The 144179-nt window shown below is 42.1% G+C and overlaps 6 protein-coding genes across 9 annotated transcripts; 3 read left to right on the plus strand and 3 right to left on the minus strand.

The window, feature by feature from the left end:
• Positions 1 to 11853: 11853 nt before the first annotated feature.
• Positions 11854 to 31361, minus strand: sh3tc2 (SH3 domain and tetratricopeptide repeats 2). Its single transcript, XM_062393663.1, has 22 exons — positions 31074 to 31361; positions 25575 to 25673; positions 24548 to 24679; positions 23788 to 23915; positions 23497 to 23602; positions 23034 to 23177; positions 21745 to 21946; positions 21517 to 21590; positions 20558 to 20753; positions 20165 to 20301; positions 19903 to 19953; positions 19500 to 19804; positions 18112 to 18306; positions 16733 to 17593; positions 16411 to 16631; positions 16157 to 16323; positions 15698 to 15875; positions 15470 to 15620; positions 14772 to 14894; positions 14526 to 14676; positions 14215 to 14411; positions 11854 to 13282 (listed from the first exon to the last, which is right to left on the minus strand). The coding sequence occupies exons 2-22, from the start codon at positions 25582 to 25584 to the stop codon at positions 12440 to 12442; spliced, it is 4572 nt and encodes a 1523-aa protein (XP_062249647.1). The 5' UTR covers positions 25585 to 25673; positions 31074 to 31361; the 3' UTR covers positions 11854 to 12439.
• Positions 31362 to 35869: 4508 nt separating this feature from the next.
• Positions 35870 to 80492, plus strand: ablim3 (actin binding LIM protein family, member 3). 2 transcript variants are annotated; one of them, XM_062393569.1, is made up of 23 exons: positions 35870 to 36232; positions 44168 to 44290; positions 55436 to 55619; positions 59631 to 59746; positions 64023 to 64149; positions 64266 to 64359; positions 67293 to 67380; positions 67504 to 67562; positions 67648 to 67719; positions 69265 to 69426; positions 70213 to 70242; positions 70390 to 70516; positions 71226 to 71321; positions 71673 to 71723; positions 74963 to 75097; positions 75325 to 75395; positions 75641 to 75809; positions 76966 to 76995; positions 77219 to 77274; positions 77421 to 77487; positions 77600 to 77607; positions 77742 to 77822; positions 79030 to 80492. In XM_062393569.1, exons 1-23 carry the CDS (start codon positions 36220 to 36222, stop codon positions 79141 to 79143), a joined length of 2073 nt encoding a protein of 690 aa, XP_062249553.1. In that variant the 5' UTR covers positions 35870 to 36219; the 3' UTR covers positions 79144 to 80492. The 2 variants fall into 2 exon arrangements, with proteins under 2 accessions (XP_062249553.1, XP_062249552.1); XM_062393568.1 differs by lacking the exons at positions 71673 to 71723; positions 77742 to 77822; positions 79030 to 80492 and having other exon boundaries at positions 77421 to 77601.
• A 3065-nt stretch (positions 80493 to 83557) lies between these two features.
• Positions 83558 to 110829, plus strand: afap1l1a (actin filament associated protein 1-like 1a). 3 transcript variants are annotated; one of them, XM_062393572.1, is made up of 20 exons: positions 83559 to 83779; positions 88434 to 88474; positions 100069 to 100194; positions 100636 to 100719; positions 100823 to 100902; positions 101313 to 101448; positions 102016 to 102111; positions 102205 to 102419; positions 102508 to 102687; positions 102851 to 102934; positions 103434 to 103509; positions 104597 to 104716; positions 104798 to 105009; positions 105600 to 105745; positions 105880 to 105952; positions 106454 to 106568; positions 107834 to 108001; positions 109011 to 109186; positions 109278 to 109403; positions 109923 to 110829. In XM_062393572.1, the coding sequence occupies exons 2-20, from the start codon at positions 88465 to 88467 to the stop codon at positions 109947 to 109949; spliced, it is 2250 nt and encodes a 749-aa protein (XP_062249556.1). In that variant the 5' UTR covers positions 83559 to 83779; positions 88434 to 88464; the 3' UTR covers positions 109950 to 110829. The 3 variants fall into 3 exon arrangements, with proteins under 3 accessions (XP_062249554.1, XP_062249556.1, XP_062249555.1); XM_062393570.1 differs by lacking the exon at positions 88434 to 88474 and having other exon boundaries at positions 83558 to 83779; XM_062393571.1 differs by lacking the exons at positions 83559 to 83779; positions 88434 to 88474 and adding an exon at positions 96674 to 96845.
• Positions 110830 to 110940: 111 nt separating this feature from the next.
• On the minus strand, positions 110941 to 116342 carry gabrp (gamma-aminobutyric acid type A receptor subunit pi). Its single transcript, XM_062393573.1, has 10 exons — positions 116129 to 116342; positions 114577 to 114659; positions 114304 to 114413; positions 114127 to 114194; positions 113817 to 114034; positions 113088 to 113170; positions 112732 to 112869; positions 112474 to 112626; positions 111745 to 111938; positions 110941 to 111645 (listed from the first exon to the last, which is right to left on the minus strand). The coding sequence occupies exons 2-10, from the start codon at positions 114627 to 114629 to the stop codon at positions 111313 to 111315; spliced, it is 1350 nt and encodes a 449-aa protein (XP_062249557.1). The 5' UTR covers positions 114630 to 114659; positions 116129 to 116342; the 3' UTR covers positions 110941 to 111312.
• A 20626-nt stretch (positions 116343 to 136968) lies between these two features.
• Positions 136969 to 139272, minus strand: foxi3b (forkhead box I3b). The gene is made up of 2 exons (XM_062393231.1): positions 138457 to 139272; positions 136969 to 138251 (listed from the first exon to the last, which is right to left on the minus strand). The coding sequence occupies exons 1-2, from the start codon at positions 139055 to 139057 to the stop codon at positions 137674 to 137676; spliced, it is 1179 nt and encodes a 392-aa protein (XP_062249215.1). The 5' UTR covers positions 139058 to 139272; the 3' UTR covers positions 136969 to 137673.
• Positions 139273 to 140068: 796 nt separating this feature from the next.
• Positions 140069 to 141123, plus strand: syce3 (synaptonemal complex central element protein 3). The gene is made up of 3 exons (XM_062393944.1): positions 140069 to 140221; positions 140504 to 140606; positions 140686 to 141123. Exons 2-3 carry the CDS (start codon positions 140504 to 140506, stop codon positions 140853 to 140855), a joined length of 273 nt encoding a protein of 90 aa, XP_062249928.1. The 5' UTR covers positions 140069 to 140221; the 3' UTR covers positions 140856 to 141123.
• The last annotated feature ends 3056 nt before the right edge of the window (positions 141124 to 144179 follow it).

Genomic DNA, 144179 nt, shown 5'->3' on the forward strand with positions numbered 1-144179 from the left:
AACTAACACTCCAGTAACCTCAGCTACAATTACATTTTCCTAACTAACTGGTGAAGCAAATCGTCATCATAGACTGTTAATAAAGAAGTGAAGCCAAAGAGTTAAGATCGCTCCCTGGTGGCTGGCTGCAGTATAGGTCATCAACCTCACCTACTCCGTGTAAGCTAATGGAACATTGACCGAACTAAAAAGTCTAAGTACACATCAAGCAAATTTTCTCAAAGATGGTTTACCTCCTTTAAGGTTGTTCTTATCACACTGATGTTTGTTCACGTTAAAATTTTTCCTGTAAGTTTTGTTTCATTTGAAACGCCATGATTGACGAATGAGAGTGACTCGCGAGTGGCCGACCGTTTGTATCTTCAGAACCTCGATACTGCAGCTCCATCCCCCTGATCAACACTGTGCTGATTCTGGTTCCAAAATGCTGGCTTCAGCACAAAATGCAGCATTCAGATACCTGATATTTTGGCTTCATTTCTGGATTGGGGGACGAGTCTTCCATCTTTATATACCGTCTGTAGTCCTTATCCTAAACGCTTGTCCAGTTATAATGTTAAAGGGAAAGCATGTTGTTCTAAAATATAAACAATAAAGCACAGTACTGACCTTTTGAATGCTACAGGAGTCCTGATTTGATCCCTCAAGTGCTAGTTAGCGTGCTACGAGAGGAGGTGCTCTGAGGTTTTAGAAGTTCAAGAGACACCGCAGATCTGACAGCATTTGGCAGCTCATTCCACCACCGGGAAACCAAAACAAAAAGTCCGAACTGGGACGGCCTTTATCCGCAGGGATGGCATTCCCTGACAAGAGTTGCGATTTCAGCCAATGAAACTGGCAGCTATTGGCTGAAAAGACTGCTTATGTCTGCCTCTGTCTGAAATCGAAGATGTATTATTAAAAAAATGTCTATGAATTTTGACAGATTTTCAAGCCAGTGGTGCTTTACGAGAGTTGAAAGCTTGACGGACATAGCAGCCGCAACTGTGAACAATGAATTAGAGAAAGCAGCCTATGAAAACTTTAAATTGAGGCTTCAGCTTTAAGCCCTTTTTGGATTCTTTACACAGTAAAACAGAAGCTCATTATTCATGCCTCCCTGCTGCAGTTGAACTTCACATCTGAACACAGCCTTGTTACAGACATATCTGCAGTGTGAATACATCCACTTTTGCAAACAAGAGCTCTTCACTGTCCTTAACACTTTCATCATCTAAAGTTCAAGGTTTCGCAAAATGCTGCTGATCCAAAGAGCCGTGTGGAGACATAAGTGTGTGAGATCTGTCACATGCTCTCTGCAATAATACTGACAGAAAATGTTGTACGTTGTATTGAAGAATGAGATTTAAAACCATCAGGGGAGAAAAGAGTAGTGGGAAATTGTATCAACGTAAAATTACATCTTCTGCTGCTAGAAAGATATTCTACCAAAGAATAAGCAACAGTACTTGTGTAGAAATGTACTGAGATATAGTAAGTATAAGTAAATCAGTCAAAATGTGGTCAATATCATATACTACACTTTTAAAAACATTAAAAAAAGCAAAGTTTAAGGCCACCAGGTGCATATGCATTGGTTTCTGCTGATCCAATAATGATACCAAAAGAGACCAGTCAGGCACTTTGATTCTTTGTATACAACCAGGGTCATGCCCTCCCCAGAGAGGAGCGGCCCCTCCAGCAGCTACACATCATGATGCTGCAGAACCACTGGCAGCTTCTTCTCTGCTGCTGCAGCTTATGGTTTGTTGTGTTAGGACAAGGTTAAACAATACTTTCATTTGTCATACAAGTATTATGGCCTTTAATATTGTGTATACATTATAGATATTTCTCCATGCTCTATCTTGTATTATTAGAACTAAATCATTTGCCATTGTGTGTGTGTGTGTGTGTCTGTGTGTGTGTGTGTGTGTGTGTGCACTTACATAGTAGAAGGGGTTTCATGGGACACATTTTTCCCCCAATTAAATGTAGCTAGTGTGCAAATCATTTGAATATTCAGTGTTGTAACCTTTTTCCTGTAATCTTCTGCATCAAGCCCATGAGGGGTTATAGGCAATTCTCCTTAACCCTCCGTCAGAAACTTTAATTTGCATCTTTTTAGTTTATTTTACATATGGATATATATCAAACTTGAAGAGTTTAGATCTAAATCGAATACTTAACTACCTAAATCTAAATAAACCCTTTAATGTTTTTACTCTAAAGACTTTGACTTAAATGTATCAAAGTGAAATACGTAATCCACAAGTTAAAAACCCCTTACATTAAAGAGAGGGAAATAATTTGTAAATGTACTCCTGATATATGTTATTACACCAACAACAGGGAGTGTCATCCCCGCACATAAGCCCATGCATGGTAACATCTATCATGAAACTTTACGGAGTACCATTTATGGGAGTATGATTAATAGGCAATAACTCCTTCGCAGTGTACTGAAATCCCTGTAAACTACAACCCCTCGGGGCTCAGGGCTTTATATTCTCATACACCTAACATGTTGACTCAAACATAGTAAAAATAATTTAAAAGCACCAAATAGGGGGACACTATCTGGAATGAAGGGGCCTGTTTTGGTAGTATGTTCTCAGATATGCGAAGCATGACAGTGACATGCTGCACACAGGGTGTGAGCATGTGAAAATGTCGTCTCTGGTGAGTCGGTAAGTCCCTTTAGTGACTTCACTGACCAAGGCACCATAATGTCTGCTGTCCCCTCACTCCCTCGGGCCTAAAATCATGTGTATGCGTCTGTGGATTTAAGCGCACGCATATGCGCATCTCAAATCGTAGCTTGGCCCGTCCTGAAAAACTGGCTCCACCCGACCTGAGGTTATAAAAGCAACTATTTAATCCAGAGATGTGCTCTAGTCAGTTTTTAAGGCCAAAGAAAATGTCTTCACCTCTTCAAAAATATTTTACTTCTCACACATGCAACGCTGATGCTACTGGTCGCTACCACAAGCCCTTCGCAATTATCCCAAAGTTCTCATTCATCATTGTGTCAAGCTAATTTTTGTTTCCTGCCTGCAGTCGACCGTATGTTAGCTCAGAATGTATGAGGACACTGCCTTTGTCAGTTGATTTATTCTCTGTTTTGTAGGACTTGAAGATTGCTGAGTGAATGTTGCAGCGTCAGTTCTTTGCCCTGACGGCCTTCTCAAAATAATAGCAATGAAATACATTATTGACAAAGAAAACATCTATGGTCATATGACATGCGGTGAGAATCAATTCACCGAATATCAATAAGATAAATGTGACTTTAGTGATTTGAACCCAATATGGGTACAATCAACTTCTAAAACAGATGAGGGAGAATCAGTAACCCTACCTGGTTCAGAGGAGCCCATCACATCACTAACCCTAACATATTATTTGGTTATTCAATATGGCCTTGTTTTGAAAATAAATATTTATTAATATTATTTTTAATTTCATAAAGAATTTGGCGATGGGTGCCCTTTTTTGGGGTTTGAGTACCTGCCCCCAAAAATGTGCCTGTGTGTATGTATTCAGGGGCTGCATCCTTCAGAGGTCGTTGGCCGCAAAGGCTGAACCGAAATTTGACAGCCTTGTCGACAGAGGCTTTCCGTGATCAGCGTCACCAGCTCGTCTCACCCTTATTGCTGTTGCCTAGCAAAAGAGCTGACATTGGACACAATGAGAACGTTTTAATGCCGCTTAACATGTGTACCGCTGTTGAAGTTGAAACGTGATAGTGAAGCATCGGACGTCTCCTCACTTGCCGTTGCCATTCCCTCTGTGACATCGATTTGTCACAGAAGCCTATTGACTCATGGGATAGGTTGAGCCGGGAAGGATCCAACCATTCGGATTGTATATCATTTTATTCACTAACCTTTCTGTCCATGGTTACAATAATACACACATGGTTAACGATCGTGGTCATGGTAAAGGTTTATCATTGACTGTTGGAAATGGGAATTGAACAGCGGTCTCCCAAAAAAACACAACAATCCCAATCCATCCATCCAACCCGACCCTTTGTGGACTTTGTTGCTGTATAACAATGATGGAGAACATCTGCCCTACAACACACGAGGCGATTCATAAATACAGAAAAATAAGCTTTGCTGTGAAATTCTTATAACAGTAGTTCTTTTGGGTGATAAAATGAAATAACAACAAACAGTAGACTGACATGTCCTTCAGGGTGGTCCCCCCAGGCTACATGCCTGTCAGAGAGAGTCAGGGTGAATGAAACACTGACTAGTAGATGTGGAATGACGTGGTTTCCAAGAGAAATGGAAAAATTATAATTTTTGTTGTAGAAAAGTCGATGTTTGCAGGTTGAGGGAGGCACTAACAGTGATGAAAAAGCTAAAATATACTGGTTGAGTTACAAGGAAAAATGTGTCATAACATGTCCACCAAGCAGCTTTCACAAGTCTTCATTCTGACAGAGATAATGTTACACCGGCACGGTTGGTTTCGAGTGAGATGATAACTCGTAACCTCAGTCACGGAATATGTGATGCCTGATTTGTTGATGTTTCAGAGCAGCTAAACCGCACAAAGGAAAATTGCTCCAAAGCTTCAGTTTATCCCAAAGAACTGTTGAGAAGGAACCACATGACACAGATAAGAACACCACAAGGAATTTCCAGTTTTCTCTCTGGCCTGCAATGAAACAACAGACCGCCCAACTAATCTATTAGTGTTTATGGCCCTGATAGGTAGACGCTACTCCTGTTATATAACAATCTCACCTGACCTCCTCCTTTTGCTCCTTTCATAATTGCCATGGCTACAAATGGGCTTCATAACTTATTTTCCAACATTGTTTCGGGGTATTTACTGAAAAGACAGATGATGACAAATGTAACGGTAGCCCTGATTCATCCAGAAGTTGGTAGAACTTTCTGACCCAGGCACTTTTTTCAAGAAACTAAAGAGCTAATTTTTGCTCAGTGAACATTATATCCCAAAAACAACTTGAGTTCTTCAAACTTGGTAAAAATGTTCAGTTAGACTAAAAGATAACCTGATTTATTATGGTTGTTGAATGTTGAAGGTCAAGGTCATAGTTACCTTATTTTCTTGTGAATGTGAAATATCAGGCATCTCCAATAGGGAATTTGATCTGGCACAAACATTCACTTGGACTCAATGATGACCTGATTAGGATTTGGAGGTCAAAGGCTAAGGTAAGCTGTGACCTCACCAACTCTCTTGCGTTATCTTAAGCACGCCTCTTGAGAATCCTTTCAATTTTGGGAGGTCAAAGATCATGGTGTCATCATAAACATGTATAAACCTCTTGATCCTGATATCTCAGGTCTGCTTTTAGGGAAATCCTACACATTTTGACCAGTTGTCACTTGGACTCGAAGATGAAGGGATTTTGGTTGTTGAAGGTCAAAGGTCACGGTGACCTCATATGGGTCCGGCAAAGAAATGTAGTCGGACAGAGCCTGCACTGGTTGGCAGAGGCATGTAGCCACAGGGCAGTAATTCTAGTTCGGTTTATTTCTTACATTTCTACTTATCTCATACCCACTTGTTCCTGCTGCATTTTCAGAAGTTAATGAGGTTTAAGTGGCTCCTGATGTTTGAGACCAAAGGAGGATAACACATTGGCTGTCCAGTGTATTTGTGTAGAGTGTGTACGGCTACTCAGAACAGACTCTCACTCATAACTGCATACATCTGTTGCTGGTTTTCTCCGATGAAAAATGCATTCTGGCTTCGGTTTACATGAGGTCAAGAGGATTTTGTAAGGGTGGTCACAGAACACGTTAAGTACGGACAGTCAGCAGGGACTGTGAGCTACCGCTTAATTTCCAGTGTCAACTGCATGTTTCTAAAAGTATCCATCTATTTTCTCCATGTTGCTGGTGTCAGAGTGGAGGACTTATGTTTTAAGTGTCAATAAGTGGGCACGTCACCACAGATGATACGGACAGTTTGCTGTGTAATAACGCTGTTTAAAATGTGCCCATAAGCTCTGTCCTCTTCTTTCTTTCCTATAATGGCTCAATTACCTGACAACATAACTGATGTAATTTGCCTTAGCCAGCTCCAGTGTATTGTATTCTTAATGGTGAGCAATTTAATTTGTTGATGGCTTTGTCGTTTTTGCAACTTTCTTTAGCCAACCTTGTGTCCTATGTAATACTGCAGCATAGGGCTGTTTGGTTTAAGGCGTGATTACTACTTGATGCATATTATGCACAAAGATTCAGGAATTGACTTTTGACGAATTTATCAACCAACACCCTCGCTCCTTTAAAGTACTGCAACAAACGGGAGTCTGGATGGAAAGCTTACATTAACCTTGCCCTTCTTTGATATCGCAACTCCATACACTGCTGGACTACGACGGGAACAGTTTGGGTCCTCACTTCCTCATAATAAACATACATGGGCTGTTCAATCAGAAGAACTTACCCTTTTTATGTGACTGGAAATTGTACAGTTTTTAATTGAAAAGAAACACAAGTGCAAAGATGAACGATAGTCTAATTTTTTTGGAGTGTCCCATCAAGGGCGGAAATTCCTCATCCTGACCCGTCACTGACAGACTTGTCATGCTGCTCGCGACCACCATGTAAATGCTCTTTTATCTCTTTGACACCACAGTCCTTTCCCCCAGAATTCCTTGTTATGCTCTCGCTGTTTGCCAAATAGGAGACAGAGATGCTTGTCGGTTGAGTAAATGAAAACCTAATATGGCGCCTCTGATATGGACGTAGCGAGGCTGGAGGGCAGAGGAAACCAACAACAAATGTGTCTGAGTAGGTGTGTGTGGTCTCTCTGTGGGCTTATGGTTAATGTCCGATGAGAAAAGAAGTATACAACAGTCAAGTCCTGACTCAACAGAGGAGCGCAGCATGTGGAATGGAAGCTATGAGTTGTGTTTAAAACATACTCCATAGCGGCCAGTGCTTTCCATCAGACTCATGTCAGCAGCTGCCGCCGTATCAGACAAATGGACACAAATTACTCCATTTACAATGAGGTGTTTCCTCATACTTGTCATGGCACCATTAGTCATGATTATTTTTCCAATAGAAAGCCAGGCTGCAGCATTTTTGCAATGCCTGTGGTTTGAACAGGATAGAATCTGTTCAAAGAAAATCTGTTTAGATTTAATTAACATTAATAAACACTTTTTAGTTAAGATAAAAAGGTTAACTACTTTAAAGAGCCGCTATCAAACCCATTAAACAGCTCAGACTTTTACAGCTTCATATTTAGGTCAAGGCTGTTTAGTGGAGACACATGCTGTCAACGGGAACCTCTCCTGGAGAAAATCTGTACAGTTAATACTGCAATCCAAACATTAATCACAAGCACCCTGTAGTTGTTCACCTCCATCTCGTGGAGGTTATCAAAGGGCTTGGCCAGCGTATATACTGTTTAGACAGTAACCTTTCCTTAATATTACAGAGCACACACTCTCCAATCACCCATGACAGGATGAACTCAAAACGAAGCAGTGTGTGTTGGCCGGGGTGGATGTGATAAATCATTTATGTACTAACACAGTGAAGGATGAAGAAGCCAGTTATTATTGTCAGGGAATGAGAGCAGTGATGGAGAAGGGCAGGGCAGAGTGTGGCAGAGCGTGTCTCCTAAACAGATGGGATATAAAGATGGACGACATGACGGCCCCAATAAAGTGAAGCCAAATCATCTCCATCTCCCCTTGGTGGCTGCCTGCAGTATAGGTTGTAAACCCTGCCTCCTTCATATTAGTGGATTGGACCTGGACCAAACTAAGAAGTCAAAGTATTCATTTATTAAATTTGTTCAAAGACGGATTATGTCATTTTAGGTCGTTCTTGTTCAAATGTTTTCTGATGTTTTTTAGTTTTATTCAGTTATTTGATCCTATAAGAATACAAATGTGTCTGTTGACAGGTGAGACTGACTGACTTTGTATTGGCACCACCTTGATACTGCTGCTACACACAACGATGACTACAACGCAGTCTCTGGTTCCAAATAACATCAAAAGTGCAAGATGGCAGCACAGGTATCAGAGAGATCTGGGCTTCATTTTTGTAGATATGTATATATGTACAGATGCTTTGTTCACATTTGTATACCCTCTATGGTCCTAAACTGTGCAGCTAGGCATTTGTCTTGCATCCCAAACATCAGTCACAGGACACTTTAACACAGTAACCGAAGCATTGTAAAAGTCTGTGTTAGTATCTTGCACATTCCTTTTTCGAGTCCATCCAGACAGCCAGCTGTGGCTTTGATTCTTTCCATCATGTTAGTTGCTGGATCAAAGGTAATTGTTGTCTTCCTCTGTCATTTGTCACTTTCCTTTTTGACCCTCTTCACCCCGTGCTGATATGACTCAATACTTCTGTCACGCTCCAGACAGCAGTGGCTACAAAATGTGTTGTAATCACTGTCTTTTTGTAATTTTTTTTTTTATTGTTGGCAAACTATGCAGTGAAGCACTGTTGTAACTCACTAATGTCCCCAGGTCTTAGCTTTCGTGTTGGAACCTTCGTATGCAGCTCGTTGCTTGGGGGGGGGGGGGACAAGGGGCATTTAAACTTTCTCATCGTGTCCAACTGCAGGTCTGTTGCCAAGCGACAGCAACAAGCTGATGACATGATCGCGGAAAACCTCTGTAGACGAGAATGTCTCATTTCAGCTCTGCCTGTGGTTCCCCTGAATGAAGCAGCCACTGAATTGGGACATAGCTCGGGAAAATGTACATGATTAGGTCCCAGTCTGGAGACTTTTTTTGTGAACTTGCGAGTCTTTGTTTGGAATTGTGTTTCTGTTCTTGAACTTTTAGAAAGACTTTCGACCTTATGGGCTTTTCATTTTTTGGCTTCTTTTTTAACTTTCCTTGTGTTTAGCTTTTGCATTATTATCTTTGTTGGCTCTTTGAGTTATTTACCTGAGTACCTGTTTTACTCTAAAGCTTTATTTCCCTGTGTGTCCTTCTCACTTTCCTACTGTCCTTATCGGGTTTCATTCCCTTGTTGATCACCTTCCTCAATCATATTAGTTTCACCTGAGTCTTGTCAAGTAGTGAATTTAATCCATTTGTTTCCTCTTCCTGTTCACCAGTCGGCCTCATCAAGGCTTGATGAGGCCAACTTATCAACACTGAGTGTTCCAGTGTGTGTTATTCCCCCTTATTCATCTTGTGTTTTTCACCTTGCTTTTTTATGTTTTAGGAACCTTGCCACTTTTGACTGCCTTCCTCTTACGCCGACTTATCTGCATTTGGGTTCTCACTTGTTCTTGGATGTGACAGAAAATGGTCTCACTCAGCTGGTACAGTTATGCTGATGGCTCCATATTTTCAATTAAGGTCAAAACTTCCCTGTATCCTTAGTTGCTTAGGATGCAATAGTCAATGAACTTTACAAGTGAATTCACTATAAAACACATGGTAACCCAGGCTGAAATAGTCTCTTTCCTCTGTAGAGCTCAGTGTGTTTTTGCACCAAAGAGGAATAAAGAGAAAGTGAATTTCCTCATGTACTTTCAGGAAATGTAATTTAAGCCTTACATGCTCCGTCCTCGCTTGTAGTGCTCTCGCTTGTAGTGCTGTTTTCCAAATTTGTTTGTCTGACAATGTTATCTCAGAGAAAAGTGCACAAACCATCCCTTTGTTTTAGGAGGAAGTCATAAGAAAGACTCTTGTGAAACAGACCATTCATGAAGTTACTTAACTATTAGGTTTCTTGGCTGTTAACAGTTGCTCTCTCCTATACTTAAACACACGAGACAGGTAAAGTGTAGCCGTATGCATGGGCTTCACACATAGTGTTTATTGGAGTCGTTTTTGGGATCAAGAGAGAGAATTTCCTGTTCTTAGCTGCTGATGTAAATGAGCTTCTGTGGCTCCATGCAAGTATTCAACAGAGAGCAGAGCATGGACCTGTCTCCACACAACGTTTAACAGTAACCATGGGAAGACCTACAAAGGAAGAATATTTCCGTGCTTGTTTTGGCACAGCCTGACTCTTCAGCCCGTGTTAAACTAACGCCTGTGGGCTGAGAGCAGGAGCACTTCAACATTAACATGCAGATCATGCATGCAAACATTCCTGTCTTTGGCTCATTGGGTTACAACAATCTAATCCACAGCAGTCTCTCTCTTTTCCCCCTGCCTGAACTCTCACTTTTACTTCCTTGCTTTTCCCTGCCATTTCTATTCGTGACATCCCAGCATACATGTTGACGTTGAGGGACCGTTGTTTGGACATCCTATGAAGACGTCACATAGACCTGTGGTTCAAAAAGAGTTCCAATGTGAAAGTTTCCTTCCCGGACGTTCTGGTGATGTCAAAATATGACATTACTGTGAGTTATATATTCTGCTAGTTTATGTTCACAGTGTGCTTTCAGCAGATTAATACGTTTTTTATTTTCAGATTAATGATTTAATATGTAAAATGTTCTGGAATGGTGTAGCAATTGTTTTTTTATAACAATTGTGAATAAAAAGTAATAATTTCCCCAAATGAATCACACATTTGTTATTTTCTTTTCTTTCTTTTTAAATGATAAATGTTTGAAAGAGAGGGTCTGACTGGATCATTATTGGACGTGACAACAAGGTCACAGCCGTGACCATTGTCTGCTGTGTATTGTCTATACATCTGGAAATTTGTGAAATATTTTAATAAAAACTGCATCTAACAGTCACAGGCAAAGAGGTTTCAGCACAATGGAAAGCTCTGCGTCATTGTTGATGTTGATGTGAACCCAGGAACAAAATGTGATCGTCCACATTGTTTCCTCTTTGCTCCTCTTTCTCTCTCTCTCTCTCTCTCTCTCTCTCTGTCTCTCTCTCTTTCTCACTCACCTGTTGTGAGAGGCTGCTGCAGCCTGTGTAATGCAGGCTACAGCCAGACGTTGTCTTTCACTGCCTACCTCTGGCTCAAATGAGGAACAACACCATATTAGGGCTTTTACAGCAAAGCACAAAATCAATGTAATGGCTCTCTCATGTGGTGCTTTGAAGACATGACCCAACTAAACTGGCTCTGCCTGAAAGTTCATGTCAGACAAATCTAAACAAATGACTCCTTATGTCTCTGCTTCACAGTCTGGGAGATCAGATCTGACAATGTCCTCCACATCAAAATCTCCCCTGTACAAACAGCACCGAATCATGATCTCTACTGCTCTGCTCATTTCATCAGAGGCAGGTTGATGTGACACAAGCAGACTTCAGGGTGTGGTGCTGGAGTGTTGGTGTCTCAGTAACTCAGTGTTCTCTCACTGTTCTTCTGCTCTTCTCCAAAATGAGGTTGATAAAGTCTTCATCAGTCGCCTGAGAGGGTGCTTTTTTTACTGCTGAAGCTTATCTGGCACTTTGCAGTGATGTGGGCTGTAGTCATGCATGAGCCTTGTATATGGTCATATGAGGATGTATCAAACATCACGTTTGAACTAAATAAGATCATGTTGCTCACTTGCTTTTGTCTTAAAAAAGAATAAAAAATACTTAGTAACTGCAGGAAAACAACTTTAAAAGTACCACTCCTATCATATTCTGGTTTGTCACCAAGCAAACAGCCTGTTATATGTGTGTCAAGTAAATTACTTTTAATTGACTACTAGTGGTCAACACATCTCAATCGCGAAATATACAGCTATTAATTACATTTAAAAACATTGTTACGGTAGATTGTATGTAAATTATTTAACATAATTCTCTTTATATACAGTCTATGGTTATATATTATCATTCAATATAATATATAATTTAAATTGAACATTGAATTGATCTCAAGAGCATATATTTCCTCTGAAGTCCGAGTCTGTTATAGCTCATGCCTCTGTGTCATAGATTGCCATTTTTGTCCAGTATGATTCAAAACACAGTAATTAACAGGTGACATCTTCCTTTATTACGCTGAATGTGGGATGTGACTTTACTTTTTTAAGTTGATCCCACATACACCATCCTGCTGCCGTAAACACTGGCTCACACACCGAGTGGGTATGGATCCTCAGAAGAACACAGTCCCCAACGAATGAACCAGTTTTAGTAAAATCAATTTAAAACTACACAAAGTTCAAACACTATTAATTATATTAGCTGCCAGTAAGATTGTTTTTGATTGATTGTTTTGTCTTATTTGATTTAATGAGTGTCGTCAAAGGCCACTATATGTGTGTCACATTCAAGTGAACAAAAAATTATTCAGTTTGAGTCATATTTTCCAGAGATACAAATAAAATAGAGAAATCATATATTAACAGCACAGTGCACTGTACATCTCATCCAAAAAGGCACATGCTTTGAATCGACTAAATCTCTGACAGGTTTACAGTATAGACATCATCTTTAATCCTACATTAAGGGCCATGTGGCTGGAACGTTGCAGTGAGGTCGCCGGTCAGGGGACGTTTGACCAGATGAAGGAATTGTCAGCGAAGAAGAGAAAGTGCAGTTAAATGTAGACGACATCTAAGCACGTGTGTTTGTGTCTCCAATCTCAGGATGATCTTTCTCTGTGCAGTCGTCCACACTTACAGTCAGATCTGCTTTCATGCTGACAGTCTCCGTGTGGTCAGCATCAGGCTGCATGTCCGTCACGCTGACATCTGCACAAGCGTGTGTGTTTTGTTCATCCTGAATGTCAGGATCGGTGTCTCTTGCATCCGTGTGTCCTGTGATGTCATCGGTGGAATGAGCAGGCATTCGACTGGTCGTGCTGTGGTCAGTATCGAGGTTCTGAGTTTGTAGTGTGTCGGTGGAGCTGCTGGAGTCAGAGATCTGCTCCTTCGCCGTGTCATACGACCCAGTGAAGGTGCTGTCGCTGTACGACTGACTGGCGATGGTGTCCGTCTCACACCCGTCCAGGTTAGGGCCGTCTGTGTCAGGGAGATGTTGATTGGGATCGTCTTTCCCGTGACCATCTCCGATATTAGTGTCTTTACAACTGATCTCTCTGTCCACGTGCCTCATGCAAGTTCTTGGGGCCGTGCTTAGTTCATACATTTCATCTTCAGGTATAGAATCGAAGATGTAGTTTCTCTTATTCAAACTGTCTGTATGTCCCAAGTCCTGCTCCCTCTGTTGGCCGGCCTCGGTGCCTGCACTGTCCCCCCCTCCCCCCTCTCCGGCCAGCACGCTCTTCAGACGCTGGGCTCGGTCTCTGTAAACTTGGCACAGCTCAGCGTCTGGCATGTGGTTGCCGTGGATCTCCGCCAGCTTCATGTACACCACATACAGGGTCTCGGGGTGAGCGCCGTCCTCCAGGGCTGCTGCCAGAGCCAAATGGAAGTATCCCACTGCGTCGAAAGCATCCTGAACAGAGAGCACAGTGCAGTGGTCAGAACAGGTCCCATGGAAATCAATGCTCATCTTCACATTTGAAAATATTAGGGTTTGATCCATTATGTTTTCTGTTAAAGAACCAGATGAAGGTAAAGACAATGACACTGTTTCTCTGCCAAGACCGGAAGCATTTTAATAGGACATGTGATAATAGGGTTTTCTTTCTTTTTGGCAGACAAAGAGAAGTTCATGAGTGCATCAATAAGGAAAAGAACCCTTAAAAGAAGAAACATCTCCCAGTTTATTACCAAGGAAGTCGTATTTTTGTGTGTGTTTGTTATTTTGTTGGCAGAATAACGAATAAACTTCTCGACCAATTTCCATGAAATTCTGTGGAGGGGTGAAGCATAACCCAAAGAAGAATCCATCAAATGTTTTTCCTGATCGGGGGGCGGATCACAGATTTTTTCACCATTTTCTTTAACATTGCAGGATTGGGCAATTTCACAGAGAATAATTCATCATTAGAATTTTTTATTTAATTAAAATCATGTGCACTTTGGTGCAGATCCCCCAAAACTTTAAATGTGATTCATAACATGACTGTTGGACCTTGTCGTAGGTACATGTAAATGCTATTTTAGTGCCATTGTAGTTCATTCATAGTTTTGTGTTGTGATAATAAAAAAGGAAATATTTATAAGGGTGTAACGTATATTTTTCTTTTAATCATATGAATTAAATGTATTAACTTTTAGTCACTTACACTGTTTTACTGAGCTACGGTATCAGAAAGCATTTTCTGAAGATTGGTTCATTGACATTGAATTAAAGGGATCTAATAGCTGAGATAAATTACATTTACTTGATTTCTCAAATAAACATCCTCAAGTGGAATGTATGTCGCATGTATTATCTTTGCTCACACAATTCCAGCTCAGACATATATTGGTCCCCTGTACCTTCAGTTTGTGCAGAGTGATGTTTCCCAGTCTGCAGTAGACCTTGGTGTAATAGCGAGCCTGTGTGGGGTGCTGCAGGACCGGGGGGCAGAGGGACAGGGACTTGAGGTAGTAGTTTTCTGCCATCTCATACTGTTGCAGTCTGTAGTAGATTGTGGCCAGTCGATGGTAGGCTGTCCTCTCATTCACAAGCACACCTAAGGACAAACAACCATAGGCCTATATCAGCTACACCAGGTAGCTTCACATCTTATTTTAACTAAGAGACAGAAGGTGCTGACTCTTCTTGAGGCCATGCTTCCGTTCTGTACCTGTGTTGCTGGCGACCTGAACGGCCAAGGTGGCGTACTGCAGAGCCTCCTCCTGCTCCCCCTGGTTCATCAGCAGCTCAGTCAGTTTACTCAGCAGACGGAACTCTGAGTTTATGTCCTTGATGCTGCGTGCGAATGGCAGACTGCCGTCCTGAGTGATATATGAATAATTTGTTGAATCAGATCAGCCGTGTCAAGAGGCATTTGACAATGTAGGTTTCAGATAAATATGTCGCGTCCTCTTACCCTGAAGAAAGGCAGGGAAGCCATCTGATTTCTGTGGCCTTTAAAGTAAACGTCTCCCGCCTCCTCGTAGATGCTCATGGCGAAGTGAGGGTCATTCATCCTCAGGGCTGTTTTCACTGCTGCCTGTCAATCACATTGCACTGTCAATCAATACAGATTGGATGTCTATTGTTGGAATTTGACACAAAAAACCATTGCTGCTCAGAAACAAGGATTGTTTGTATGAACAATGCTCCCATCCTTCATGTAACTTCATTCAAAGAGTGTGTATATATATATAAATGGACGACATGACAAAAGTAGACTACATGAAAAGTGTAGCCAAATCTTCACAATCGCCCTCTAGTGGTCGGCTACAGTATAGGTCATGATCCCTGACTCCTCTATGTTAGCATATGGGACATGGGACTGCCAAATCTAAATTTTACTGATAAATTTGGTCTGAATTTGATGCCAATAAATTGGGTGAACCTTCAAGTTTCACAGCTAAGACTAAGTAAACATTCATATCTGTAGGAATTCAATGCCGCGGCTCTACACTACGATCACTATTTTACAGACTCTGGCTCCAAGTGAATTCAAAATGTCAAGATGGCAGCACCTGAGATATTTTAGCTTAATTCTTATACAATAAGAGGAATCTGAGACCTGTCATCCCCCTTTGAATACAGACTATTCATCTATTCCCTACTCCTCACCTGCAGGTACATGTCTGCCAGCTCGTCCTCATGGATGAGATAATATATCCGTCCCACTTGTAACCAGGTCTCTGACTCCTCCTCTCTCTTGCCCAAATCAATAGAAATCCTCAGGCTCTGCTTGGTGTAGTCCAGCGACTTACGTGATGATCTGCAACACACAAAACAAAAAAAAAAATTGATAACAATCACAGATAAGGGGGTTAGTGAGGAGAGGCAGACTCTCACCTCTCTGTGTTGAGTGACAGGTAGAGGCTGCTGAGGATTTCCAGGTACTCCCCCTCCAGTCTCTTGTCCTTCAGCTGTCTGGACACGGACACACAGTGCTCGTAGTAGACGATTCTCTGACCGTACAGCAGCATGTCGGCATACAGCCGACTCAGCACCTTGGCCACCACCATCTGACCTATGAGACAGACAGAAAATGTGTCCCCAATGGTGTCTGTGAATTTGATCATAATCAGCGTACAAAGCATGTGAGTCCATAGTTAACAAGTAGTAGGAGTATGCGGTCGTTACTTCACGAGTCAACTCAATGCTGAAAATGGAATAGCAGTAAAGAAAATTTAGTTTGAGGAGATTTCTTTCAAAGGGTTTAAGGGGAGGTCACTGTTTACGTCAGATTTAAAAGGGGTAATAATGTTCAGTAAGATAACTTTAATATAACTTTACATGTACAGAACTTACTGTGCAGGTTTCTGGCTTGTAGTGCAATTAGCAGTCCCATTTCATAGCACGCCCTGATGTCCTGTCTCCTCCCCCTGTCTTTGTAGCTCCGCCCCAGCCAGAGGTAGGTCTGAACGTGCTCCTCGTCTGTGGGGCTCTCCCACAGCCCATGAAAAAGGTGCAGTGATCTGGTGATACAAATACCATCACAGTTACTAAGTGTTTGCGCAGTCTGTCTACATTTACTCACACACACAGTAAGACAGATATCTGACCTGACGAGGAAACGCTCTGCTACCCATGATGCCCCTACATCCAGCGCCAAGCAGCCCAGGTTGGCCAAAGCCAGGGCCTGGTTCCTCTGATTCCCACTCTCCCTGGAGATCATCAGGGCTGAGTGGAGATGCCATCCTGCCTCCGGGACACGACCCTGTCGCCTCAGACACAAAGCCAGGAGGTTGTGGATCACTCCGCGCTGCGTGGGGCTGTCTGTACCCTGAAGAGGGACGCACACACAGAGACACTCGTCACACATGATGTACTTTGAGAAACAGATAGAAACGACTTTTCTACAATGTTTGTGTGCGTCAGTTATACCTGAAGTGATGAGAGCAGTGGCTGCAGGACACTCTTGGCGCCCTCAGCCTCACCCGTCAACACCAGCAGCGACCCGAGCAGCACAGAGGCCTCAAAGCCCTCCTCCTCATTAATGTGGCCGCCCATCTCCACAGCTTGTTGAGCACAGCGTACCGCCTTGTCCAGAGCGTTATACTGCTGATAGACTGAGGCCAAGCCCAAACACAGGTCCCTCTGGGTCTTCATGTCCTCTCCTTGCTCTGCTAGAGCCAAGGCTTGCTGAAGGTAAACCACAATCTGGGCGGGGAGCAATGAGGTTCCTTCCTTCCAGCACGGGTTCAGGCGAACAGAGTTCCTGATAAACAACTCAATCTTCTGGAAGGCATCATGGAGGGAGTGGTCTTTTCTGGAGTCCAGGCTCAGAGAGGCCAGCACTAAGTAAGGCATGTATTTACGATGATAGAGCCAGCTCAAGAGCCAGTTGAGGTCGAGGGGAACTATAGCTTGCCCCTCAGCAGCAGAAAGAGTCACCGAGAGAAACTGGAGCCTCTCAATGAAGGGAAGGGCGTCGTCTGTCTTCTTGAGGAGCAGGAAGAGGCTCGAGATGAGGTAGCAGACACGAGCCTCCAGGCTCTTGTCCCCCATCACCACGGATCTCCTCAGGAGCAGCATGAGCAGCTCCACCTCGTCCAGGGAGGTGAAGGTGTGGCCGGGGAGGCAGAGGAGCAGAGCACTGGCCTTCTCCAGAGTCTGGGGCAGTTTGTCTGTCATGCGCTGCTTCAGGTAGATGGAGGTGAGGTTTGTGAAGAGGGCGACGAGGAGTGGCATGTCAGAGAAACTGTCCACGCTAACGCTCAGAGCCTCCTCATAGTACACCCGTGCCTGAGGGAAACACATGAAGGGTCTGTGATGACAATTCAATCGATTTGAGACTTTTTATTTTATTTTATTTAGCATAGATTAGAGAAGAAAAATTGAAAAGTTACAAATAATGATATAAAGTGCAGAAGAAGGCAATTTTTATAAACAAAACTAGAAAATACAAAGTTGACATGCAGACCATATTATGACTATCTGTAGGAAATTATAGCCTAATAAAAACAACAAAAAGCATCACAACTCTCAATACAAAAGGATAATATGTGTTTATGTGATGTGGACCAGTGTGTAGACGAAGATGAATATACAGGATTGAGTGCATTCATGTTCATTTCACATTATTGTCACTTAAAGGGAAAATAACCTGCAGTAGTCATTAGAATACACTACACATCCACTTTAATACTATGACCTCAGTGATATGAATCACAATCTATTGCATATTGATCACTTACATAACATCAAGCCAGAAGGAAGCATGAAAATATAACACCTATTAATATAAGAGATGAAGTTCAAACCTGTGAGAGCTTTAGTTTCCTGGCACAGAGCCTTCCCAGGAGGAAGCATGCCCGGCGATGAGCCCAGTGCATGCCCATCCTCTTGGCGCACTCCCTGACACTCTCGAGGTGACCCGAGAGCTCGTCCTCCGTTTTACCACTGAAGGTCACCCACAGGAAGGAATACTGCAGGTCATACAGAGGCAGGAAGTCCTCCTGGAAAAAGAACAAAAAGGCAGTGACTTACTTTCGTGCGATTATACCTATACTTAAAATAATCCCAAAGGTGCGTATCTGGAAATGTGAATTTGACCAAAGTGGAAATAATGGTTGATTTCAGTGATAAAGCTGAGATTGTAAAAATGTGATCTGGTTGACAAAACAGGAAAAGTAACTAGATCATTGTTTAATTACTTTGTTAGATTAATAGAAGTGAGCTACTGTTGGGATGGGATTTATTTTGTTTTTCCACTGCACAATTAAATTACACATTAAAGGGAAATGCTTTTATCTGAACCCTTTAAGGATCTTAATAACTACGAGGGGAAACATTTTAGAAATGAAAAGGCTCAGGAGTTACAGGCCATAAAATTATGAATTAGCTGAAGAGTGTAGGTGGTGCTGGAGAGGCTGTTGCAAATGTGCACACAGGTTTACGTCTTGATATTTCATTTTGATAATGTAGTCATAACAAAGCAAGCCAGAGAAGTTGTTCATGTCCTAATTTTCATAAACCACCATATTTATCTGCCATAGAATCTAGGTTATGTGAGCTCCTTTTGCTTTTCAGACATGAACTCCAAAAAACTGGGTCTGGACCTTTTCTGGAGTTTGTCTTTCACTAATGAAAAATGCAGCAGGAGGCGTGTTCACAACAACAGGAATGTCCAGAAGATCCAGGCGAGGGGTGAAGTCTGAACAAAACATGCAGGAGGCATGACGTAAAAATTCTACTTCAGAAATCACATGTTTGTGTGTACATTACATTGACATCGGCGGTCGCCCTTATCACCAAAGCTCTATAATGTTGTTGTCCTGCAAATTTGACATCTTTGTCTGCATCTTCTAAGTAACTCCTCTTTTTCATCCTGAAATATTTGTAATCTTTTAGTTTTTTTCACGTTTAAATCTGTGGAAATGTTGAAACATCAAAACACCCAAACACTCTTGATGAATTTCCTGGACATTTCACTTTAGTTCTGGAAAATGTTCGGTGCAACTGCCTCAGACATTTGCATTCTCACAAACAGCTCTTACAGAAAACATCTGAAAAATGTCTGGAGTTCAGTGCATGTCTCAGAGCATCTTTAATGTTACCTTATCTACCACAGACATACAATTAGAAAGCAAGAAAGGAAAGTCTTTGGGCCTCAATGATTAATGAAGTGATGAACTGAGAGTCTGCTGACCTGGAAGTGTTCATAATTGAGCAGGGTCAGCGTGGGGTCACTGATCTCAGACTCCTCCACCTCCCAGCTGTTCTCCTCTGAGAAGAGAGCTGGATCCTCCTGGAACTCATCCAGCTCCCTGAACGTGGCGAAGGTCAGGTGCTCGCCCTCATTGGGCAGAGGGTTCTGGGAACGGTAGAGGGACAAGCGGGGGGAGGAGAGAGAGAGAGAGGCACGTGGGGAGGATTGCTCCGGGGGCGTCCCTCCACTTCTCTCGCTCCGCTCTGAAAGGACACTCTGACGCGTGCTCGAGGAAACCTTATGTTCTGTGAGAAGAGGACAGAAACAGTAGATATGATTATCAGAGCAGAGCAAAGACGTCCACTGAGGTTTTTACTAACCGCTGTGATTTTAAAAGCTTTACCATGTTTTGGCTGATTCCTGATGTACAGGAAGTCCGTCTCGTCCAGTCTGTCTGGAGGCACACAAGGTAAATCAATTTAAGCATCACTCTTCCAGTTGGCAGTAAGGCTGGAAACACTGTCCTGTTTCAGTTACTCACAGAATAAATGCAGCAACTATGTAAGAAACAAACATCAGCTGCACATCCAATGCAAAACATGGCCTTGAAGGTTCTGGCACCACTCCCTTGAGTATCTCTTGATCAGGGCAGTTGTTGTTTTTACCTAGCCTGTACACAGAGCTGATGTCAGAGGAGAAGAGTCGTTCAAGCAGGCCGCAGTCACTTGGCTCAGAGCTGCACGGGTTAACCTGAGCCAAGCTGGCCCTCTCCTCCGCCGTCAGAAAGACCAATTGTCCGTCTCTGTGCAGGAAAGACAAAGACAGCATTATCACCTCAGCTGTCTACCCTCACTTCCTCGCCTGTTCCACCATGTACAGACTGCAGCGACAGTGAATGGGATTTCATCAAAGATTTGTGGGAGACAATAACCAAGTGGTAGTCAATGTGGTGTCGATTTAGATAAAGTGCTTCAGAGTTTAAAAATGACGCGCAACATCATCAGATCAGTTCGTTCAAGCCGCATCAAGTATTGTAGAACAAAAAAGGAACTTCTTACAGGGCCATGGTGTCCAGAGGCTTGACATGGACCTTCTGTACAAAACCAATGTGTCCTGTGGATGTGTTCGTTCCTATGAACACACCCAGACCTCGGACCAGCAGACCCTGGACCTCCACAATGTCACCTTGGTTCAGCTGGAGTTCATCCGGCGCCAGTGGACAGTAGTCAACCACTGCCACACAGGAACCTGTGACTGAGATATATGATGAGGACAAACACACGGTATGAGACTTTCGAGATAAACATGTAAAAGGATGTCTGGTCATGAAATATGTGGACACGATTCAACGCTTTTATATTGTGCCACATTTATATAATTTATTTTCCAAACAAAAAATTGATAGTTAATTCTTGTAAATTCAGAACAGCTAACTGATGAGATAGGAGCAAACATTTATAAGAGAATAAGTGAGCCAAAAGCAAAGAAAGACCTTAAAAAGTGGGACTTTCTCACCATCTGTGAGTTTGTCACATAGACTGAATATAAAGATGGACTTCGTGTCTCCTCTTCCTCCCTCTATCCAGAAATGAAACCATAACATCCCAGATACAAGCACTGCCATCTTTGCAGATTTAGAGCCAGAGGCTGTTTCCGAAATCATTCACTAATCTGAGAAAATCTGTCGGATGAGTGGATGATTTGGGACAATACCAGATTCTCCACAGCAGTGATCACAGGATGGAGCTGCGGTCGCGAGGTCCTACTCTAACACATGTTTGACCCTTAATGAGTCAGTCTCAGCTGTCAATCATGAAGTTTCAACCCATTTTTAGGGAGTCAAAAACAACGTATTAAAACCAAATTTACTGGAAATGAAAATGACCAAAACCCTCTTGGAAAAAAAGTGATTTGCTCTTTAGTTTGATCCATGTCCCAGCTTACATTGCAGTGCCTGTCCAGTACAGTGTGTCTTCTATGTAAACATATAGTTCTGTATGTGTGTGTGTGACCTTACCGATTGGATGTTCAAATTGTTCCTTCTCTGTTGGCGAGCATCCAGCAGAGCCTGGGTACTTCCTCAGGAACCACCTGACCAAACAGGAAGTGCATGTTAACACATCTGTGCCCATCGAAGTGTATACATCTCTCTTGAGCTCAGTTCAATCCGCCTACAGTTTTGACAGGAGAATGTTTTAGTCTTACTCTTTCTAAATCAAGGAATGCAAGGAACACAGTGACTCACTGGTAGAAGGGATAGGGCAGTGGCTGCATGGCATCGACTGGCACCAGGCCGTGGCTTCCTGTAGAGAGCATGGTGCCCTCCCTCATGTTGTCCTGCCCTGTGTCCCTCACCATGAGCAAGTCATTCTTTTTGAACGACAGCTGTTCTTCCTCTTCTTCATACTCCTCGCTTCTTGTAAATAGAGCCTTTGCAAAGAAGGATCCTGCGAAGCGAGTCACGTGAACACGCATCAGCAGAGACACAGCCACATGCAAGCAAACAAGTGCTTACCCAGACACCTGAAGTATTTTCAGAAAGTGTGTTTGTGTTGATAAGAGTCGCCGGACTTAAGTTAAAGATCAGCAAAACGGCAACAGCCAAACTGCTGCGCCCTCATTCAGTCACTTCCAAATGATGGATGTTATATAACCTCCCTTAATGTAATTCCCATCACTATTTGCCAGCACTGCAGTCCTCTCTACCATTCCATGAAGCGTTTTGCCTAGGGGAAATGCTCAGGTGAAATGAGTCATGTCTGTGTAGACCAAGCAGGAGGGAATCAATACACATTCCAGGAGGCAAAGTGGTATAATAGTTTTGCTTTAGCTGCTAAATGTTTAGAACAGAAAACAAAACAAATTACTCAAATTCAGTTCCACTTCTAACTTAATTTAATCACACAACCATAGACATAAAATTAATATTGAATCGCATACCTTACTTGTATAAGAAGTTTATAGTAGAGTAAAATAAAGCACATTTCGTTAAAGCATGAACTATACTTTAAAACTCTGACAAAGAACTTTTTTCATCGATTTTTGCACCTCTGTGGACAAAAGCGGTAGTGTTTCCAATGTCACCTGTCGTAAAAACATACATGTAAGGAGCCTTGCCTTTAGCCTAGCGTTTAGCCCGGTTGGCTTCCTCCACTTCTGTTTCCTCCCCCTCCACCTAACCCTAACCCTAACCCTTTTCAAGCTTGACTGCTGTAAAACTTTCTCTGGGCTCACGGATAATCCGACCCGACTAAAGACATTTGGAATAGCTTATAGAAAAAGCTGTGTTAATTGGGGTCAGTGAAAAACTATTTAATAGTAATGGGATCACAGCAGCCGCTGGTTTCTGTTAAATGCTCGATGTTCACTGTCGTCAATTGTCTGCATTTAAAGGCAAAAGGAGACACTGTTCAGATTTGAGTCAGATAGATTATAACTTGTTTGGATGATAGATTCAGTGTCAATAATTCATTCAAACTGTCCATATAAAACTCATCGATCTTCAATTTAATTATCTGAACCAGTTTTACTGACCTTCCTGCAGTAAAAGTCCCAGGTACAGAGTAGCCAGATGTTCCTCATCCACGCTCACATTGATCTCCAGGTCGCTGAGCAGCTCTGGGTCCAGCCAGAAGGACTGATCGCTCAAGAAGTTCTCCAAGCAGCGAGCCACATAACCTGAGAAAGAGCACACACAACTCCACAGTAAATACAACAACCAATGTGATGATTAATATGTCAGAAATAAGACAATGAATGCAAATGGGAATTTTAACCAGGTCCTTAAAGGCCCTGAAAACTTTCCAACGTTGTGTTTTCCTTTACAACACTTAATAGTGATCAAATAAGCATCGATCAAAGTTAAAGCTGAAAGCTTATCACAAGACACACAGATTTGAGTAACAGTGGCTTTCTGAATGCTTATTGGCCAAAAGTATATCACCTTTTCATAAAGTACTTCCAATCTCAGAGAACAGCAAAGACAAAGCTCTCTTACCCAATGCTAGGTACGTTGAAAACTTCCAGATTTCCTCCACAGTCTTGAATGTGAGCACAAAGCTGTCTTTCTCAGCGTGGACAGACACCAGACGTGCAGACAAGTCCTGCAGAGACAAAGCCTCATTTCTCATGTACTGAAGAATAATCCATCTCCATAAAAAAAATACATTCACACTATATACTGTATATCACACGGTGTTATATAGGCTCTTATCAAATCATAGTTCATCTACCTCTTTATTATGACATCAGAAACTAGTGCAGCTTGGTTAAGTTATTCAGCACTCACTTTAAAGAGCTGGATCACGTCCTGGCTGTTGCTCTCCACCACTCGCAGTCTTGTGCGCAGCGCCTCCTGTAGGGTTTGGTCAGGATCCACGCTGGAGCGCCTGCGCCCAGTGAACAACAGCACAATTTCTAAGAAAAGGACAAGAACACCTCTGTTAATCACATTTTAAAAAAAAATTACAAATCTAATGTGAATAATCTTTTGATGAAATCAGAAATATCATAAGGAACAAGAGAGAGGGCTGCATCATCCACCATATGAAGAATACGAGAATAAATACAAAAATACTCACGATTCTAATCATTTTTTTAATTAATTCAATATAATTGTACAAATGAGATATTGTATTTTCTCTGTCTGTAATCACAGAGAAATAATGAAATGTTTTATTTTTTTAAAACAAGAGACAAAACTTTTAAGAGTTCATAAAGGGTTCCTACGAGCACTCATGTTTCCTCGAGATGCTTTGTGAGCACAATGTTCATCCCTGGAGGAATAACTTTGCTATTAGGCTCTAACTGGACTCTGTATGGCCAATTAAATCCATTTGAGAGGAAGAACCTTGGGGGACGTGATGGATGGAGCTAAACTGCTGAGTGAGTAAAACATTAGTAGACAGAGCAATGTGCTTCATCATTATGCAAAGATATAATGCATGGGGAATAGTTCTGGGTATTAAAGTGTAAGTAGTTTAGACTGACTGATGTATGTACACTAAAGATGAGGCTATGGACTGTGGTGAGAGCGTCATTAGATGTACCTGAGGAGAACTTATCTCCCAGTGACACAGTACTTCCTCTAAAGAAGGCTTCTTTCTTCTTCCAGTAGCTCTCAGGCTCCACCTCTCCTTCACCTGACTCCACCACGACACCATCCTCCTCCTCACCTCCACCTGAAGGACGACAGATTCAGGAGGCAATCCAACAGATCAAGTTAAGATTGTCATCTTTTCTGACTCAAGGGCAAGAGGAGAACATACAGTACATGCTGAGGTAGAAAACTCACACTCTTAGTCGGTTAAGCCAGTGTTTCCTAAACAGCAAACTGCATTTAGATTTTTTTGATACACAGGTGTGCATAGCGTTGAAACAATTTCATCAAAATGGTTCATCTCAAGGGCTGTTCAAAGCAGGCTTCAATCACAGTGAAAGTTCCAGACTGTTGAGGGGATTTAACTTGAAATGTTACCAGATGACACAAAGTGGAAATCGTTGCTCTTGCATTTATGAAAACATACAAATCAGTGGTCTGTATTAAGTCGGATGGAACAGGTTGAACCTATGAATTAAATCAGTGGTTCCTAACTTTCCTCCTTCGATGTGCCTCCACAGCCCTGGGAAATAGTCTCAAGTATTCTTTCACTGAAACCCCTGATGCTATATTCAAAAGGTTCTTATTTAATTATATTTTAACCTGGAGGTTTTATAACACTATTGATTGTATAAAAGAAGCAGACCGGCTATCAGGAGAGGACATATGTCCACGAAGTCCCAACAATATATATTAATTTTGACCTCAGCACTTGATCTTAATAGTTAGAAATCTATAAATATCAGTCAGGTGGATGCCAATAATATGGTTACAGCTGTAAAGAGGCGATGAACTTCCTCAATTGTTCCATTGTGCAGGGAGGATGTCCCAAACACTTCCTCAGTTTGTGACCACAACACATCTCAGTCTTTAAATCAGCCTCACAATATGTTGGTGATCCAAACTAACAGATGAGTTGCTGTGATAATACGAGTGACAGATGTTCCAGAATAACCCTACTGTGCAACACACGTTACCTTGAGTCATGATGTCATTCCCTGAGAAGGGATCATTTGTTCCCCCGAGAGTGTACGGTGGTTCCCTCCAGAGAGCGTCCAGCTCAGCAGGAGAGATGTCTGTCAGAAGGAAAGCAAATCCGTTTTAGACCTGGACAAAGAGATCGCATTTACTCCCTTTTAATCATCATATCATGACATACGTAAATTTCATAAGGTTCTAATAATGTGTAAATATTGTGAAGAATAGTTCAATATTTTGGGAAATATTCACTGTTTTGCAGATATTTAAATGAGGAGATTGACACCTTTGCAAAGTTTTCTTTAACAGGTTGGCTTGGCGTTCTTTTAGTCAGAAGGAACCTAACTGGGTCCAAAGGTCACAGAAATTCCAAAGCTCATTATGCGATGTAGTTTAAAAATACAGTGTCACCCTCGGTGGGGGTTAGCCTATAAGCTGGACTATTTATTTTCTGAATGACGAAACGTTTAACTACTAAGGATACATGAATGTAAGATGTATAAATCTACTCATCATAACTTAGATGCTAGAGAACTTTCAATCAAAGCTATAACAACAGACCTAGTTTGATGATGTCACGAAGCAGCGCAGGGTAATGAGAGTAGTCTTCACAACCATCGCCAATGAGAAACTTTGAAAACCGGTCAAGACTTGGCTCAAATCATGTTCAGAGATTTGGTCATTCGTTTAAGTTTTAATAATTTAATGCAGCTAATGAATAAAATTGAATAATCATGATCCATTACGAGTGACTGTTAGCTAGGACTAACCAACTAGCTAGTGTCATGAAAACATTTTGAAACATTTTGGATAATGTATATACACTTGTCAACAAAATAGATAATGTAGGTATACTATTTTGTTGAAATTTTTTTGAAAGAATTGTTACATATTTTATCTTTAATATTGTGGTATTTATCGGATATTGTATCAGGTGTAGCTGACTGTTTCCAGTCTTTAGCTAAACTATGCTAGCAGAGCTAGTGGCATTATCTCCTCACGTTATTTTAATACGCTTAAATGTTGAACTATTCTTTTAAAGAAAAAAAAACATCCAGGTAGAGGAGAGGAAGTTAATGTCACTGGGGTAGATGGGTGAAGCAGTTTATACTGGAAGTCTGAGCAACTGGTTAGTGTGAGTGTTATTTGGGTAAAGGGGGGTAAAACAGTGACGTTGAACGCAAACACACACAGATACACACACACCCACAACTGCAATGACATCAGAAAACCGTCCAGGCTCAAAGAGTTGTCCTGCCCCTGACTCTTGAGAGCATAGTCGCATGTTTTCACAAATACTGCTTCATATGAAAAGGCAACATTGTCCAATCATGTCCAAATGATGCCAATCATAATATTAATTTTCATTTAAATGGCACATTTCTCTATTGTCAACATGCTTTGTCAGTGCAAAACCACAACAGAACAGTGTTATCTTAAGACAAAGCATTCACAACAAGACAATGGGGCGCACAACTTGGCAACACAGCGCAACATGACATTAGGGCTGGGGAAGACAACAGCCTATTCTTGTCCATCCTACTACACAGAGCACAGTTAGCACCAATAGGACTGCTTGGGTCAACACGAGCACAGTTATGCTGCTATGGTACAGTTACACACCATGCCCTGTTTACCTTCTTGGCTAAATGTGTTACCCATGTTGCATATGCACACAGACCCACGCTCCTGTCTATCTGAGCGCAGGGGTCCGTGGCATGACAGTACTGTGGTAGCACAGAGAGCAGGCTGGGACCGACCTGTGAAGGAGGAGAGGCAGACTTTGATGAGCGGTCCACAGCAGGAAGAATGGAGCAGCGGTCTGCAGCAACAAGACGCCATCTGGCCCAAGAGCCGGCAGCTCCCAGAGATCAATGCCATCCCATCAGTCCCCCCCCCAGCCTCTTTAACAACAATTCACTCTCTTCCTCTCTGCTGGACAAGCCCTGTTTCCCTTCCTATTTCTGTATTCCCTTTCCTGCCCTGCTCACTCCACCAGTTAGTGTTCACTGAACGAGGCTCCTTCTGTCCCTCTGCAAGCCTTATCTTTTCTTCTTCTATATCGGCCTGAGTCTGCTTCTATCTGTAATCCCTCTGTCTCTCACTGTCTGCATCTCCCTCCTCCCACCAGTATCTCTCTCCTCAGTAGCTGCCCAGTTAGTCAGTCAATGCATAAAGCACTCTCTGCGACTGGTATGAGTGTGTGTGTGTGTGGGGGGGGGGGGGGGCAGGCCTCGGTGAGAGTTGTGTTGTGTGTGTGTGTATGAGGGTCAGGGAAAATATGCACAGAATGTGTGTCACAAAGACAATGACTGAGTCTTTTGCTGGTAGAATGTATTGCTGATCCACTGTAAGGCAATGCCACGCAGGGACAGGCTGCAAGGTCACGGGGGGGGGGGGGGGGGGGGGGGAGTTGTGGCACAGATCAAGGATCAGTTTATCCTCACCACACACTTCAACACAACTCTGCCCTCTGCCAGGAGAGGGGGAACATACAGAGAGATAATAATAAGACCTCAGCACACCAGGAGACCATCCCATGACTAAAATGAGTTAATTCCTTTATGCTTTAGATGACGAAGGTCGGCACCTTCACATGACTGCAAAAAGTGCCGTCGCTTCTCTTATGTGACCCGTCGCTCTGAAAGGAAACAGCCTTATCAACAATGGCTCCTTTCAGAGAGTAAATGTCTAAGTATTATTTAAGAGAGATAAAAACAGCCGATATTATCATGTTCTCTTCAATACACACAGTGTAGGCCTGTGGTTAGATGGCAGTTCATTGTAATTGGCCGGTACTCATCCAGCACAATGTGTTCACTCAGGCAGTAACAAATCATTTGGTTAGTGATAGAACATGATGCCACATTGCGAGCAGTGTGTTATGTTCTGGCTGTGTCATTATAACAAATTACAGACAGTATCCATGTTTAGCTAATGTATTACAACCCATACCTGTGACGTATTACAATCCAGGCAATTCAAATTGAATTTTTTTAACACAACGATCACACAGCATCACCTTTAAAATAGTCATTGTGAACTAGGAAACAGTTGCTTGTTTACACAGACACAGAGAAGTATTGTTCCTGACCATTCACCACATGTAAATCTAATATTCATTCTCTTTTTGCTCAGTTTTTGGTCCCTACCCTTTCATGAAGGAAATCCCTGGCCCTTTAGCTGCTCATTGCTCACAAACTAGTCGCAAAATTTGTCAAAGCTTAGTGTTAACCTGAACTCAATGTGTCCAGTAAATGTTTACTGCTGCTGCACCATGAGTGCGTTAAGAAAAAGACAGAGCTGCAAATGATTATTCTATGTTATTTTATCAAACAATACAAATAGTTACAAGGTAAAACAGTTCAAATTACAATCCTTGGTGATTCAGCTTATACTATATACTTAGTGGCTTTATTCAATGATTATTTTTAACCTTTATGAGATGTTGTTTTCTTTCAGCCTTGTCTACTATGTCACTGCATTTTACCACTTTGTAGGAATATTTTGACTTAAAGTCATAAACTAGCTGATTGTGCTATAGAGGAAACTTGTTTATTAAATATTTCAATACATCATCCAGCAAAGTTGTTTCCCTCAATCATAATTCTGGCAACTAACACACAAATTGAACCCGTAGACTATCAGGTGAAGCTATATGCTTTGTATGTAATGTGGATCGACAAAAGCAAGCTGCATCTTTGCTGCTGTATCAGAGAAAACATCTCCCACTGATTTGCACACAGAATTAATATTGAACTTAAAACTTTATTATCAGAAATTGAAATAGAAATGAAAAAGTCTCTTTGATTTCTCTTTATACTGCTGATGAGCTAGGTTTAAGGTTAAACAGACCTTGTTTAATCAGATTAAGTATTTTAGGGTTTTCTTACATTTTTTTGTTAAGGAGATGTATAATTAGCTGTTTCATGTGTTACATTTAATCATTCTCAGTGGTGGACTGATTTGAAAAACTCTTAATGAGGTTTGTGTTTGAGTCAAGAAACACGGTATCATACAGGTCTTACAATGCAGCCTTCCACTTCTTTCAAATGTTTAACTCTAGGTTTGCAGCACTGTGGCTTTAAAATCTAATCTTCCAACTAAAGGTCCTAACATTTTGGAGAGTTCCAGCACTTTTAAGGAATTTTACATGCTCATCCAAACTCAGTTGAACTCATGAATCCATACAATAAAACATTTCAATACAAAACAACTGATTTGACGCCGTGTTAGAAACAACATTCTTGAACCCTGAGACAGAGAAGCTCTACACGTGAGGCTTTTTGTGACTTGCATCCCCAGCCACTACATGATAATCACTGAGCATGCTGGGAAACAAGATGCATTAAGTTTCTCACTCATCCGTCTCCTGGCCGTTCTGCTTCGGCGCGGACAAAGTGGCTCAAATCATGTCTGAGACCAGTCTCTTCATCTTGTTTATTTGTCGGCTGGAAGGCCATGACTGAATCTGAGCTGTAAACAGGTCGGAGGCCTGTCGGAGCATTTCCCTACACTCTGCCAGACTCCCCTGCTTGTTTTCTCATAGTGAAAAACAGATTCTTTCTAATCTAATAAACTCAGACCACTCATGGCTGATATGTGTGGTCACATGCTCGTCCTTTGTTAACACTGAGAGCTGCACAAGGGCCAGCGGCTTTCTCCAGTGATGACCACTTTCAAACATGCAGAGTTTGTTGAGCTATCAGTGCAGTCTGATTTTGTGGTGATGCTGTGTAAGTGTCAGTATCTTCTTGGCTGAACACCTGTGGCTCTACCTGTTGTTTCCTTCCTGCTGGAGCATCGAAACCTTTCCTCTCTAGGACTGAAGCTTTACTAAAGTCTCACAGAAACACTAGATGGGATTACAGACATGTGAAGCCACAGTGCGGGTTGACGGGTTCCTGCCACCACATACCATCACTGACCTCCACACAGTCTGAAACCACAGCAAAAAGCTTGCACTGGAGTTGTGACACTCGGCCGTCCATGACAATAACATTCAACCCTAATAAGAAACACATGGTGTCAGCAGTATCCGCCTGTGTCCACACGCATGGATTGTTTGAGGTGTTTGTGACTCTGTAAGTGTGTATGTGTGGGTCTGTGTGTGTATTTGTGCAGTCCGTTCTTTTTGGATTTGGAATATGCTGTGCAGGACTTAGTGGAGAGTAATATGAGACTGGGGGGGCTCTAAGTTTAGACGAACCTCATGTTAGCTCACTCACATGCCTGTGTGTCTAGGGCTGAGCCCCCTGCAGGGTGATTCCCACACTGTTGCTTACCGGCATTTGTGCAAAACTGAGAGAAACATTTTAGAACCATAACTAACCTTTGAGACATTTACACAACTTAACAAGTCCCTGATGATGAAACTGCATGATATCTTCCATCCTTTAACCTGTTGCCTGACAGCAGCTTTATGGTTATGTGACTAAGTACAAAGTACAGCAGTGTTAAACCATATAGAAGAAAGTAAAAAAAACAACAACACTTACCTCTGTGTTGCCTTCGGCTCTCCCTTCTTAAGTCATTCCTCAAGTGTGCGCCAGAATGTGTGTCATCGGTGTATTACTGTGTATGTATATATGTGTGTGTTTGTCACCATTTAACTGGTGAATTGTATCTCCTGACAGCTGCTGAAACTGTCACCATTCTCCACTGTCAGCCAAAAGGGCAGAGAAGTGAAAAAGCAGAACCAGTGAGAGTTTGTGAGTATGTGTGTGAGTGTGGTTGTATGTGTGTGTGTGTGTGTGCCCCTCTGAGCGCTTCAGAGTCTATCCCAGACAGCATGTCACTGACTGAGGAAGTTTTGCAGTTAACTCCTCCCTTCATTTCTTTGGGACTAGGGTACAGCCTCCTCCTCCTCCCCCCCCCCCTCTCTCTCTCTCTCTCTCTCTCTCTCTCTCCTTTTCTCACTCTACACACACGCACATACACACACACACACTCACACACACAGACACGCACACTGTCAAAATGTGGAAACGTATGAGTCTATTGGACTGAAGTGGTGCAAACAGGTCAAGTTATTGTTGCCTTTTTGTTCTGCCTCGTAAAAGCTATTAAACCCAGGTAAGCATGTGACACCTCTTCCCATTTAGAATCAAAAGCACCGTAAGTGTATTTCCTCATTCCACAACACCAGTCACACCAGTTTCTTCAGACACACTGCAGGGGAGGGCAGCAGATCACTGCGAGGCCACAAACAATCAGCTGGTTCCAATTGTTCAGTCCATACCTGAGGAATCACACTTCTTCATTCCTAAGGTGCAGAGCCTGTTCAGCCTCCGTCCTGCCCATAGAGTCACACTCACAGCGCTAGCATTCCACTTAATGTACGACAAGAGTTTAACCCATATGTGCTTAATGACAGCACAAAAATAACAGGATATGGCAGTGACCCCCTTTTTTTCAATCTCTTTTATTTTCTGGGAAATGTCCATCCCTAGATAAAAAAAGATAAAAAAAGATAAAAAAAGATAAAAAAATCCCATGGCCAGCGGTGTTTTGGTTTCTGGTAGGGGTTTTTCCCCCCTCTTCTTAGTTAAATATAAACTCTGGAACTGATTGTGTATCCCCAGCCTCCAGTGCACCGTGACAAAGTCACCCTGAACGCAGAATATAAGCCGCGCGCTGCACATGTGATCATGCAATTGGCCATGCAAGGCTGCCCGACACAGACCAGTTACTCTGCTCTCTTTGCAAAAGTGTGCGTTGGTGTGTGTCTGTATGTGGGACGTAGAGAAAGCCAGGGGAATGTGGTTATATTGAATGGCTACGAATTACATATAGACAGGAATGGGTGGAGATAGCAGTCTAGCATTACAGGGTGGACAGTGCCTGAGCGTGTGTGTGTGTGTCCGTACCTCCCCAGGCCATGTGGTAGGACAAAGGGCAAGGATTGAGAGGGTTAGTTAAGAATGCAGCCTATTGCTGATCGCTGCAGCAGATAGTGGAAACACGGCCTGAGTGCAAATCAAAAAGACACTTAAACAATTTACAGAGCAGAAAAACACAGAGCGGAAGATTGAGCGGCACAGTGCCACAGTAACGTTGTGGTATCATGTGCTCAGCGGGTCAAATAAAAAGGCTGTTATTTGTCCCCAGTGTTGCTGTTTTATAATGTTTGTTGGCAAACAGTTGCCATTGGGAGGAGATGGGGTCATGTCAACACTGGGCCATGCAGCGTATTCCAGTAATAACACACACCAGGAGATGTTTGCCTCCCTTGTCGATCAGGGGGCACTGGCGCCCTCGCAGACGGCGACAGCACGGCGTTGACCCGGCGGCCTCCTGCCTCCAGTGCACAGGAAAGCCAGCTTCCTGTTTTTCTGCCCCATCAGTTTCAGAGGACAAAAGCACAACGCAGGGCTGACACAGGAGCACAGTCAGTACCCGGCGCACGTCAGCCCCACAGGGCACCCACCTACATGCACACTGTCTCTCTCACGCACACCTGCCCACACCCAGGTGAAGAAAGTTGAAGAAAGCTGTCAATCATTATTCATATTGATCGTAATCATCTTCGACCAGGGCAGAGCTCAGTGGACAAACACTCACTCTGTTATACCATTTAGTATTTCATGAAGGTGACTGTGCCATTTGTTCATAGAACAGAACACAAATCCTCCCATACTTAATGTTTACTTGGCAGCATGATTAATAGATGAGAGAATGATGACCTGAGCTTGAGACTGTCAAGGACGATGATGGGTGCTGTGATGAAGGAATTCATAAATTAGCTTTTATATTTAACACCCACACCTTATCCTCACAGGTCTCCATGCTGAAGCTGAGGATGAAACTGTGTGAGGGGGGGAATCAGATTAACGAACAAACAGAGGTCATCTTGATCCACAAAGCTGCAGAAGTCAGGAGGTAAGACTGAGCAGGGCAGCAGAGAGAGGGAGTGAGAGAGAGGGAGTGAGGGAGAGGGATAGAGAGGGAGAGAGAGAGGCGGCCGTCACATCCCGCCATTGTCCAGCTTCCTTCAAGCTTCAAAACCAGGGCTTCCTCAGGACATGGGATAAGGTATTCGGTTAGCTTAATAAAATAGTACATGTGCACACACACACACTCAAACACACACACACAAACACACACACACACAGACTATATACATATTACTTACAATCCCGACCCAATTTTTTTATTTCCTTTATTCCAATATTATTATTATCATTAAATTTGATTGAACTGAGAGAGAGACAATTAATTAAAAAGCCCCGTAACAGTGCAAATAAAGGCTACTAAACTGCATTTCCTAATCCGTATTATAACATAAAATATAAATATACACATGAATATAATATATTAATCTTTTCTTTCTTTTTTTAAATGTTCTTATCAATATTTGTTCTTCTATTTTCTGCTCCTCTCATCTGTCAGGTTCTTGTCCTCCTGAACAAACGTGGTGCGACCGGAACTGACAGCAGCTGCGTGTTTGACCATTAGATGGAGATCTTTCCACACTGACGCCCCTGAGCTCCTCCACTGTACACTACTGCAGCCCAGTCTTGTGTTCATCACAGGGTCAGGGTGACGGTGTGATTCCCTGTTGAAGAACAGTGGAGCGTGTCCGTTAACACTTTCTGACTTCACCTCCTCTGCTCTCCAAGTGTGTCCCAGTCTGCTTCTCCAATAATCCAATTAATTAATTTGCTTTCGCCGATTTTCCAGAAGGGGGCGGTGTCATGATAGTTTTAGCCACAAGCCGAGTCAAGCACAACAACAGACACACGTTGTCCAGTCAGAATGACTGCCCACATTCACACAATCTATATCTTTAAAGGTTCCCAGTGTAGTCAGTATTTTTATGCTGACATATTAAAAGACGGTGTCATTGCTCGTTTTAAATGTAGTTAGACTGCTGCGGATATTGTGAAACAGTTTCTCGGCTTTCACCTCATGTCAAATATGAATTAACACTGAGACTAATGACTTTGGAGCACTTCCCACTTCTTGAAGTGTGATGTAGGCCATAGTGTCCTCAGAGCCTTCAGCAGCCCAGAGTGACGTCGCCTTTACTCAGGATTAAGAGAGAATAGTAAAGGTAACCACAAATATACATCGCCATACCGGAAGTCAAGCAGCCTTACTTTCACAGTAAAATCACCTTATCTTTTACTTTCACTCTGCAGCCTCTTGACATCAAGTAGATTACTTTTTGTCACTTTTATGGAAGGACATATTTCATGATGAGTACAAGCGTTTACTTGATTTGTCTGCTGTTGCAATGCAGATTCGATTTGTTGACAGAAATTGTATAAAGATAAGTAAGTAAAATAATATAAGATCAGATCAGATCAGATCAAATAAGATAAGATAAGATAAGATAAGATAAGATAAGATAAGATAAGATAAGATAAGATATGATAAGGTAAGATAATTTAAGATACGTTTCACTGATCCAATGCCAGGGATATTAACTTGTTACTGCAGCAGTCAAATCAAGTTGACAAGACAACAAGTTAAAGTAAAAACAATTAATAAAGCAGGCAATGAATTTAATAAGAAATACAGATAATATGTACATGATCTAAACCTTTACTATAAATTAAAAGAATATTTGCTGAGAAACAGTTTTTAGTGGGCTACTTAACATAGCATCCTTTGACACAATTTGTAAATAGACAAATGTCATGCAACCTAAATCTCTATATAAAATGAGTATGAACTGCTATTTAGGTATTTTGTTACCTAATAATCAATTGTTGATGTCTAGATATTTCAAATTAAAATGTAAAGTAAAATGCATGGGCTTTATGTAGTCTCTGTCTTGTGAGTACATTAGGCTTAACCTATATAATGACAACTGATAATACATATTAAGCAATGTATCAACTATTTAAAAGCTAATCTGTAAGTTATGAAACATTAACGTACCAATAAAATTGAATTAAATCATATAAATGGGGGGTATTCAAACTATGTGTTTGGTATGAATAAACATATCTTAATCTAATAAATTTCGGTTTGGCCTTTTCAAAATAATGCACAATTCTGGGATATCTATTGAACATAGCTATCTTGACTGAGGTAAAGGTGTTTATTTCCGGGTACTATAATCTGTTTTATGCAGCCATATTACACGTATTCATGTTGTATATTTTCAGGGTTAAAGTCCACTATGAGCTCAACTTGATTGTGTTTTATTTTGAAAGGGGAAGCCGCGGTGCGTTTCCTGTCAGTGTGTTGACGGCGCGTGCGGGGCGCGCGGTGACAGCGCACACGAACAGGGAGAGCGCGCGCGCGGCGGAGCTGGCATGAGCCCGGAGCGGAGAAGGTGGAAGTGAGCAGCGCTGTGACTGATGTGTTGTGTTGTGATGTGTGTATCCGCACCTCGGGACCAAAACACTACAACTGGAGCTTTGTCTGGATTTTTACCACCTCTGGAAATATCCCTTCATTCTTTTCTTTTATATATATATATATTAGTAAACCGTGTGCGTGGCTGCATGCGTGCACCTCCTCACCAATAGACTGGGAGCAGAGTGAGGAGCATCCTCTGCGTTTTGCTGGATGTCCCCTTTATAATTAGCCTCCTTGTTATTTGCGAGGAGCAAAGTGCTCCGCGAGGATCTGCTCCTGCTCTATGGGATTATTTCCACCTGATCCGCTTTGTTTGAGATAAGAATCATCATGAGTTCCAGAGGTAAGTCCATCCGTGCGCGCTTTCCTCTCTCCACTTGACGCGCAGGGACAATACAGTGTAGGTGAGGGCAGAGGGGAGAACTACCACAGAACAATAGACGCCTATTATCCAGTGGGCAAAGACAGACTAGAGATGATGAACCTTTTTAAAAGAAAAATGTAATTATTAGGTTTAACAATCTTATAGAATTGACCAGTTTATCCCAAAACTAATCCACGAGGCTGATGTGAGTATCCGTGTGTGCCGAGTGAAGCAGGGTTAGAGAGCATGGGGTGGGGGGGGTGGGCTAAGAATATCTGGAGGTCAAAGTAGCATTTGAGTTCAGGTGAACTCTTTTTGGGATTCCTCATCCACACATGACAGCTGTTGCTCAGGCCCATTAAATGTGTCTTTCTTCTTCTCCATCACACCTCTTTCATCTTCCTCCCTCCTTCCTCACCCTCTCTCTCTTGGTGAAACCATCCAGACTTTCAGCTGCTGCCATGCGTAAAAGTCCACCTGTCTGCTCCGTCCTCTCATGGAGTTTTGGCACATGGCAGCCCAGAGGGCCCCTGTCATACTCTACCCCATACCGGCCGGGGGTTGGGTGGATGGTGGGTGGGGGCTGTAGCGATGCTAAGCTGACCTTGTATCAGCTGACTGTGACCCTGATCCCCTGTCAGCTGAATCAGGGCTTTCCCCCTGTAGGCCTGTCTGGCTCAGCTGTGTGTGTGTGTGCGCTCACATGCACGCCTCCACTCTCACTTGTGTGCTCACAACTTATCACCGGTTGGTTCACGTCAGAGTGCTTGGATCTCGCCAGGTTGAATTTTTAAGAACCATGCTACTCTCTGCCCCCCCCCCCCCCCCCCCCCCCCAACTCTGTCCCTCAGCTGTCATGAGGGGCCAGTTATGAGTGGACCTCTTCCAGGTGCTCAAGGAACTGATGGTGTCAGGGCGCTTCCCATCCTCCCACCGCCTTGTCCTTCGTGTCTCTGTCAACAGGAAATATTCTGGTGTCACTGCATCATTCATAATCTCGCCTGTCATTGTTTGGCACTACATTATTCATCCGCTGCTCTTAACCCTCTGGGATAGAGGCCCTGCCTGACTGCCGGGTCCTCGTGCCACCATGTGCGTGTCACCGGGGAGCGATGGTGTGGCGTCACAGCTCCAGGATTGTTAGGGGAAATGTGTAGAATTCTTTTGTTAAGCCTCAGAACGCTTTTCTCAGCTGACACCCGACGGAGGAGGAGGACATGGACGCTCACGATTCAAAAGCATGTGCTCAAACAGGATTCCACACAAACACACACACCCCGCACATCAATAACGTAGCGTCAACCTGTGGTTTACAGTGTATGTGAGTCACAGCAGGAAGATAGTGGTGTGACATGTGTCCATACTCTGGCTAGAGGCAACACAGCTGAGGAAAGAACATCCTCCTCTCCTCTTCCTCTCCTCTTCCTCTCCTCTCAGGCAAACATATGTTCCCCTCAGTTGCTCTCAAGGTTTGGTCATGAGTTGGCCTGTTAGGCTGTAGTGTGTGCCGCGTTTTCCGCTGCATTGGGTGTGATAGCCCACAGGCCACCGACATGCACAGAGTAATTACAGACAGCACTGACTGTCTGTCTTCATCTTCTGGGCCTTCTATCTCTCATGGCCACTGGGTTTTCGCTGTGTGTTTCTTTGTGTGTGTCTGGTCACTCTCTGTTTTTCCGCCCGGCTGGCAAACAAGACAGAACAGATTGAAAGGACCTTGGCTTAACATTCTCATATATTCCCACACTAAGAAATACTGAAGGACACCGTTTCACACAATTTGGCCAAACTGACAAGTCAGAGTGTTTCCGTGATACAGTGAAAGTACAGAAAGTGTCTTTCAGGGGACTGATAAAACACATGTTGATCAATAAACTGATAATTGATCTCAGGGACCTGGGGAGAAACACAGAGTCTTAGATCACAGGCAGCACCGACCCCTCTCTCCTCCTGTCTCCTTTGCACTGTAGAGCACAGAGTTCCGTATCATAGAGATTCAAAGCAGAAAGTTAAGACTTTAAAAGTTCTTACACGAAAACTCTTATCGCCAACTTTAGAATTATCTGAATTACGATCATTCTCAAATTTGAAATGTACCCTTGAGATCCAGACTCAGACCAGCCTGGACTTTTCTATATCCACCATTTAAAGCACAACGTAGTAAAAATACATCATGTAAAAATTCTTCATTAAATGTCTCAGACCAACTAGACCTATGTTACACATTTTGTTTACTTGTGGACCTACATTATTTAAAATCATGCAACTAATGTTCAAACGCAATTGTATCCAAGGTAACAGAACGTTTCATTTTAGTCAACTTTTATTTGCGTCACATCCTCGTCCATAAACATGATTTGACACACATTGAGTCCTGTTTTGGCACCAGCTCCTTATCCACCATGCTGCTATTCACTGTGTTTCAGATGCGTCCTGCATGAAAGAGACTCTTTGATAGAGACATGTGATATGAAAGAGAGTTTTGTTTCTCCACTGTTGCCAATTGGCTTGCTCCTTGAGGGAACTGTTGGGTTTATCCATAAGGTTATAAAGTCTTGGTCTTATGATGCAAAGCGCCTTGAGATGTTTTAATGTTGGAATTTGACGCTTTCAATTAAATTGTATCGATATAATGTAAAATAATTTGACCTGTCTGCACAGCCATCCAGTACAATATTATTTTATTATTATGCTACTGGTTATATTTAGCATTGATCCATGTGTTAGGGTAGACCAAGTTTAAATGTCATAAAATGTCATGGACTCGGTTGTGGATCTTTTCAAGATTGATCATCAGCACTTCTCCTTAAATGCCACCTTGAGGTTGATATCTAATTTCCCCAGAGATGTTCATGACTTAATACCTGCAGAACCAGTCCCATCAGCCTGAGCTGTGCTTAATGTTAGAGCTGTTTAGCAAATCTTAGCACACCACAGAAAATTGTGCAAGTCAGACGCGTTTCGCAACCACAGGAAAATGTCGGGAACATTCATGTGGTTGGGTCGAGGTTCTACATTCGTTCCGAGTTGGAAATGTCATCAACATGCCCAGTCGATCAATGTGAAATGTTGTGCACATTTTCCTTCTGTATTGTCACATGAGCTCCCTCGGCCATTCTCTGAGTGGCTGTATGTGAGTATGGAGATGACGCTGCGACCTTGATCTTTGGCTTCCAAGATGAAATCCAAGCCCAGGGCGTTTCAGAGATATCACATTTATAAGGCAAAAAAAATGTCTTTGTGAGGTCACAGTGACCTTTGACCTTCGACCACAACATTTTTGTAAGATCATCTTAATTCCATATGAATACTTAGGGGATTCTTGAGATATCTCGTTCACAAGAATGGGGCAGACGAAAACGTAATGTCTCCAGCCACTGGCTCTTGCCATCTCAGAGGCATTAAAAAGTATAAAATATTTAAATTGAATTTCTCATGTTTTAAGATGTGTCAATAACTTAAAATAGAGTAGAACCAAATAAATCGATCGGCTTGTCTCAAGAACTGGAAGATGGATAAAAAATGTCAACTGAACAGTGTGACCTTTGGCATCAGTGAGTGACTGAAAGCAATATGATAATTATTTTAAAAGGTTTCTCTAAAATGTTGGTGGAAAACACACCAAAACCAGATGGATACTATAAGTATACAAATTGAAAGTTGGTGGAAATCCGGCTTTCGGTTTTCATTTTGAATTTCATGGAAATCTAGTAGGAGTAGTTGGGGTTGTGAGTGAATAGACAGATGACCCACTAACCAACTGCTCTAGAAGAGGAGGGGGGGGGGGGTGCTGCATGTATGATTCCTGCTCTTCTCCCTCACAGATGCAAACACAGATATTGGGATGAATATTCATGCAGACTCGTACCAGTGGTTTGTATTTACACACCATCATAAAATCTGTTTTTTTGTTATTCAGTTGCAGCTACAGTCTTGTGTTAACTAAACGGGTGTTCAGTTGGATTTTTGTCCAAAGTTATGGAACATTTTATTTTGGAGAGCGCCTCGAAATAACATTGGCAGTTTCAGCTTTAAGGATTTGGTTTTATTCTAGCGAATTTGACAAAACTATAGCCGTCATTCATCATATCATGTATGTCGTGTCCTCGGGGGTTGCTGTCTCCATGACCTTGGCTTCTGGTAGGATTGAGTGATCATTCTGACTGTCAGCAGCAGTTTGACCCATCTCTCTCGCCGTAGAGTGACAGTATGTATGTGATGCCGCTGGACACTGCCAGCTCTCTGATGAATGTTCCTGCCCAAGGTCCTGACAGAGATGAAGGGAGGAGAAGGGACAGGGGGAAGTGCAGGGGGAGAGCTGCTCTTTGGCTTTGTTGGACTGCACACAGGGAGGACATGTTGTTGTGCAGCCGATCTCGTGCTCCTGCTCTGGTTCAGGCTGTCAGTGTTTGAGTAGTTTTTGATCAGCCACAATTTAGGGGATGCTTGCCTAAAATACAATAAACCTCAAGGTTTGTTGTCAGAGGCGGTTGTGTCGAGTCATCCATCGTCATCCGACTAGTCAAATATACTCAATCCTGCAGTCTACACAGTCTACTTGTATCTTATGTTTACTTTTCACACGCAGTAATGTTAAAGTCTGCTTTAGTCCATTTTATACTTCAAGTGATTACAGTGATTGTGTACTAAGCTCTGAATGCTGCCTACACAACTTATCCTGTGTGCAGATACAGATGGAGGAATGATGATGCTGTTGATGATGTGTTATTGTTGTGCTCTCACTTTGTGGGTTGTGGAGACAAAGTGTGAACTTTGACATCAAGGTTGACCCTGGCTTGGTGAGGTTATTATGTGATCCTTCATGTTTTTGACTTGGTACCAAGACACATTTTTACAAGATGCATATTTCAGAGACAATTTTAAAATGTGCACTTACAGTAATGAATCTGCATGGATCCCGCATGCCAGAGGATCCATTTACCATTTACCATTTACAAGAGTACTGCACGGGTCCATTTTATCAAACCTGCAAAGTTCCATATGTTTTGGGGCTTTACCTGTTTGGGTAACAGTGGTACCGGACCTGTTGCCAAAACTACAGCCCTACTGCCGAACATGTGTTGTCACAAAATATTCTTTAAATAAGTCACTTTGTAATAGTCTTATGAATAAGCGGCTTTTATGGCAGAACTGCTCCACTTTGGATTGTCGACATTAGATTAGGAAAATGTAAGTTGTTAATTCCTATTGAAAAAGAAGATTAATAACCATGACCATGGGTGTAAAGGACATTATTTACACCTAGTGAAACTTTGAGATCCCTGTGTCTAGAATTCATACAATTAATTATTACAACTGATGACGTGTGGACAAGTCAGTAGAAACAACACAAAACTTTAGAAAGCAAACCTGTGTTAGAAAGCAACACATTTTTTCCTCCAAAAATCCATGCCTTTGCCTTGCTTCCCCCTTTGAGTCTTTGCCCTTCTCATCTCACTCGTCACCACCAGTCTCCCAGCATCCCTTGTGACTGCAGCTCCCGCCGTGCTCTTCCCCAGGGCTGTCAGATCAGGGGCAGAAATAGCAGCAAACCCTCTCAGTCCCCCAAGGGACGCTGGCTGCCTCTCTGACCCCGACCCTGCTCTTATCACCTGTCTGCTGGAGGCCGTATTCTCCCGGGACAATCGCCACTGATTTGGAGTCAGTGGATAACACCTGTAGTCTGGTGGCCAACATTTGAGGAATGACTAAATATTTCAGCATGGGGCCGGGGACGGAGGGTTCATTCGAGAGCTCCCTAATAGGATGGGGAGAGCTCGGCTGCGTTCAATGAGAACAACCGCACTGACACAATTAGACAGAGTTACGTAACGCTTCAGCTCCTGAGCTGTTTGTGTACCTGGATTCTCTGCTTACTCATGGCCTCTTGTCATGTGGCTTCAACGAGTTACATAAACAGCTCTCTAATTAGAAGTTACTTGTTGGAAAATAGAAAAATATCTTTGCTTTGAAGACTGCATTCCTGTATAATTGAACCATGTGTTCAGAATCTACATTCAATACTTCGGCTAGTTCTGATGAATGCTTTTTCCCAATACAAGTTTGACTGGGCGTGAAAATGGAGGATGTTGAAATATGCCAGAGTTTTATTTTCAACCACTTTCAGAAGGTCAGAATTGTAAATACATGTCATGTGTGCATATTGCTCCTTGGTTTTAAAAGACTGCTCTCCTTTAACACACAGAGAAAAACACAGTTTAAAGGGATTGTCATTATTGGGACCAGTGGTCGGGCACTTATCAGGCGGGACAGTGTGTCCCAGCGGTGCTGCTAGCATTGTGGGCGAAACAATGAACCAACAGAGACTTGAGTGTAGGAGATTGGAAGTGGGAATTAAACATGCCTGCATATTTCCATTGCCCACAGTTCTGTCTTGTCGAGGAAAGTCAACAAGTACACTCATGCATACATTTTCTCCTGCCCTCATGGATGTATGCCCACAGTCAGCCTACACCGTGCGTATAATGTGGTCGAGCTCGGAGCATGCAAAGGCGACTCACACTGTTTTTAAGTGCAGAGAGTCCTGTGACATTAGTCCATTGAAAGGGAATCAGAAGGATGAAGCAGGATGTGTCATTTCACCCCTTCCTCCATGTTTAGGACCACTCAGATGCTCCTTCAAGAAGAAGGGGCTGAATAAGAGACGTTTGGAGCCTGGTTGTCTCTGCTTGTTTATTCAGGAGAGTCGGTTTATTGCCATGAGGACAAGATGAACTATTAAAGAGCCCGTAACAGCCCAAGAAGTCTAAGATACATTTGTCTCACTCATTCCAAATCAAATGAATCACTTTGACCTTCAAACCTCGTGATCGCATTTATTCGATTAGCCCTCTGATAAAGCTGCAGGTGAGAACTTCCCTTCCTGACAATGTGAGATCAATGAAATGCAGGAGTCTGACGTGTAGTCTAATGCATGACGAGGTAAGTGGATCCATCCACTCTCTGACATGATGCAGCAGTGTGTGTGTGTGTGTGTGTGTGCGTGTGTTAGTGTAATTGTGTTAGCCCAAATGAGTGTGCGATAAATAGAGAAAGTGCGAGCGAAAGCCTGGAGCTTACCCAGTTTACATACTGTAGGTGTTAGACCTCCGCTTCAGAAGTGTCCACAGAGCTATTCACTGATCTCAGTGTGTGAACTGCACACAGTCTGTTTTGTGTTCATTGGAGAAATGTTGTGAAATTAAATCAGTTTTGTTAAGCTTAAATTAATCCATGCTGTCTTTTGAGAATAGATGATGTGTTTATTATTTTTGGAAACACGCTGTTGTCTTATCAGGTTCACATCTGTTTAATTAACAATACCAATATCACTTCATTACAATGCAATGCACTATATCTGTTTTAGACTTTATTATTAGACATTACGATAAGCCAATTATAAATTTATATATATATATGTATCCCAGTAACTGGATGGAACTGGATCTTTGCCTGATCCATGTTAGTTGAAACGAAATGGACCGAAACTAAAAAGTCACTGAATATATTTTTCTCAGAGATGGTTTCTGTCACTTTACATGATGCACAAGACTCTGACTCCTAATGCACAAGACGTCTGTTCATATGTTGGATGTTTGGCCTCACTTCTGAGTGGTGGGAGGAAGTGGAGATGTGTCATCCATGTACAGTCTATGTTACAGACTAATGTTCATAGATCTGTCCATGTCTATTCATTTAGGAGAACTTCACTTTTCATCAACACAACTTGTTGCCAGACACACTAATGAGTCCTCATAGTAAAAGTTAACCCTTGTGTTCAAAAATACAAACAAATGAAGGATAACGCTAGCCTCTGTCTTTGTAAGATCTCTTAGTGAGCTGAACAACAAGCAGCTTATAATGTGTGTATTTCTTTCATTGTAGAAAATTACATTCTTTTCTCTCGTCACCAAGGGTCGACGGGCAGTGAGCGGAGCTCTGGGCCGATCCGGTGCCAACGATGTCGGGAAGTCTGTAAAGGAGAAGTGGTGCGAGTACAAGAGACCCACTTTCACGTCAGGTGTTTCACCTGCACCGGTAAGAAACAGCAACTCGATCCCTGACACCACAACACAGCCAAGGCTGGAGTTGACAAACAGCTGTAGTGATCAGACAAAACTGGTGTTGTCTCGCCAAGTCCTCAGGCCTGGGCGGCTCTGGTCAGACATGTTAAACATGGTACTCAGGTTTCTGTAGTAGAATGCATACTAACTATCTTGTCTTTACAAATACTACACACTGACTGATATACTCGGCATGCCCTCATTCAACCGTCTCCTACTGTACATGCTGAGTGCTACTATTAGCCCACAGTGGGGATTGGAGAGGATCAGAGGTGCGTTGCAGGGGACTTAGGCTCCTGCTAAGTTAGCTTGTTATTGCCCTGCCAGCTCAGGGCGGATTTTCCCTCGTATCCTTGTATGGTCTAATGAGACTGTCTTTGCAGCGATACAGGTAAGCAGGTGAACAGGTGACCTACAATGGAGGTACATCCTCTGATGACAGGAAATGTGCAGGGTGTATTTCTAATATTACTGGATTTCTGTATTCGTTTAACACATATCCAAGAAATAAAACTTTTAGAAATAAAATTAGATTAGAAATAACGATAAAGGTTAAAATATATTTAAACTTTAAATCAAGCATTGCGCACATTTGGGATATTTTAGGCCAGATGTATTTCATGCTGCCATTATGGTAAGTTAGTATGACTGTTGAAGTAAATTATAGGAAGTTTGTGAGCTGGTGGATGAGATGCTCTTTTGTTTTGGTTCAGTGAGGAAAAACGTTTGAAATAATAACTTGGGGTCCTTTGTGAGCACAGAGCCGGTCTGAAAGGGGCTCAGGACAGTCATGTATCTGTGCATTTGCAAATTGCAATTCAAAGAATCGAGAAATCTTATTTGTCATGCTGCTGGGTGGCCTAAAGCAAGTGTTCTCGTGCTATTTCTAAAGGAAGGAGAGTCATGGGGTACTTTTCAGATGAGTTTGAAAAACACATGAGGACACAGGACTCAACAGGCATCTTTGAAGAATGGTTGGTTTGTTCTCAGTGAATCATATTTTTGCTTGGAATGTTTCATCCCTAACGCACGTGTGTCAAAATAACCCTTGTGCATACAAATAAACAGGTTTACAGCTTTATATCAAACCGATACTACAGACTTAAATGTGCTTTTGAGCTGTAAACTGAATAGCATGTCTGTTCTTTGATAAAATGCATCAATTACTCGTTTTAATATCGCATTTATTTCCAAAGGTATTAAAAGCAACATTTATGGGTTAAACATAAACAAAGCAGTAATATAACGCTACAAAGTGTTTTAAACTGTTTTAAACATTTCAGGGCCAATTCTTATTCATATGCAAGCATTTTGGATGTCGCTATATTATCGTAAAATGTTTCTGTATTTAAAGAAGTGAACACTAAAGAAAGAGGCACCTTTGACCCGCCACCAGCGACCACTCATGTGTGCGAATCCTCATTTTCCCATCGTGTAGCATTCACGGACGTCCACCATCCTATCCTGCTGTCTCGGCTGTCTCTCACACACAAACACACATGGTTTGAACCGCTGGCCGAGACAGGTGCCTCTGCCAGCGTGTCGTATGGTTCGAGACCACCGCTCCACCTAAACACTTAAGCCCCAACGCTCTCGGCACTTGCTGCCTGAGTAGTGTTTCAATTTGCTCAGGATGGCCGTGGAATGACATTTCTGTCCGGACGTGTGTGTGCTGCGACTGGAGTCCTCGCTCGACACCTCAGACAACTTAGCTCTAGCAAGCTGTTTACAATGTTTGTGTGTGTGTGTGTGTGTGTGTGTGTCTGCGCTGCCTCCCAGCACATAAAGGCATTCATTGAATATCCGGGGAGAGGCACTGAACAATTTTTTGTTAAAAAAAAACTTTTTGTACATAAAACTTAAAATGACTCAGTTATTGTGGGCTATTATTATTTTTTTTTCTTCATATAAGTCTTCAGAGGAGAATAAGCTGAGTGAGTTGTGTTTGAGCATCATTCCACTAAGCTGTTCTACAGTCAAACTCACTGACGTCTATTCATTGGAGGGCTGTTGTTGTTACATGCTCCCTACGTGTCCCGTTACACATGAAAACACAAGCTCGTAGTGCGCACATACACACATGCGCCCATGCTTACGAGCGTGCGCATCCATACGTACATGCACGCTCACTGTGAGTTGTGAAGGGTTGCTGTGGTAACGGTGTGAAGGGGGCCACCGGGCCCTGGTTGGTGGATATTCCCAGCATCTCTATGGTGCTATTACCCAATCAGAAGGCTGTATTCTGTGCCCTGGAGAAAAAGGGTGTGTGCGTGGGGGGGGGGGGGGGGGGGGGAACACAGGAAGCGAGCAGACATGAGGAGAAGACGAGGGGGGATGGGGGTGCTGTTTGTCGCCTAAACATTACATCATCACTCGAACATAACTGACTCTCCTCTTCCTCTCAGCCTCTTCGCTCGCGGCCTCGTTAAAGTAATGGAAGACTGTCATCGACAAGCATCACGTTTAACACACCTATCAGACCGCCCTCCCCCCTCTCATCTTCCAGAGAGCTCTCCTCGTCCCATGAGGCAACGGGGCGTTATTGTGCGGCCAGGCTCGGCCACGTCCCTGCCCATAATGTGCTCTCCTGCATGGGCCTCGGCACAGCCAGCAGTTTTCCAAAGCTTTTATTGTAAACACACAAACGTGTTGCATGTTGTTTAGAACTTCATAAACTCCATCAGCTCTGTATTGTCTGTGTCCCTATTGTCTGCTTATAAGCAGCTCCTCTTGTGCATTTTCTGAGGCTGAGTAACAGGATTACTCTCTACTCTATCTCTCCTTTTTGCTTTTCTTTCGGTTTTTCTCCCTCTCCCTCAGTCTTTTTTCTGTCGCTCCCTCCCCTCCTTCTTCTCCTGGTGACAGTCACCCAAGCATGAAATCAATTTCTCATCTCAGGACAGGATGACATTGGCAGGCAGGGCGTGCGATTTGGAGGCTAATGGCTAAACTGTATTATACAGTCGCACCGGAGTGACAATCTGCTGTCAGCCGTCAATTGCCTGGTCTGTCTGATGTGTTTATGAACTCTGCGATTGGGGTGTGTTTCAGCATCTGATTTCGTTCTTGGGTATCAGCATTTCTGCCCGGGTTATTGACCTTGACCAATGATATCGTGTCCGCCGCAGTTCATTCGTGCATGTTTTTTCCAGCATGGCGTAAAATCGTAGTTATTTCCCCCTTTTTCCCCCCTCTCCTCTTTTTCTTTCCTTATTTCTGTCTCCTTTTTTCTCAAAAGGGCTGACTCTGCCCCACAGGATACATCATGATCACTCTGCCTAAAACAGATTCTCTATCAGCGCCCACATTCACTCAGCGAGTTAAACACACCTAGATCCATCGCGTCTGCTCTTTATAAAAGCCACATTGGCTTCCGGATGCCACATTATCATAATTTCCCTCTCATGCATTAGTCAGAAGAAGAACAGATCACTAATCATGTGCGTTTAACCTCCCATTTGAACCCATTATACAGAAGCTGATCATAGCATGAAAATAAAAAAAGCAGCCACGCAATCGACAGAGGAGTCTGTGGAAAAAGCTGGAGACAGAAGCCGTCTCACAGCTTGATGCATCAACTCCAGACACAGAGAAGGCTGTGGGGGTGTATATTGTGGATTATGTAGCGGGCGCGTGGCGTACGGAGGATGTGGTGTTGTGTTACCGGCAGACGGGCTGACTCGTGCATACTGGCCCAATGACATAGTGACCACATTTACCCCGGCCTCCGAAGCATAATAGGAGCTTGAGGATTCCAGCAGACGCGGCGAGGTCTGTCAGTGGCTAATTCGCTTAAACCGAAGGCAATATAAACACGGGTCCCCTGTGCAAGTTGGCTCACATGCTCAAACAAAAAAAAAAAAAAACACAGAGGCAGAGATATGTAAACCTCCAAGCACCCTATAGACATAAAAGAACGTGTCTTATATAAAAGTTCTAAGGGGAATCACAAATTTGCACAGAGGTCAGATAAATATTTGACTGCTTCACGTTGAGCTGAGTCTTCCCACAAGGGCTGTTGAAAAATTGCAGCAGTTTTGTCTCTTCCTCCGTGGACCTGTTTCAGTCAGTCCAGCCTCCCTTTGGATGCCATTAGCCCCATCACTCATCCTCAGTGTTAATAACATGAGCCCACTGTGCTGTACAGCATCTCTTAAGGCAGGGGCTGGATAGAGATGAAGCCAGTGGGAAGAAGGGAGGGAGAAGACAAATAGTATTAAGAATGAAGAGAAAAAAGAAAGACAAAGAGGTTATGAGGAGAAACAGAAAGAAAGACACAGCACAGAGAGAAAAAGTGTGTGTGTGTGTCGGGGGGGGGGGGGGGGGGGTACAGGGAAAGGGGAGCTTCCTGTAGCTATAGCAACCGCTGGTACGCTGGTCCAATCACCACACCAGCGCCTGGTTGCTAGGGAGAGATTCCGACAGACAGAGAAGGGAGCGCGGAGGGCAGCGGTGCTTTACCCGACAACTCTCCGGGATCCAGGACAGATGACAGGGATTATTCCTCCGCTTGTCTCTCTGAAGCAGCACCGTCCTGAGGGAGTTTCACACGCCGATGCACTGCCTATTGTCTTTAAGTGTGTGTGTGTGTGTGTGTGTGTGTGTGTGTGTGTGTGTGTGTGTGTATGGGGGCCCCAGTGAGTTGCAGCCGCTTAAGTGTCTGGCTCAGCGAAGGAGTGATTTCTGAATGATAAAGAGGATCATTAAGTGACAAACTGTGCAGTGTTGAACAAACACACATGTGCTTGTGTACACAGCAGATCCAGAGCTGCACAAGGCCCCATCCCTCACCAGTTTGGTTATCTCTGTGTGTTTGTGATCTCATCCACGCCTGGTTCTCCCTCAGCTGAGTCTCTTATCAGCCCTCAGAGGGTTAAAAGCTGAAGGCCTCAGCAGCAGGGCTGGTCTGCTGGTATGAAGCGACTCCACTGGGCAACCATCTGTCTCCATCAGCCACCACAGCCAAATGCTGGGGTAACCCTGTCACTCATGCATTACTTCTCTCTGCCTTTGGCTGCCTCGCTCCCTCCCTCCCTCTCCTCTTGCTCTTTTTTACGATCACATCTCCTCATGCCTTGTGTCACTGTTCAGCTGTGCTGTGTTGGTGTCAGTCACTCCACCACTTGGGTCCAAACTTAGAAGATCAACAACTATTGGCCCCCAGAGGATGAACTCTATCACCTAGAAAACCATGATGTTGACCTTTTTAGTTTTGATTGAAATATTTGAAATGTTTATACTAAATATTCGAAAATATATTTGAAATAAAAAACAAAATTTACAGTATAATAAGCATTACGTAAGTTGCAATCAAAACTGGTACACACTTTATTAATTGTAATTACTTTGTCTAAACATTGATGTTTGCTGTAGTGCCAGCACCATGTAAACATTTCCAGTAATTCAGAAAAAAGAGGTTTACATAGATGTGAGGGATTGACACAATCATGACATTCATGGTCCCCAGACAATATATCAAACTGATTTTCATCAATCCTTTGACCCTTCCTCTGGCGACATTCATTCTCATTTCTTTGTTGACCGTCGGCTGTAGCACCATCACCAAGTCAATCTTTCCAATAATTCAGTAAATTAGCTTTACATATACACCATTAAATGACAATGGCACACAGCCATGTCATTCATGCTCCCCAGAAGATGTATACTACTGACTTAATTGATACTTTGACTTTTCCTCTGGCACCACCAGCAGGTTAATAGTTTGGATTCATAATAAAATATGTTTATATCTATTAAATGGATTATTTGCTTATTTACTAAACTCAACTACTGATGCAATTTAAATATTTCATTGTAGTGCTCATTGTCAAATGTTACTATGCTAACATGCTAAACTTAATTGATGACATGATAATATAATATCAACATGTTAGTATCAGGGTCCGCATTTAGCTTTCATTGGCATTTATCTCAAAGCACTGTGTCAGCTTGAACAGGTTCCCAGGGCTGCTGCAGTGTGGACTGTAGGACTTTTGTTTCTCTCCTCTTCCTGTCGGTCTGACCACTTCTTATCCCACCCTGTGATTTGGCACAACTTGAGAAAACACATTATTTACTCTCGGAGTGTTTCCTCCTGTCAGAGGGGCTCAGAACCAGGGGGGCCAGGGAGAGCTCAGAGGAGCCCGGGCCCCATGTTGGTAGTGCAGAAAGATGTGGGGGTGAACAGGTGAGTATCTCCCCTGCTGAAACCTGTCACTGCTCTGCTACATGTCCCCTCTGTTAAAGTGTATGTACCATCCTGATGTTGACAGCGGCACTCAAACCATGTGGATATGCAGCAGTGCTACGCTGACGAACTAGACAAAGCATGTCCATTTACCTAATAGCACATGATGAAGACCTAACAGCATCATAATGAGCTGAGGGACAGAGGGGAGCCTGTGGAAGAAAGGGGAGGTTGCATGGAGATGCGCGCTGTGATAGTGAGAACAGACCCTGCAAATTAAGATTAAGGGGACATCTTTTGCTTCAGAGCCACAAAGACTTGGAAGGCGTCTTGAAACGGAAGGACAGAGAAAGAGAGAAAGGGGAGGAGGGGACAGAGTATTTTGGGTATCCGGCCCAGGCCGACTTTGAGATGGGAATTTTAATTGCGTCTGTTGGCTGGAGATAAATACCAAATCATGCAGACCCCCTGTGGGTGTCTAATCAGTGTGGTTCTAATGGCCACAGCTGCAGTCACAAGCCTACATGCTAGCCTATAATCACCAGACTTATAATCTTTAGATGTTAACTTCCTGTGTTGCCAAAAAAAAAATCCCGATATGAAGGAGAATCAGCATCTTTTCGTTTCTCTCATTAGAGCGGCATTCAGGGAAAGATCATAAAATGAGCAAACAGAAGAAATGAAGTCTTTCAGTTTAGTCTATTAAAGCTGATTATGTTTAGTTTGGGATGATGTGTCTCTATCACATTCATTTCTCATGCAAACAAAGCTTTTCATTATTGAAATTCTTCATAGCTATGATTTGTGTGCTCTTCCCACGAGTTGCAACAGTATAAATCCCTGAAAGCCAATCATGGGACAGTGAAACCGACTCTTCTGACTCTACATCGGTTGCATTGGGCTGTTGTTTCTTTGGGTGGGGGTCCGCATCATGTGGTGCTGGTTGTCGTCAGGCTGCAACCAAAACCTTTCTTCTCAGAGCCAAGCCAAACCACATCTCTGGAGCAGCGGAGGAGACACAGAGCTTCAACCCGACTCCACCCTCTGCACTGGCAACTGCAACATGTGGAGGGATTAGTTTAAAGCTTCTGCTTGATGCTTGATGGACTGAAGGGAGAGACGCTGAAAACTAGAGCGCGTGTTTGAAAGCTGGATTCAAAAAGTGGAGGCTCTTTGAGGCAGGTTTGAAGAATGTAATGTTAAAGTTGAAGTTAAAGTAAATCTTCCCGTCAAAAGGTGCCTATATAGATTCCTTACTTCAGTTACTATTAATTAATTACTATGCACTATTATATTTTCTGGCACATTTATTACAAGTTACTTTACAATTGTTCAGTTAAATGTAATTCACCTTCATTATCATTCTTCTGCAGAGAGCACGTGTTTTTGTTTGTATCACATTTACACAGACGTCGGCTCTGTTGACATCTTCATCTGTGTCTTCTTTGGGTGTGGCTCCGCTTTTTCATCCGAAGATATGATACGGTTTGTTTTGTTCATTTCTGTGACTGCATTTTCGCCTCCACTTGCTTTCGGTGAATCCAGCGGGGGGTCCCCTGCTGTGCACTCACATTGGATTCTGCTGACTGTGAACTAGGGGGCCTGGCAGAGAAAGTCCACAGGAAGTCCGCGATTTGCGATCACACATACGCCTCTGGAGAAACTCCATTAGATCACCAGAGTTCAATGCATGTCTGGAACCAGCTTACAATACATATACTTCAGTATTTATGAATAAACTTCATAAGGTTATATTATGTCCTGCACATTTTCTAGGGTTTCACACAGATTATTTCCTATCAAATGATACATTTTTAGATATAGATGACATGTTCATTTTCAAGTAAAAACTTTGTCTGTAGTGGTTCTCACAAAAACATGAAACATTTGATGTTATCCCTGAAAACATTCATTTTTTACAGGCACCAGTTTAATCACACCACCACCCCATCGCTCATAGTGGGACCTGGCTGTCTCTAGGGCAACTGTGGAAGGTTTACGTCTCCTATAGCAACTGAGGAAGGGGGACGTCCTTTGCGATGCATCCATCCAATCATCCGGTCAAAAGGACACAATGCGATTAGCCCTAACAGGTGAACCATCCAGCCGGAGCAGGTCCAGTCGGTCGGCTGTGATGTGGACAGGCTAATGAAGTGCATTAGGCTAATTGAGCACTCATTTGAAAATCAGTCCGAGAGCAGATTGAAAAGTAATTCTGAGAGAGAGAGAGAGAGAGAGAGAGAGAGAGAGAGAGAGAGAGAGAGAGAGAGAGAGAGAGAGAGAGAAATGAAAAAAGCTCTGTATATGTGGAAATAATTAGTCCATTTCAATTCCCCTTTTCCATAAAAGCATCAGATAGCATGTGATTTGGGTTTCTGGTTAGAGCCTGACTTACTTTGGTTCAAACTGCCGCGGAGCCTCTTTATCAAGCTCTGTGCCATTGTTCAGCTGATCTGGAAATGTGGTCGGCACATGCACACACTCACGCATGTGCACAAACACACACACTTTTATAAACAAGCTATTTTAATCTATCGCCTTTCACATTCCTACCTACTCCTGCACTCCTGCAGCCGCCTCGCCTCGATGCCAATGACCCGTCACAATGATAAAGATCCATCATCATATCTCGCCGTACACACCCTGTCTCATTTCATCATCCAATCTGTGCGTACGCTCGGTGCCATCTCATCGGGGATGGATTTATGTGTGTCCGTCCTCCTGTGGGAGCTGAGATTGTTTTGTTTTTAAGTGAGGGCCCATTGATCTTTTATTACGCCATTAAGTCAATATGCTCCACTCATAAACAGCTTGAGATTAAATGAGCTCCTTTGAAGGGTTTATGTGCGTGTGTCTGTGTCTGTGTCTGTGTGTGTGTGCGTGTGTGTCTTTAAACTCGGCCTGCCAGCGAACACTGAAATCTGGTGGCCGTAGGGAGCCAAGTATCGCCTGTAGCAGCAGCAGCTCCAGTCCAACGGCACCAGTATGAAGCCATGTGTCAGCAGTATGTTGTTGATATTCGAGTTTATTCATTCCACGACAATCAGAATGGTGATTTGTGTTTATTTACTAAATTCATTAACTGGTGGTGTGTTGAGTGTGAATCTCATGAATAACATTTTTTTCCATGTCTGTTATATTTCTATTTTTAATAGCTTGGAATCAGTGAAGTAACGGTTTTGAGGATTGTTTGTTGCCGAATAGGATGTGAGGTTTCATTACAGTACAACTTTTTGGAAAAAATAAAGATATTGCTACTACATTTTATTTTGAAAACTGTTTCAAACTGAAGCGATCTCTTTCCATAAAAATTTTTTACTAAGGGTGACTGAAAACACATATCACATGACCACTCACACAATGGGCATGCCTGTGTTCAAGCATTTGGTTGTTAGTCGCAGATTGATCTAAACAATAGCTCATCTCCTAAGCATTGGAAGAAGTTTTATAAATGCTGAATTTAACCAAACAACATCTGCTACCGAAGACAACAGTGTCAGCAGGACTAATACTTCCATGTTGTGTTCTACACTGCCAGCCGGAGAGTAGGAGATTTACTTGTCTTCAAATAGAAGCAGGGTGAACCCACTCAAATCAAATAGCATCTTTAAAATCCCCTAGTTTGCACATATTTACTATCTAGATCCAACAAATCTAGATCCTTGGGCTATATTGTTGCCATTGGACAACCAGGCTAGTTGTATCCCCATGTTGACGTTCTGTATGCTAAGCAAAGCTAAACCAACCAACTTTTTGGCTCAATTAAAGCTGGCCCACTCTGCTATGATTGGTGAACCGCTTCCAGTGCGCAGAGGAAATGTCGGCCTCCGCTCTCTCTTTACTTTGCCTTGTAATTAAACAAACTAATTGGTCAACAGGCATTATGCAGATGATGTCCCATGACTTCACGTTAATGCCCAGACTATGGGCTTTTTAACTTTGCCGAACTACTAAATAAACAAAAACCTAAAACACACCAGAGGAAGGAGAACAACTGAAAAATGATCATGTCTCCTTTTGAGATTTGGATGGTTAATGCATGCAGACACGGAAATCTGGATTTGGTTAATACAGTATATGACCTTCATCAGAGCGGTGTGTGTGTCAGCTCACAGCATTTTCTCCAGCCGAAGGTCACAATAACTGGCAACCCTTCCTCTTGGTAGCCGCAGAGTGTAGGTAGAAACCAGAGACCAGAAACCACACTGGCCAGTGATCCGTGAAAATGCCTTTTAGCTATACTGTTACTCTCACTGGAATCCACTCTCAATTACACGGCAAAGTGCTGTAGCGCACATTGTCTGCTTAGGGTATACAATAAAGAGACGCACACACAAACTGCACAAACTACACGCTCAGCTTTCACGTACACAGCAAATTATTTCAGTGCCTCTCCCATTGCTGCGTAATGAGCCTGGTGTCGATGTTCTGATGGTGCTGGGAACTTGTGTTTTGTTGTTTTGTCTCTTTCTCCACATTGTTTAGCACAAAATGACTTTTCCACTGATTATATCATTAATATTCTCATCAGAGCAAATTGGCTCACCACTGTCTGGAGCTGAATAACTTCCCCAGCAGCTAGCATGTGACGTCAAACACATACACACACACAAACACACACACACGCACAAACACACACACTCACAAGAAATCACCAGTGCACACACAAACAGGTGAAGAGGAGGGTGTTCATACTGAAATAACACAAGACATATGGTCGGAGACAGAATATAAAAAACTGAAAAAACACTATGTAAGACTCTTATCTTACTGAGTGCTCTGTTATAAACTTTATTTTAATTGCACATGAGAGAAAATCTTTATGTGTTTTGACATTTTAATGCCAGCAATACCATTTCTGTTACCTACAGATTTGTCCATATGTTTCAACTTTCCTGCTCTCTCACTCTCTCTCCCCTGTTCTCTCCACAGTGTGTAACTGTGATCTTGCACAATCTGGCTTCTTCCAGAAGAAGGGCGAGTACATCTGCACAGCAGACTATCAGCGTCTGTACGGTACACGCTGCGACAGCTGTGACAGCTTCATCACAGGGGAGGTGGTCTCGGCACTGGGACGCACGTACCACCCCAAGTGCTTTGTTTGCAGTGTTTGCAGGTATACACGCACACACACATGTACCACACATATACAGTACACTCATGCACATGCTAACAAACACACAATACTCCAAGTGCAAGCTTACAGATGGTTGGGCAACATGAGGGCAACGCAAGCATTAATTTGAGATTGTATATTGCAAAGTATTAAACCAAAAGCTTTCTGCCTCCTGGTGATGTCGCCTCATTTGCAGCTTAATAATTATTTTCAGCTGCGAGAGACAGAACCAGAACATTAAGGTTTTCCCACAAAATCAAAACAACGAGCTGGAAGACGCTAGATTGCTTTGTGGAGAAACTGAAGTTGGATGTCAGATAGTGATTCATTTTGCATTAAATATAGTAATTTTATAAATTGTTAACATACAAATTTGGACGACAACCAATTTAGTCAGATGTATGAAACAAAAACTGATAATTCACGAGGATTATTTTATCCATAAACAGCCCTTGATTTTACAACGTTATACAGAGTATGTAATGATAATACTTGCAAAGGATTTATCCATATTAGCATCCCTGATACTCAAGAATAACAGAAGTAAAGCATAAAATAATATTAATCAATTGTTGCGATATAATTTTTATCAGTAGCAATATAGAAAAAAAAGTGAGGAAATATAGGACATAATTGATCGAGCTTACATTTGTAAAGTGTTTGCTGTTTACCAAGTGTTTGTCATTGTCTGCTCATAAACAGTTTAAAATCACTACCACACAGGAGCTAAAATCTTTAGTCTTTAAACTCAAAATAAATAATATTGTGACATTGATCTTGATTATAAATAGTATTGATTTATACGACAATGTTTTTCTTGATATAATTTTCCCAATGTTGCCCACTCCTATACCGTATGTTATACTGAATCACCTGTTTATCTGTACTGCCCTGTAGTCTGTGACAAATGTCTGCCTGGAAAGACAGAGTAGTCGTTTTGCTTAGTCCTGGCACAATCCAGAGAGACAGAGCTGGCCCGGTGACTTGGCTGTTGGAGAGAGCAGAAGTAGGCCATCCCTCCTCTGACCTCCGTCAGTGTTCACGTGAAGCCGCTCCTGAAAAAACTAAGAGTCAGCTCCCAGTGTGTCCTCTCCTCCCGTCTCATTGTTTCACTGTCCCTGTCACTCTTTTGAGTTTCATTCAGAAAAGAGAGTTGTGCCTGTTTATTCTGCATGAACATGAATGGTATGTGGGAACACCCGTCTTCCTCGTGCTCTACCTCCCTCTCTGCCTGTGGTTTTGTCTCATGAGGTTTACATAAGAGTGATCTTATCCTCCCTCCCTCGCTCCAGGAGACTAGTGTTCGTCTGTTGTTGTGTATTTGCTCGACATTGGCTGATAAACACACAGTCATGCCCAGCAGCCGTGGGCAGAGACAACTGAACTGACACCAACTGGCCGGAGACAGTTAGTGGAGCAGTCCTGGCGCTGACAGTGGTGTGTGTGTGTGTGTGTGTGCGTGCATGTGTGCATGTGTGTGTGTATGTATGTGTGTGCTTCAACTTATGTGGAAGAGACAGCAAGGTGCCGAAGGGTGAATCTCCTCTTTCCTGCTCCGACTCCCCTCTGTCACATCCCTCACAGCCCTTTCTTGTGCAGCCTCTTTTCCTTTTTATCCCTTTATCCTCCCCTCCTGTCTTTCTTCTCCTCCTCTTCATCATCCTACTCATTATTCCTGTCATCGTCTTCCTGCTCCTAATCATCATCATCATCATCCCATCGCCTTCCTTTTACGTCTCCCTCATCGTCCCCCTTTTCTCTTTGTCATCACGGCCTCAGCTCCTAACGAAGAAAGAAAGCGCGTCTTACTTTTCCTTTTGTGTTTTTGAGAAGCGGCTGTGATCAAAGCCATAGGGCATATCTCTAAACCCAGAAATAGCTTCACTCCTGTGAACAGTTTAAAAAAAAAGCATGCATTAAATATGTAAACAGTGTGAATTTTTAAAGAGCTGCGAAAGGCTGACAAGGCGAGAGGGTCTTGAGTGAGTGAGAGCAGCAGACAGGTAGAGACAAGTTCAAATACAGACCGTACTCACTTTTCTGCACTATCATGGTATTTTGTGCCCTCAGTTTGAGCTGTAGGCTGCGACAGCTACGATCAGGCACTCAGACATGTGAAAGATTTATCACTGGTCGAAAGTGCACACAGATACAAACCTCAAAAATAAACTCAGACTGCTCTGGTTTTCTATGTTTTGCCATTTTTGCAAACAACTGAAGGGTGAATTCAAAATGCACCCTTAATAAAAAAATATCCCTTTTCAATTTCAATATTGAAATGTGTCAATATCCAATACATTGGAGACTTTTAAACACTGTTGTACGTCAGTCCATTTGTCCCTTGGTCCACATGTCTTACTGTCCCATTCTTGTTAACATGATATCTCAAGAACGCCTGTTTGTAGACTGTAGTTTATGGGATGTATGTTTCTGTGATCAAATATTCATTATCATTTTCGAAAGAAACAAAAAATTTAAATGTATACAAAAATTGGAAACCCCAAAAAGGTCCTTGAGGTTCATCAAGAGTTAAACCAGGTCTCTAGATCTGATTCATTCACTTCAGGAACCCAAGCACTTGACATCTCAAAGTTTAACATGTCCAAGTACGTCAGAACCCAAGAACGAAAAGAGAGGGAGAAATTGTAATGACTATGCCTGTGGTTGGAGTCACTAAATGCTCAGCATATGTTAACTCAGACTTTGGCTCTGATTTGGGACATCTGTCCTCCACAGAGCATCTGAAGCCCGGGGTCTGTGAGAGTGTTGTGACAAGAAGCAGTAAAACCAGAGATTTATTTGTTGTATAATTTGTGAGCTGCTGAAATGTCTCCGCTCAGTTATTTGTCCTTTCTGTTTTATGTATGGTGGCTCTCCTTTTAAATAAGAAAGCAGGCGCGTGCACGCACGCACACACACACACGCACACACAAACACACAAACACACACACAAACAAACACACACACACACACACACACACACACACACACACACACAAACATACTTCTTCAGAGATTTTCTGGAGACTTAACCTTTAACATAGTTACCAGTTGCCTAATTACGCAAACCCAAACCCAAACCTAACCCTAACCCTATCCCTAATTGTAACCTCAACCTCAACCATAACCATAAACATAACCACAACCATAACCATAACCATAACCTAACCTAACCTAACCTAAACCTTAGCCTAACCCTAACCTTAAACACGTTGTCACCTTTTGCATTATAGTTTATTTTTTTAATTTAATCATGATTTATGTCCCCACAACATTAGTGATACTGGGACCACACACATTTGGACAGAGACAGTTTATCTAAGGCCAGCACAGTCACCTCTGCGTGTGTATGTACATCTCTCAATGTGTACACGTCTGGTCTGCTCTCCTGTGAGCTCTGTTGGAGACTTCAGCCTCCCTCTGGGCCTTGGGTCCAGCTCCAGGCCTCAGCAGGGGAATAAAAGGATTACTGCCATCTATGTCTTTTAAACAGCCTTCCCTAAGCCTTTTAGCTCCACATTCATTCCCACATCCTCCCCCGGTCATAAAGAAATCAATCTGTCGTTGCGAAAAAGCAGAGGGAGGAGAGAGGCAAAACAGTGTACCACGAAGTGGTAAATTAAATGTTTGCTTCGCTGTCGCGTTGTCTGCCTGTCTGCATGAGTGTGTGTGTGTGTCTCTGTGTGTGTGTGTGTTTACTCCTCTTTACTGTATCTTAACTTTTAAGCGATGAGGAAAACAGTGCCCTGGTGGCAACAGCTGTGTGAGGAGTGAGCGGGGCGGACAGACGGATAGAGAAAGAGGCAGTGAGGATCAGTATGCATGCCACATACTCGTCCTAATAAGTTTTCGTTCTCAATGAGAGAGACAGTTTTCCTTTCAGAAGCCGGTGGCAGCGTTACATTATCGTCTCTTTAATCACAGAGCAGCCAGGTGCTCCTGCCACAGTCAACGTCCTATTAACCCGTCGACTAAAATGTTTGCAAATAGATTTGTTTTTTCCCTCCTCAGTAAACCCTTCCCCATTGGAGACCGGGTGACGTTCAGTGGGAAGAACTGCGTGTGCCAGCAGTGCTCGCAGCAACTCGTCAAGCCAAATGAACCGATCAAGATCCACGGGCCCAGCCGTAAGTCCCACGTCCGCCTTGCTCTGTCCGCTCTGTTTAGGGCCACCAGGCGTTGCACTGCGCTGAGTCTAACGCGATGTGTCCACAGGGCCCATTTAGCACATTTAGCTTAATCAAGTGTCTGTCAGATCAGTGGTCGGACCCGTCGAGCTGATGTGCCAGCTGACAATTACGCAACATAAAGAGAGACACATCATTCATTCACTACTGTCAATGCTAAACATGCAGATGATCTGATGCACAACTGGTCACATAATGAAGCAAACATCCTTAGGATACAGGTTTGTGCATCACTGACGTCTGCTATTCAGTGCGAAGCAGGAAAAATGACAAAGTGTCATCCCATAAAAGAGCTAAAGTGATTAATTGTGAATCATTTGTGAAGTGCTGCACACAGACAGGAGGCTGCCGCTCACTGGCTGTGCAGTAATAACAGATGGCAGAGAGACAGTGAGTAACTGTCCTTCCACGACCGCTCCGTTCAGGAGAATAAAATCCAAACAGCTCCCCAGGTACATGTTCAGCACTCTGACTTATGAGGAGGCAGTCGATGAGACGGGACACAGAGTGCAGACACTTAATGTAATGCACTGGCTGCGACTGCCTGTTCCGCCATCATTTTGTGAAACAAGCAGAATGCAAATAGGCGCTGAGGAAAGAGAAGTGGTGGAAAGGCACTTTGCCAAGCGCCAAGTTATTATTTGAAGGGATTTGAAGGGAAGGAACATACTGGAATTGATTTTTGTCGTGGTGGAAAAGATTTAAAAAATCGAAGTTTGCTCATTTACGCACTGATGAAGCAGAGGAATTACATTTTATTTCCCTAATCAAGTTTCATGTCTCATTCATGTGCTCGTACTAAGGTTGACTCTCATCTCAATTCAAATTATTGTAAAAATAAAAGATTTATGGACTTTTTAAATTATGGATAATGACTTTCTAAAATAGGAAATCTGTAAACATGTACGGAATGCTTCTCATTCCACATCATACATTTTTTATTGGGAACTTCACTGTGGCAATAACTGTAACATGTTTAAATGCAACTACCTGTATCTACCTACCAACATCTGTATTGCTTTTATAACTAAGCTAACCAGCTGATTGCTAGACTTTCCCTAAATCTTTAATCTGTGAAAGCAGGAAGTTTCTGCTGTTGCAAAGAAATGTGCAGGTTCAACTTGAAGGTTTGAGAAAGATGTGAACCAGTGAGTAGAAAAATGATGTTGAAACTATATTTTAAAACAATACACTTATATTTGCACTACTGTGACTTCTGAGTTCTCTTTTTGGGAGAATTTTGCTTCAGCATCTGAAAACAATAAGTGTGGATAGGACGTTGTGTAAGGGAGACTAAGACTTAGTTTTTGCATTAATACACAGAAATAAATTTACAAATATGTTCAATTACACAAAATACAGAAAACAGTCCAAGACATGGAGAAAACACAAATATGAAACCGCTAAATTTGCAAAGACTTCTCTCTGCCACCTTTTCATGCAGATTTAATGAATGAATGGGACAGTGTAACAGTGCCATTGGATCAGGATTTATAATCATAGGAAGGTAGGATTATAATTGTGCACTCCTGAGTACAGGACGAGTCATAAAACAGTTTATTGTGTTTTATAAAGGAAGAATACAGGGATTGTGATGTAAAAATACTTTGTCATTTGTTTGTTTTAGTTTTTTTTCTTCACATATTTGACATATGAAAGATAAATGAAGAATAAACACATGGACTCAAGTGTAAAACTGAGGAAACTTTATTTTTCACGTCATGGGGCCCTTAGGGTGTGGCCAGCAATTTTTCTGTCCTCTCTCCTTCAATGTGAATTTGTATCTACCATAGCCAATAATGTCTGGTCACAAGCTCTGTTGCATAACTGCAGTTGATCTAATACTGATATCATTCTGTGGCTTAATTAGGAACTGAATACTGACTCAGTAGTGTCTCTCATTCTGGAGCTGAATCCCTCGGTCCACAGTCTCAGCACCGTCTCCTCAGAGTGACACTTAGATTTATTTAGACTGCGCAAACTTCACTCAATACACTGCAGTTTGTTTTTTTTACTGCAAACACAGTTTATCTTGGCTGACAGCGCAGAGTGATGTGCGGCCTCCCTCGTGCCCTCAGGCTTCTCACAGGGGCAGTGGACCGGGTCAGAAAAGGTTGAGCAGAGCCAAACATCTTCCAAATAGAAACAAATGGACTCTTCTCTTCAGTATTTTGACAGCATGAAGCCGAGCATCATTTTCAGCATCGTTGCTGTCCTCGGTCAATAAATCTTACTGGGGCACGTTCTGAGGGAAATGGAATGTGGAGTGTACTTGTATACAGTGAGCGTCTCTGAGTCCACTTTTTGTTAAATCTTTATGACTTTCAGCATAAATACTGATCTTCTCAGGACCAGTACACCTCATGGGGACCAAAGCCTGGTCATTATGAGGCAAAACATTGTTTTTAAGCTCCTGGTTAAGGTTAGCGGTCAGTTTTGAAGTGTGATTAGTTTAAAGTTAGGGTTATACATTAATTGGTCATGGATAAGTTTGGGGTTATGCTGTCCACAATGAATCAAAGTCAATACAATGTCCTAACAAGGATAGCCGCACAAACATTTGTGTACTTATACTGTGTACTAGAATTTGGGTTAGGGCACAAATGATCTTGTATAAAACAATTAATTGTTTGGTATTTAATTCTAAATTATATTTATTCTTTCTAGTTTTATAATATAACTATATTATATAAGAAAACACGAATGATAAAAGAGTGAGGGGTGTGCGTATAATAAGGGTTCGAAAATCTAACATGGTGTACAGTATATGTAAAAAAAAATAGGTAACACAACTGAATAGTTAAAGTAGGGGAAATAATTTGTGGCCTGTTTGATGGTTAAGACTTACTTTCAGGGTCAGAATAAGGTTTAGTTTAGGGTAAGGGAGTATTAAGTTATCTCCATGATTCCCCCCTGCCTCGTCCATTGACAGTTGAAATGGGGAGCCGAAGGCACTGCACTGGCGGTCAATAGCTCTCAAACCCCATATCACCAACATACAAAATCATATCTCCGATATTCAGGCCCAGTTTCTCAGGATGGAGCCACTGTGAGTTTTCCAAGTTTGTGGTTTTAGTTTTTTGGATTGTCTCTCTTGCTCAAAGTACGGTCCAGGGACCCCGAAGGCTCCTTGTTGCCAAAAGGGGATTCATCCATGAGTAACAAACTGACATAAATGTCTATTTTGGTCCTGGATTCCATGCATTTTCTATATAACACATTTAAAAGCAAAATATAGTCAAATCAGGGACTGTGGTCTAATTTGTGTAACTTCATGGGTCCTTGATATACCATTGATATAGAGGTTGAGTATCTCTAGGTTCCAGACCTAGACGGTTAGGTTTAGGCACACCGATGAAAGTCCTCACTAAGAGAAAGTTGCAATAATTTGTGTCTGTGTGTTTGTGTGTGTGTGTGTGTGTGTGTGTGTGTGTTTGTAGACACAGAGACACACTCATACACCTCATATGAGGGGGAATTCATGCAACTGTTTAGCCCCGAAGCTGTTCCAGTGATATCTGCTTCCTGCCTGCACTCAGTCATGTTTAGCGGTGCTTACCGTGGAGAGAACACACAGCTCAGCAATCTCCTGCATTAGACCGGCTATTGATTAAGGGGGTGGTAGTGCCAAAGGGGAAGAAAACTACACTTTGGAGCACAGGGGCTGTTTGAAGATGTGCAATTACACCGTGGCACACTCAATTGCTCTCTTTCTACTGCTTCTATATTTCCTCTTTTCTCTTGGCACTCTTCCCCTTTACCTCTCTTAACTCATTCCCCCTTTGGCAGAGGTTGGAAGTAAAGAAGTAGAAATATGATTTTTCAGATATAACATATCATTTTTCTGATGCCTTTCTACTTTTACTCCCTATATTTAAAAAAAAACATGAGTAACAACATGGAAAAAAAGTGAAGAAACCCTGTTTTTTAGTTTATTGTTTTTTATTTAAAAATAAAGGAAGAGCACTGTAAGTCAAACAGTTTTCGAACATATTAATGTGAAATGGGTCTCAGTTTGCGTGAAGCCGGTAGAAAGGGGAATTTTTTACTTTTTCAATTGTTGTACATTTCAGATCCACTATCTTTATCATTTCCTTGAGTCGTTTTCAACACAATTTCCTGTACTTCTACTTGAGTAAAGAATTGTGTACTTTTGCTACCTCTCTCTTTTGGTCGCTATTCTTTTTTATGGAACCCTGATCTTTGTTCTCTCCAGACTGTGCTGGATGCGGAGCCGAGATCAAGCAGGGTCAGTCTCTCCTGGCGTTGGAGAAACAGTGGCACGTCAGCTGCTTCAGATGTCGGACCTGCAACATGGTCCTCACAGGAGAATACATCAGCAAGTGAGTTGTTAAAATGGTTATCTTTGATATTCTTCATGTCTAGTTTTTTCTCCAGAATATGTAAACTGTGCGTTTGACCCGCTAAAGCCGCTTCATTCATATTTTCTTCATTCCAGAGATGGAGTGCCATACTGCGAGGCAGATTACCACGCCCAGTACGGGGTGAAATGTGAGACCTGCAGCAGATACATCAGTGGAAGGGTTCTGGAGGTAAGCGTGGATTCTTACATGAGATCGTGCTAACAGGGATTTAGCGGCACAAAAATACTGGAATCCAAACTGCATGGACTGTGGTAGCTGAGTGTAAATAGTGTTATCAGAAATGAGCAGTCGCATTTCATCCTCAGCTCAGTCTAATGCTCACTGTGCTTTGGGGAGGGAGCGACTTAAGATTAGGGGGTGATAAAAAACTGTCTGTCCTGCTTTTCTAAACCAAAACAACTTCAGCTACACTGTGTTGGTGAGATCAAGCAGAGGCCCACAACCACAATCTCACTGTTATGGTAAATGGACTGTATTTATATAGTTATACAGTTTTAAAGCACAAATTGCGGTTCAGTAAATTGCCCAAGGACACTACAGGATGCAGGAGCCAGGGATCAAACTACCAACCTTCTGGTTAGTGGACAACCTTCTGTTCATCCAGATCTATAGCCACCCTATAGGTTTGAACACCACGGTCGACCTGCAGTAACGGGCGGCAAAAAGAAGTGAAAGAGGTTGGGAGGAAAAGAAATGTAAAAAAAATAATTAAGAAGAAAGAGTGAAAGGAGAAAATGTAGGAAAAGGGGTTAACCCTAACCCTAACCCAATTTTAAATTGAAGATTCCAGGAAGAGGCTGAGATGGACGAAGGGAAGAAGTAAAGGGGAAATAATGAGTGTATGAATAAAGTGCATCTGATAATTAAATGTTTTGGACAATTCTCTGGAGGGAGTCTAATGTCAACTTGTCCTGAGAATAGGGAGCGGATATAGTCAAACTTACTAACTAGACAAACAGGAACACACACACACACACACACACACACACACACACACACACACAACGGGCCTTGTTGTCCCTGTGCTCCTCTAGCTTGTCAGAATGTCTGGTGTAAAGTGCTTTGTTCCTGACTGTCAGCCTCTCTGGACTATTTATAGACATGGGACATTTCAGCCTTTATCTCTCTCTCTCTCTCTCTCTCTCTCTCTCTCTCTCTCTCTCTCTCTCTCTCTCTCTCTTCGGCTGTCAATTTTTGATAAAATAAAGATATCACTTCTTTAAGATCCAGCGTGTGATTGATTTGACACGCTCCCTCCCCAGACATTTACATTTAGGATTAAAATAATATACATATATCATGGGTTGGCAATTTCCCAGCTGCAGTGTTAATTCTGGCTCCTTGTTTCATATTAGCTATTACTCTTTTAATGAAAATGTGCATATTAAAAATAATTAACATATTTTACTTATTCTCATCAGTCAAACCCCAGAAATACAAAAAAACACATTAACCTTATTGAAACAAGAAGGGCACTCAGAGAACCCATATCACTCAATGGAAATTCTGAAAAAAAAACTCAGATCCAAAGTTGAATGGGTTCTTCTCTGACACGTACTGCCTCCTTCCAACAAGTTCTGAGGAAATCCGGCAAGTAGTTTTTGCGTAATCCTGCTAAATTAACAGGCAAGCAAATCCTAAAGTAACAAAAACAAACGCAACAGAACCTCCTTGGCAGAGGTACAAATCAAATGGAAAGACTGGGATCTCCTCTATTAAATATTTAGTATTTTGCTTGAAAAATAACACAAACCTTGTCTAAACAGTTGTCATTCAAATCAATAAATCAACTTATTGTTTTAGCTCTACGTGATTATGTTCACATGAAGTGACAGTACTTTTTCATGGTTCAGGTTACAAAAAACTTAAATATAAAGTCACCTCTCAAATGATCAAGGTTGTACTTGCGTTGTATTCAAGTACAGTACTTCAATAAATGCTCTCAGTTACTTTGCATCACTGAAAACCAGACTAATCTGTTTTGTCTGTGACTGTGTTGATGATTGGACTTGTTCCCTTTTCTGTCCAACTTTCCAGAGCCAAAGGTTGTTAGTGTAACGAGCTGTTTTAGAGAAGGCGGAGACCGGGAGACAAAAAGAGAGGAAGCAGAAGACAGAGCAGCACAGAACCGTTCTTTTTTTTTGTTTCTCTTCTTTTCTCCTCCTCCTCACTCCTTCATTGCCAATAAATATAGCAGCCTATTAATGTCACCGGGGAGAATGGGCGCCTCATTAGAAATGGTAACAGCAGTCGCCGAGCTGATACCTATGCGACCCCAGTCGGTAAACGTGCTGCTGCTCGGAAGACAGGAGACGGAAATGCTGCATCCTCAGCTGGTTTTTCCTTTCAGGGTAACCTGAGACAGACAGAGGGAAGCAGTGCTTGTTTAAAATGCAGCTGAGAGACAGTATTAGGAAACATACTTTGAAAATGACATAACACCACCGCACACGCTCAGACTCGCTGGGTGGGTTTCGGATGAAGTCGCTCAGGTCCCCTTGTCAGCGCTGCGTCTATAAATAGAAAGTCTCTAATGGTGTGTCAAGGAAGGTAGAGGTGATGGGACGGGGGCCACGCCTCAGTCGTCGGACACGCGTGAGACATCTCACCAGTGAAGCAGATTAATGGACAGGCACGTCTAACACTGCCTCATTTCCTGTGTCCATTTCCCCTGTGTCCGTTGTTTTTGGCTCGTGGTCCCTCGGGGTCCCTCTGAACATCCAAGGACGTGCATCCGACTCATGTGTCCTTCACTTCCATGGCCACCTACCTCCCTCTGTCTCTCCCACACACACTCTTACATATGCTCCAGCACTCTTCTTCATGTGACTGCCCTACAGGGATCTTTGCTCTAATTATGGCGTGGGGGAGAAAGGATGGTGGGAGCAATCATGTGATTGCCACATGCTGATGAAACAGCTACAGTATGCACAATGATGTCTGTATATATAATGAGGCCAATGGTGGTCAGGTGATATACGGCAGAAAAGATTTATAGATGCTGGCCTGCTGTTAACATGATAATACTTGTTCAGTCCTATGGTTAAGTCACAATCCTCTTTTTCTCTTCTCTTCTCTTTTTTTTGTCTTCTGTCTTTCAGGCTGGAGGGAAACAGTACCATCCGACCTGCGCCCGCTGTGTCCGCTGTAACACGATGTTTAAAGAGGGAGAGGAAATGTACCTGACAGGTGAAACCCGATGCCAATACATCCACGCTCTGACACACACACATATACACACACACGTGCCGGTGTAGACGAAAGTGTGTTATTTAAGAACACCCAACACCAATATGTCTCTCTCTTCTTCAGGATTTGAGGTGTGGCACCCACTATGCAAGCAACTAGCCAGAGCAGAGAGGAGACTGAGGGTGAGACAGAATTTGAAATTAAAACGTTAGAATAAAATTCAAAACCGTGCCCCCACCTCTACTTTTGTGTGTTTGTATCTCACAGCACAGGCGCCTGTCGGAGACGTCCATCTCTCCTCCGGGCTCGTCAGTGGGCTCACCCAGCAGGGTTATATGTGTAAGTAGCCTGTGACTCTGCAGCTTTTAGCCCTCTGTACAGCTGCCACCGGCACGAGCCTACCCCTAAAAGCACAATTGCTCCACCAGAGACACGAGCACTACCCATAGGCCAGAGTGGTTAGGCACCAACCCCAAACGCTGCTCACTCCCTTGGCCTGTTCACCTGTCTGTGTTATCTCTCTGTCATCCTAAATGTGGCGGGAGTTCAAAACATGTGGGAAAATTTTAAACACACCAACACATATTGGTAACCCTAACCCTAACCCTAACCCTGGAACAGTAGGCCCTCCCAATGTACTTAATGAAATCAAGTGCAAGAAATACATAAATACTAACACACTACAAATTCTACCAGACCAACATGTGTTGTCTACATTGATCTTCCTCAGGGTTTCGGTCCTATGCTGTTAACTTTAATTGGTTTTCCTGAGGTTTGAACTTCTAATGAAGACATCTTTGGAAATGTTTTCAATTATAAAGCTTCAGTAATAAAGGCTTTTTATTTATTTTTTTGTAACTTTCATATTTTTTCAAATTTTCCCAGTTTTTAACCTACTCACCTAGACATCATGTGCATGCGCGCGTGTATTTGTGTGAAGAGAAAAATGCAAGGTTTATGAGAAAAATATCACTCAACAGTTAGACCAGTTCCATTTCAAAAACTAGAATCCAACTCGGTGGAGTCCATACCTCCGCAAATGATCAAAAGTCCACTTGTGAAACCACATTCAAATTCAGAATTGGTATTTGGATCGGCACCAAATTACTGAATTATTGAGAAATCAACAATCATTTTTAAATAGTGTTGAAGAAAGTGAAAAATAAAATCCTAGATCGGCTCCTTGGTTTGAATCTGTACCAAAACTGAATGGGTTCTTTCTTGGCCCATGTCCCATCCTTCCAACGTGTTTCATGGAAATTCATTCAGAAATTTGTGCATAATCCTGCTCACAAACAAACAAACCAACCAGCTCACAAACAAACACACAGACAAACAAACAAACAGACAGGGATGGAAACATAACCTCCTTGGCGGCAGTAACAAAGCTTCAGTCAGATGTGGAACGTGGCCTAATTGTATTCTGCTGGTTGAGAGTTGCTGCACGTCTCCAGCATTAGCATGTCAAGTGTGGTCTGCATGCGAGCAGGAGTCGGCGCTCTCTGCCTCGCCATGCCCTGCTCTCGTCTCATAATCAATGACCTTTCTGTTTAAGGTGATGGATGAGGGAGGAATGCAGTGTAAGCATGCTCTCGCCCTCTCCTCACTCTGCTTTGCTATAGTACATGGTCATACATGCTGAGCCCCCGAAGGTCAACAGCCTGCACTGCTGTCAGGTTCTGCAGCATACATCGGCAATTTTGATGAGTGCATGTGCCAATTTCGCATGTGCATGTTCAGATGTGCGTGTGCGCTTCATCACTATCGCTTTGTTTCCATTGTACTTTGTTACTGTGCATTGTCCATGTGGTTGATGTTGGGTCTTGTTGCTGTGGTTCATGTCTGTGGTGGGTGTATGTATGTCTGTATTTGTCCTCTCTCCAGGCCAGAATGGAGAATGAGATCCTAAATTATAAGGACCTAGCTGCCCTGCCAAAGATCAAGGCCATATACCAGGTCCAACAGCCAGACCTCATATCCTCCTCATACCAGCCGTACCACAGATACACGTCTGATGACAGGCTAGACACTTACGGCTATGGGGAGGTACTACTGTCACACACTCCGGGGCAAACCTTGGTCTTATCACTGCAGATTAAACTTTTTTTAGTTGCAGCTGAACTGTTTGTGCTCATAAAACTCAATAAATTGTTTATTTATTGAGATGAAAATCTTAGAATTTATTGTATGATTTGCTAAGGTACAACTGTTCCTGAAAGTATTTACTCAGCTGTCAACTTGAGGATCTTGTTGTCCATAATTATAGGGACATCAAATCAAGATGACTGTTTCACCAAACTTCTGTTAAAGTTGTGCGTAGTTCTAGGGAGTAGGGAGGTCTGTTAAATGAATCAAAATAATGTGATTGACATTATAGTGTACATTTCTAGTCTTTGTTTGAATTTACAGATGGTGGACTTTGCTGCCAATATGCAGACGATACATTTTTATATCTGGCCTATTACAAATGGGATAATTTGGGGGAAATACTGCTAAATAAAAGATTTATATTTACCCACCATTACCTCTAAATCTCCCTAACAAAGCCCAAACAAGAAATATTTGTACCACCTAGCATGAGGTGAAATATACTTGTTGGTTTATGCACTGATTAAACCAAAGAGATTTATACAGTTAAGTAGTGAACTTAACACAGACCTTAGAATAATATATCTTTGTTCCATGAAGGGAACTCCACCACAAATTATATATTGAGGAAAGTTTTTTTGTATTTTTCTCCCGTTAATAAAGATAACACGTGATGTATAATATTTCATCCCCTCCTTTGCTACAGAACAAATAACAATTCTCTTCTCTCTGCTGGTTCTCCAGTCGCTCGGGACGCTCTCCCCCTATTCTCAGGTAAGCATTCTTCCTCCCTGGGTAATTAACAGAGCACTTACAGGACGAGTTTAAACAAGTGAGCTCATTGTGACCTGTCACTAAGCTATTTGTCTCCCCGCTGCCCCTTGCTCTCTCCGCTCTCATAAATCCTCTTTGTCTTTGTAGGACTATGACAGCCTGGATATCAGGCAGAGGCGGTGCTCCAGTCCAGGTTACATAGACTCGCCGACATTTAGTCGTCAAGGCACGTCACCCATCATGCCTCGCTCTCCGCAGCACTACGTCTACCCTGGTGAGTCGAGGGACATTTCTGCTTGTAACTTCTGAGCTTAGCAGGAGTCGGTTGAATAAACATACTAAATCAATTGGATCGTGACTTTTGTAATGTGAAATGTACAACAGCACTCATCGCGTTTCTGAGCTGATGATTGTCTTTTTAATTTTAGGAATTCTCTTTTGTAGTAGAGGTCAATTAAAGGATTATCTATCATTAAGCTTGAGATTAAGTTGAGCTGATTGATACCACTCTAAAATCTGTCTGCTTAGTGTGAAGCTATCGTCATCAGCCATTTATCGTAGTTTAATTAATGACTGAATATTGGACTGGAAGCTAATATTGTTCTGGTTAAAGGTTACAGAATCCATTAGGTTAAAATAGCTTTTCTGGTCCACGAGTTCGCCAGTTTCATATATAGGCAAAAAATATGCCCTTATATCAGTATCAACAAATTGGCCGCATTAGGGCAGAGTGTCGTTTCACTTCTCCTTAAAATACTAACGCATCCGCTCAGTTGCTGTCATTTCATACAACTCTTGCACATGTGCATTGACACTGTAATAACCACAGGCAAATCAATAACCGCTGTCATTACACAAGTGGAAAAGTTCCCTTCTATAATATGAATGAATGTTTCGGCTGTTCAGTTTTCATCTGCATGTATCGAGGTAATCTCTTTCACGCTCACGTTTCCTTTGCTGTGATTGGCTGTGGCTGGCTGCAGGCTCTGAGAGTGGCAGGAGTTCACCTTATTACAGCCAAGAGGGTCGGCCAAGCACACCCACCACAAACCAGCCCCCTAAACATTTTCATGTACCAGGTAGGAACTCCTCATCCCCTCATCGCCTTACACACTCTCATGTAGATTTTTCTTTCTACTGCCCTGGGAAGATTACTTCAGCCATTACTCACTAATGCCATTTATTCAGAAAGGTCACTTTTAGTTTTTGTGGGAAGGAGGGGGTGTGCAAATGTGACTGTCGTATTTTTTTAGCGCTCATAATTGCTCTGGCATATTATTCCCCTTACACAGCGTCTTTACCTTCCTTTACAACCATAGACCTCCATCGTCTCTTCTTCACTGGTCCCATCACCACGCCGAAAACTCCCATCACCTCCTCCTCTCACTCCCCCCCCGTTTCACCTCTTCATCTCCTCTTTCTCTCCTCAGCCGCAGGGGACCCCAGCATCTACGGGAAGCCTCCTATCTATAAGAGAACGGGTACAGTGCAGTTAGCCCCGCCTTAGCCTGCCCGTCCTGCTGTCAGTTTAGTCCTGCTGTGTTTGAGTTCTCCGTGTAGATGTGTTCACAGACCTGTCGATGTTCTTCAACAGCCCCTTGTGCTTCAGCATTGATTAGTATTGATGTCCCAGTTGTGGTTGAAAATGAAGCCGCCGAACAAGTGATCAATGGAAATGATCTAAAATCCACAAAGGAAATAGAGGTTGACTTGTACGACTTGTTCTAAAATTGATGATAGCGATTAAATGGACTTGTTGCAGTAGTAATGTAAAGGAGCGACGTTTAGCGAGCATGACACAAGCCACACACGTGCTCGCCTGCTGCTGCGTGCAGACCCCACACAAGCCACACAGGTTCTTGTCAGCAACCAGGGCTGAAAGAGGCCGTGAATGAAGGAAGGGTTGCTCAGGCGTAACAAGTGTTGAGTACGTTGGGTTCTGAGGACAAACAATTCTGCAGAATAGAAAACAAAACACAGTGGAAAAATGCATTACCACTTGAATTTATATTCACTGTGGAGACTTCTCTTTATTTCCTCAGTCTAACCTGGTAAGCCAGCGACTAATGTTTGTTTTACCGGATAGTGTGGTTGTGTTTTTAAAGGATTTTGCAGACAGCTGTTGTGCTCACTTTTGTAGAAACAAACAAGAGTGTGCGAAAGGGGAAGTCTGATTCCTTAATCGTATGGATTTATGTTGTCGCTCAGTCAGTTAGCATGGCAGCGCTGCTAGCACAATATGCTATTTTTGCCTCTCTCCTTTTTACAAGTCATTAAACTCAAATGCAGTTGGGCAGTCTGGATAAACATAGTATAAACATTTATAAGACAATCTTCACTATCTCCTCGTCACATTACAGTGGGAATCTCAGCTCAGAGTCACAAGACTTCAGGTCCCCTGATGGAGGATCGTTTATCTTTCCTGTTGTCCTGCATGTTACTCTGTACCGTGTGTGTTGGTATTTGTGGGTTAGTTACCCTCGACACCCTCACCCTTCGTTGTTAGTCGGCTCAAATTAGTACATCACCGGCCATAATGTGTCACAGGAGGTAATGAACCATCAGCATCTGCTGTACACAGCAAGTTCAACAAACCTTGTTAAAACTCTGACATTCCGCCATCACTTCTCCATCAGTCACATTGATCCCTGCTCGTACTTAATGTCTTCCTGAACAGATCCTGATTATTATTTCCTCTTGTTTCAGCACTAAACGTGATTGATTTAAATTCACAACAGACACGTGGAGTTGCTGTGCGCATCAATGGCCCGTTGCGTACTAATCAGTTAACAAGTTTGCTACCTGTATAGAAAAGAGTCTGTATAACACCACCACTGTTTTGCTGAGTGTGTCCTTGAGCTCCGTACAGGTAGCAAATCTTTCACATTGTCACATCTCCCCCTGGGATGCTCCAATAATATTTCCCTTTTCCTTTTCACCTCTTTTTGTATTGCGCCCAATCACTTTACTCACTTCCCTTCACCTTCTGCTCCACTTCACCCGGTGACCTTGCCTCTGTAAGTATCTCCCTCCTCTCGCTGTTTCACTCACTGTCCGTGGAGTAGACATCTCATATGTCCCGTCTGTGCGTGGTCGGTGTTTGTGATCCCATGTGTCAGGATATCGTATAACCATACGTCCAGTGACAGAGGAAGATGTGAACATCTGCCGTTGGTGTCATGGTGCATCATGTGTATAGGAATTCAATGGATCATGGACCGGGGCCCGCATGGCTAACGGCTAACAGAGTGAAGAGCGATCCATCTGACATTACACTTTATGTCACCCCCATTGACAACCATTGACTGTGCTTTAGTGCAGAGAGGCATCAATATCATCGCCTCACACCACTCATGAAGCCACCTTGTGCCGCGGGCCGAACAGTAACTGAACTCATGTTAATACTGACTGATTTCGTGCCGCTGGCTGAAATATTGATCTTCTCTGACAGGAATGGGGGGAGGATGGCTGTGGATTGGTCGGGTGAATGTAATTCTCTCGCTGTTGTGATGTTCATTGACACATTTTCCTCCTGAACACACTGCAGTGACAGTCTTGTGGCAATAGTATGGCATTTTGGGAAATACACAGATTTGATTTCTTGCTGAGAGCTTTGTGGGAAGATCAATACCACACTCATGTCTATCCGTTGATATGGAGTAATATTGAGTCGGGATACGTTGAGTTTCGGTTATCACAAAGGCTGGAAGCAAGGGAAAACAGCTAATGTAGCCCTTTAGAATAGTAACTAAATCCATGTTGCAATACCTGTAATGTTGGCTGGTTGACATTTTATATCTTCTTATACAAAACCAGGGTGATTGGAATTATTATGCTGCAATAATCTTTTCATTGAAAACTAGGGGCATGTGGAAACAGCTAGCACAAAAAATCTTTTCAAACATCGAGCACAGCGACTTCAAGTAACTTTGTCACTGTGATTTTGTCAGTTATCAGAGAAGGGAGTGCTACCCCCCCTTGTTTTTTATTATTCTTATATTCAGGTTCATAATATTAATTTGGGTCATTACTTGAAAGGTTTTGTGTGCTCTGATGCTCAGAAAACACATTGCTGTCCTCATACTGTCCATTGCTGCAGCTCCTCTTTTCAGCTTCTGTCTGAAACGCTTGGGATTTGTTCGAAATCTTCCACTCACTCACTTTCCCCTACTTTAACTATATAGTGACTATTAAATAGAGGACTATATAGTGAGCTAATCAGGAAAAGAAAAAAACTGCTTTCTGACACAGCTATGCGCATTTTTCTCTGTGCCGCTAATGACATCATTGACGCAGGACTAAGACGTTCAACATCAACAACGTCGGTCAGTGGAAAATCCAACAGTAAATTTCACATGTTTATTTTAGACTATTAATACTTTAAGGTAAAAAAAAACGATTGAATGACCATCTGTTAAAGCCCAGTCTGCTCTGATTGGCCAGCTGGCCCGTGCGTGCGAATTGTTCGACTCCTTTCCTGCTTTACTTACTTACTTAAACATGATGACATGTTATTTATAGCACTTCAGATGTCCTGGTATCGGGTAATTTCATTTTGACCTGTCCAGAAACAGACTAGTTGTTTCCCTGTTTCCTTTTACAGTAGCCTTCCCCCTGCTCCAGCTTCCTCATCCTATTTCCCCAAATCTCAGCTATTCTTTTCCAGAACTTGGTCCTGTCTGCTTTTCCTTTCTTTCCTAACTCATCCCTTTCTTCGCAGACAATCACTTGGGTGCAGCCATCAAAAGCAGGACCAGCGAGGACATCCTCAGATCCTCCAGGCTGTCCACCTACTCTCCTGAGCCGTACACCCAGTCAGAGTGTGACTACTACCCCTACAGCAGCTCCCCCAGGGGTAAGAAGGATCATTTCACCGAGTCTTGAGCGACAAGCTGTGTAGTTGTCTCCCTTTTATTTCTTTGCATTTTCCACCGGACCAAACACAGACATACTGTAGGAGTACAGGTTGACTTTGTACGTCTGTGTTGTCATATTTATTCACCTCGCCCACTCTGTTACTGCGCTCCACTCTCAGCTCTATATTCAAACAAGGGAATCTCTTTCATCTCTTTGCTCGCTCAGCCTATCGGGTGCCGAGAAGACGCTTCTCGACAGGAGGAGATGAAGAGAGTTGGAGTAACAGTCTTCAAAGAGTAAGAGTTTCATTATTGTATGTCTCACTTTCTCCATCATGAAGAAGAGCCCCTCCGCAGAAACACCCATAAGTAACGCACTTCCTTTTCTTCGTATGATACTTAAACTACCCTCCTTTTCTTGAGTTGCTTCTCTCACCATCTTTGCAATCACCCTACATTAAATTAGCAGTTTTCCCTAATGTCTCCCTCCATTTTTCTCCCCTCATCCGTGTGCCTCTCTTCCTTGTTCTCTTTGCACCCAGATTGGGAGTGGCATCGGGAGGTTGATCCTCAAGGAAGAGATGAAAGCCAGATCTGGTTCCTATGACAATGACCCCTGGGGCAGCGCGAGGAATTCTCGTTGCGGGAGCAAGGAAGCGCTGAACACCACAGGCTACGGCACCACGGCATACAACAACACCGTCAACGGCTGTAAGGATCCACCCTGCCCCCTATGCCTCTCCCTCTTTTGTCTGTTCCTGCAAGTAACCATATCTTAAAGTGTAGCCTTTTTATGAGCCCCTACGTATACTGTCATCTGGGTTTGAGGCCAGGGCGTCGGGTTGTGGATGCAGGTCACAGAGGGTCATGGCTGCTTTAGGCCGGATGGTTTATTGACGTGGAAAGATCCTGTGAGGGGAGAACTGCTGCTGCCAAACCTGTTATGGCCCCGGCAGCGGCAGCACCACCAGATGTGTCCCCTGGTCGGTTTTCAGGATATCTGATCATTCTGAGCATTTTAAGCTACACAGTGTTCAACCAGGTGTTCACACATGCCAGATGTGAATCCACCAGAGTTGTTTTTGTCCGTAAGCTCCGCTGGTCTTGCAGCGTATAGTGGCAGAGTTGTTTCTTCCTCTGACGCTTAGACACCGGTCCGTCTTCATCTCCATCCAACTGTCCCCCCCTTCCCATACTTCGTTGCTCCATCTCTTTCCCCCATCTCTCATCTTTTTTCTATCCTTCCAACCTCTCCTGAAATTGCCCTCTACTCTCTTACCTCTCCATCTATGCATCCGTCAGTCCGTGTAGCTACGTGTTCCTCGCTCTCTCGCTCTCTCGCTCTCACAGCTGGTGTCCCACATCCTGTTTTATTTATGAGCGGTAAGATCTCTCATTAAAGCCGTTTCTCAGATGGGAGGGAACACAACCGAACCAGGACTCTGCTGGCTGCGGTTGAAAGGCAACAAAGGCTTGTAACCAGACAAGCTGTGTGGTGCGATTAGATGGTGGGAGTGTGTGGTCTCTTTTTTTTGTGCCGGTGTGATTGTATGTTTTTCTGTTTTTTCCCCCTGAACCAGTCTTGGCCTCTTTCTGCCTTATTGCCACTTTGATGTTTTGTATTCCTCCCAGGCCTTGACGGGAGCCCAACTTGCTCCTCTCCTGTTTCTTTGTTAAGCCTCAAACTCGACAGATGGCTGTCAAATCTCTTCCACAAATTTCTGAATATATTTTAGGGAATTTAATCAAAATTACAGAGTAAGATGGGGAGAGCGGGGAAGATGAGAGATGCCGCAGCTTTTGGTTTGTTGTGCAATAAGGAAGATAACTAAGATATTCATAACTGTATGATTTCTTTAACTCACAGCTCCACGCTCTCAGTACAACACTGACACTGGTGAGTTTATCATTTATATTAATATTCTACAGCTGCTTTTAAATGTTTGATGAATTTGTTATAAAAGTATTATGTGCACACATCTGGAACATTGGGATTTTTGTATTAGTCATGAGCGCCATCTTCTGGCCTTGTCAAGTCACTGTTATCTGATTGGACCAAACTGGATGAAGACTTTAGCAACTGCTTTGGTATTATTTTATATCTGTTTTCTGTGTTTTAGATTTCGTTTGCAAGTCGGCCTCACTGCCAGGATATAGACGCAATGGCCTCCAGAGGGTAAGACTGTGGCGTGTAACGCATGACGTGATTTTAGCTTTTTATGTGTCTTACATGTTCTTAATATTTCTGATTTAACTTCTACTTTTAAAACTGAAGGTTTTGCCCATCCGGCTGTTCTTAACTGTCCCTTTATAATTGTGCAGCCTCAGAGTGCAGACTGCTACCAGTACCAGTACGACAGTGCCAGTGAGGTCAACTGGGGAAGCAGAGGTAATTTAATATACCATTAAATCACCTAACACTTATTGGATTGACGCAATTAATTCAAAGCTGCTTATCTTCTCTTGTACTGACTTGACTCTGTTTTTTTCTCTCCCAGCAGAGTACAAGGTAAGGTTTTAACATAATTACTCCACTAATAAATTCCATGCAAGCATGTCAGCCTCTACGTTGAATAATCCAAGTCTTATTGTAACCTTGTCCCTGAATTCTGATGAAGCATCGCTGCCTCTCCTTCTCTGCAGATTTACCCCTACGAAGCCCTCATTGTCACCACCAGGGGACGCAACAGGGTGCCCAAAGACGTAGACAGAGCCAGACTGGAGGTGAGTTATGAATGTGTCCTCAGGCTCAACTGTGCTGAGAAGACGTTGGTCCAAGTCCAGTTTCAAACTGGTTGCCAAGGTTTTAGAGACCCTGAAGTCCCCAGCAGAACCACACCCATGTAATAAAGGGCTGACAAGCCCAAGCCAAAGTCTCTCCAAAGAAAACAGAAAAATTCAAATTTTTGGTAGACTTTTTACATACAAACCCCGTTATATATTTGCTTTTTTTTATCTTAATTTTAGTTTTTGGCCTAAGACAAGTGACTTAAAACATTAAGTTAATTACTCCTTACTCCTTACCCATATACAAATGTATTACATTACTGTACTCAGTGTGCAGCAATGGAATTAAATTAAATTAAATCAACTTTCTTTACTCAGCTCTCAGCCCCGGTCAAATTCTCCTTATGTTTACACACATGGAGAAACTACGTAGAATGACTCTCGGCAGAGGAGATACCTTCAGTCCTCTTATGAAACCACATTTAAAATCACTAGATCCAGATATTTTATGGGTCCACCTCAAATTGCGCAAACTCATATATATCAGTCTTCTAAATATCCCAATTCACACCAAATTTGAAATGCTTCATCTGACCCACACTTTATCCTTCCACCTTAGTGATGGTCCATTCAGCGTTTTTTGTGTTATCCTGCTAAATAACCTATAGAGAGCTAAAGTAACACAAATGAAATCATTACCTTGTTGGGGTAATGACTATTTACCTTAGGTAATTTATTGCAGTTTAACGAGTAGGCCACCGCACAATTTGGACAATTGACCATCCAGACAGGAGCAGAACTCCAGACAGCCCCGATGGAGAAACACCCTCTATCTCTAAAAGACAAGAGAGTCATGTGGCAGCGTTTGCAAATCAACCAACTTGGAAATTAACAAATCGAGCCCCAAATGTCACATGACTGGGATGAGCAACTGTTGTGTAATTACAAGACTTGAAATTGTACTACCTCACACTTAACATTAATGAAGGCGAGTTCTTTGTAATGAATTACTTCACATAACGTATTAATGTCATCAGTTATTGCCCGACACTGGTGATATGTGTGAATGTATCATTGAATGTTAACAAATATTAACAAGGATTTAACCCTGATGTTCTCAATAGTATCTACAGACCTATTGTTAAAAGAGTGTATAACAGGTACATGTTGGACCTATAACTGTGTGTTGTACCTGTGTTCTCAGCGTCACCTGTCCCCAGAGGAGTTTGTACAAGTGTTTGGAATGACAGTGGAGGATTTTGACCGCCTGGCTCTGTGGAAGAGGAACGAGCTGAAGAAGCAGGCTCGACTCTTTTAGCGATGTTCGCACATCCGCCGAACGCCGCCATAAGCAGAGCCGCAGACTTTACTGACTGTAGGAAGGAGCAAGAAGAAGACTTTGACTCACTGTCACTGCCATGGCTGACAACCTGTTCTAGATCTCCTCATACGACGAACCAAATTCTGGTCACAGCAGCGTGGACTTGTGGGATGCCGAGGGAGGGCCACAGAGACATGATGCGCAGGAAGTTAGGTGGTGCAAGTACAGCTGTGTGCCGGGGTGGAGTGTTTGCAATAGAGACTGTAGTGTTGTGCTTTTTCCTGAGCCTGCAGGATGAAGGAAGGCCTCGCGAGGGGGCCGTCTGTGACCAGACCCGCAGTACCTAAAACACATTGAGGAGAATTTTGGTTTTGCCTTATTTGTAATGCTCTCTTAGTTATGAGTGTGCAGCACCAGCAATCTGAATGAGTAGAATGTAGATACAGCATATCATTTCTGACACTTTATCAGTGCGAATGATTAGATGAGAGGAATGAGTATGTGAGCCTACAGCATCACTTTGCTTTGGTTTCTAAGGATGCGTTTTGTTTACCTATTCCCCCGCTTTTGCTCTCCCACATTTAATACTGTGTACCTCTGGTTTAGACTAATTGATACACACACACACACACACACACAGACACACACACACACATAAAATACACAAAGCAATCTGAGGTGAACTTATACCAATGTTTGTGTGACCTTCCTAGATTTGTGTGAAAAATCAAATACAAAAAACTAAGTGAGGATGCAAATAAATGGATTAGCAGATCACTTCCATGTAACGTTCTGGTCCAGTAGTGAAGGGCCATGAGTAGATGCAGTCCACTGTGCAGCTGTGTGGTTAAAATAATGTGCAAATCCATTTGATGTAATAGATGAAGGAAACATCGGTTCAGTCCTGTTCCACATTCTCCAGCTCATTGCAATACAATTCTGGCTTAATGTTTTATAGGATGAGGACTGTAGTCATTCATACATTTTAATTCACTATTATTTATATTCTGTTGGGATGATGATTATCCAATAATTTTGTAACTTCAGAGATTATATTCACTCACATTAAAAAACGCTCTGCAAGGTATTTAACACGCTGATGAAGATCCAGGGTTGTTGAAGACTTTACTTCCTTTGAATACTGTTAATTTTTGATTTTGTCACTAAAAATTCAACTTTGAAACAGAATCTGTCTCCTATCATTTACTTTGAAACAGAATCTGTCTCCTATCATTTATATTTGTGAGCCATCTACTATATTTTACTGTATATAGACACTCTCATGTCTGTAAGGTATATTTATCTTTCATGAAAAATTTCTCTCAGTGTGTGTGTGTGCGTGGATGTGTGCGGTGTGCGTGTGTGTGTGTGTGCCTGAAGAGCCTCCCTAACCCACCATATGGTGACAGACTCTTCTGTGCAGAATAAATTAAAAAGTTGTCTTACCTCCCTGGTTTTTCTCTAACTACTGGGTGACTCCCCTTAGATGTTCCTCCAGGTTCAGTTTTCTCCTGTGGGCAATTTTCTAATTCCACAGCACACAAAATAAATACTTTATATTATGTATAATATTATAAATTATTTCACTATCTGCATCCCTCTTTACATTGTCAAATTAAAATAGTACTAATTTTGTCAATTAATTACATGACCTGAGCTTAAAAGTTAAATATTTAACACTTTAATAAAAACAACAACACTGTACTTCATATTTAATATGTAAGACTGCATGAAGCACAGGAGTTGCATCTCTAAATTGAATTCTGGCTTAAAAATAAAAACACCACAAAATGTTTAATACTTGATGGTCATTACACCCCTTCACCAGGTGGGGGCAGTGTAGCGCGAACAAACATCACTGGTTTGAGTAGATGAAGAAATATTGATGGAGCAAAATCATACAAAGACATGATGTCTGATGTGTCTGTGACTAGCAGTTTATGAGGAGACTTTTACTCTATTTTTACATTTTATCCAAAGAAAAATCTGTTGTTCTCATGTGTTAAAGACTTGATATTTACCATTAGAGGAAAAGCCAAATTGATTGATATTGATTACATCTTCTGAAAAGATAACCGGTTTCTGTTGATACTTACTAGGTAGAGGGCTTTTGCATAATGTTTGTTATGGTTTGGCTCTATACAAATACAATTTTATTGAAGATTGAAATTAATTATAACCAATTTGTTGTTTTCACACAATAAATGACATAGTCCAATGTGAATTAATGTCTTAACATTTTAAAATCACCTGATGATCCCTGGGTTTGTAGGATAAAATATGAGACAACTATTTGCATTAATTTGGAGGGGTTACAGGAGTTCTGTAAAAAGTAAACATAGCAGCTCTCATTAGAAATAATCTGCTTTATTTTGTACTAACTTCTTAAAAATCTGCTCAGAAAGCCTTTTATATTTGCAAACATTTTGTCTTTGTGCTAGTTGACCCTTAAGTTGTTTCATACAAGACAGATTCCAATCGAATGAGAATAAATGACACCAGACCTACTGACAGACAGAGAGTGGTGTTGCCTCACATGCTCTCTCAGAAATAGAGACAGAGTTCAGGAGTCACGGGGGTTGCTGGATTGCAGGCTTTCACAACATCATTGTTTAAAACAGAAAACAAGGAGGAAGCTGTAATACCTTTGGCTCATCTAAGAATGTAACACTTAAGAAATGTGGGAGCATTCCTGGGGTTTGTCGAGACAAGTTCTCTGTGCGGGTGGAGAGGGACGGCTCAGAGTCTCAGCTGTTAAACCAGGGTTCACTGAATCTGAGTTCATCATCTTTCAACATGTTCCGGTAAAAAGCAACAATACAGATTTTACACATGAGATATATAAATATATATATATGTTTTATATGACATAGAATAATTATTCAGTTTGTTACCTGAAGAACACGATCACCTGTTCTTTCCTATGATATTTTGTTCTTGTGTCTTCACTTTCCCATCTCCACATCAATCAGACACACACACACACACACATACTTATTTGCTCTCCTCCTACCTGTTTACCCAAAAGGTTACCAAGCAGTAGTTTATTTGGTTGGTTTGAGTAGAGAGAAGACAAATACATTTTAAACACAGGAGAAAAGAGAATAAGAAATGTAGATATTGATAATGTAGTAAAATGTAAGTAAGTGAAACACTGTCCATGATATAAGGTGGGGGGAAATATAACGAGAGATTCTTTTTCTCCCCAAGTTCGGTCAGTCTGATGTAATTTTAGATATATAGGATACAGTGTTGCCCACTCATGTGACACCATTAACATAGAATACATACATTTTCTTTTTCTTATTGTATCCCCAAGTAGGTTCAAGTGCAGTCTTCCCCAGTCATGGCTAGAGATGTGCTAGAGAATGTTTAAAAATGAGCTTTCCAGGGGTCAGGTTTTGAATCTCACGATCTCCCTAGAGAAATCTGTAGAAAGTCAAATGAGTCTTTCAATTTCTATTATCTTAGTCAAACCAGTGAGGTCATCTCCAAGGTCATTAAAAACAACAATCTCCTCCAAGATTTGAAGAGGAGAAGCATCATGCAGGATGCCTTCATGTCCAGTCAGAAGTCCATCGTGCATTACCTTCATGACATCCATAGTTATTATATATGCAGCTTAAACATGTGTACAAATAGCACATTTAATTATTATTCTAATTAATAACACCATCTATAACACAATGTGTACGTTTCCAGTCTTAAGTCAACTTTACTTGCAATTATTCTGCCATACAGGACAAACAAAGGATTGAAATGCTGTCACTCTCTGATCTACAGAGCAGACAGAACATATAAGTACACAACAAATTAAGTACTTAAATTATAGCACACAGTTCAACATAGCAGAAGTCAAAAGACACATGGTGGACATGATGACAGTATAGCAAATCGGAAGAGAAAAAAAAGGATTGAGAGAGCAGAAAGTGATGTAATGTACATCCACAGGAAGTGCTAAATAGTGGTTTAACGGTAGTAGCAGTTGTAGTAAAAAAAAAACACAGTAGAATTACTACAAAAAAAATTACTTTATGGCGCTACACAAAGCTAAATCACTTATCTGACTGCAGCTAGCAACAGTTCAAACCCTTAATTTATGAAGCCTCTATACAACAACGTCAACAACAACAACAACAACAGCAACAACAACAACAACAACAACAACAGCAACAACAAGAAACAACTCCGGTGTTGGTCGATTTATCGGTTTCAAGTGTTTCCCCGCATGTACATTTCCAACGTCACGAAAATCGGAGCACCAATGAGAGAGACGACAGGTCCGAAGTCATCCCTCCCAGAGCTGTCATTCAACATGTCCACGCCCCTATATAAACAGAAAACACCTGTGTGTGTGTGCGTGTGTGTGTGTGTGTGTGTGTGTGTGTGTGTGTGTGTGTGTGTGTGTGTGTGTGTGTGTGTGTGCGTGTGTGAGCGCGCGCCGGTCTAGTAAAACATGGCGGTGGATTAATGTCGGCAGACTGTAGGACCCAGCAGAGAAGCAGCAGCCTCCAGAAAATACTGTACACATGCACACACACAAACAAAGACACACACACACACACGGTCAGGCGCTGCGTTTCAACAGTCTCACACTTCTTCACTGGCGGGATGGACACTAGCGGCAACAAATGTAAGTGGACTGTTCTTGTACAGAATCTCTGCTGCAGGGAAGTTAAACGTGTGTTTTCACAGTTTTGTGTCTCTACACAGTTTGTTCATGTGGTTCTAGAGATTTGCATTATGTGTTAATGGATCACACTGTCACGCAGCACACGCCCACCGTGTGTTTCCTTCCTCTCACACCTGTGACTGCTGCCCCCCCACCTCTACTGGAGGGAGAGCTGGCAGTTTGTACTTTTCATCTCTCTTTTTAAATCTCTGACATATTGCACAATCTTCTAATGTGATATTCTCGAACTGTACATTTTCAAATAAAAATCAATTGTCTGTTGATTGGTGGTGAACATTTTAAAATGTGAATGTTGCTTCTGCTGAAGACCTAAAGCCACGAATCCCACTCCCCAAGTCAATTCAAATATTTGGATGAAATTATATATTTTGGCGATCAGGTTGTCATGGTAATCTCTGATATTTCACACCACTTGCAGAGAACTGTTCATTCAGGCCCATGGACATCTACAGTGTTTTAAAAGCTGGGAATAAGAACAGTTGGTTTTTTTTGCTCGATGGGGGGTTTTTATTCTGGGAAGGGTACGTCACAACACATTTTTCCACAATGTCAAAGCAAATAAATAGATGTAGCCCCCTCGTGGGCTTCTGGCAGTAAGATTGGAAATGACAGCAGTTCCAGGACGAGGTGTGGCCCAACGCAGCGTTTATGAGGATTTCAGTTTACAACTGATTTTAAAGTTGTCTGATCAGATTTTTTGTTACACTTCAGCTGATGTTCTTGTATCATGTTACTGCTCACAGAGATGGAAACACATGTGTGTGTGTGCCTCTCACTGACTCGCTGCGAGCCGCCCGGCAGGTAAACATGTGATAGTGATTATGAGGAATCAAATTTATGGACAGTTTAACTCGACTGACTGGAGGTGAAAGGAAATGGGACGAACCGCACATGGTTCTCTGTCTTCTTATTTCCTGCAGCTGTTTGATAGTCTCATCGCATACATGCTAAAAGTAGAGACTTTATTTGAAGTTGCTTGTTTCATGTCCTTCCTGCATTGGACTGAACTCTTTTCCATCCTTCCTCGGCTTGTCAGTGTATGTGGATGTTACCTGTCCGTTCAGTGTGTACAAAAAGTATCTAAAGGAGGATGTGTCTTTAGCGGTTGTCTATATTGATAGAAACCTTAGTCTGTCACTCTCATCCCTGTCAACACACAAGCAGGAATTTAGCTTGACCCACTGTCTATATCTAAGCTTTGTTTTTTAAACCCGGCAGGAGAAAAAGCATAGTGACGGCTGGTGATCCCAAGGGAGCACCCAACATGTTGTATGCTCTTTAAATTACCAGATTGGAAAATGCTTAACTACTTAGCCTTTGTTTTTGATCAATAGAACAGTGACTAATGGTTAGTTTGTTCATCAGCGAATGTATAAATTAATTCCAAACAATAACAAATATGCTCAAAATGGTGCTCTCTTCTTGTTTACTTTGTCTGAGCATCAACCGTTAAAGCAGAATTCATTGACATTGTAGCCACCTGGGTGCAGCACAATGAGCTGAAACTTGAATTTGACATATATCATTTTATAAAAATTTAAAGTGATACAGTGAATGTGACCGCATTATCTAGCAGACATGTTCTGTGTCCCATTCCCGTGGCTGCAACCTGCAGATGGGCATTTAAGATGGCGTTATAGTGTTGCAACCTGCCCCATTGCAAAGGCTCCTTGAAGTGCATCTGATAAATTTCAGAGCAACGAAAGATACAACCGATTAATCTTTCTCTGGCCAAGCTATTCAAGGAGTCATTACACGCAAAGCTAACAAGCTAGATATGCAGGGGACCAAGCTGCGGTTAGTGCAGCGGCTCAAAGTAGCCAACAATTCAACTGCAAGACTTGGACAGGCTGATGACGCAATGTTCTGTAGACCACACTGATTCATTTCTCTTTGGCTTTTGCAGTCTGTTCTTCCTACACAGACCCTTCCTTTGTAGACCAAATCCTCCAAAGGACATGACTCCTGAATTGGGAAGCAGATCAAATTAGCTTTCATTCATTCTTGTGTCAACCTGATGTACCTGATATTTGCCCAATACTCCTACTCCATTTAGATTTTTGTTCTTCACTAACACCTGATATAAGTGTTGCTCTCAAAGCTTGTTTATGCTCAACATTAAATATGTACATGAAAACACAAGGCCCTCTGTCCAGTCTCTGTGTTAATGTTTCCCATATTTGTGCTCATCTTCTGAAAGCTCAAAGATATGGACCAAAAAGCTGAAATGGAGTAGTACCACAGGAAATAGTAGGGGGGAGTGTAGCCAATAGTTCAACTAGAGAACACAAGGATGACATTTTAACAATGAATGAAATTTCTGAGTAGAGACTTTGTGAGTTGCTTACAAACTACAGACAAAGGGAACAGCCACTGATGTCTCTTTCTTAAGAGATGCTTCATCACAACCTCTTCCACCATTGACATGTTTCTTATTGTCTGGGCCCTTTGACTCTGTGTTGCCCTCTAAAGGATGAAGTGGAAGTATGTGAGCAGTGAGGGTTGCATTGTTTGTACGCACATTTCTGCTCCATTGTAATCACTTGTTCTGTTTAATTTTAGCTCCAAAAGCTGAGATAGAGTTAAAATGTGAGTTAATAGTTCTCTAATCGATTGTCTTTACAAGTAGCACCCACTTGACACATCGTTAAAATCAAATATTGATTACGGATGTTTGAATTAATATCCTTGTAACTACCTAAGTCAGCACGTCTCAAAGGTTACGTCTCTGACTCTATCAGCTTACTTTGTGGAGTTGTACAAGTTCAAGCTTGGTAAGTTTGATAAGAGGCAGGTATGAGCTTGAATGGTGGGAGCATTTTAATATGCGCTGTGCAAGCCAGCTGGAGCAGCAGCGTAATAAAGGTTCTGTTTCCACCGCCACCTCATGAGAAGCGGAGCATCAGGTGGGTGTGAGAGGGGAGAGGCTGTCCCCGCTGACATGCATTGCAGGGCTGGGATTGTCTGTGATTTAGTCCAGCAGATATTATGAATTGCAGCTTTTGTCAGGATTGTTTAGGAGCATACTTGGCATATGTGAACAAAACGGTGATCTGCTGTGGACTTTGCAATCATTTGTAAATTAACCATACTGCCCATGTAAACACAAGTCGGCTGCATGCTCGAGAAATCCCTTTTCAATCCATGCCTGTCTTCTAATGAGATGGTTGAAGTGCTCCACATATCGACGTTCCTCTGAAAAATGTGTAAAAAGAGAATCTTTGCATGTAATTTAGGACACATAGAGAATTCCTTTTTAATTTGGCATATCTCTGAGCCTTAAGGCTTGTTGAGATCTTCTTTGAACATTCACAATGATTTGCATTGTAGGCAATTGAATTAAAACTTGTTTTCACTGGGTTAAGATTATCAGGTCAAATGAGTAGGATTAAAATGCACTGTGCTGTCGTCATCTAGCCGGTGGTCAGTGAGTGACCTCACTGTGTGTGCACGTGTAACACATTTCTGATTATGCATTTTGCAATCCGCATGTCCACGCAACAAAAGAAGTGTTTGTGGAAATGGTTTATAACACTGTTTAAAGACTGTTCCAGTATGTTACAGTCTGCAGGTTAAGCAGTTTTAGCTAATCTAACTATGATGTAATGGTTTCATTGTCCTGATTGTGGATAAAAGTTTCCAGTCAGAAGAAACTAGGGCTGGGTAATGTGACCAAATATAATATCAATGTAAAACATTTCATATCTATCATCTGTAAGTTTTACATTATTATTTCTTTAAAGAATAAAGACAGGTGTTTGCTCCTTAGTGATGGTTAACTCTTCTTTATGACCAGAGAATGATCAACACTTAATAAACAGCAAAACATTTTACGAATCTGAAGTTGATCAATACTGTATGTCCTCATCATTATATTGATGAATATCAGACTTTTATTATATTGATGTTATGAAAGTTATGTTACCATTAATATCGGCATAGTTAAATTGACCAGCCCTTGACGACACGCTTCAATGCAGCTGCGTGAGGCCGACACTGACTTTCCAGCTTTAAAAACACATCCTGTTTAATTTTAATGTGTTTGTGTTTTTATTTAGTTTAATCTATCTGCTTCTGTGTCTGTGTGTCACCTGCTCTGTTATAAAGCCAGTTCCAGCAGAGCACTTTCCACTACTTCGGCCTTGCATGGAAACAAGGGGAATCTCCCCTAAGCTTAATACGTTTCATTGTATTGATTTCTCCATCAGATCAGAAATTCAGACAGTGCAAGCTCAGTGACACTCCTACATACAGTACTTTTTTTTTTATTACTTACATTATTATATATTCCTTTATGCCACACCATGACATTGAGCTGTAAATCATTTATGACCGCTGTGGACCAGCCCTATAAGAAGTGGAATTTCCCTCGTAACCCAATAATGAGGAGATCACCATGATTCATGTGTCTGAGGTGTGTGCATTGTATATGTGTCTGTGTGTGTGTGGTCGTGCACATGTCCACCATGCATAGACAATGGTCCTTCTCTGCACAGCTGTTTATGTACTGTTTCCATGGAGATATGCTGCACAACATTACACCAGGGGTCTATAGAGTGTGTGTGGCACTCAGAAACCTTTTCTTGTGTTGCAGAGGGTGAAAAGTGACGCTGCCTGGGGTTCATATGCACACAGGTACGTACAAGCAGTATATTCAGAGGGAAGGTTTATTGGAGAAACTATTGGAGAAAATATGACTCGTGGATAGAATAAGAGCTATTATCTTTTAGTTTTAATGTATGTTACTTGACAGCTATAATTTAGCACTGATATATGATTTAGTTATTGTACATGTATAGAAATTGCATTTTGTAAGCGTAAGGCAGAATCCAGGTTCAAACAGAACAGTGCACAGATTGTATTGACAATGTGGTTCTGGACTTTTATCGAGTCTGTAAAACTATCTCTCTACTTATCCCACAAGTGTAAGTGTGTTAAATGCAACAACAAGAAGTTTGTTTCAAAAGTTAAACACAGACAATGGTTGAGCCCTGGTCTTCACACTGGCGACACTCACTCTTTGCTTTTTTGTGCTTTCACTATACATACTTTTAATCTGCAGAGAAATCTCTTGATGTTGTAAGCTTATTGATCATACATTTTTAGTGGTGATCTAACACAAACTATAAATACGTTGTAGTCCGCAACTGTTATGACTGGACAATTAATGTCCATTTGGTAGTGAAACTGTGCTGATTGAATTCTGTGGTACATTTTTATGCCTGCATCTTTTTCAATTAATGATATACAACTTACCTTTCAGCTTCATTATTTGTCCTGTGCTGTAATGATATTTGAAAATTGTGACATATTGTATATCCCCTTTTCCCTTATCAAATGCTTCTTTAAAAACTGACGATATACGTGATTGTTGATTCTGCAGATAATTAAATTACTTAACTCAGAAGTGATTTATTAATGGTGGTTAAATGGTGTTTAGTCTTAAGACAGTGTGCAGATATATGAAACCACAACAACCAACTACAGCAGCATTGATGTGGAACTTTTTTCTTTCTAAGAATTTGCTCGTATATTTGTGGTTCCCCTTCATATTACTAGTTGACACATTAACACAATAAAAAGCGTTCCTCAGATAATCACTGAGAATTTGAATGAAGAATCCAATTCAGACAACAGCTATACGATTTCAAGAGTTGTCCTAGTTTTCGGCTGAAAGACTGAAGCCGTTGCCCCCGTCAAAATCCCATTAACAAAAAAAAATCCCAAATGGAGACAAAGCTGTTCCTTTTCCCCTTTGTGCTTGTGTGAATGTGTGTGCGAGTGTGTGTTTCCTGTCCTGTGTGCATGTGTGTTGTGTGTAAATTACCAGAGTCTGTGCAACATCAGTTTAAAGCTGAACTTGCACTTGCAGAATAGCATGTTTCTCAGTGTGTGAATACTTTAGTGAGAGCGAGACATAGCGTTGTGGTGATCTCATAGGACTCAGGGCAGATACGGGATCTAAATAGTACTGTAGAGCCTTTGTCTGGCAGCAGGCTGAGTCAAGCCCTCTGTGCCATCCTGGACTTGAATAAATGAGATGAAAAATGGGGGAGAGACGGAAGAGAAGTTGAACAGACGGACATTGCCCCCATCATGAGCAGTTTTGTGACCTTTGACCATTGACCGAAAGCCATGTTGAGAGAAACACAGATGAACATTTTGCAGAGCGTAGCACTCTGACCAGTGCTACACTTTGTGCATATATACAGTCTTGTGTGCTACTATTCCATGATTATACCACCTCTACTCTTATTTCAATGATTTACCTACTTTTCTTTGGTCTGTGGGAACATGAGCATGTCCCTGAATGAATGAATGAAAAGAAAATGGAAAAGGAAGGAAAGGCTAGGAAATCCCCTGGAGAATTCCTGATCCTATCGGGGCACTAAATTGGCGCACTGACCAGCTATTGACATGATAGGCAGGAAGTAAAGGATTTTTATAGGGGGCATACGATTTTGGGAGTTTCAATGAGCACAAACAATGGAACAACACATTCTGACCCAAATGTCTTTGTTTTAAGGCATTATGAGCTTTAAAAGACTCCTTACTGCCTGTTTTTACCATCGCATTATACACGATGTAGTTGTTTTTCATAGATGACTCAAGTAGCCCCACCACGATAATTGAGCTGATAACATTTCTGTGTGTGTACGCACATCAAAAGCTTCAGTGCTCTGTTGCTGGCCTTCAAAAGCCTGATAATGATTAAACAGGTGATCAGGGAGTGCACCAACCCATAATTCTCCCACCCAATCACCATGGAAACGTCCCAGCCGTCTGAGAGGACTAATGACTTAGACTAGATCAGTCTCCCGGTGACAAGCTCATTAGAGCGGCCTAATTAAAGGGAGTGAGGATGCACGTTCAAGTTAGAAATTAGTTCTAGACGTTGACTGCAGGATACTTACACACCTCATTTACAGGATGCTTACTTATATGTAAAAATCCATGCATGCATTTAACAGGAATATTTGAAGTAAGACACAATGCTCAGAATTATTTAAGATAATGAATTTGATGTTTGCATCTAAGAAATCAGTTGTGCCACTCAATAATTTGGGTCGGAAGTCAAAACAAGGACAGAATACTACCTGCAGTATCCACAAAACAATTCAAAGCATATATATCCATGGACAGTTCTCCTCTCTACATTGAGTAAAATAGAGTGTGGTATCTGCCGACTGTTTTATGATAACCTGAAGCATCGTACTGTCTACAATTAAAAACAGTGGGCATAACATGTTTTCCCCCTCCGCCTCAATTTGTGTAGGTTTACTACTCCTCCAAACCAAATAAGTTTTTCCACATGTGCCCCTCACCTGCTGCTTGTCTCCAGCATGTTATTTAAAGGGCATGTGCTCTATATGTTTGTCTAACATGTCCACCCACATGAAAAATGTCCATGTCAAAGCTATGAAAATGGAATTCACATTCTCAAGGGGGACTATACTGCAGTAGCTAAATAAAGCCTTGTAATAATGGTGCGTTATAAGAGATTCATTATATTGTCACACCTTTGAAATACAGTTGTAAAAGTAGTCAGTCAATTGTATCGAGCGCAGGATGTAGACAATGCGTTGAGAATAGGGTCACCAGAGACGGCACAGTAAAAGTGGGAGTGGGTCAGCTGACAGGAAGAGGAAACAGAAGGCTGGAGGTGATAGGTGATGTCATCAGCAGAGGGAGGAAGCTCCCTCTCTATAGGGAGCACATGGGGCATCGCAGTAAATGTGGTCAGCCCATTAACTAATGTAGGAGAGGAAACGAGTTTTGTTGGCAGCGTGCTCAATGAGACTGAAATCAGTTTGTGAGGGTTTTCAGCTATTGGCTTATCACAGTTAGAATGGCCTTTAAATGTCCACTCTGATGGTCTCAGCCTTATCACTGTATATTTGATTGTTTGACAAGACTGTGACTCTCCATCCACTTGTGTACGCAATTTTTTTTATGTGGTTCTTATTTCTTCATTCCCCTGGGAATCATTGTAATTTCCAAGAAGAACAAATAATTAATTAATAAAAAGGCAAAGTGCCAGTAATACTAATTAACTGTTTGTTTGGGGTCAATGGGGAAAAAGCTGCAAACACCAACCTGCCATATTGTTAAATTCAAAGTCAATGTGATGTCAGTTGCCTGTTTACTGATTTAGCAGATGTGGAGCAACATTAGTTTGCCCTTGGAGTCATATCTCAAGCTGGTTAGTTGAGCCGTTTTCAGACAGGAATTCCCAAGAATGTCTGCACAACAGAGTTTGCCTTTCAAATATAAAGAACATTATCCACTTTGATGAGTTCACAGAAACCGTAAAATCTCGGGTGTTTTCAGGCGAGGTACTGAGTACAGCATGCAGGTAACAGGACATGAGACCAGCATCAGCTCTTATCTCCAAAAGCTCTTCAATCTAGTTCACTTTCCAAGTTGAAATTGTCTTATTTTCATCCTTAAATTCATTTTTTGTTTTGCATCTGTCATCTGTCATCACCTCGCCAACTTGCTCATGGTGAATTGTCTGGACATAATCCTGCTCGATTTTAATATGTGCTCAGTTGAGCATTCTCCAGAGTTTTTACTAGGGGGATGGCAGGAAAATCTCTTGAGAATGCACGCTGCACTGATTTGAGTTCTCACTTACTCTTGATAATCTCAGATTATCTGGAGTTCAGTGCAGGTCTGAAATCATCTTTATTGTCCGTAAAGGGGAAATTCAGTTTCACAACACTTCATAACAAACAAGAACATCTCACATTAAACATTGATGGACAGTAAAGGGACAGTACAGTGTGTGGTTAGACTCCAACATGCTGCTATAGCTGCAGGTACAAGGCTTTTGCCAAAGCTTTTGCCGAAGAGGACCCTGTTGGACTATATCTAAATAGTTTTATTCAGTTTGTGACAGAGGGTGTGTAGAAGAAACAGGTGGAACAGTAAATTGAATGGGTTGGATGATACTTTTGTAAAACCATAGAAGAAGAACATGGGAGAAGAGTTCTTAAAGTTTGTCCATTCTGTACGATATTCTTTTTCTGTTTTGTTGTGAACCAATTTTTGCTAATAGGTATGAGCAGTGGAGCAAAACAAAATTACAAGCAGTGGGTTTGTTATTGCAAGCAGGCCCTTTCACGAACATGTCGTAATTTTCTCAATTGTTATAATTAGAATGTTGAATGTAGTAGGTTTAAGAAATCTGAGGCGTTCATAAAAATAGCATCTGGCTCTCATCATCCTACTTAAATCCAGGCTAAGTTGATGACTACACTGAGCAAACAGAAGCCAGGCGTAATGTCAGTCAGGTCAGAGATGCAGTCATCATGCTGATTTTTATCATCTGACCAATGAACCAACGGTTTCTGTTTACCTTTCACGGGCTCCGCAGATATCAGAATGCCCAGACATGTTTCGTGCTGGGGTAGAGGAGAAACATCACACTTTGAAAATTCCTGGAATCTGAGGAGTCGAGTGGGAGGAGATTTCATCATGATGGGGCACAGGCTGGTGAGAGAAGACATCGTTGGCACAGCTCTTAATATAATTAAAAGTCTGTGGCCATCTGGTTTAGCTCACCTTTGTTAAGGTGCTGGCTCCACACACACCTTAGTGATCTAAGCAGAGCCGGAGGTTTGTGATAAAGCCTGTGGTTTCTGAACCGGAGATATGACATCTCCTCATCTACGTCTCTTAAAGCTGTGATTCAGCTTCATGCCCCAGCTTTGATGACTGAGTTGGATGGTGGTATTAAGATAACTCTCACAGGGTATGAAGATAACATTCAAACCTCTCCTGTGACTTGTTAACATGATGGGAAAGTCGCGGGGTGGTATTGTTCAGCTGGCCTCTGCAGAGATGAGACAAAGAAAGTCCCACACTGTGTTTGTGGACACCTCAGAGTCTTCAACCTGCAGCGCTCTTTCATGTCGGATCAGGTTGGGAAATGGCTGCACGGAATACCCAACGTGTCCAAAGACAATAAGGAAGAGAAGACTTCCCAGAAAACCCCAGCAGTTTTCATTAGATACTGATCTCTTGTGGATTCACAGATGGTACTTTGAGGTTCTCACAGCAGCTTTGTCAAACAGGATTTACCTCCTATATGGTTATATTTATGTTTTTTATAACCTCTATGAAGGAGGTTTTGTTTTTATCTGTGTTTGTTTGTTTGTTAGCAGGTTTTCCCAAAAAACTATACTCAACCGATTTCAATTGAGGGGGGAGCCTGATCGTGGGAAGTTGAGAAATTTTGAACATGCTCAAATATTCCTGTATATGCCACTATATAATATGTAAAGTGTATATTATATCTGCACAGGAGAATAGCGGCTGTTTAGTTCCCGAGAAAGTCCCTCCTCTCTCTAAGCAGGACCCAAAGTTAGTTTATAGATAAAGGGCCAACCAACAGTACCTTGGAGTGTCTACGCTTAGTGACTTTACTATTTTACTCAGATGAGTCAGGCAAAGAGGCACCAACTTCAACTCTCACCAACTTCAACTCTTTTGAGTATTTCATCAGTGGCAAGACGTAAGGACACAATATGATTTAGGAATACATACTTTAGACTTAACTATCCAATAGGATGCGAACATCTACCTGTAAAAAAAAAGTGACAGCAATTCTAGCTATGTGCTGATGGAATGAGTGACACAGGGTGAACCAGATATACAGGGATGCTGTGGGAGACATCTTCTTGGGGGTGAAGAAATAAAGGTCAGCTAGGCGATGCAAAATGAGCAATGGTAAAGAGATTTAAGAAAAGGACATTTAATTACAGTAAAACTCAATATGAATCTATTTAATTTTGAAATTGCCAAGTTTCAAATGTGCTTTTACCAACCACCTATCTGGAATACTTAAATATACTCATCAGTTCTACAGTATTTACCCAGTAGTTGTAACGAGAGGTAAAGTGATGTGTATTTAAGAAAGTTGTACGTTTCCTTGTCTCCTCTGGGTATTTACTGTCCTGTGTGAGCTCACAGCTTTGCTTGCAGGATCACATTTAGAGGAGAGGTTTGTCTGGGTGTGTCTGTGGCATCACAGTTTTGGTGAAGATGGGAAACACCACACAAACCTCATGGAAGGTCTGATCAGTGTATGAAATGAGACAGTAGGAGGACTTCCTGCGTACATAATTAGGAAGTGAATGTTCCATCATCTTCACTGACAACCCTGGGAGTAATGTTTTTAATCCTCTGTAAGACTAATGCATTTTCTGTGTATGGTGGTATTTCTACATTGTTCTTAATGATCACGGTTAGTTCTGTATCATATATCTTATCTTTGAAAAGTTTGTTTTATAATTATAAGTAGGACAGGATGTCAAACCTTAGTTTAAAGTACCTATATGTGGAATATCTGTTCTCATTTGTAGTCTCATTTTGACATTTTGAAATGCTTCAGTGTCTTTTGTGAAGTAAAACAAGAGGGTTTTGCAGAAAAGCATGTTTATGGTTTTCAAAATGAGGCATCATTAAAGAAAGGCACAAAACAATGGATGGAGACAACTTTGCTATTTGTATTTAATTGTAATTCATCCATTTGGAACCTTACAGCCCCTCAGCATGTGGACATGTTGCAATCTCTGAATAAAAACCAGAAATGTCTGCTGAGGACTTAGTAGGCCTGGCCTGTGAGTGAGGGTTACATGTACGCAGTTTACTCTGATGCACATTGTAGCAACTGGTACTTCTGTGACTCACTCGCTAACTTCTGGCCATCGTCTGGGCTTCAGCAGTGTATGACTCTTCAGCTTGTGAAGCCTCCAATAATTGGCTGTGTCATCGCAGGCAGACAGGTCGGTTAGTGACAGACAGGTACGTCAGGACTGAATGAAATGATTGTTCATGTTTACCACAGACACCTTCTTTTTTTCTTTTTTCTGTCAGGCAACTTAATTTATTAATCACTATTGGAACATGAAAAGGATTTCAACCGATAAGATAAAAGGTTTTTGAGAACATAATTACCAACCCGACCTCCAAGAGCGACAAATTGAATGTTGTTGCATCATGTAAATCTTTGACATGAACTGGAATTATGTAAGAAAATTACAGAGATAATTACATTATTTTATATGGCGTATCTCACTAGGGTAAAAAAAAATCGAATAATTGTTGTGCACTCCTTGGCAACCACCAGCTGACTGTTTCCACTATGTAGCTGATGTATAGTAAAAGTCTCCACTCAGGAGAAACAGTTGAATTTGTCAATGTGCGCTTGAGGCTTTGTTTGTGCAACGCTGGTGCCAGTGTGATTGAAGGCAGCATGTCACATCGTGCTGGGACACACGAGTCTGCCCTGAGGCAACAAGTCAACCGAGTGTAACTCCTGAAAAGTCTCAACTTGCCTTTACCTACATCGCAGAGCCTTCAGTCACTCCTTTATCATCCCCTTTGTGTTTTGAAAAAAATGTATATACTGAAATGATCAACTGCAGCTTGATTTAAATAACGGTGATAAGGCTGCTGTACCAACACCTTACTGGTTGTGTCAGTGGGTTCACTGGCATCTTGTGGATGACAGACTGTGTGTACAGCTAGTTAAATGTTAATAAAGTGCACTGAGGGAAAGAATGTGAAGGAATAAAGAATGTGAGTTAGCTATTAGTCCACATGTGTGTGTTTACACAGCAGGCCTTTCCCAGGTGCTATACGATCCCTGGGATTACAGCGGAGGGGGAGGGTTCAATAGAGCTACACAAAACACACAGACACACAAACACAGAGCACCACCACCTTCCTACCCCACCAAAAGAAAAGAGAGGAGGGGAGATGGAGTGTGGGAGGGGATGGAGTGAGATAACAGATCAGAGGGAGGACGAGAGAGGTAAGGGGGAGTGTGTATGCAGCAGTAGGCAGCTCAGCTTCAATACGAAGACTGAACAGGACACACACACACAGAGAAAGGCTTGGGATGTGGAACATCTCCTGCAGTATCTGTGTGTCTATGAGTGATTGCTATTTTTTCTCCTCCGGAAAATGGTGGGACTGTCATCCACTGCTGTTGAGGGTGAGTGTAGAACGTTTTTATAACTCATCACGTATTTGAGCTGTAGGTAGATTAAGCTGATGAAGGATTGTTGAAGATATGGAAATGTATTCCCAACAACGTAAACATGTAGAAACTGTTGAGTGGTCAGGTAATGTTTCCTTTGTGCCTTAACCATCATGCCAGATTGATGAAAGGCAGTAATCCTGAATTGTTGAGAAAGCAACAGTTTGCCACCCAAACTTCATAATGCAGCATTGTGATTTTTTTTTTAGGACTCCAGGGACTCATTTTGTTTGGCAAATTCTATGTGTGGTTAGCTGGTATGTCTGCCAGCAACATTATTGTGAAACAGGGCTGCGGACTGAACACATTTTGTCACTATAGACACGCATGGGAAACTGTGTGTGTCTGTGTGTAAAAGAGATAAGCTAAGCCTGCACGAGAGTCACATCTGCACATCTGATTGAGGTGGCATTATGTGTCAAATTATTGGACGTGTTAGCGCAGGTGCTCAACTCACTGACATTATCCTCCTCCCCCTCCTCCTCTCTTTCACTCCCTCTGAAAGTCTTCTAATGTAAGCCTCTTTTAAAACTCTGAGTCTTCACTGTTAAACTAACTACTCCCTCTGCTGCACACACACACACACACACACACACAAATGCACTTTGCAGAGTCTTGCACTATTAACAAGGTGAGGAATGTGACTAGTGTTTAACAACTATTGTCAGGGAACTGTGAAGAGGGAAATGTGTCAATGCTTTGAAAAGCTTTCTACATTCCCTTACCCATCTTTTGTGGGGTTAGGCTGGAATATCCCCTCATAATGTTTTTGTCAATGGTTAAAAGAAGCTGTAATCAGAGCTCGGATTAAAGTCGTGGTTTGTCCTTCTTGAAGCTGCAAACGTTTAAATGTACCCTCTGTATGTCTTTGATTAAACCTTATCCAACCTGCTTTTATGTAGTGTTATCATCATATGGCGCCTTGTGTGTAGTTTCCCTCAGGTGCTGGGCTCACAATCTGTTTTATCTGGCTTTTGAAAGACATCAGAGGGAAACGTGCTCACACACACACACACACACACACACACACACACACACACACACAGCGAGTACCTATGAACTTTTGCAGCAGAGATTTAAAGGATCATGTGCTGTTTGAGATGTGAGAGTACCCATGTGAGAAGAGCAGTGTTGAATAAACAGGCATGACTGCTGACTGAAGGGTGGTCTTAAGTGCCTCACATGCCAGATACTGCAAAGCAATTCCTCATTTTTTCTCATTTCAACACTGTAAATGTAGCTTTTTGGACTTGTAGCCCAAGTGGGTTGTTTTTTATGAGTGTGTTGTCCTACTTCATGCTGACTCCTTAAAATCACTGCAGCGTTGATTTCTGTGCACTTTTAGATTTAGTGCTGAATGGTGTAAATCGCTCTCTGTGTGCAGGGAGTGAGTCATGCTGTGGAGAAGTTTCCTCCACTAGGGTAGGGGAAGCCCAGTGGTGCACTCGAGCCAGAATGGGAACAGCTGAAACCTCTGGCAGAGAGACTGCATTCACTAGGCCAACACATCCCTCACACATGAGTTTCCCTCCCTGAACTCCACTTGCTTATTTCTGTCGCGTGAATCAGATCTTAATTAGGTAACATTTCAGATCCCTGCATGAAAAGCATATTTATAATTTTTTTCAATGGATGGAAGCTGTTCTATTGAGAAGAAAAAGTTGATTAACATGCACAGACAAACACACACCTATTGTGGCACTGTGTTGGCCCATAGGAAGACCCACCTCAGGAAAGTATGTCTGTCTTCAAGGAGTGGGAGAAGTCTGTGTGCAGTGTGCGCGTGCACACGCAACCATACACACACACACACACACACACACACACACACACACACACACACACACACACACACACACACACACACACACACACACTCACTGAATTGAGAGGATATTATATGGGCTTACATTTATTTCCTACATTACTACTTGTCTAACCTGAACCTTCACTCTAACCTAAACCTAACCTTAAAACATACCTGTACCTTAAGCTTTAATTATCTAGATTTTTGTCCCCATAAGGAAGACAAGTCCCCATAAAGTTACTGTAAACTGATTATGTTCTCACAACATCAGTAATAACTGGAAAACACACCTTACCACTAACTTTAACCAGGACTCATAAGGGCTCAAGTGCCTTTTCTAGACGGGTACAATGATCGACTGTTCATTTTCGACCCAGCTCACTAAATACACAACATATATCCCTTTTGTGTGTGTGCGCGAGTGCACGTGCACGCAGTAGTTAGTGTAGTGTAACCGGTCTCATTTCCAAATGACCGCACACCAAACAAAAAAGCTCTCTGACTCGGCTGTCCCGTGGCTGACTCCATGAAGATGCACGGGTCAGTGGCTCTGGTGTGGTTCAACTGTGAAAATTGGCAGAAGTAGTAGATGTACAAAAATTGATAGTAGGACGCAGCAAAAGAAAAGAAAGAGGATACAAAAAATGTAAATTATGGAGGAAAAAGGGAAAGATAAGGAGAGAGACTGGTGGCACTTGCTTGCGTCCGCCAAAAAATCAGACAGAGGAGGAATTCAGACACACACCACAACAGCAGCAGCGGGTCTGTTCTCAGGGTGTCCCACTGCTGTCAGAGGGAGACAGTTTATTTAAGTTCTGTTCTGAAAACAGGGAGTGGACCAATCCCTCCTCCCAGATCAACAAATGATGTGGAGGCCGGGGGGTCTGAGTCAGCTCATGACTTCAACTGTTGAATAAAGATCACGTCCCTGTGAATTAAACCTCCTGCTTGTTAGCTCTGGAGTTTGGGGGTTGGTGCTCATCATGTGTTTGTGCAAGCATCATGTCAGAGATGCAGCTGAACTTTATTCATTCAGGATGTTCTGTTTTGCGTAAGATTCTTGTTTTTGGTGGCTTTGTATTCACTTGTCTATGCTTCTGGGCTAATGAACAATTAGCAAACCTGCTTCCTGTCACTCCTCCCTGGTGTTGTTGTTTAGTCTGGTTAGTAACAGGCAGGCCGTGATAAGGTGTCAGATTGACATCGACAACCTGTGACGCAAAGTGACAGAAAACACGGGAAACAAAGCAGAATCGGCCTCTTTGACATTACTCCTGGGGTTTGTTTGGACTTGTCGACCCGACCTTTGCCCTCTGTGCTGATACACTGAACTTGCTTCCCCTCTGACCTTTGCCCCCTGACCCTGTGCAGCCATGGAGGTGTTGGTGAATGAGCTGGGAGTTCTGCTGAAGATGCTGGACCAGGAAAACCTCAGCTCCTCCACCCAGGAGAAGAAGACATCAGTGGGGAACCTCCTGCAGCAGCTACAGCCGTCAGGTCAGAGAGAAATCACTGACACAGTGACTGTTCATACAGTATCATGGAAAGTGTTTGCATTTCATTGTACTTAAGTTGGATTTACCATTACAATACAATTATTATGATTCACAAAAATGTTAAGACACTTTTGAGAAATGGGGACAAATACGCGATCACACAATGTTAAAGAAAATGAAAAAAGAAATGTCTGGATCTGCCCCCTGACTAGTATCACATCCTCCCAAGTTTTGTGGTAGTTTTTGTCCAGCTAGTTAAAAAACAAAAATTGAGAAAGACTCCTGAATGAAAGAGGTAGTGATAGCAGCATGTGCATTATCCACTTGTTTGTTGCATTTATCATGTATCCATTAATTTAGATTTCCCTTCCTATCCTCTAATGCTCAGCATGTTGTTGACACTCAGGAAGTTATTTCACGTTTTCCTCTTGCTCTCTCTCAGTGCCGGGGACAGACTACATCTACATGAACTCATCAGTTTACAGAAATGGCACCAGCTTTGTCGAGTCCCTCTTTGAGACATTTGGTGAGTTTGAGTTTCAGCACAGTGCTGCATTGTCGTCATACGATCTACACCAATGTTCCTTCTTCATACTGGGAGTGTAACTGTGTGCTGTTGTGATTTATAGACTGCGAGCTCGGAGACCTGAAGGATGATGTAGATGATATCAAAGAAGAAAAGAACGACCAAACTGACACTTTAAATCAGGCAAGTTGCCAAAAGTTCCACACTCCCCCTCCTTTACCATAACTATCAATTACAAATGAAATACTGGCTTTGAACTCTGGAGGTTTGTTGACACTGCATGTGTGGGATGTGTGTTGTTTGATCTCCATCTTGTCAGCACTCAAATCCAAATCCAGCTTTGTAAGGAACCATTGCACCTCTAAACAAATGCAAAGCAAAGAAAAACATTGGGAGTGTATTCCTTGTTGTGGGGGTTTCCCGTGTACACTTCACTCTGCCAGCTGTTGGAAGAGTTAAACAGTTGAAATCCACCCAGAGTGTGTGCTTTTACTCTTTATCTCTTTGATGATGCAGTTCTTAGGGTGTGAAAACAAATTTGAATGGTTGTGGTGGAGATTTGAGAGCTATGTTTTTGTGTCTCCTTTTGGCAGAGCTGTGCAGATTCCCCGGCCCTGCACTCAGCGGACTCTCCTCCCCCTCTGCCCACCACACCGCCTCCTGAGGACTATTACGAGGAGGCGGTACCGCTCAGTCCTGGCAAACTGCCAGAGTACATCATCGCTCGAGGTCAGCAATCCTCCCGCCTCCGCTGAACTCACAGCCATCCTGTCATTTCGGTGTAAAAACCTCAGTCACTTCTCAGCATTTAAATCACACCCACATATGATGTTTTCAGACAAGAACTCTGGAGAATATCCACACTATGAGCTCCGGAGTTTGACTTTCACACAGAAAAGGAGATACTTCAATAAGAAGTGCTCACAAAAACACAGAACTCTCCAGAGCGTTCAGATGACGGGTGGTGCAGAGGCAGGATGTAACAAATTAAGTTAGGTCTGTAACATGTACAGCACTTTGACACTGGCATCAGTCCTTATTACCAAAAGCTCTCTTTTGAAATCTTTGTGTTGTGCACTACTTTTTTAGTCATGGGCCTGGCCGGAGAAACTCACCACACAGTCTGGAGCCTTTCACTCAGACATTGACGTTCCCACATACAGCCCCTCTGGATAATGTCAGGAGAGCATGTCTGAAAGCAGCTAAATTGACATACAGAACTACTATAAGTTACAATCAATGGCACATGAAACACAAGCACAAATTTTAGATTTTCTTTCTTTCTCCCGTTTGCAGTCAGGTCCAGTCCTCCCAACTCCATAGAAGATGGATATGAAGATGCTGAAAATAACTACCCCACTACCTGCATAAATTCACATCGTAAAAACTCTTGTGAGTTATAAGAAACCAACTAATTTCTGATTACAGAATAGAAACAGACAAGAGATGATGATAACTTCATGTTTTCTGTTGCTGCTCTCACAGACAATGATTCTGATGCTCTGAGCAGTTCATACGAGTCTTACGAGGAGGATGAAGAAGAGAGGAGCCCCAGCGTCCAGCTCACTCATCAGTGGCCGTCGGATGAGAGCTCAATGCCTCCTGCCAGAGACTGTCACATCTGTGCCTTCCTGCTGCGCAAGAAACGCTTTGGACAGTGGGCCAAACAGCTCACAGTCATACGGGAGAACAGACTACAGGTTAGAATTCACACACTCATTTAAGAGGAATAGATCTTAAATTTCTCTCCTTCAACCTACAGTGTCCCATTTGTCCTCCTTTCTGCAGTGCTATAAGAGTTCCAAGGATACATGTCCGTATGTGGACCTGCTGCTGCCCCAGTGCACTGTGGTCTATGCACCGAAAGAGAGCAAGAGGAAACACCATGAGCTCCGGTTCACGTTGCCTAATGGCGATGCGCTGGTGCTGGCGGTGCAAAGCAAGGAACAGGCCCACAGATGGCTTGGAGTAAGCTGCACTCTGCTCTGTCTTCCAGCTTAGATACATATGTATGCAGTTATACAGTAACACAGCCAGGAGTCATGCTGACAATCACTGGAAGTGGGTTTGGCATACGTCAAAAGGAATTCACTGTAAAATGGAGGTTGACAAATGTAAATTATCCCTGCAGGTTGTTAGAGAGGTGTGCAGTCAGAGCACAGGCCCTGAGGAGTCTGCGTCTCCCGTCAGTCCAAGAAAAACTGAACTTGACAAGGTAAGTGTAGCCGAGAGGATGTTTGTGTAAGTTAGATGCTGTCGCTTTTATCCTCTAGACAATAATTCATCTTCACAGCCGAGCTGAGTAAAAGTATGTAGCAGGCTGCAATTGTGTTGTCACCATAAATTTCCTTAAAAAACAGTCTGGCTCTATAGTGCGCAGTCATAGCTGTGTTTGGCTTTCAGAACAAAGAGGAGATGTAGTGTGATTGGGTGTTAAGAAATGATAGGAGTGGCAGTGAGTCAGTGTTGCAACAGGCAGATCCTCTTTTATTATTTTCTACCTGTTGCAACTTAAACTGCAATAAGCACAGAGAGAGGACAACAGAGCTGCCATACATTTGGTAGGACAAAAGTCAGCGGATGTTTGTGGTTGTGAGATAGTATGTAAGAGAATGAAAGAATCCAGAGGTGGGTACGTGTGCCAGGTCATCTCAGGGATAGTCATTTATTTTTTGTTCTGAAACTGCTTATGTGTGTGTGTCTGTCTTCCTCAGAGATTATCAGCAGAGAGGAACACATCTGATTCAGACAGTGTGGGTGTGTCAGCTGGAGATAACTGCAGAGAGAACGGTGAGACAGACTCGCACATCCTTAAATCCGTATATAGGGTTTCACGGCAAAAGAAAAATAAACTTGAGGCCCATTTACCAGCGTTTTCTCCGCAGATGTAGTTTGCTCAAGTGGTCGGCTTTGCCTCAGGAGGTAGAGTGGGTCATCCACTAACCAGAGGGTCAGTGATTCAATCCCAGTATCCATGGGCAACACACTGGACCCTCAAATTTTCCCTGATAGTTCTGGCAACAATGTATTAATGAAAAATGGAAACTTTCCCACTGGCTAATAAACCAATTAGACTGGACATTAAACAAGAGGTCATAATAATCTCCCTCTCCCTCTCCCTCTCCCTCTGACAAAACATCCAGCATTTTAATTACCTTCAACACCAGATCCTAATCTTTCTAGTCAGTCAATCTTTCTCTCATCATGTGATACGGCTTCTTTACTCTGTGATGTGACTCTGATGGCTAGAAATGCTCTATATAAATACCCTGTAACACTGCCAATACCTACAATTATGGGATACTTAGTGTTATAGAAAAGGCAACCTGTGTAGTTGCGCTGTGCGAATATATGCTTGAATGGGTGAAGAAGATGGAACAGTGAGGATGTTTACAGCTCAAGACAGTTGTATGATTGCAGAGTCGGATATGAAAGTCTTTAAAATATCAATCTGGATTTAATCACCTCGAAGGGAAAGCCTTGGCTCACATAAGGCATCCATATTTATTTGGATTTCAGCCACATCTCTATTATGAGGTGCCAAGGCGGATGTACGAGGGCTTTCAGAAACCTCTGACTTTCCCAGTCGTAATTACAACTGGGATGTGTAGGCTGTTTACAAGTCAAGAAAGATAAATGCAGTATTAGGTCACAGCAAAGTTCAACACAGTTTAGTTATTTCCATGAAAACAGAGCATTTGCTGATGAAGACCATGAGATGATGCTCTGGGAACAAATGCTAGTATGTTTTATCTTGCATCAGGATCTAGAATTTCCTCAAGAGGGTTCTCATGTTTTAAGTTAAAGTCAAGTTTCATATTCTAAAGATGAATTTGGACAAAAAATCAACAGTGTAATCCTTAACTTCTTCATGTAGGGAAGGTGAAACGAGGAGCTATCGCTGCAGGCCGAAAGATCACCCGCATCATCAGCTTCACCAAGAAGAAGCCCCCTCGGCCTGGTGATGCCCGGACATCCTTCATTGACCCTCGACAAGGTCAGACCTTGCCTCGCATCACTTCTCAGTTCTCACAAGATTGTAGACGCCTCATTTTTATTTTCCCCCCTCACAACACAGGCAACCTGTCGGTGCTGGTTAACCAGGTGTGGCGGGAGCAGTGGTGTTGTGTGAGCAGAGGCTTCCTGTACTTCTACCTTGACAAGGGAGACACTCGAACCTCTCTGCCGTCACTCCCTCTCCTCAGCTGTGAGGTGGTGCCGGGGCTTGGACCCAAACACCCTTTTGCCTTTCGCATCCTACGCAACAACAAAGAGGTGGCTGCAATGGAGGTAGAGTACCTTGATTATCGTACTTGATAGTTGCTACTCAATATTTTAATATAACTTAGTGTCAAAGGACTGCGTGTGATGTGATAAGAGCAGCACGTAGTGAATAACAGAGAATTATCACTGGACTCTGCAGTTCCTTCAGATTTACGAAGCATTTTATCACCTTCCATCGTTTCCCTTAAGAAGGCTTCAACTTTATTGCTCTCATCAACCTTATCTTGAGCAGCATCAGCTAACAGCTTTCAACATTGAAGCTCTGATAAACACAATGTGAGCTTCCTGATCAACACCAAACAGCATGATAAGTAATTGTACTTAAGCTGCTAAGATAGCTCCTCAGTGGGTGGTGGAGACCAAAAACAAAGTATAAAGAAGAGTGGATGTTTTACTTGCATTAGTTTAGAGGCAAGACACTTCAAATGAATTCTGTATTTGCTTTGATATCTGAAGGTATAACAAGGTTACTATTGCTCAATAATTTTGTGTTGACGGTTTGTTTCAGTGGCCCCATTTTACCAATTACACTGTTTTACCACCTGTAATGTACAAATTCTGGCGTTTCAAAACTGATTTGTCCTGTCTCCTTTTAGGCTGCCAGCTCTGATGAACTTGGACGGTGGCTGGGTGTCCTCCTGGCAGAAACAGGCTCTACCACAGACCCAGAGTCGCTGCATTACGACTATGTTGATGTGGAAACCATTGCTAATATCCGTAACGCTGCACGTAATTCCTTCCTGTGAGTGAGACTGTCTGGGGTAGAGGGGGGAGGGGGGTTGGGATATTTGGATAAGGTCAGTGCAAGGCCACCGACGAGAGTGGGGATGCTTTGACCTTTCACCGACTTAATATCTCCCCTCTCTCTGATCCTAGGTGGGCCACCTCCTCCAGCAGTGCCTCTACAGACTCCAGGACATATGATGAGGTCTCTAATGAAGACATGCAGGTACGTTGCATGTGCACAGACCTGCACACACTTTCCCAAAGTTCACTTAAATCTCCTGTGTAATGCTTGACTTTAATATGACAAGATTAGAGGCTGTGTGTCTGTGTGTGCAGCTGTTTGGGATGGACCCGTCTGAATAAGACGCCCAAAATCAGTCACCCCCACAGACAGACAGTGCTCTGTTACACGCCTATCAATGAAGGCTTCTTGTGGGTCAGAGACAAAGTACTGTGTGGGTAAAGGAGAGAAAAAAAACTAAAGAAAAGCAACCAAACTGATAACAGCAAAGCAAGAGGTCAGGGCACTTTTACAGCCTGTAAACCTCTTTCTTAACCTCACTGACACACACTTAAACACTCACCCCCTCACATCCTACAGACACAAACATACACACCTCAGCGGCCTTAAGCCAATAAATCTAAAGATTAGTTTATTGCTTTGCCTTTTTCATCCTTCCCACATCTGTCATGTCCTCCCTCCCCTCCTCTGCACTCCACCCAGTCAGGGGAGAACCGCAGGCCGCAGTCTGGGAATCAAGGGAAGCGGCGCTCAAGTTTCTCAAGCAACGACTCTGACAGAACTAAACCATTAGTTTCCCTCAAGAGGACTGGCTCAAGTAAGTGTGATTGGTTGGTCTTCCAAAGTTACACTGCTTTACTTCTATTGGTCTGTTCTCTAGCAAAGCCTCATGCAAAGTTTCTTTTGAACAAGTCCTCTGATGAGGAGGCAACTAAGTAATTCCATGAGCATATTGTTCAACTGGTCGATTTCAATTAAATAGACTAATTGTGAGGCACACATTAGTTTGTCAGTGAAATGTATTCTATATCTAAGGTGCAATGAGGCTAAAAGCCAATTTACCTTAGGTGGTCTAAATTCTCTAGGCTTGTTCTAGCAGACTGCAACATGCAAATATGGGGTTTAGAGCCTTGACTCTTCTATACTAGAAGATTATTTTAATATGCAAGTAGCTTTTGCGAGTATATTTGATGAATAAAAAGGGGACAGTCTTTCAAATAAAAAAAAATGACAAGACCTGTGTTATATATTTTGTACTCGCGGTTTTGTCTGTTTCTGCTTTAACTTCTATGCATAAAAAATACATGCATAAATAAAAAAAATACATAGCAGCCTGCTGCCCTTCAAAGGAGATGAATAGTTTTACAGATGGTCCCTTATAATATAGTTGTGTCACACAGCAGTCATATATTCCAAAGCTCTAGTTTTATTGTAACTTATACTATTCATACAGTCACTTCAGTGGTCTGCCAATTCGCTGACAGTCGTAAAATCAGAACTCTCCTCCGGCTCAATATTCCCTCTTCTCTCTCCTCTCAATCATTCTCTTATTTTCCATCTATAATCTCTTCCCTTCTCTCTGTCCTCTCCCATTTGCTCCACCGTGTCAGTTGGACTCTAACATTACAAATAAAGAAGTTGAGCGTCCAGGCTTTAGGAAAGTGATATTGGTGTGGTCGGACAGCTCCGTGCTCTTCTCTGTGCTGTTTCACAGGCCTTCACTGTGACGTCCTGACACTTCAAAGAGCCGGCGCTCTGCAGGGCTGAATGCTTCAGGATGTAACCTGAGATTTATTGTACACTCGCATTAGATCCGCTGTCTTGCCTCCTTGATCTACAGGAGACTGTGTTTATCTTTTATTTGTGCATCGTATCCTTGATCCCTCACAAACATTCTTGAATTATGATATAAGGTCACATTAGAGTGCTACGGTTTTGTATGACTTGTAGAGCTGGTGTCACTCCCTTTGTGTGAAGAGTGTGAAGATATTAAACAAAATGAGAAGATGGAACACTGTGAGACATTTTGTCTTCTTCCCATAACCCCTGCATATCTGACCCCTCACCTTTGCTCCCGCCCAGATGCCAACCAGTATGGAAGGTATGGGAAAACACGAGCGGAGGAGGATGCCAAGCGTTACCTCAAAGAAAAAGAGGAGCTGGAGAGAGAGAGAGATGGGATACGAAACACACTGGTGACCCTACGACAAGAGAAGCAAGAGCTGAAGGAAGAGTTAAAGACAGCCTCTGGTACGGAGATTTAAAACACAACTGCAGATGCTACTCCATAGTTTTTGGTGATGTTTGGATTTCAGTTCAGACTTTCCAAAATCAGAAAAATGTCAACTGTTGTCTTTAATATGTTAATTGAGAAATTATGTTTAACTGCTGGATACTCTAGTATTGAAGAAAGCCTGCACACAACGCTTGGATATCAAACGCAGACATCTCTGCTCTTTATGTGACCTTGACCTCCTTTATTAAAGGGCATGTGAGTGGAGAGTTTCCCCACAGGCCTCAATAAGCCATCTAATTGCTCTTATTAAAACTAAATTCCTTCCAAATCTAATTAATTTCATGTAGTTTCACATAGTACACATAGTCATGTACACATTCCATTTCAGATATGTTTTGATGTTCTATTAATTTGATATTTTGAGTAAATTGTTTCTCATTTGTAAGTAATTTGATTGAGGTTTAAACTGTTGACTGGACTAAACAGGCATTTTAAATAAGTTGGATGTGGGGAGAAGTTTTCACTATTTGCTAGATTAAGTTATCAGCAAAGTAATCAAAGTAATTACATTAAAAGGTAAGCAGCGTTTTAATGCTCCAGCAAAATTTAGGTACATCTGTGTAGTAAACTTAACATTTGTAAATAAGCATACTTTTTCTTTGGAAAATTTCATCTGAAAAGGAACAAGCTACAACAGTGGAGTCAAAGTATGAAGTGGGATGAAATAGAAATGATTAGCGCTCCTGGTTGAGCAGTCATTAGAAGCTTGAGCTCCCCTTCAGTAGTGTGCAGTTCAGTTGTGAGTTGACCTTTTGGTGCTTGTCTTTGCCACTCTCTCTATCCTATTATTACAAATATTACATTTTTGAAAATAGATACTATGAAGTCATCACTCATTTATCTCCATAGCACTTGAGTTAATATACTTTATTTTGAAATCCATCCTGAGGAAATGGAAATACAAGTGCTGTTGTTGTGGTTTTAGTTTGTCTCATTGTGTTTTATACGTCCATGTGTTTGCAGATAAGAGGAATTCCTGTATCAACAAACGTGTGTCCCATCTGGAGGAGGTGTGTCGAGCTAAGGAGGCAGAGAGAGTGGATCTGGAGCTGCGACTCACAGGGGTCAAAGAAAACCTCAAGAAGAGTCAGGCAGGTGGAGTGCTGGGTGCACCAGTCGAGGCTAAACCACCTGTTAAGGTATATTTTGTTGTTTAATGTGCAAATATTTGCTTACATGCACTTTTGTGAGTACTTACTTCTATTTACTTCTTTGCTTTTTGGTGTGTAGGCCTCCAACAAAAAGAGGCAGAACATCTACAGTGATTCACTACCAGTAAATTGTGCCTCAGAAATACGTAGGAGACCTCCGTCCGTCTATGCTTCCTCTACAGGAACCGTCATGCAGAAGGCAAAGGTAACTATGTGTTGTTATCATCTAGCGTTTTCACACAAACAAATAATCTTTCTGGGTGTGTGTGTGTTGGTGCTTTGACATTTTGGACATTTACACTGAAGTACCGGTATGTGTGAGTGTACTTAATGTGATTGTGATCAAATTGTAGTCTGTCACTAAATGTTATGTTTGAAGACAATATAAGAAGTATTTTCTTTGGAGCTAGCAGGGATTGTATGGTTTATAGGGATGTGTCCTTGGTCTTTAATTTACATTAATTCTTAAGTGAATTTTTTTTTGATAAACTATTACATTGTGTTACTTGCTAGCCTGGGTTTTGCTACGAGTAGACAAAATAACTTCTGCAACTGTCTGAGTGGAGGCCAAATGTATTTATAATTCATATGTTCTCATTATTGACTAATGTGGTCATTGCTGTTGACATTACTTTGAGTGTTGTGATAATGGCTCTACATTGCAGTGCTACACCTCATTCAGCCATAACCTAAATTAAATCTCCTATCCATTTTATTTCTTCAGGAATGGGAGTCAAAGAAAGGAACCTAAGAGAAGCATCGTTAAAAGGACTGGTGTATCAGGATGGGACTTTTTTCCACCTGTAATCCCATTAAAGACAACCTTCCTCCACATAAATTGACTGTAATGAAAGAATTCCGCCACTAGGTGGAGGTACATCCCACTGAATATTCTCTCCTATCTTCCTCACAAGACTTCACATCTTCCATTTCCAAGTATTTCCATTGTCTGCGGTTCAGACTGAAACAGAGAGAAATCTTGTGTTGAGAAAGACTCATGAAAAGTGTATTGAAGAGCACAGTGAGAGTATAGAATGCAATGTCATGGAGAAGCAACAGAGGATTGTGTTGGAACCAGTGTTGCGTTTAGTGAAATCTGAGCATGTCACATGGGTAAGTTAAACTAAGACATGTGATGTGTTGGAAAAGAAGAGGACTAGAGGGCAGTTTCAGCCATATAATGTGCCTGTTATGTGACTTAACTTCTGTATGTTCTGCCTTTATATACTGAGCCATGATTACTGTTTTATGTACTTTATTATTTTTCTAATATACAATGTTTTACTTCTCATCATGATGATTTACCCAATATGAGTTTTCAGCTGCAGTGCTGTGGATCAATAGCGCGTCAATATTTTTTGATTGCACTTAGCTTCTCTGACACTCGAAACCTGTTCAGTGATCATCTGCTTAATTATCTTTCTGAAACCAAACCCTACAGCTACTTGACCTTGCCATACCAAAAAAATAAGAAAATCTGCCCTCTATCATTTTAACAACTTCTCCTTCTGAACCTGTGGATGTCTTTTGCACTTTATCGTTCTTCTACCTGGAGAAGAGAACAAATGTCTTATTTCCTCCACCATACATTACAATAGAGATTTCTTCATTAAAATTAATCTACGCATGTTCAGGTACTGGCTTTTAATTTCACATGAGATGCTGTGAAGAGCTTACACAGTATATGATCTCATACAAGCAGAGTATGAAAACCAAAACAAGCAATCTACATCAGTCACTTAATGAAGGCAAGTCAATGCAGCACAGTATAGTGTGGTGCAGTTCAGGCAGCCAGGTAACTTCCTTATTTGTTATTATGGATTTGTCAGCCATCCTCTCTTGAACATGTTTATCTTTAGGTAGCCATCCAATCACACAAAAAACTGCTCTAAATACTGATTATAATCTGAAGCTGGTTCCTCAGCCCGAGCCGGTTGATTTTCATAAATTTTTAGCCCTATCTGAGGGACAAGCAGGTTTTCTCTAAATGGTACAAAAGGTTGCATGGTCATTTGTGATCCAGGCAGTGGTGACTGGTATGGGGTCTCGAATGAGGAGGTAGATCGGCTTCACAATGGTGACATTGACTTAATGCAGCAGCTTGGAACCAGCACTCAGAGGAAGAGATAGTACAGCCAATAGAGGAGGTTGACAAACAGGAACGCAGTGGGGAAGACTGTGCGGGCGTGGCGGTCAATGTTGTGTGGGTTTTCCACAGTGAAGACAGATGCAGCCCTGCGAGACGCATCCTTCACCGCGGACAGGCCGCAGCCCTGTCCCGACACCTTCTCTTTGGGTCCAGTGTCGCTCATGGCGTTGCCATTCTCCGAGTGCTCCGCAGGCTCCTCTGCCATGGAGTCGATCGCCACAGAATGCTTGGGTTGGGTGGATCTGACAAAGGGGACGGAGCCGTTTCCGTTGGACTCGAGGAACTCCTTCAGAAGATCCTAACAGACGGACAGAAAGATGTACTTACAATGTTTTCATCATCTAACCTGAAAGTTCAGCTTTTTCATCTCAAGTTTCAGTACAAACATGCTGCTTACTCTGTGTAAATCCTCGATGGTCTGGTGCTGCGTGGTGTAAAAGTGGGCGCAGGCATACTCCAGCAGTGCACCAAATATGAAGGTGAAGCAGATGCCCAGGTACACGTCTATAGCCTTAATGAAGCAGTTGGCGTTGGGCAAAGATGTCCGGGCGCCCATCATCAGAGTGGTCATGGTCAGGACTGTAGTCACGCCTGTAGAACACAGAACAATGTTGTCTTACACATAATCCTTCTATCGGTAGTCGGTTCAGACATGTTTGTGCAGCCCCTTAATTATCGAGCAACACATTTTACCTCCAGTTATTGATTGGCCACTGATCTGAGTCAACATCTAATCATCAAGCTGTGTGTGGTTAACTCGTGTTGCACTGAGGTAGTGATGTGTGTTTAATCGATAGTACAGTACATCTCTGAGCTTGATTCACTGAACTGCATCATGGTCAATAGCTGGTGAGAGTGAACGGTTGTTTATGTCTGTATAGCTGTTCTGACAGAGTGTACCCTGCCTCTCGCCCAATGCCAGCAGGGATTGGCTCCAGCTCCTCCAGTAAAGCAGTAAAGATGATGAGGCATCAGCTGATGTGAATCATTTATGATCATATAAGGACATTGTATGAATCAGTACCTAATTAGCTTCATGTTGTACTTTGGAAGTTCTTCTTCTATTTGTGTCAAAATGATATAAAATGAACATACAGTATAGTAAAAGCAATCGGGACGTACTGACCTATGCAGGTTCTAGCCGGAACCGAGGACTGGCTGATCCAGAACGAGACCCAGGAAAGAACCACGAGCAACACGGAGGGAACATACGTCTCCAAGATGAAGAACAAGACGTTTCGACGCAGCGCAAAATGCAGCACCAGCTTTGGGTACTGTCCTGTGAAGACACACGAGGAGATGTTGAAGACAGTGTCTTACATTAGTGCTGTACCTTAGGTTCCCTCCACAGGTGAGGTGAATTCTGGGATTTGAAGTGTTGCACCTGTTTCGTACACAGCCTCCGACACTGATGTATAGTAGCTCTCGATGCTGTACTGAGCCAGACGCAGCGTGTTGAGACCCTTCACTGAATCGTTCCCTCTGGTCCAATAGAACACCACGTCCTGCAGGTTGTAGCCCCCTGACCACACACACACACACACACACACACACACAAACACAAGCACAGACACACACGTCATGTTGAATCTGATCTGACGAGCAAAACATTGTCTCTAAAGATTGATACTCACAGAACTGATGTTGATGATGATGAAAATGGTAATGCTGATGGTGATAATGAGGTGTGTGTGTGTGGGGGGGGGGGGGGGCTGATGGGGCCTCACAGGTATTACTCACAGCTCTCCAGCTGCAGAGTGCACACCTGTCTGTCCATGGGATACTTGGTCAGGTCCATGTTGCAGGCGATCGTCGCTGTGATGCTGTTGTGTGTGTGTTCATATAAAAAAAAAAAACATGTTTGGCAACCTTCAAAAACTCTTAAGTCGTTTGATGTAGAACAGGGTAATTAATAATTAGTGAGCATGGAACACTCTCTGCCCCTGAGCAGATAAAGACTCATATCTGAAGTGCCAACATTTCTGTGCATGACTAATTATTTATATAATGATGTAATAGAGATTCAGGGCACTTGAATCTAAATTCTTCTGTTGATGTATTATTGCTTCCAAAATGAAAACCTAGACTCTTAATGTAGTGAATGAGAGTTTTATATAGGACAAAGACTCAGTAAAGTCAGGAACCTCAATGCTTTCCTACATCCCTCAGGATTTAAACAATTATCCTGCAGAGAATTGACCTCAATGACACAGTTCTACTAAATATCCCCTCACACAATCTGAACTATTTGAGCTACAGGAATTCAGAGGATTTCCCTTAAGTTAAACTGTTTGACTAGTGATGATACAGAAGAGTTTATTTTAAACCCAAGGCCAAGTCATTGCTGATTCCCTTTCATTTCCTATTCTTTCAATTCAGCCGAAACTAAATAGCTTATTTTGTGAGATAAGCAGTAAATGTCAGCAAATGTCAAATCAATACACCTTAACCTCATAGAAGAAAAAGTACCGAAGTGCGTATAGAACAGTCCCATTGCTGAAGATGCGTATGAGGCGGTTTTCCACTGTGACGTCATGCAGGAAGGAACGCTTGGAGTCTGGGATGAAGGTGTCCGGGACCCAGAGGAGGGACACCAGCCGTCCGTCCAGACTGACACTCTCGTTTCCAGGAAACACCAGCCTGGAATCACGCCAGCGCTGACGCAAGAAGATGGTCGCAGTGTAGTCCTGAGAAGATGACGTAAACCACCGGTCATTTGTCATTCATTCATTTCCCCTCATTCACCCAGTGACACAGAAAAGCTGACAGGGTCTTATACCATATTGATTTCGGAGATGGCATCGATACTGGCGATATCAAGGCTCATTCCAATTTCGACAGGACCCTCTATCAGATATGGAGAGATCAAAGGAGTCAATTTTCAATTAGGGCCTTGAAATAGAAGACCACTCAAAGAATGTGTAATATAACGATCGCTTTCCAAACTCCTTCCTACCATTAAAATTAGGTCTTAGGTAGCGGTTGTATCCTTTCATCAGCTTCTGAATGGTTGGCTGAAGCTGAGAGTCATTCCACTCCCCCCAGTGGTTATGCAACATACAAGCACTGATGCAAAAGAGAGAGAGGGTGAAGGAGGAAAATGGAAAAAAGCTGTTTGTGCAAGCATTTGCATTTCCTGTCAAGATCAATATCAAAATAAGTGTATGGTTTTAACTGTTTGTGTATGTGTGTGTGTGTGTGTGTGTGTGTTGGACCTAAGGTCACTCACTTCTCTGTGATCGTCAGGCAGAGGATCATCAGCGTGAGCGGCTGCACAGACATTGTTGATCAGCAGGGCAGAGGTCAGCAACTCTAGCCGGGGATACAGGTGCATTACATGAATCACTGACCAGTAATCCCACACCAGCACATTTTTAATGGGATAGAGCAGTGTCGCCATGGGGTCGCAGCACCTCAACCAATATGATCACAAACAGCAGAGGAAACCTGCAGCAGAAACAGTTCTCACCTTTCAGGGATTTAAAGCTGTGAGTTCTCCCTGCACCAAAACGCATCAAATTTACCAGATGCTGGTATTGATTTTCTCCCCCCTGCCTTTATGAATATATATTAATGACTGCTCTTTTTGACACTCACTCAATCACACACACACCTGCACACACACTCCATGACTCCGGAGGACATGATATTTTTCCTCCTAAATTGGCTAACCTTAACATGACTCTACTATCTACTCCTATTTTACCCTAATCCTGACATTATCCTGTTCTTGATATTGTCCTAATCATAACTTTACCATAATCCCAAAATTACCTAAATAACACATTTTTCCTAATCCAAATATTGCCCGAATGTAACCTTAGTCTCGATATTACCCTATACCAATATCACCCAAATCCAAATTTGTCCCTATCCTAATTATTGTATTATTTTATTCACATCCTTACTATATCCTAATATTACCCAAATGATTTACATTATTGGGTTTGTCACGATATGGAAGACAAATCACCGTAATTACACTGTGTTACAGGAGTAGTTCCCCACAGAATACAGATTACCTTGGAAACACACACACGGTACTAACCGTGTCTAGTTAAGGACACAGAGGTGATTTGTGTGTTAACTAATAACACACAAATCATAACTAATCCTGTATGCAACTCATCAAGGATTCCTTGTTGTCTGGTTGTTTCTCGTCGCCTCCCCTCGCTGTTTCAGATAAATATCACTGCCATCATACTTCCCTCTCTCTAATCAGATTCTATAATGCGTGTGTTTGTGTTTCCAGCTATTCCCAGAGCACTTTGTGCAAACATTGTATTGACATGTTGCCAGAACCTTAGAAAAAGCCATACCATATTCAATGTATTATTTACACAGCACAAGACGAATACTGATCGTTTTGTTTCCATCCTAATGGCAGAAAATGACAGTTAACGAATGGCAGAACATCATTATACATCATTTCTATACACATTGCAGTCATGATTATTTCATGCAGACATATTTTTCCTTTTTCATTCATTTCCCTGTGTCCTGCTCTGTAGTTTAGGTGTCAGGAGATTTTGTTCTTCACTGGTTTCTGCCTCATTTTCATTCCTCTTTGAGTCCACACTTCATCAATCACTTGTTGAACAGTCTCATTAGCAGATTTCTCTGCAGTATCTTGTTTCTTTTCTTTACTTTGGCTACAAGTGGCATGCACACTGAAAACCATCTGTACATTTCATCTTCCCAGCAGCCTCAACATTCTTTTTTTTTTAAGAGGTGCACCATCCTTTCATTTTCAGATTTTTCTTTCTTTCTAATTCTCCTACCTGTTTCAGTCCTCTGGTTTTCTTTCTCCACCTCAGGTCACTCCTCTTCTGTCTCTGCTCCTTCCTTTGCTTCCTCCTCCACACTCCTCTGTTATTTCCCTCTGACTGTAATCTTGCCAGTGGCTGGGATTGTTCCCCTTCCTCTACTCACCGATTAAATCTCAGCTTTTGCTCCCATCCACCAATAAATCACAGCTGTCTCTGTTATTGGTCCTGGTGTGAGTGGCTACTGGTTGCTTTACAGTTTGTGCGTCTCCCTCTGACTCTCTGCACATCTGTATTCATCTCCCCACAGAGCCACTGTGCCACCCCCCCACCCACTCCCCTCCTCTTCCTCCGCCTCTTGTGCTCTCTCTCTCCCTCTCTGTTTATGCCATTCACCCTCTCACTTACGCTGCATCTATCCCCCTCTTCCCCCCCCAACTCCACATGCACACACAGAAACGTCAAGTTGGATTGCCCTCACCAGTTCTTTATTTCCTCACTCCCCTCCTCCCACACCTTCTCCCTCCCTTAATCTCCATCCACCTTGTTTTTCCTCCAGGGTTGCACCGACACCAGCACCTTCCTCTAGGCTTCAAAGCTCCACTATCTCCCATTCAGAAATGCCCTCTCCCTCCTCACCTCCAGCTTATCTGGATAAGTTTCCTCTCTTGCCTCCGTCTTCACTTTCATGAAACCCTCATGTGACTTGTAGCTTCTTCGCTGTAGTCCCAAATGTATCATTTCCAAATCTAAAGTCTCTTTTGTTGGTTATGCTGATTATTGGACAGTAGCAATAGTCTGATATTTGTAATGGCGAATTTAACTACGTCGTATCTCTATAGCTCTCTGCTGTCTTTTGGCTTGGTAGCTTCAAGCTTCACTTTCAACTACATTGTGTATAGTCTGACCCAAAACAGTCCACTGGCAGGGGGTGCAGCCTGTGTAGAGAAAGCCTTGGGGGGTATGGTGCCACATAACACCTTATTAGAATCCATTGCAGGCGCTCAATCTGCTCCAGCCCATTCCCCAGTATAATGATTTAATTGGTTTCTAACCAATAAGTTGATATGTGGCTTTACTGGTTTATTGAGTGCCGTAGTGGCCTGGTGTTCTCACTAAGCTCTTATATGCTCAGTTCCTTGCTGTGGCATGGCATGGTTATATTCTGGAATAACTGAGGTCTTTAAATTGCAATGGATTAAAATGCTGAAAACAAATTGGAATGAACATGATTTACAGGCTTGCGTAGGTCAGTCACCTGTGAAGACCAGCATCATTTACCCCTGATCCAGCGCGGAAAAATGCGCTCCCTGGGCCACAGGGATGAGGCAGCCCCACGCCACTACGCTGCCATGGGTGGAACCAGGACACCAGTAGACACAGGAGCTGGGTCCGAACTCATGGGTGAGGGTGGGGGGGATTATGATTAGGCGAAAACAACTGTTGCACCAGTTGTGTCCCTAACATTTCAAAAGTGAGATTTGCCATCTCGACTTTATTCAGAAAATCTTTTCAAATTGAACCGCGCTGTTTGACTCATTACGGTAAAACCATCTTTGTAACTTTACTTTCACAATTTGATCTTCAAACGCATTTCACGCAGTCTTTTTGGTTTGTTTTATTTGTATTAATTTATCACCCAACAATTTGCAGGCGCCTTTCAAAAGCACACCTGAATTCAACACTATGTCTCCTCTTCCTGGGGATAACGGTGCAAATTTTCAAATGACAGCAGTCTTATAAAGTAGTTCAGTTTACAGTAATTAAACTGATCCTAATTCCACATATCCTTAAAAAGGGAATATGTGCTGTAAAGCCCATCTGATGTTTGGCAGACCTATAGATTGACTTCGAAACGGGTATTACATACAAACACAAAGGTGACAAGTCTTTAACCTCAGATCATCAGCTTTGTTTTTTGGGATATACACTCTGAGAGAGTATATCTCTGTTAGTTTACTACAATTCAAACTCTTTCCATTGCTCACATCCTGAGCAGATGCACACTGCGCACATCCTGCTCAGAAGCCCACTGCTCACGTTCTGCGCAGATGCCCATTGCACATTCTGCGCAGAAGCCTACTGCGCACATTCTGCACAGAAGACCTACTACATTCTGCTGTAGGTCTTAATTTTTTTTTTATTTAATTTAAATGTAATTTTTTTCAGTTTTTTAATTAATTAAAATTAACATAGTGTAAGATGCTTTGCAAGTAATATGTGATTAAAACCTCTGCCAATTTTAGGAGTTCAGGTATAAAGATAGGTGTGAGTGGGGATCATCTCTACCTACTAGGCCACAACGCCTGCTAATTCTCAGGTGGAACTGAGCACAACAAGAAGATGAACAAATCATCGTGTATGTGTGTGTGAGTCGATGTGATGTCCTGAGGCTGCCCCCTGCTGGCTGCTTGGTTCCTCTGCACTCCAGCTGTTGTCCTGAATGAGCATTGCTAATGAAAGAATACTGCATAGTCACATGCAGTGTGCGTTGAGAGCAAAGCATCCTGGTTTAAATGTTACTATCAACACATCTCCTTTGGTACTCTGTGTGCAACAAGCATACTGTGTCAGGGTGAAAATTTAAATTAATTCCACTGCATACAGTACAAGCAACACAAAGGTTTTGTACTAACTGGAGAAAACGTCCTTCAAAGTCGTACACAACACAATATGGATGATGGGTACACAGTTGTAGCGATGGCAGATACTTTTGTATTCAAAACAAATGAGCTGTTAAAAGACCTACCTCTCATTAACCGTCAAGTAGATAAACTACAGGTCTATTAGAAGAATATATTAATATTAGAAGAAGAGAATTTCATTCTCAAACAGAGAAACTGTCTCTGTTTACACCTTTATCCTAATATAGCTTAAAAACCCAAAGCAAATAATTAAATAATTTCAACATGCATCAGTAGAAATTCAATAATCTGAAATAGTTTTAATAAAACATGCACTTGTCAACTTACTTTCTGTCAACTAACTCTATTTGTGTAACAGTGTATTGTATATAGGTGCATCATTGTCAGCTGTATAGCCAGTTACAGTTTTTAAGTGGGTCGCATCAAAAAGTAATTTCATGTAAAGCTGAAAAAAATTATAAACTCAAACTATTGTCACAATCTGCTTCTGTGCCAATATCAGCAAACAGCTCCAGAAGGTTTTGAGGTTACGACCAGACACTTTGAAGGGACATCAAATGGAGGGATAGTCCAAAGGAAGCGGAGAAACAACACATCAAGGCATAGTACGATAGAAGGATGGAGTTGATGTGCTAATAGTCAAATAAAATAAAAGTATATTTCCTGTCAGCTCCCCTCTTAAAAAAAGATTAAATTATCATGTGCACAATTTCAGAAAGCACCGCAAAGTAGAGGAGGAGAAGAAAGAACAATATAGAAGTAATAATCAGTCTGATTATGGACATCATTAATCTTTATTTTTGTTGACATGACATGATATGCTATCAGTACAACTGATTTCACACTCTTTTTATATTTTTTATTATATATTTTTATGGTTTTTTATAGCTTACAATTTTGTCTGACTGTGTGTGCATCTGTATACAGTCCAAATCTTTTTGGGGCTGCATGACAGTTTGCGAGTGTATGTTGGGGGAGCGCCAATTTGTAATCTCGCCTAGGGCGCCAACATTGCCCTGTCTCAAAAGGCTCTGTCTTCCTGCCTCCTTCATCAACCCCATCTGAGTATGTTTCCCGTTCTCTCACCACAGCATGCATAAGATATTCTTCTGTATCTGTCTGCCTCTCGGTTTCTCATCAATTAGCCAGGTCAGTTTTCATATTTTTTCCTTTGTAGTTCCGTCTCCACCTCTTCTCACATCATCCGACTGATTGGATGTGGCTGCTGTTAAATCCACATGTCCAGTCTTTAGAAATATGCCAAAAGCCGATGGAGCCTGGCAGAGCCTGGCTGGGACACATCTGGCACCAGTTGGTTTTTCCAAACCAACCAAAATGGCCTTCTGGACCAGGAGAGGGCCGCCAGCTTTACGAAAACTCCACAGTGTTGCAAAATTGAATGAGGAATAATATAGTTTACACACGATCTGACATTTGATTATAATCGTGCAACATACTTCAAATTACAAGGTGTGAACCAATAATGTCTGAATGAACATTTGTTTCCAGTTCTCTACCAAGCTGCTCACATACTCGTATACTTTATATAACTGACTGAAACAAGACTGTCATCAATCTTCTCATGTTTATTTTATATGAATATGACCAATTGGGAGCAAAAGCGTTTCGGCAAAGTTAGAAACTTTGCAGAGCTCATAGAAAAGCTCATAGTTGGGCATTTTAGGTTATAAATGAAGCAACATTAGCATTCATTTGGTGTCATTAAGGTGGAAGTGGTTTTCTTTTAGCTCTGTTTTTTTTTTGTTGGTTAATAACTGCAGGGTCTGGGCTGTAGAGGTTTCTTTTGTTGAAGGCAGCTGCTTCATACTGCTGAGACCTCCAAGAGCAGTGAGAGTGAACAGTAAAGTCAAGGACCAGACAGCTAATTAATGAGCTGATTGTCACTACAAGGCTGAGGAGCTACAGACTCAGACGTTCTTCTTCTTCTTTGTTCATTAATATCATAGCAGATGATTATCAGATATCTGCTTTATGGTTTGATTGGGAAACCCCAGTTAGAAAATATAATACTTATTATTAGTAATTAGTAATTAGTATTGATGGAACAACAATCCTCATTACACATGTCAGCATTGAATGCTGGTTTCTTTAGGTATGAACATATTGGTTAGTGCTGTAAGAGCCTTCACGTCACTCATCTCATCTCTTCAACCTGACATCTTTCAGCCTCTAGCCTCCTCTCTCACCCATCCAAGAATTCCATGTTCCTTCCCATGTCCTCCCCTATCATTTTATGGCCAACACCCCATGCTCTATGTTTGTTTCTTTCCTATAAATCCACTACTTCTCTAAATCTCTTCGCCTCAGTCTTGAACATAATTTATTTTTCTCTCCCTCTCTCCATCAACGGGAATAAGCATTTTGACGATACCATGTCTCAATGTGCATCTCCATGGGAGGGAATAGAAAATGGAAACGTCATGTGCCTGCGGTTCGCCCTGTTGATTTCCTGTCATGTAGGAAATGGAATTGCCGCAGGAATGCCCCTGAGAGGGACGGAGATAAATCTCTCCTAAATGACAGTGACGTCTGCCGTGTCCAGAAGGAGTGAGTATGAATCAACATGGCCTAGAATCGGAGCCCCCTGCACTAGACCCCTCTCTGAGCCAGCTGTCAGATCTCGAGTGGTTATTGTGTCTACTTGTGAAGTGTCTTGCTGCAGAGGCAGTCCACATAAAAATGTAATTTATCAAACCTTTGTTTCAAGCCAACAGAGCCTGTGAGTAGATCTACTCACAGGCTCTGTTGGCTTGATCCTGAGGCTTTTCCTGCGGTACATCCTAAGTCAGTTATTCTTTTTTTTTTTACTCTCTTGAGCAGACTTTTGGATAAAGCAGTTTAAATCCCCCCTCGCCTCTGAACTTGCTGAACTCAAAGCAGTCGACTGTCTTATCACCATCCTCTACGTTTCTACATCCTCCTACACTTTCTCTGATTGTCAAGTTTTGCTTAAGTGTGTTTATCTGTTTTCTAAAGAATTAAAAGTATCTCTAATGTGATATTAGGTGTCTGGTCTCTCAAGAACTGTGTATCCACTAAAGTATAATTAAAATGCTTTGAAGGTAGTGTTCGTATAGCATGACACAGCATTCTGTGTGGGACTGGGAGCAGAAACCTTTAGGAATACAACTGCACGCGGTACATTAGGAAAGTACCTTATTAAAAGTGCAGAGCGTCTGGGGATTAGAAACAACACAACCAAATAAGAGCTGAAGGGAACGTCTGGTTCAGACGCCTCCAGGCTATTTGTATTGGATCAGTGCTCTGTGCTAGAACCGATGAGCATTCACGCTAGGTCTTACATTGTTAGACGTATTGCTTCAGTTATGAACATCACTTCTGAACTCATACTTGAACAAGGATCTATAGAATAGTGAATGAGATGTTCCTATACCGATACCAGCATCAGAAATGCTCCTAATACTGCAGAAAAGGCCAGGTCGGGCATTGTTGAGTATTATGAACCAATCTGATGCCAGATCTTTACTCTTCAAGGAGAGCAGAGTGCTGGTGGCCTATTTATTCAATGTTTATTATTATTGAATGTATCACGTGTCCAAATCCCACCAAATCCCACACCGCACTTCCCTGTGCCATTAACGATACAAACGCCTAGCGTAAAGCCAATAAGATGAACAGGTCACATTTCCGCATACATTCAGAAAGTTGTGGGATTAGTAGGTAAATCAGGTGTCATCAATCTATCAGCAAGAGCAAAATATTTAAATAGAAAATACATATTCTTCACGTAATCAAGTTTTACCCATTTGACACACACTTAAGATAATAAGAAGGCTGAAGTCCCAAGGATGATTTTATTCTGAATATTGAGTATTAAACATGAAAATCCTTTATCGGCCCAGCAACACCACAGTTGAGGAAAATTGAGAATAAATTAAAGAAAGGTCACTGCATGTGTTGACCCTAAATCCCTGTGTGCACAATTAATTATATTCTTCTTCAGTGATAAGACATACATGTACATTAGTCTGTCTAAGATGATGTTTTTCCTTTTAGTCCTATTAGGGCAACTCTTAGCAGTCAGAGCCACACAACTAATATTTTGGAGTCATTAGAAGAGCAGCTGCTTTGCGACTTTGCCATGAGGACCTGGGGATTTGGAACGGAGCCAGGAGAGGGTGAAAATCAAATGATCCAGTGTGAAGTAATCTGTTTACTCCCTCGATGTTAACATCTCATTTTCCGTCTTCACCCAGCTGCTTCCTGAAATGGTTGGGAGGCTCAAACTTTTGTATCCCCACAAATTGGGAAACATCATGTGTGGCGGGGCATACCTTCTGCAAGTAGCTACAGTTAAGCTGTTTTTTTCCAGCTTTGTGGACAAAGCCGTGAGATCATTTCCTGAGCAAACTGACACTGGGAATTGCTGTATAATTCCGCCTGAAACACTCATTAACTCTTTGATCTAAAATATAGCTGGCAGGGCAGAGGAAATTTGCATGACTTTAACAGACTGTAACAGTTACTCTCGAGATAATAACACCCACGAACATATCTGACTCAAGTCCCGTCTTTATCGAACCAACAACGATCTTTTTATCCTCAGGGATAAACTCTTTCTCATTCTGTAGTAGGCAAATATTGTGTTGATACAGTAATAATATGGATTTCATGCTGTATTACATTAATCCACCTTGGATTTAGGTTTTCTGTCTGCACGCTGGGAGGAAGACAAACCGTAAGAGCCACTCTCTCCTAGCCACGGAGCTCCTGTCTGCTCTTCCCTTAGGTCCAGCCGGGCTGTTATTAGGGCTGTCACAGGCAGAGAAGACTGAAAGCTACTTGTTATTTTTGTTACCTTCCACTAGCTTAGCTGTGGGACTTCGCTACCCCCTCAGCCATCACACTCTCAATTCACCTGGGAATGTGAGGCACTGCTGCACCAATTAGAGGCTCGCGATTTGCATTTCAATCATAAAATCTCAATTTCTGTCGAGAGATAAAGGTGAAACAAGGGTTTTTACATTTGCAAGGAGCTGCTTTTTAAATGCATGTGTATGAATGTGGAGGATAATCTGTAGAGATGCTGTGCAATGCTGGAGCACACCTACGGTGCCATGTGCTGGTAAATTGTGGTTTGCTTCAATGGTTGTGAGACAAATGCTTCAGCTAAAGCAAGTTTACATACATCAGTAAACTTTAATTAAACTCACAATTGCAACAGTGACCTTATGAATAGTTTCATCATGTTGAGAATATTACATAGCAGTCAGCTTAATATCTAGCTTAGACGTAGGCTAGATGATTCCATGTAGAAAGCTGCATGCCAGCATCAACAATACAGGTCAATGCCTGTTCCTCAAGGAAAGTTATGTTTTTGTTTCGGTTTTGGCACATTTCCAGCTCACTTCCTGTTTTATTTTTTTACTTACCCTGTTCAACTCAACTAGTTAGAAAAAAGGGATCTTATTCTCTATGCAGCGCAAAGGCTACTGGCGGCTAATAGCTGTTTTTAACACGGAGTGTTTCCTTGTGTGTTACAATCGTTGAATCCTCACACACTCTGAAAGTCAATATGACAACTATGTCTTTAATGATGAATATTCAGTTTCATCACATTGGAAAAAAATGGCCACACAGGACACAGGTTTTCTGTCTGGCCTCTTTTTCCTCTTGGTTCCAGTTGTGATTTTCACCATCTTTTCTCATGTTCTCTTCCAGTTGAAGATACAACCTCCTGTAAAAGGAGTTTGACCATCAACATTCTGGGAAAAGTATTTTTTCTAGTCTAGTGATTCTCAACCTGGCGGTCTTAACCTCCACAGGGGTCACATGATAGTTTCTGGGGATTGCCAGATTTTCGTGGAGATAAAAACATTAAATAATTGGTCCAGCCTGATTACATCGGTGGGTCACGTCTGGGAAAGGTTGAGAAACACTGGTCTAGTGAAGAGTTGGAGAGGATCTGACACCACTCTCACTTCTGCAAGGTTAAAATAAGGCTACCATGAGATAATAGTTTGGTATATAACTTATTGTGTAATTCTTAAAAGCAAATCATTGTATTTCCTGAAATGGCAAACCTCTGCTTGAAAGGCAAAAACATCCTTACTGCTTTTTACTGCTGAACATTTCCGAAGCTTCATGCCTCCTCTGAACCTTTTTCTTAAACCCTCCTGTCTGACACCACCTCTCTGTGTCCCCTTTTCCTTCTCCGAGTGTCTCCATCTTTATCGGTCAGTCGTACTTTAGTAAGTGCTCCAGTCTTTCGAGCAGCTGAGGTGTGAATCCATTAAGCAGGCTTGCAGGTCCCTAAGATCTCTTGCTGATGCATGTCATTCATTTGACCGTAACCGTGGTAAAAGACGGGTCAAGGGTATAAGTCCACGTTAACACTCCCAGTTTGTGCAGCAAAGCAGTGCAAGTGAATTCCCTGTGATTCTCAGGTTCATTACATCATTTTTCAATTGCTATTCAAAGCATTTGCCTCGGCAACGACCTCTCACTCCTGTGCAATTTTTGGGCTGTGTTCTGTTTATCATGGCACCTCCTGCCTTCGTCACATCAGTGTGCTGACCCATGGTCCCTCCCTCAAGAATTACCCTGTCTCCCTGGAGCAAGTCCTGTCCCCTTCGCCTCCCCTGCTTGAAATTCAGATGAGTGAAGTGTCAGGAGTGGTTATCGTCTGGATCAGGGTGACATCTCCTTTAGTTCCACAGGAGGGAGGAGGTGGACAGGAAATATACGCTCCACGTTTTACCAGAATGTTTTTTTTTAACCGTTTTTCTTGTTTTTTTAAAACCTTGATTGTTTGATACTGTTTTCAGACATGAGTTTGTCTATCACATATGCGAACGCAAGCTGGAGATTATCTGGGTTACATGCATTCAGTAAAACAGGAAAATATTTGGAACACTAAAACAAGGGATAGCGCGCAGGTTGAGCACACAGGAGGCAGAACATGACTTATAAATTCTGCTGCTGAAACAACAGAGTTTGAAGAAGCTGGGAGAAGAAGCTACTGATCAGCAGCAATCTTTATTTTCCTTCAGAATAAAATAATCAAAAGGGAAATACAAGTTTGCATCTGTTGCATGATAGAAACATCATCATCACTCCCACTTGCTCGCTGTGAATTTTTTTAAGAAATACTGCTGTACTTTCAAATAGGCTCACTCCGACATATTTCACAGTGGGGCTGTCTAGAAAGCTGCTTCATAGATAAATGGCATGAATGGCAACTGTGTTCAACAGATATTAATGGTTCAGATGTGCATCCTTTTTTATTTCTTTATTGAGTGTTAGAATAATTATTTTGTGCAGATATCCTTTTTCACTTTCTTAAGGAGAGGTGATGAGAAGCTTAGCATAGCAGATTCTAACGTACAGGGAACAGGAGGAATCAGCCTGCACGGCTCACATAGGTGGAGGTGACCAAAATCCTCAAATGATAACTGAAAATTTTTTGTGGATTTAAGGCCTGAGCTCTATTAGGAATAATTAGAAGAAGAAGAAGAAGAAGAAGAATTATAAAATACATACACATATATAGTGTATATACACACACATAAATAAACATATACACATAAACCTCAACACATAAAAGAAAAATCCTAATAAAATACCTTTTTAGAACATAGTATTTACTTCTTTGAAGAGTGTGTGCATGTGTGTGTGCTCCAAAGTGGAAGGTGTCTAAATAGAACCACTGGACTGTCAAATTAAGGATTTTTCCTGCAGCTGTTGTAAGACTTAACAAATTTGCATGGTCCAGTGGCGACTTCTCCACCCACAAACATACGCACACACAGGTGCACACATGCTTGCATGCTTGCATGCACACACATACTATTCCTCCTTTTGCCACAGGGCTAAAGACACACCAATTACTGCGTGCCAGTTGATTTGACCAGGAACTGAAGAAAAGCCCAGTGGGAAGATGAAGGATCTGAGCCTGCAGAAGGAATAATTAGGCGCACAGTTCTTTCTTGGATGTGTGATGACTTCGGAGGCAGTTTCAGCTTAATACCCAATTATTGTATAATGGGATTTAAAACTCACATAGTAACCATTGTGGCTTTAATGCTCTTTGTAGCCACAATTAGTTTTCCAAGATGATTAATCAAGGCACACGTGAAGACACAAACAAATGAGTTTTCTCTTCTCTTTAAAGTCAGCTTGCTGAATGGGTACATTCTAGGTCACACCGATGGTGTAATCTTCTCGCTATTGAACAAAACGCTAGCCTTTGAGGGGAAAATACTAGAAAAACATATTTTCTAATTGAAAGCTATATATAATTTATTCCAAAGTTCTGTGGAGTTTTTCAGCAAATGGAACCCTGTTTAAATTTTCAGTGAGTTTTTATAAAATGTTTCTGACACCAGTAATGCTGTAACACAGTGAGCAGTGGAGTCCTTGTTAGATTTGCATCTTGGAAAAAGTATTTTCTGTTGTAATGGTATTCAGGTAGAAAGTAAATTAATTTATTCCTGCCCTGGGAACTACCAAGTGGTCACACTGCGATGGCTTTCTCAATACAAATTATCTTCTGTGTCCCTTGTTTTATTTTTCTGTTCCCCCCGTTCAATCTCTCTTACACCTTCCTGGACACTTGTGAATAATTATTTCTCCAACACCCACACTTGTTATTCCTCCAGCCTCCTCAGTCTCCCTCTCTTCTAATTTCCCTCATCGTTTGCTTCGTCCAAACCCTGAGAGCGGAAGACAGCCCACCTAGGTTGTGTTGTTCTCGCCGTGTTCTCTTGGGCCTCGTGTACATGGAAATGAGTATGGGACCAAGTATGTGCATGTGGGGATGATAATTCAGGGTACGCTTAACATATGATGTGGATATGTAAAGTATGTGCCTGCAATTTCTTCTGATGCTAATTATTTTGGCCAGACACTCTCTGGATGATGACATAATTAAGCATAACCTCAGTCGCTGTACCTGCAGAGTCAAATCCTGCATCTCCGTTTGACAAAGTTACGTTCAAGTATTTAATCGTACGTGAGGAAATTGCACCATAGCACCAAACAAAAGCAAAACAATATTCCTTGGAAATTGTGTTCAAGTGGCGGTTGTCGAAGGAGTACAGTCCTCCAGGGGATTGATTATCTCTGGTGTTCCGGTCATGTGTGAAAACAATCCCTTCACTCGGACAAAGCAGGTAATTCATTCACCATCGATTCTCCCTTTGACCTGCAAAGATCAGCTTATTAATGAAAAATCTGATGGCCGTGCAATAAAAAAAATGTTGGTGGATTTTGTATCTCCATTATCAGACCTACAGGATTGTATTTTGGTACCTTTATGACGCAGTGCAACATTTCATTAAGTCCAAGATGTCAGAGGTAAACACTCACACAAATGCACCACTGCTCATTTGTGTGCTACACCGGACGGCTGTGATAACTGTGACTGCTGTAAATGTAAAACTGAGATTTCTTTCAGTGACCACTAGATGGACTCTTTGCTTTTAGGACTGTTCCTGCTCATGTTTCACCTGGTCAGGCTGCTACTCCCGCAAGGAAAGGCAAGAAGGATCTGCTGATCCCAAGTTGTCTCCAAAGATTTGGAATATTTTGCATCATTCTTTGTTGGGACTTTTATAACGTGGGGTTTGGAAATTCACTCTGCATGTGCAGACATGCTGCAGGCGGTCACCCAGACCGGTACGTTGTCTCATGGTTGAGAGTCAAGCACATTTCCCAGCCCACACTCCATTACAGTTGGGGCCATTAACACACTAAAAAGTTGACTTTCGTGCTGCTATAAAATTCAAGGAATTCAGGAAGTCCTCAAGCCAGTTGTCCACAGCACGAGCAACATTGGGCTCATTAGACACATATGAGGGCAAGAGGCCATTGTAAGAAGAGATGAACTAAACTCATGAACTGCATCGCCAACAAAACAAGAATCCAGTGCACACCCAGATGGTGTTCCTGATATTTGTGTACATTCAGTGAGGTCAAAAAGGCTGGGCTGCATGTCGAAATCCACACTGGGGCTTTTACATTTACATCTCACAAAGCAGAACAGCACGCAGGACATTGAGTAATACCTTCTGTTGTCATTATGCTTTCTTAGTAGCAAGGATCCCTGAAACTTTTTACAGCTGCCTTAACTGGTTCTACCGAGCACCAGCATATTCCTATTTTTTATTTGTTTTCAGCTCATTTTTTATTACACATTACGTTTGTTCAGTATCCGTTTTGACCTGATTGTCAGCAGGGTGAAGTGTGACTTCCTGCCAGGTGAAACTCAGGAGACAGACTTGATTGATCATCCTAAGCTTTTAAACGTTTGCCACCATGTTAGTCCTCATATGGGCTCATAACATCCTGTCAATCTGGAATTTATGCCGGTACCTGTATCCACTGCATCAGAATCAGATCATTATACAATGCTACTCTTCTCTTGCCAATTGAGCTGAACTGTGGGCAAATGTCAAAAATCTTCACTTCAGAACTACACTTTCACTGATAACTGAAACAAGACCTGCACATACGAAGCCATCAACTTAAAGGGTCAGTGCGTAGAATTAACTGACATTTAGGGATGAAGTTGCATGTTGCAAGGACACGTGGTAGCCTTTAGTTGTCATACAAACTCAAAAGGTGTAAAAAACCTAGCGGCCTCCGTGGAGAGGACCCACTCCAGGTGTAAATATGAAGTGTTAAAATATAAAGGGCCCATTCTAGGGTAAAGAAAACAACAATTACTACAATTTAGATGAAACACATGGAAAACATCACTAGGATTGTATTTCATATTCAATTTCTGCCAATAGATCCCTTTCACCTAAAACTCACACACTGAACCTTTGAGTATCAAAGATGTATTTACTTTAATGACTCTTTTTGCAAGACGGAAAATCCCCAACAGCACCTATCTAACCAGTGGAGTGAGGACCCTTGTTTTTGTCCATGGAGTCAGAGCAGTGTGTCACAACACACAGGTTATGCGGGTTTGGAAGACTTGCCTGCCTCAAACAGTTATTCTGCTGTTATTCATATACGGTTTAAGTGACATGTAATCCATCAGAGCTAAACAACAACAGACTAAAGGCACTAAGGCACCGTGCAGTCTAAGGTGAGATGTATTGTGTCTGGCTCCGATGATAAATTGTGTAAAAAAATACATCGCTCCGTCTTTTCCAATGTAAAAGCCTCCATATCTCACTCCAGACGAGTGTGCGTGAGTTAGCTGCTCCTCTGCTTCTTTACAACATAATGGAGTGTCAGTGCTTTCAAATGATCTCTTGCGTCCTTTGATTTCTCACTGTGGCTGATGCTTCTGCTGCCTTAGTCTGTGCCATCTTCTGTGAGTGTTTGTGTGTGTGCAGTATTTACAACTGAAGCAAAGTACAACTACACTAATAAATCTGTTTTTACAAGGGTTTTGTGAGTCTATACATAACAATGTCTCAGTGAGTAAGATGAGAACGAGTTCAATAAATATTAATAGACCATATGACCGCCCACTTTTTTTTCCAGAATATCCTTATAGATATTAAGTGCTATACTAGGCTGACTAGCAATGAGATAAATATAATAAAAACATATTTGATTCAGGGGAAATAAAAACAATATTGGGAAACTGAAAAAGGTAAAATTATAAGAGTGTGTACACAATTATTTCAAGAGTAAAAGAACTACACATCCCATAAACCATTGAGAATGATCCCTTTCCAATGACCTCATCTTTAATTCAACCTTGTTGTGGTGATTTCCACCCCCTTGGCATGGTCAAGGGAAATCATGGCTGCTCTGTGTAAACGTAACGCTGAATGATCCATAATAGCTGACATGATATCCGAAGTTGTAGTAAACATTTCCATGGTAACAGACATTGCAAATGCACTGGAGGATTGTGGGTTGTTTTGTATTTATCTCCACGACATCATAAATATAACATATAACATTTAACATTTTATAAAACGCAGTTGATATCACACAGAGTTGTGGCTTCTACAGGAGCATATAACATCATCTCACAATTTCCTGGCCTGTGGTAAGTCTACCTTGGATGGTTACAATATAACGACTGATAATCAAACTCTCTGTGCAGAAGATTTAATAGGATTTTTAGTTATGGAACAACACTGTTGAGCTGTTAATATCCTGGTTAGTTGTATCATACACAGAACTGACTTGTGCTGTGTCTGACTGCCTGACATTTTTATGTGCAACACTATGATGATCATTTACCCAAATACAATGACAAACGAACTAAATAGGCCCTTGTGTAAACAAAAAACCATTGAAAACAGTGATTTTTGTGCAACAGGTCCAACTCCATCGCTTTGCATAATCATCCAGCGATGAGTGATCTGATTTGACAATACAAGTAGAAACTTTCTTTCAGTTCTCTAACAGCTTCTATTAAAATAAGCAAACAACCATTCGTAAGCTGCCTGAGGCAGAATTGAAGCAGCCATGATGTCTGATGGTCAGACGTCGCATTTCCAGACAGAAACTTGAGCCGATTCTGTTTTTCTTGCTTTCATTTTTCAGGTTTCAGTTTGCTGTTAAGTAATTTATCATCTAAGTGGACATCGTTCGGATTGTCAGTCCTGCTGTCTGATCCACTTTCAGACCAGGTCAATGAAAATAAATGTGAGTCTCCTCCATACAGAGTGTGTTAGTGCACACACTGCCCTGCATGCCAAAATACAGCCTCACAAAGTCTGTGGGATTCAGCTAGCGTCTGGAAGACGTTGATGTAATCCGGCAGGCTTCAACCTGATAAAATCATTTCATTCATGTGTTCATCCAGGAGGAATGATATTAGATAAAACTCCCTGGGAATAACATATATGTCCGCTTTTCTTTTACCAGGATTTCCATGGAAAAATTTGAGCCTAAGACTCCACCTTTGAGCGCTTCACTTCCACTTGAATAACTGACACCAAACTAGCTGAAGACATCAAAATGGATCACATAAAGACAAAAACAGCCAGTGGTGAATTTGTTGTCACTTAGCCGTCCTGCTTGTAATAACTGCCACCAATTGGTAGCCGCAAGCTAGCACGTCATCGCTGAGAACACAGGTGCTCTTATAATTCACAGATGGACAGAACTCTTCACCACAAATGTAAACCTACAGGTGGCGCTGGAGGAAAAGTCAGGGGTTTTATGATCCATCCTCTGATGACCAAGACATTTAAAAAAAAAATGTTGTGCCATGCAACATGTTGATGTGTGGCTAAACTGATTATGGCACCAGGGGTGAAGCCAAAGTTGATAGGATCCATCCTCTGGGGATCATGGTGATATACTCGACTGATATGAACTTCCTCATGGCCACACTGCTACAATTTCTAAAGAAGTTACTTCATTCTCTCAATAACATCTTCACTGACCCAGAGTTACACCTCTGACCTAATTCAGTGCTCCATATAAGCTGTTCATAATAATCATTCGTCAGTAAACGGGAAAATGCTAAACATAAAACAAGTAAAGAGATGGGTTGACATAACAAGAGGTCTCGACATAGAGACACGTTATACCCCCCTTCGTACTCTTCCTTCTTCTCCCTCCCTCACTGCGAAGCCCTCTTCATATCGCCATGTTTACAGCATGTTGACATGGAAATATTTTAGGGTGCAATAGCAATGATTCATATATACACACACTCTCACTTGGCCCTGTGTTTGTCTTTAAACTTCGCTTTTCTCCAAATCGTGTATATAAGCCATGTTGAGAGAGTGGGAGATCACTCACTGCTGTACTGTCTGGACTGTGGGACACTGGGATGCTCTGCAGTATTTAACAATGAAGGACCGGAGACATGTGTACCTGTACCTGGAGAGATTTGATGAGATGTGCTGCTTAGTGGGACATTTCTCTTTGGACAATGGCTGCTCGACATTCGGGATGGAAGCGTGGGACAGCGTCTGAATATATGGGGATTGCGGAGAAATATTTTTCTGAGCAGTTTTAATAGGATCAATAGCTTCTAGATTGGACATCTGCAAATTCAACAATCTGGCGATTTTCAAAGTAAGAGGCTTACATGTGTGTTTAACAGCCAGCATAGCTGAGGGGAATGTACCAATTCCGGCTTCTTCCACTGACCTTTACAGGACACACCAGGAAAGGAAAAGGTTGTTCAATGACTTCTAGACCAAGAGCAAGGTGTTTCATTCGTTCATCACCTCCATGCGTGTGTCTGGATGTTTACACAATAACAGCATGCTGGGGATGCGGCGCTGGAGCACTGGGCATGACGACATGTCTCCAGGCTTGAAGTTCTCTGCTGCCGTTTACTAAACAGCCTTGATAGGACATAACTGTTTTAGTAAATACAGAAGGCGCGTGTGTGTTTGTGTGTGTTTTGGGTTGATTTGTTACCAGAACAGTTAGCTCTGCGTTCAGGGAGCAGTTATCCAAAGAGTGTTGGATTGCTCTCCGATCACTTTTAGTGGAATCAACCGGAACAGATTTACAAACGTCTTTGTCCGACACACAGCGAGGTGTTCTTACAGAGATATAATCAGTTAAAAACACAGATATCCCTCATGCACAACGAGCTCTGATATAGTTGTTCCCTGTCTGAGTTTATATTATAAACATCATTCCCTTTCACGCCCTGCACCAACGCGTACGCACACGCACACATAAACGAGCACGTACGTATGTGAGAGTTTGTGTGTGTGTGTGTGTGTGTGTGTGTGTGTGTGTGTTTGTGTGTGAGTGTGTGAGCGCATTCCGTTAGTCCGACAGGTGTGTGGAAGACTGCCACGAGCCAGGCAGCAGGTGGAGATGAGGATTTATAGATTTTAATTGTATCACCCTGTTGAGCAATAATTCCACTGCCCGAGGCGAGGAAGGTCTATAGCTACAGTAACATGTGATTGAAGGATGCTGTGCTGGCCTCCCCCAGTCATATAGACACTGGTGGGCTCCACGCTACATGAGTATTAGCTTTCACTAGAATGCTTTTTGGGGAAACTGGTAACAGGTTAGATCGTCTAAACAAGAGCGTGCAGAAGAAATACCAGGTTGAAGAAAAGATACACTACCTTGATTTTCTATCAAGTTTAACAATGTGTGAAATCGGTGGACAAGGTAACCATCCACATGAAGGATAGATCTGCTGCAGAGAAACCGACACACCGACTAAGGGAAGTTCCCGAAACATCGAAGTGTTCGTTGTGTTGTGAGATACAAGAAAAGCAAACTGACTTAGGTTTCAAGGAGTCTGTAAAGTAAATCCCTCAGGTTTTTTTCCACGTCTTATCTCCATCTGGGTTACAGCCTTCTCCCCCCGCCTAAAACCATGTCATCCCCTTTCGTCACGGGATAGCAGTTACAAATTTGCATCCATCTGAAACTGTCTGAATAAGAGAGCAGAAGGTGATATCTGCTGTTAATGAAGACAAAAGCCTGTGATGTTTTCATTGGCAGATAAACTCCAGGATCGACAGAGGCCAGAGGCTACCCCTGCTTTCAATAACATATTGTTCACCTGCTTAAGAGTCTCAATATATATATAAAAAAAAAAAGACTGATAAATTGCTGTGTTCACATTTCATAGTACCAAGTACCAAGTACTTTCTCTTTTGTCTCCCCTCTTCAAAGTAATCTTCCCTTTTTTCGTCTTCCCCTGAGCCGCTCTGCAAGTTTCATATCTGTAGCTAAAGATATCGTATTTGCTTATGAGTTTGGCACAGACATACCTGTATTAGCTCTGAGATTTGTGTCACAGTTTGAGACAGGACACTATAATCAGATATGTCTGCAATTCTGGCATGGCTAATAAAACAGGACTTATGATCCATTCAACCTCATCACTTGCTTTGAAATCAGTTATGCAAATTTAGACAGGTTGTTTCCCTAATCTCCAACTAATGCACTTTATATTCTCTACTAGGATGTCAGATTTCACTAGGCCTGGCTCTAAAGTTTGCTTACTTACTTACTTTCTGTTTTCTTTCTTTCCCCCTTTCTTTTTTTTCTTTCTTTCGTCCCCTCTCTCTGTGTTTAGTGTAAATGGCTGTCATGCTGCCCTTGTTTCAGGGTAAATAAAGGCCTAAGGCTGACACCAATCCAAGCAATCATATTTATTTCAATAACATGCCCAGGATAACTGAAGAACTGAGTGGAAGGAAACCTGGCGAAAAGTGAAAGTCACCGTTGCCACACTTTGGTTATTCAAGGAGCCAAAGTAACTAAAGAACTAAACTAAAGCTTGGTGGATGATGACACACACGGTGCAATAACTGTACATAGACACGTTTTTTTTATTATACTATTGTACTGTTGAGCTGACCTGTTTCTTCTCATGCAACACCTTTCCTTGTACCCTTTGTTAACTTGCACATGACAAATAAAACTTGAAACTCGAATAAATAGACCCAATATGTATGGATAATTGGCTTAATCGTGGATTCATATGTTATGATTTAATGTTTTATAAGTGTATTAAATATAATCTATGATGTTTTGTGTAAAACATAATATATATGTAGGTCATATGTGCAGGATAATTGAAGAACTGAATGGAGGGAAAGCTTCTGATAAGAGAAAGTCACAGTTAACAAGTCTTTGGTTATTACTGTAACCAAAGCAGAACTAAACTATACCAAAAGTTGGTTGATGAGTTAATATAACCAATATGTATAATTCAATGGTGAAATGGGGGACTCAAAGTATATGAAATATAATGTTTAGATTACAGATAAACGTTAGATTATAATTGTATCACAACATATAGTTTTTTAAGATAAAATAAGAGATAAAATAAGATAAAACTTAATATTTTCCACACACCCAGGAAAACTCAGATGTTAAAGCAGCCGGCAACTCACAATGAGTCTGACAAGAGGATTAAGAAATATAAAAAGGCAAAAGGATAAAAAATTTAATAAAATTATGCTAAGTATGTAAAGTATAAACATCTTTTCACTGTAGAGGTTTGTATGAAAAGTTATAAGTAAAGGGCAGTGGCACAGGACGATTGTACGAGCAAGTAAGAATCTGTTTTCCACACAAGAAAAAACGATTTTACATGAACACAAAAGCACAAAAAAGTATTTTTCTGTTAAAAATAGTTTAAATAAGTAGACTGACATGAGTAGGGCGGTATTTTATATTTTCATTCCGGCCTGTAGCGTCTGGCCTCAGGTTCTTAAAAACTTCCAGATTCCTTTATCTTCTATCCAAGTTAGAAGCAAACTAAAAGAGAACTTAACCGAGTGCAATATAACCCACTGTGCAATGTTATCATGTGCGTTGGTACTGTAATCATGTACCCAACTGTTTTGAAACCATTTGTTTTATTCTATTTATTGCTTCTGATTTCATATTTATGTATTAGGGTGTAGTGTGACTTTATGTGTGAATGTTATGTTCTGTATCTGCATGATGAATATAAAGACATTGAAACAAATAACAGACTATATAGAAACATTCAAATATACTGTACAGGTTCTTGTTTTTTAAAGTGCACCTGAAATTTACATTACACTAACCCTAAACCAAGTCTGCTTTTACAAGTGAATATTATAATTCATTCTTATACTGCATATTACTTTCCATACTTCCCTTCTATAACCGTTTTTACTATACATTTGTACAATACACACGTTTCTCTATGCATAAGACAATGAAGCTATTTATTTTTGGTTAAATTCCCTCCTGTTGCTTGAGCTGAATAATGTTTGTACTTGATGCACAGAGTTCACTCTCCACTGTCACATAACCATGTAATGGTGAAACTTATAGAGTAATAATGAATCAACATATTGTGAGTCATGCTCCGTCCCTGTGTTTATTCAGCAATCATTTCGCACTTCAGCATCTTTACAGCCTTTTTATTTTTTACAGTTGGTCCCTTCGCATAAATAAAGCCGCCTGCATCCAGTCAGCTATATCTGTGTGCAGATCGTGTGACAGAGACGGAGCTCTGTGTTTAGCGTAGCCGAGAGAGAGGGAAAGCCTCTATGGGAATGTGGAATCTCACTGTTGAGCAGAACCAGTTAACTATCAATCACACACAGATCAGGTGTCACCGACACGCAGGATCTGCGCTGCTGGTCATCGCTTTTCTAGCAGGACTGTTTTCTGTCAGTAAGAACTTATGTCTGTAACTGTATCTCTCAAGGAGGGGGGGTGGGGCTGGTTGAGAGAAATCTTAGAGCAGCATATGCTCCTGTTTAGTCATTATACTTAACATATAATGAGGCATAAAATAATTCAAAAGTTGACCTCTAAAAGATTTTATTCATAATAAAAACACAAAATGAACAGTATACATCAAAAATGTATTTTGTACACCAAGAAAGCAACAATACAAATGTATAACGTTACACAACACATAAACATATTTACACTTATTCATATATCAAGCAAGACTGTAAGTTCATGGGATAGTTGAACTAAGCAGATAAACTAATTTTTATTTCACCTTCTTATATTTCCCACTACACAACACGTCGTAGACAATGGTGTAATTAAACTACTCCTCTAAATGTGCTGCCTGAGCATTGTATGTGAGATAGCATCAGATAATCCCAGATAACGTGTGGAATGGCCTGGTGTCAGCAGCAGATCTGGAATCTGTTAATAATGAGTCAGATCTGATAGAGAGCGCCTCTGGATTGAATAAAGGCTGACTGAGGATCTGATAGAGAGGCTGAGTGCGGTTTCAGGGAGTGACACTAGTTGCTCCGCCGCGGCTGACTCAGCTGTTCCTGTGAGAATCAAAGTCTTTTTACTCCGGTGTCACACGCTGTCGTGTTCTCAACTGTCGCAGTCAGCGCAAACATACTCTGTGTGTATGTGTGTATGTGTGTTTGTGTGTGTGTGTGTGTGGGTGTGGGTGTGTGTGTATTGTCTTTGACTTCTCTAAAAAAACAGACTGGTACCCTTTCCCATTGAGTGTCTTTTAAAAACAAACCTTTCCCCCTCTTAATTGTCTTATCAAACTTCTGTGCCCTCGCGATGGTAGATGATCCCTGACGAGCCCAGCATGGGGTAGAAATGGCCATTGGAGCCATTGTACTGGCTGAGGATGGGGCTTGTGTACCCTAAGGAGGAGTGGGTGGGTGAGGAGGAGAGCACAGGGGGAGCAGACACTTGCGGTACCCACTCTGAGCCGACCGAGTTAGGGGAGTAAGTGCTGAAGCTTCCTGCTTGTGTGGGTCTTAGAGGCCCATCTAAAGGCAGGTTAATCTGTAGCGGCCTGCTCAACCCGTCACCTCCGACCTCATTGGCTGCACTGGAGGTCACTCCAGACATCTCAGACAAGAAGCTGCTCAGACACGGTGCGGGACCCGATGACGAGGGGGACGGGATCCTGTCCGGTGAGGGGGAGATGTTAAGGGCAGGGTTTCCAGAAAGTTTGGGGCTGCCCCTCTCACTGTCGCCGGACTCTTGAGCCCCCGAGCTGCCTTCACCTCCAGGGAGGATGTCAGACTTTCTCTTCCTCTTGCGGCGGAAGTTTCCGTTGTCAAACATCTTTTCACAGTTTGGGTCAAGCGTCCAGTAGTTGCCCTTTCCTGTGATAACAAGGAACAGAGTTGTGAGATTCAGTTAAGATTTTAAAACTGGGCCAACAAGATACATCACACCATGAAGATTACAGCAATATAATCACACAGCACTTCAAATGAAGTGAATTAATCAAATAAGCCAATTTCTGTCAGAGAGAATTATTTAAAAAATTGTAATGAATAAAAAAGGAAGTGAATTATAAAGTATTACCTGGATCATCCTCGTCCCGGGGTACTTTCTTGAAGCAGTCATTGAGTGACAGGTTGTGTCTGATGGAGTTCTGCCAGCCCGCTTTACTCTTGTTGTAGAAAGGGAAATTGTCGGCGACATACTGGTAAATCTGACTCAGTGTCAGTCTCCTGTCGGGCGCTCCGTGGATGGCCATGGCAATGAGAGCCGAGTAGGAGTATGGGGGCCTGACCAGCTTCATCAGGTCTTCTTGTGAGGGCAGAGAGAACCAGCTCAGCTCCCCTCCTGGGCCCCCAGCTCCGACCGGACCCAGGTAAGGCCTCTGCATGCCATAGTGCTGAGGCACAAAGGGTGGGCCGGGGTTACCGGAGGGGCCAGCGGTAGCCAGGTACGGAGGCGTGTTGATCCCGGAGCCGTTGAACCAGAGGTAAGGGTTCGGTGTGGAGGTGGCGTAGTCGCTCAGGTCGTAGGAGGTCGGAGTGGTGCGCTGAGGGCTCGGCAGTGAAGGAGGAGGGTAGTAACAGTCGCTGTACATGCTGAGCTCCGGGGGCTCCTGTCCCAGGCTGGGAAACTGAGGGCCACATCGAGGAGGAGACTGGCCCTGGGCTTCAAATGAAGACATTGTCAAGTTCTTTCTCACCCTTTTGGTGCAGTCGTTTCTTCCTTTCGATATCAAGCTGATTGTGTGGCCCCTGAGAGTTCCTTGTTCAGTCCTCTGTGAGTATTTGAATGTGAGTTGATCCAAGTAATGCTCTGAAAGCTTCCCAGTGGCTGACTTATCTTCCCCAGCCCCTGCCTGTCTGTTTGCCCTTGGTTTATGTCAAGATGTCACCTGTCACACCGGCTTTATCTGTTTCCCAGGAAACGCCCCATCTCTTTTGATTGGCTGCTCTCTCAGGTGAATTCTCTCATTTCCCCCTGTGTCAGCTAGTTCAGTCACTCCACAGGTTATTTCCGCAACAGTCAAATTATTTTACACAACATGTTGTTACTCAAACATCATTCAGCTCTATAATATGTACTTCTTTTTAAATAATAAAAATACAAAATTTTAATGTAACTGAAATATATTTATATTTGTTTGGTTTATTGAGATTGGATACTAATCACTAGTTGGTGACCTGTAAAGGGAGGCTGTAGGTTTTTACTATTGTTGAATTGCTTTTTCCCTTTGGCATGTCAGCCCGGCTATAATGGAGATACAGATTAGTCTCCATAAAGGTGAACAACCTCTCCAGTCTTTCCTTCTTTTATTTATCTCTTTAAACAATAATGATATATTAAAACAATTATTGTTTTTTATCAAGTATTGATCATCTATACAACTTTGTCTTTTTATCAGGACAAAGTTATGGAGATATTATTGTGACCTCTTTATGGCAGGAAAAATATGACAGAAGAAGGAAACAGCATTGTCACTACACTATATAGTATCATTGGTTATAATATTTTATTAATACTTTAAAGTAAATGTAGTCTCTGTAGATGTAGAGGATGTTTTAGCTTGCATATATGTTAGATCATATTTTTACACAACCCCACATGTAAGCCGATAACAAATAATACATTTTGATCTTAATATTATTGCCAATACAGTGTTTCTGACCTCTAAATAGTCCCGTATGCGGATGAATGGATTCAAACAGCTGCGTGGAAATCATTACACTTTACATCCGGTTACAGTTTAAATAGAGAACGCGCAACACGTAGATGATATTCCTCAAATTCTCGCGAGAACTCCCCGCTCCACAGATTTGACCGTTTCTCTGAAGAAAAGCCTTGTAATGTAAGTTTGGAATGAACGTTTGAATGAAATAACAAAGTGTCGCCTCCCTGGCTGTTCACACAAATACAGCCACCACATGAGGACGCGGTTGTTCTTGGTGGTTCAACGTTAAATTGGTAAATCTCCGAAGTTTAGATTAGCTTCCAATGCTAGCTAACAGACTGCTGCCCTCGCCGTCCGCGAAGCAGCGGCGCTGTCAGCTATCGTCGATTCGCCCGTGAGAAGTGTGTTTAATGGACTGACAGCTTGATACAGAATGAAACATGTCGGCTTCTGATTTAGATGACCGACTCATCCCCCGAGCGTCCTCAGGCGGACCAGGACGGCGTGTTGGAGCTCAACAAAGATTTAGAGAAGATGACAGAATGCGCTGAAAACATGTCAGGTGAGTGACTTGTCGCGGTCAGCCTCCGCGTCGTGTTACGGGGATTCACGTGTGTTTGACTGATGTCGTCCACATGCAGTGCAGTTGACCTGGATGGCCTACGACCTGGTGGCCCTGCGGACCAGCCCCGAGGTGGGGGCCCTGCTGCAGGGGCTGGAGGAGGCGTATCACCGCTGTAGAGCCGCTGTGTGTGGAGCCCGGAGCCGGGAGCCAGATCCAGAGGACAGGGCTGATCCCTCTCAGATCTGATGTGGTCCAGCTCACTGCTGCACGGAGACAAAGGGAGCAAAGCTGTCAAGGCAGAATTAGATCCAGCTGTTATTGTGTTTTGTTCAAGTAAATATTGTAATTGCTTTGGCGATCTTATTGTTAAGGGGGAAGCAGGAAGTTATATATAACTGCTTCTGAGCACATTCAAATAAATGTTTATTTTAAAAACAAGTTATGTACACTGTAGTAATTTAAAAACCGTTGATGTTAAAATGGTGTGTTTGTTATGTAAGTAACAGTCATTTGATTCATGCACCTTGTTAAAGTGAATAAATAAAAAACATAAAATGACTACTGTGGACTGTTGTTTTTTTAGCTAGACCTATTTTTACCTTTCTATTGTCCCTTTATTGTATATTTGACTTTACATTTGAATGTTGGACCTCTTTAATTCAGTTTAATGTTTATTGTAATTGCGTTTTTACCTGTTTTGTTCCTGTGTGATTATTTTTCAGATGGAAAACATGGAGAAGACCAGAGAGCAAGCTCCCACCTCCGCCCACATCGATCTGGAAATCATACTGAAAGGGCTGGACTCCATGTCTAACTGTATGATTCAACTGGCATGTATGTGTAAACTGTTTTATCCCCATTCACGCCCTTTATAACATTGTCAGTCAGGTGACCGTGATGATTTACAAATATGCAAAGCGTATGATGTTGTCCCAGATCATAAACTTGATAGCCAAAACGGAGTTATTGAACAGCTGCACTGCTTAGCCTTTTCTTGGAGATGTCAGTGGCGCGGACTACATGATGCTACATGATGTCTGTCAGATCGCACCCTGCTGATGGGTAGATAGGAGTAACTGTAGGATTTAACACGCGTTGCTTTCCATCATGCCATTTGATGTGAGTAGTGATGTTGCAACTTCTTTTCTTTTTTTTTTGCCATGGGGGACAGATGTGGGCAAAGAGGCAGTCAGAGCCGTCTTCTTATCATGTTGTCATAATTATAACCGTGCACTCACTTTGAACTCACGGGCTGGAGACAAACATCAGAGCTTCGTCCAAAATCAACTGGTTAAAGGGAAGCTTTAGAGTTACTGTGACACGTCATGCTTTGTCTCTTCTTCACAGTTTACTGTCTTGGCAGTTTTTACAAAAGAGATACACCTTCTCACTTGTACTGAGAGGAAACCATACAAGAGGTTCTCTGACAGATGCCAGTGTATCTGTTGATGCAGGATGAAACTGGCAGATCACTTTTGGATACAGAAGCATAATTGAGGGTTTCAGGGAAATATTATACATTACCAATATCACAATTATGTATCGTTTTTCAGTCACACATAAGTAAATTAACAATATAGGGTCCTATTGAGATGCATACCTCTTCTGCCAGGGAGTCCTGGTCAAGAAATGGTCAGCAAATATCAGTTTTCCTGTTTTAAAATATAAGCAGAGACAGATAAAATAAACAAAATATGATAGAACACAACAAAAAAGATTAAAACACAGAACAATCACAGACAAAGAACATGAATCAATGGCTAAAGTTATGTAGCACTTGTTTCTCTCCGGCTGTTTGCTGTTGAGTGTTATAATCAGTGATGTGGAGTCTTATATGTTTTGCAATGTGCCATTTGGGCATCTGAGAAGTGACAGCATTGTAAAACATGATATTTGTTTTTTCCGCCTGCAGTGAAAACCCAGCTGAAGCAGTGTGATCTGATCGTCTGTGTTGGCTCCCCTGACAAGCAGCTCCAGGTGGCACCGCAGCAGCGGCCACCAGCTTGACCTGAAACTGAAGCATGAAGAACAGAGGTAATGTTGTGTGTCAGGATGACATAGTTTCACAGATTATACAGATCATCACCCGCGTAAAAAGCCTTTATTTTTCTTCAGTTCTATTTACAAAAAATACCCCAAATAACAGTGACCTTTTACAATTTGGAAATTGTGTGGGTTATTCTTAAAAATGTTTCTGAACAGGGCACATACATGCATGTGCTAAAATTAGCAAACGGAAAACACTACAACACACAAACACCCACATTAGGGCTGGTGCTGGTCAGAGTCCTGCAGGATGCAGCAGACTACATTGGCTCTGCGCTTCAGAGATCCGGTCTGTGGCATCAATGAGCAGCAGCAGGGTATGAGTGTGTGTGTGTATGTGCGGGTGTGTGATGGGTAATCATCTCCTGCCCCCCAGGGAAACTGCAGCCAGCATACAAAAAGAGATGACAGGGACCTAATGACGCAGCGCAGCAAGTGCGCATCAAACTCTCTTCGAGGCCATTTCACAACATGTGAACTTTAAAGTTTACTTTGAACTCACTGGCATTTCCTCCTCATTCTAACAATGTAGATACACACATCGTACATTTTCACATTACTATTTTGTTGTTGAGTCCAGTGCCAAAGGAGTGGGATTCTCTTGGTTATGGATTTTATGGACCTTGACTTAAGGGGGAATTTAATAGAGCCTTTAGAGTTAACCACAAATGTCCTGTTTCCCAAAGGCAGATACACCTTCACACACACGCATGCACACAATCAATCAGTTGTGGTCCCAACAGCACATTTGTGTATGTGTAGGTTTGTGATTCTGCTGCAGAAGAAGGATGAGTTATGTGAGCCTTTGGGAAGCATTTCCTGACCTTGTTCAATTCTCTGAAAGCAACTCCAGCTTGATGTCTGCTTACCTCTCTAACTGGAACCCAAACCCTGGATGCAGCATAAATCATTCATAGTAAGCACTAAAAAAAAGTCAAAGGTTGTTTTTCTGTTGGAAGAGGTGTAGAAATGTGTTTTTAGAAAGTTGTTAATGTTGTATTAGAAATGTTACTCAGATGTTCTTTGTTACTCAGCCCAGGGAATAAAATGCCATCTCCTTATTTCTCACACAGCGGAGAAAAGGGCTCGTCTGTGTCTCTGTACAATGTCGCCATCTGTTGTTTCCTTTGTGCAAATGCTTAACATGTTATTGCACAGTCAAGTTCACCCTTAACAATCCTGTATACTCTTCTGTATGCCAACTATACATAGAAATTGGGGCTTGATTGTGATTCTGCTTTTGATTGTCACCTGCTTTTGGTCCTGATATTGAATTGTTCATCAAAGCAGGTTGTGTTGGCATTGCAGAGGGTGGAATGAGTGTATTTGATCTGGGAGCAGACAGATGAATAACTAAAGTATAGCAATATTGAAAACTAACTAAAAAATATATTTTACAAACTTGTATATTTGCATTACTCAGGATGCATTGCTTGCTAGAGTCCTAAATTGTTTAAATGACCTGTAAGACATGTCTCTGGGTTTGGAGGGCCTTGTTTGAGCTATTAGCCTTGACAGTGCTGC

The sequence above is a fragment of the Platichthys flesus genome, chromosome 8, assembly GCF_949316205.1.
Source record: "Platichthys flesus chromosome 8, fPlaFle2.1, whole genome shotgun sequence".
Taxonomy (NCBI): domain Eukaryota; kingdom Metazoa; phylum Chordata; class Actinopteri; order Pleuronectiformes; family Pleuronectidae; genus Platichthys; species Platichthys flesus.

Excerpts from the sequence above, each read along its gene's own strand:
- sh3tc2 (XM_062393663.1), bottom strand. Across the intron at positions 21,591-21,744 it reads CTGCCCTATCCCTTCTACCA|GTGGTTCCTGAGGAAGTACC; the intron begins GTGAGTCACTGT and ends CTGTTTGGTCAG. Across the intron at positions 14,412-14,525 it reads TCAGGTCGCCAGCAACACAG|GTGTGCTTGTGAATGAGAGG; the intron begins GTACAGAACGGA and ends GTTTGTCCTTAG.
- ablim3 (XM_062393569.1), top strand. Across the intron at positions 67,720-69,264 it reads CACCCAGCAGGGTTATATGT|GCCAGAATGGAGAATGAGAT; the intron begins GTAAGTAGCCTG and ends TCCTCTCTCCAG. Across the intron at positions 75,810-76,965 it reads CAACAACACCGTCAACGGCT|CTCCACGCTCTCAGTACAAC; the intron begins GTAAGGATCCAC and ends TTTAACTCACAG.
- afap1l1a (XM_062393570.1), top strand. The coding sequence starts at position 83,617 with ATGTCGGCAGACTGTAGGACCCAGCAGAGAAGCAGCAGCCTCCAGAAA. Across the intron at positions 100,903-101,312 it reads AAACTGACACTTTAAATCAG|AGCTGTGCAGATTCCCCGGC; the intron begins GCAAGTTGCCAA and ends TCCTTTTGGCAG. Across the intron at positions 105,010-105,599 it reads AAGAGGTGGCTGCAATGGAG|GCTGCCAGCTCTGATGAACT; the intron begins GTAGAGTACCTT and ends GTCTCCTTTTAG.
- gabrp (XM_062393573.1), bottom strand. The coding sequence starts at position 114,629 with ATGTCTGTGCAGCCGCTCACGCTGATGATCCTCTGCCTGACGATCACA. Across the intron at positions 114,035-114,126 it reads CCATCTCCGAAATCAATATG|GACTACACTGCGACCATCTT; the intron begins GTATAAGACCCT and ends TCATCTTCTCAG. Across the intron at positions 112,627-112,731 it reads GGAGGCTGTGTACGAAACAG|GACAGTACCCAAAGCTGGTG; the intron begins GTGCAACACTTC and ends GTGTCTTCACAG.
- foxi3b (XM_062393231.1), bottom strand. The coding sequence starts at position 139,057 with ATGTCTTCATTTGAAGCCCAGGGCCAGTCTCCTCCTCGATGTGGCCCT. Across the intron at positions 138,252-138,456 it reads CCGGGACGAGGATGATCCAG|GAAAGGGCAACTACTGGACG; the intron begins GTAATACTTTAT and ends TTGTTATCACAG.
- syce3 (XM_062393944.1), top strand. The coding sequence starts at position 140,504 with ATGACCGACTCATCCCCCGAGCGTCCTCAGGCGGACCAGGACGGCGTG. Across the intron at positions 140,607-140,685 it reads ATGCGCTGAAAACATGTCAG|TGCAGTTGACCTGGATGGCC; the intron begins GTGAGTGACTTG and ends GTCCACATGCAG.